Raw genomic sequence first — 144,179 nt, forward strand, 5'->3', positions numbered from 1 at the left:
TGGCAAGGAAGTTAATAAAAAGGCCTGGTCTGAGGCCATATAAGTGCTTGAGGAGGGGAGAGGATGGATTCAAGAGATATTTTCAGAAATAAATTACCTGAGCTTGGATTTCTGTGAACAGAAAGCAGGGCGTGGAGAACCCCAGATGATTCAGGGTTTTGTAGCTTGGATGACTAGTTGAATGGTGACACTATTAACTAAGAATAATGAAGGAGAAGAGGATGTCTGAAGGAGAAAACCAAGAGCTCCAGTTTGAAAATATTCTGTGTGAGATGCCCATCCCTGAGGTGGATGTGTCCAACAATTAGAAATATGAATGTGGAGAGGGGAGAAAGGTCAGAGTTGGAGATCCATACTGAGAAAGTGGAAGGTGGTCTTGGCCTGCTAATCACCACCATATTCTGTCCTGTTCATAATCGACTATCTCTCACTCCATCCAAGATCCTGGGGTGGAGATCCCTATCCTTTCTCTCAATAAGTGACAGCTGTGCCTGCTGCCTTTGCATCAACATGACAAAGGTAGGGCAGTGGCTGTGGAAGACTCACATGTCAAACCACTGTACTTGACCCAGGCCCAGTTAAAGATTTGTCCCTGAGTACAACCCAAGAGAAGGCACTGGTTCCAGTAGTGTCAGTCTTGGCTCTGCCGGAGATGTGCTAAGAGGTGGGATACATTAGGGAGAATATAATAAACATATGCGGTAGTTTGTAAATCTTTGGAGAAAAATGGACACGTGAACAATTTTATAGAAGCACATTTGTCAAACAAGGTAGATATATGACATGTGACACAGGCATACAGAAATAGATGTATTTGACTCTCATTTTGTAAGGCATTCTGCTTAGTCTGCCCCCTCTAAACACTTGGGCAGGTGTCCACTCTTCCTCACTATCACTAACTGTACCTGTTCTTGGACTTAAAAAGACCCTAGATCCCTTGACCCTCCTTCCATTTTGTCCTAATCTATAACCCCCTCCAAGTTTTGCTCCCATGTCTGTCTTTCAGTCCAACCACTGTCTGGCTTATATTCTCAAGTCACCTTGTCTCCTTGTCCTTTCAGCTCATCCATAAGGCAAAGCTCCAAGACTGGATTTATACTACTTTCTTCCTTCTTCACTCCTGCTTTGGGCTGCTTTGGGGGAAACCACGCAGCCAAGAGATAGATGCAGACTCTCTATAGTCTCATAGTCTCCAGACCCCAAGACTGTCCAACAATCCTTCCAAGTGTTACCAATCTTTTGTATCTTCTACTTGGTTAAGGAGTATTCCAAACCCAGAATTCTCTTTTCATGCTCTGGGCCCTTTGTCCTTCCTGTGAATCTCATCTACCACTGTGGCTTAGCCTGTAAAAATTAGGTCCCTTCAGGAGAGTGACATCAGCAACAGTGAGCTGTTCCCTTTATATTTCTCCCTCTGAATTCAACTAATTGGACATTCACTGAACAATGGAGGATACCCACACAGCAAAACAGGATGCCTGAGAGACCCACACTGCTATACCTCTGAAGATGGATGGGCTGAATCCCCAGGAAGCAGTGGAGATAGGGGAGCAATCCCCTCCCCCTCTCCAGCAGCAGCAAGCCAGGTCACGGGTCCTCACACAGCAGCCAGTACTACTCTAAGAGGAGGCAAGGACAGTTCAGCCTGTGCACAAACGATATCTCAGCAGATGGGAACACCCACTGTGCCATGGAAGTCTCACCAGTGGAAACATGCCCCAGAACAACTGTAAGAGGAGGCAGCAGCAGCTCTGAGCCTGCGTGCAAACAGTATCCTGGCTAGTGGGAGGGCCCACCATGACACTGTGGCTCCACCAAGTGGCCCCAGCTCAGATTCCACAAAGGAGCCCCACCCACAAAGCAAGGTGACTGGAGTGACTGTAAGCAGAGGCAGCAACAGCCCAGCATGCACACTAATGCTATCCCAGCCTGTGAGAGTGCCCACTATACCTGCACAACTTCCAGCAGACAATGGGATCAGAAACACAGCTCCTGCTTCCCCCTAGTGGTGGCAGGCAGAATCTGCAACCTGATACTACCTCAAATGTGCCAGCAAAGGATAAGTTCATCAAACACCATGAAAAACTACTGTAAGACTTCAGAGCATAAGGAAAATGACAAGTCTCCAGAAACCAACCCTGAAATCACAGAAATTTACAATCAAAATGACAGAGAATTCAAAATAGTTGTCACAAAGAACTCAATGAGTTACAAGAAAACTCAGAAAGACAGTTCAATGAGCTCAGTAATAAAATTAATGAGCAGAAGGAATACTTCACCAAAGAGATTGAAAATATAAAAAGCAAACAATCAGAAACTCAGGATATGAAGAACATAAAAAATAATCTAGAATCCTTAAAAAATAGAGCTGAGGTTATGGAGGATAGAATCAATGATTTAGAGGATAGAAATATACAAATGCTTTAGGTGGAGGAGCAGAGAGAACTAAGATTCTTTTTTAAATGAAGGAATTCTTTGAGAAATATCCAACTCAACTAGGAAAAACAACATAAGGATTAGAGGTATTCCAGAGAGAAAAGTTGGGGAGAAAGGAGCAGAGAGCCTGTTCAAAGAAATACTAGCTGAGAACTTCCCAAACTTGGGGAAAGAACTGGACTTACAAGTTCATGAAGCCAATAGAACTCCTAATTACGTCAATGCAAAAAGACCTTCTCCAAGGCATACAATAGTAAAACTGGCAAAAGTCAATGACAAAGAAAAAATCTTAAGAGCAGCAAGGCAGAAGAAAATGACCTACGAAAGAACTCCTATTAGGCTGTCAGCAGATTTCTCAGCAGAAACCTTAAATTCTAGGAAAGAATAGAATGATATATTCTACATACTGAGAGACAGAAACTTTTAGCCGAGAATACTCTATCCAGTGAAACTATCCTTTGGATACAATGGAGAAATAAAAGCTTTTCCAGATAGATAAAAGCTGAGGGAGTTCATCACCACTAGACCTCCCTTACAAGAAATGATGAAGGAAGCCCTCATATCTGAAACAAAAAGGCAAGGTCTATAAAGCTTTGAGCAAGGAGATAAACAGACAGAAAAAAATCAGAAAATTGCAGCTCTTTATCAGAACAGGTTAGCAAACACTTAATTATAACATAAAAGATAAAGGGAAGGGAAGCATCAAAATTAACTATAAACACTTCAATCTAGTCACAAACACACAACACAAAACAGAATAATTTGTGACAACAATAACTCACAAGGGGAAGAGGGAGGGATGGAACCTGCTTAGGCTAATGGAGATAAGAGGCTATCAGAAAATGGACTATGTCATCTATGAGATCTTTTATACAAACCTCATGGTAACCACTAAACAAAAAATCAGAGCAGAGCCACAATTCATAAATAAAGAGAAAACTGAGAAAACCATCACATAAAACCACCAAACTAAAATGGCAGTCAGAAATACAAGGGAAGAGAAACATTGGGTATATTGAACAACTGGAAAACAAGAGATAAAATGGCAGTATTGAGCCCTCATGTATCAGTCATCACTCTAGATGTAAATGGATTGAATTCTCCAATCAAAAGACACAGAGTGGATGGATCAATTAAAAAACAAGACCCAACAAAATGCTGCCTCCAGGAAACACATCTCAGCTCTAAAGACAAACATAGGTTCAGAGTGAAGGGATGGAATATGATACTCCAAGCAAATGACAAGTGAAAGAAAGCAGGTGTGGCCATACTTATATCAGACAAAACAGATTTCAAGGTAAAAAGACAATAAGAGACAAAGAGGGGCGGTATACAATGATAAAAGGGACATTCCATCAAGAGGACATAACACTTATGCGTATATATGTACCTAACATAGGAGCACCAAAGTATATAAAGCAACTATTAACAGACTTAAAGGGAGAAATTAACAGCAAAAACAATAATAGTAGAGGACCTCAACACTCCACTTACATCAATGGATAGATCATCCAGACAGAAAGTCAACAAGGAAATATTGGATTTACATGTAACACTAGATCAGATGGACTTAATAGATAGATATAGAACATTCCATCCCAAAACAGCAGAATACACATGCCTCTCAAGCACACATGGATCATTCATAAAGATAGACCATATGCTGGGAAACAAGGGAGGCCTCAATAAATCTAAGAAGATTGAAATCATATCAAGGATCTTTTACAACCACAATGCTATGAAACCAGAAATCAACTACAAGAGAAAAGCTGGGAAAGTCACGAATATGTGGAAACTTAACAACATGCTACTGAACAATTGGATCAATGAAGAAATCAAAGCAGAAATTAAAAAATACCTGAAGACAAATGAAAATGAAAATACAACATACCAACTCTTATGGGATGCAACAAAAGCAGTTCTAAGAGGGAGATTCATAGCAATACAGGCCCACCTCAACAAACAAGAAAAATCTCAAATAAGTAATCTTAAACTGCTCCTAACAGAACTACAAAAAGAAGAACAAACAAAGACCAAGGTCAAAGAAGGAGGGAAATAATAAAAATTAGAGCAGAAATAAAAGAAATACTGACTGAAAAAATAGTAGAAAGGATCAATGAAACTAAGAGCTGGTTCTTTGAGAAGATAAACAAAATGGACAAACCCTTAGCCAGCCTCACTAATAAAAGGAGAGAGAAGGCTCAAATAAATAAAATTAGAAATGAAAGAGGAAAAGTTACAACAGATACCACAGAAATACAAAGGATTATAAGAGAATACTATGGCATACTATATATCAACAAATTGGATAACCTAGAAGAAATGGATAAATTCTTAGACTCACATAGCTTCCCAAAACTGAATCAAGAAGAAATAGAGAATCTGAATAGATCAAACACAGGTAAAGATATTGAAACAGTAATCAAAAGCCTCCCAAAAAGCAAAAGTCCAGGACCAGATAGCTTCTCTGGAGAATTCTACCAAACATTCAAAGAAAATTTAACACCAATCTTCTCAAACTATTCCAAAAACTGAAGAAGACAGAATGTTTCCTAACTCATTCTATGAAGCCAACATTGCCCTGATACCACAACCAGACAAGGACAACACAAAGAAGGAAAATTACAACGCAATATTGCTAATGAACATAGATGCAAAACTCCTCAACAAAATATTGGCAAAGTGAATACAGTAATACATTAAAAGGATCATACACCATGATCAAGTGAGATTTATACCAGGGATGCAGGGATGGTTCAACATCTGCAAATCAATCAATGTGATATACCACATTAACAAACTGAGGAATAAAACCCACATGATCATCTCAATAGACATAGAGAGAGAGTTTGACAAGATCCAACACTCATTTATGATAAGAACTCTCAATAAAATGGGTATAGAAGGAAAGGACCTCAACATAATAAAAGCCACATAAGACAAACCCATAGCCAACATCATACTCAATGGAGAAAAACAGAAAGCCATCCCTCTGAGAACAGGAATAAGACAAAGGTGCCCACTCTCACTGGAGGTTCAACATGGTACTGGAGGTTTTGGTCAGAGCAATTAGGCAAGAAAAAGAAATAAAACGTATCCAAATTGGAAAGGAAGAAGTGAAATGCTCACTGTTTGTGGATGACAGGATTCCATATATAGAAAACCCTAAAGAATCCAGTGGAAAACTATTAGAAATAATCAACAACTACAGCAAAGTTGCATGGTACAAAGTCAAATTATAAAAATCAGTTGCACTTCTATACACTAATAATAAACCAGTAGAAAGAGAAGTCAAGAATACAATCCAATGTACAATCACAACAAAAAGAATAAAATATCTAGAATAAATTTAACCAAGGAGGTGACAGACCTATACAATGAAAACTATAAGACACTATTGTAAGAAACTGAGGAAGGCTTAAAGAAATGGAAAGATATTCCATGTTCATGGATTAGAAGAATAAATATAGTTAAAATGTCCATACTACCTAAAGCAATCTACAGATTCAGTGCAATCCCAATCAGAATCTCAAAGACATGCTTCATGGAAATAGACCAAAGAATCCTAAAATTTATGTGGAACAACAAAAGACCCCAAATAGCAAAAGCAATCCTGAGAAAAAAGAACAAAGCTGAAGGCATCAAGATCAGGGACTTCAAAATATACTACAAAGCTATAGTAATCAAAACAGTGGTACTGGCACAAAAACAGACACACAGATCAATGGAACAGAATTGAAAGTCCAGAAATAAAGCCACACATCTATTGACAAAGAAGCCAAGAACATACAATGGATAAAGGAAAGTCTCTTCAATAAATGGTATTGGGAAAACTGGACAGCCACATGCAAGAGAATAAAAGTAGACCATTATCTTACACCACACACAAAAATGAACTCAAACAGATTAAAGACTTGAATGTAAGACCTGAAACCATAAAACTCCTAGAAGAAAATATAGGCAGCACACTCTTTGACATTGGTCTTAGCAGCATCCTTTCAAATACCTTGTCTACTTAGGCAAGGGAAACAAAAGACAAAATAAACAAATGGGACTACATCAGACTAAAAAGCTTCTGCAAGGCAAAGGAAACCATGAACAAAACAGAAAGACAACCCACCAACTGGGAGAAAATATTTGGAAATCATATATCTGACAAGGAGTTAATGTCCAAAATATATAAGGAACACATATAACACAACAACAAAAAAAAACAAACAGCCTGATCAAAAAATGGGCAAAAAATATGAACAGACAGTTTTCCAAAGAAGATATACAGATAGCCAACAGGAACGTGAAAAGAGGTTCAACATCACTAATCATTAGGGAAATGCAAATCAAAACTACAATGAGATATCACCTTACACTCTTCAGAATGGCTATGATTACCAAGACACAAAACAAATGTTGGAGAGGGTGTGGAGAAAAGGGAACCCTCATACACTGCTGGTGGGAATGCAAACTGGTGTAGCCACTATGGAAAACAGTATGGAGATTTGTCAAAAACTTAAAAATAGGAATGCCATATGACCCAGCTATCCCACTACTGACTATTTATCCAAAGAACTTGAAATCAACAATTCAAAGAGAGCTATGCACCCGTATGTTCATTGCAGCATTTTTCACAATAGTCAAGACATGGGAAGCAACCCAAGTGCCCATCAAGTGATGAATGAATAAAGATGTGGTATATATATACAATGGAATACTACTGAGCCATAAAAAGACAAAATCATCCCATTTGTAACAACATGGAAGGACCTGGAGGGTATTATGTTAAGCGAAATAAGCCAGAGAAAGACAGACACCACATGATTTCACTCATATATGGAAGATAAACTAACACAGGGACAAAGAGAACAGATTAGTGGTTACCAGAGGGGAAGGGGATTGGGAGTGGGCAAAAGGAGTAAAGGGGCACATATGTATGGTGACAGATAAAAATTAGACTATTGGTAGTGAGCATGATGAAGTCTACACAGAAACTGATAAATAATAATGTACACCTGAGGGGCTGGCCCGGTGGTGCAGCGGTTACGTGTGCATGTTCCGCTTCTGCAGCCCAGGTTACACTGGTTCGGATCCCGGGTGCGGACGTGGCAGCAGTTGGCACCCATGCTGTGGTAGGTGTCCCACATATAAAGTAGAGAAGATGGGCACCGATGCTAGCTCAGGGCCAGTCTTCCTCAAAAAAATAAAAAAATTAAAAAATAATGTATGCCTGAAATTACACAATGTTATAAACTATTATGACCTCAATAAAATAATTGAAAAGAAAATTAGGTCCCTTCATCTGTGTTGCAAAGGGCACAGGTGAGCACAGCTAAGAGCGTGCATCAACTGGTTACATGTAAGACTCCAGGCTGCTATAGCCAGGGGTGATGAGACAGGATCAAATATCAAAATTAAGATCAAAATAAAAAATAATAGCTAACATCTACTAAGCTCTTACTAAGTGCCAGGCAGTGTCCCAAGAGCATTACCTTATTTAATCCTCATGGCGACATCGTGAAGTAGCAATTCTTTGCTTACTCCTGCTTCTTTGCTAAGAAAGTCCAAATTCAGTTCACACCTATGGCACGGCTCATCATTGGTCTGAACAAACCAAGGTGTCCTGTCCCACTTTGCCAGACGTGCAACTTCCCCAGTCGCCTTTACAGTGACAGGTGGTCATGTGACTCCCTTCTGAGCAATGAGAAGCCAAGGCAAGTCTTCTAGGAGTGCTTCTTTTTCCAGATGAAAGGACAGTGCCTCAAAAGGAGGCAGGTGTTTATCTTCTGCTCCCTGTCTTTCAATGTGATCAAGCAGCCTGGAGCTGAGGTAGCCGTTTTGGAAACATGAGGTGACCAGTGTGAGACAATCCAAAAGGCTGAGGATGGTGAGGCAGGGGGAAGCATAGGAAAAGCATGGCTTCTGTTTTTTTGTTGTTGAGTTTTATGAGTTCCTTATATATTTTGCACATTAACTCCTTGTTATGTATATGCTTTCCAAAAAGCATGGAGCTGCCCTCCCATACCTCTACTGCCTATCTCCAGATTTCTCATTAGGAGAGATAATTACATGTCTTCATTGCCTGGGTCACTCTTAGTTGCGTGTCCTTTTATTTGCAGCCAAACACTCTTAACTGAATCAGGTTATTACCATTATTAGAAGAAGAAACTAAGACTTGGAGAAGGTCAGGGACTTTGCTAAGGCTGGTGAGAGGGGAGGGAGGCCAGCATTGAACACACACAGCTGGACTGCAGGGCCTGCCCTCTGGGCTCTGTCTGAGTCAGCCAGGTTACTATACTTTTGTGATGTAGAGTTGGAAGATGAGCAAAAAAATAGAGCCAGATAAAAGGAAGTAATCAGGAGAGGACAGAGCAAGAGAAGCTAGACTGATGCACAGATTACAGAGATGGTGAGAGGAGAAGTTGGGGGGTTGAAGTTAAACACACAAATCAACAAAACATCTTGGCTGCAGGTGGAGAAAGTGACATTGAGGCTCTGACGAGGGTAGAGCGCGAAAGACTGGATAAGAGAAGTTACTTCTGGGGGGTGTTTCAAAAGATAGAAGTTAAATACAAGAATTCCTCTCTTTAAAAAACAATGCTCTGAGCTCTCTGCACAATCTTTGATCTTGTCTCTCCGGCGACAAGAGAAATTGTACAAAGTGGCCCGCGTGGGCTGGGAGCCATAGGTTACTAAGAAGTAATAAAGACCCATGGCTTCTGTACAGTAGAGGAACCTACTTAAGGTAATAATTTATTCTCCAAAATTCCCAGTTTGTATAACTCTTAAGCTGCTACATTGCAGATGGAATGAACAAAGACAACAACGGGCTCAAAGAAAGAAAGAGAAAGAAATGACTGGCAGCAGGCAAATTAACAGAAAAGGAAAATAAAGTTCTTAAATTCCAGGTTTGCACCAATCTGCTCAGCAGCAAATTTTTAAAAGTCTGAGCTGGAACTAGGGACATACAACTGTTCATGGCTCTCTTCAGAGACTTGAACTTTGAGCAATTAGTAAAAATCCTACCACCTTTGATTTCAATTCTATCTTTTCTAGGCTTTTTGGTGACCCGATTCCATCCAGCCAGATTGATTGCTGGTTCCTGAACTGACTGATGCTCTGCTTTGCACGTGCCATCTTCTGTGCCTGGAACCCCCTCCCTCCCCTCCTCTGAATCCCTCCTAACCTACTCCCTCTAAGACTACTGCCCAAGCATCACCTTCTCTAAATACCTCCCCCTGGTTTGGTGTTGGGTGGTCACTTTCTGTGCCCAAACGGCAACCTGCACATGCTTCTATTACAGCGCTTATTGATCTGGATAAGTCTACTCACAAGGACTGTGTTTTAAATAATTTAATCCCATACCTCTCAGGAACGTTGTTTGCTTTGTGAAAATGTCCTTCTTTGGGCTCTCTCTGAAAATCTGTTTATTCTCTAGCAGAACACCCTATTTATTTCTTTAATAGCATTAATCACAATCTTCAGTGCTTTTATTTATTTGCTTTCTTGTATCTGTCTCTCTCCCCCTGTAGAAGGACACTTGTGTGAGAGCAAGGACCTCACTTTCTTGCCTCTATCCCAGAGCCTGGCACTCACTAGGTGATACAAAAATATTAATTAAAATAAACAACAAGATGCTTGGCACATGATAGTGAAAACTACCTAAAATTCAATCCACGGCTGCTTTACTGCAGATAGTTACAAAAACTAACTATCTGTATTTTTTGTTGTGGAAAACTTTCATTTCATTCCCACCAGCATCAGTAATGTGATACACAAAAAACAAAATGTTTAAGTGGAAATCACGCAAAAGGCTTTTTCGATGAAATGGTGTCTCCCAGTGACAAAGACTACCTACTTCTCCGAGAGTACCGCTTCTCCAGAGCTTTGAGCCAAAGCATATTCTCTTTTAAACCTCTTCCTTTTGAAACTACTGGAAGCACCGTTGGGCATTCCACTGTAGGTGTTAGGAGAGCAGAGGTCGGAGCCAAGATCCCCGCCCCACAGCCAGTGTTGGGATATGTGTGATGTCAGCTCCAGCCCGGGACTCCGGTCCCTGTAGATTAATGTCCCAACTCAACTAAATTATTTCGGTGGGGATGATGAATTCAGAAAATATTGTTGCCTCGATACTTCCTCCAGCAAAGGGAGATACTGTTTGTCACCATGGAATACAGAAGACACGATCTTTGCTTTTTCTTTGTATAGTTTTTCTTCGCATTCCTGGCTTTCGGCATATTCCACAGGTGATTTTAGAAGAAGGTGGGCTGAGGAGGGCCACCGAGGACACCCAGTCCCCTGCTCTCACCCGTCACTTCAACACAAATCACTCCCCCAAAGCAATTAAGATTCCGATTAGATTAAGTGCCCCAGCTCTAAGAGGCCCAGGTCCTCCCAGGTGGCTATACTACTCCTCTAAGAAGAGCCGGTGACTCTTAGGAAAGAAGCTTGGTGTCCGTTGCCTTCACATTTCTCGAAACTTCCAGCTCACTCAGGACAGCAGCACGCAGAACTACACAAAACACTGAAGTTAATGAACCTTACTTCTCCACCCCCTGCTTTTGACATCAGTAAGTATTCCTTGCCTCTGTGTAATTTCTCTGTCTAGCAACCAAGAAAAACCAAGTTTTTTCCAGAAATTCCTCATATTTGCCAGCATTCTTAGCATCCAGCACAGTGAATCTGAATTCCAAACCTGGTTCCACCAGTGAGACACCAGGCTAGTCACGTGGGCTCTCCAAACCCCCTTTATTTATTGTTTGTTCAGGTATTTACTATTTGGTGAAATAGTCATCATCCTAATAACACCTACTTTTACAATTTTATTATTATTAAATGGAATAATTCATGTAAACTGCTTATACATGTCTGGCATATTGTTCAGCCTTAAATGTTAGCAATAGCAGTAAAAGTATAATTAGTTAAATTATAGCTAATCATGATAAATTATCGAAATTTATCATTATAGTGATGATCACTGAGAGAGTGGATGTTAGTATAAACCAAAGCAGCTTTTGAATCTTGTATTTACCACTTAATCCTTTTTGAGCAGTTTTCCTCCATGTAAATATGAGCAACAATCTCCCTCAAAAGGTTGCTGGGAAGATTAAGTGAGGCTCATGTTAAAAAATAGATAAATAAAAGCTCTGGGCCTGGCTACCACTTACGTGGTCAATAAATAGTAAGTTGCTCAAAAAGAGAGCTCAGCGCTGGATCGCCCTTCTCTGCGAGGAAAAACAGAAGTTCAGTGACGTTTTTCCTCCAAGGTGCCTTTTTGTTCATTTTGTGTTACTTTCTAGGTAAAGCGATTAGGCAGAGAATTGCAATCCCGAGACCATTAGTCAATCAACAAATATTGACTATGCAGCGGTTCCCAAACCTCAGTTCACGGCACTCTTAGTCTCTCAGTAAGTGCTTCACAGAGTCCTTGGGCCAAAAGAAATATCTTAACTTACTTACTAAACAGTGTAAGTAGTTAAGTCCAAACAATTTAGTTAGCATTTATATATTTACCCAATAATTTAGTAGCTGTTTGGAAAAAACACACACACATTGAAAGAAAAGCAATACAGTTTTTTTATTTCATTTTTAAATAACCACGATTACTAGTGGGGTATGTGTTCCTGTTGGGTACTGCACGATTTCTAAAGCTCGGTGTCAGACGGGACACCTCCACTCTCATTTCCCGTTCCATGTTGATTTTGTGCATTTTGTGCATTTTAACATGGCACCCACCAAAAGCCCAGCTTTAAAAGATTTGACGTCGTTGAAAGGAATTTAGGCAGTCTCATGTTGAAGCTGAGAACTACCTCAAGCTGGAAGTCTGCTCCAGGTCCCATGGATGTTGAAGATCACAGTGTTTCCCTCGAAAACGTAAAATATCATGGTGCCCTGTGAGTCTGCTGCAGCTCCCGGGGCAGGGCGCCTCGGCACACAGTTTGGGGACCCCCAGAATGTTCAATTACTGTGTGCCAGGAACTCTGCTGAGCACTGGGTGTAATGTATGAACCAGACAAGCACAATGTGTGCCCCGTGAAACTTACGGGTTAGCGCATGAGACCAACATTAATCAAATAATCTTACCAAAATATGCATTACTACACACTATGATAAGTGCTGTGATGTAAAATCAGCGTGTTTCCAGCTGGGCCTTGTTCTCAGGCCTGAGGGAAGAATCTATCCACGCTCGGTTCTCAGCAGGTGTTTCCTCTGACAGCTGCAAACTTACAATTGTACTCAGCACCATTCCTTCTAAAACAATGACTTGCACGGAGAAGAAAACTGGTATGTCCAGAATTGGAGAATTAAAAATAACACTGTCAGTCTTAATGAGATGCATCTGGATGGGGTCGAGGACGCCCATACCTACCTCAACATCATCTTGTTACCCCCGGTTCTCAGGGAAGATATTCAGAGGGGGCTCTCCAAGAAAGATCACTTTATTTCCATAATACTTTTGCTACAAAGCCTAGAGGTTGGGCCAGGGTGAATGTTTTAGGGTGGATGACTTTGGTCCGGGTCTCAGGCAGGCTGAAGCTTACAACCTGGAAGCAGGCTGTCAGGTCTCCTGGTCCTCTGTGCTCTGGGCCCGTGCCCTCATCTCTAGATCTGTGTTTTTTAAACTCTCAGTGTGTTAGGAACTGAAGAGGTGGGGCAAGGCTCCAGGCCTCTCCTGCCAAACTAGCTGTGTGGAGACTTCCAGAAGATAACGTTGCAGAGGAGAGTTTTGACCTCAGTCTCTCAGTTCCTAGTGACAGTCCTCACCAAAATATCCTCACCCCGTATTCTAGCCCATCCTAGGGTTGATGGAGAGGCTGAATCTAGAGCTCCCACTAGTGGCAGGAGTGGGCCACCAACATTTCTGGACTTTCCATTTGTTTCTTGTCTTGCTCATGTTGGGTTCAACAGCTAGGCTTACGGTCTACAAGAAGCGTTAAAAAGCACTCTCTCCATCTTTATGTGGACATTTCTCCAAACACTGGTAGTTTTCTATGGACCTGCAGGGAACAATCAATGCCTCCAGGCCTTTATGAATGTCTCTTTGTTGTTGACTCCCAAAGCCTCAGCTATTAGGAAGGAAGGAAGAATAAAGTCACCTCATTCCTACCACCACCTCCCCAACTCCCCCTGCCTTCCACTACTTTCTTTTTCTGAGGACCGTTCAGAATCAAGAGATGTGAATTTTACACACACACACACACACACACACACACACACACACTCACACATGATTAGGTTATCCTCGCCTTCTACCAGCTGGGAGATAGGTAGGGCAGCCAGGGAGACTGGACTGAGTGGCTTAGAAAAGCTCTCCACAGGGATTAGGGAACGTGCTCTCCTCCCTCCTTTCCTTGGTGCTGTTTCTCCCCAGGTCTGCCTTTTCTCAGGGGCAGAACGGTGAGATTGGGGGGCCTGCCGTAAAGGGGCTGAGGAGGTTCCTCAGCCCCCCTGGAGTAGTTTAGGCTGCAGATCCACCTCTAGCCCAGGAACAAAGGGCCTTTGTGCTGCCACAAGGTCCGGTCCAGGTCACTGAGGGATTAAACCATAGTTTGGGGGAAAATCTTCATAGTCATAAAGAATGTCTGGTATATCCTCACACACCCATCATGGTAATAGCTGGGTAAATGTAGATTCAGGCACTCAGAGTTTCTGGGTCAAGTTAAATACTGCTTCATCATACCAGCTAATAAAAATATTATTATTAATAATAATAACAGTTTAATAAATAATCTAATAAAAATGCTGTTTATCACAATTAAAAGCCAGGTTTCCTGACCCCCATCCAGTGCCCTTTTCACAGCATCCATGGGTCAGCAAGATTTTAGAATTCTGATCCTACTCATCTCCTGTAATAGAAAATTTAAAACAAATGAAACAATAACTCATGGTTTCTAGCTAGGAAGATATTAACATTTTACTGATTTTGCAGAAGAGATTCTGAAAGATGGGGAGCCCTCTTCATTGGAGATCTAAGTGACAATACTAAAAAGGTACCAAGTGTTATGGGCTGGATTGGGTCCTTCCCAATTCATGTGTTGAAGCCATAGCCCCTAGTACCCCAGGATGTGACTGTATTGGAGACAGGGTCTTTAAAGAGATAATCAAGGTAAAACCAGGTCATACAGGTGGGCCCTACTCCAATATGACTGATGTCCTTGTAAGAAGAGGAGACTAGGACACAGACACAGAGGGAAGACCATGAGAGGACACAGGGAGAAGATGGCCACCTGTGAGCCAAGGAGGGAGGCCTCAGAAGACACTGACTCTGGTGACACTTCAATCTCAGACATCTAGCCTCCAGAACTGCAAGAAAATAAATTTCTGTCGTGTGAGCCCCCCAGTCTGTGGTACTCTGTTAGGGCAGCCCTGGCAAACTGATGCACTCAGGTTGGGAGTTTTTCTGACGCAGAGTTCAAAATGGTACCACTGAACAGAGTAGAACTGGATTCAAATTAAGGTAATTCTCATTCTGGAGACTTTGTGTTTATGGCAAGTATTATTAATTGTTCATCATTTTGGGGTGTTTTGAAACAATGGCTTTCAAAACAATGGCTTTTAAAAGACTATTAAGGAACATTTTGGGGGGAAATGGGTTTTACAAAGACTGCTTTTTAAGCGGCATGGAGTGGTAGGCAGGAAGCTTCCATGTATATTAGAGTCATTTTGTCCCTCAGCCACAGTGCATGAAGCTTCCGGCTGAAGGCAGAAGTCCATGCTTCTGGCAAAAGTCTGGCTTCTGCATCTCCTCCAGGTGTTTCCTCCAAACCAAGTGCCCTGGTGAGAACATAGTTCCTGGCAGGTGTAATGGAGGAGCAGTGTCCCTGGGGCTGCCAAAGGCTTTGTAAGCACATTCCTGCACCAGAGGCTCCTTGTGTGCACACTGGGTTGAGGACCTGAAACTTCCCATAGTGACTTCATGTGCGATAACAGCCCGTTTTCTCAGCGGCATCAGGAGACCCAGTTGCCCCCACTGTGGACAAGGACCCTCATCCTCCAGCCCATATACTCACAGGAGCTGGGAAGACCCTCTGTCCAGCTGGGAGACTCCTGCATGGTGGTAGGTCTCACTGTGAGAGCCACTGTGCCAATGAGAAAGTGAGGCACAAAGCCTGCTTTAAGGAGAGTTCCTTGTTCTGGGGTCTTGACACGAAGGCCACCCTAATCCTCAGGCTAATAGCTCACACGTGTGCAGTCCTTTCACCTGCTCATGCTATTCAGTCCTAATGGCCATCTTGTGTGGTGGGTAGGATAGGGCTGACCATCACCCCAGTGTACAGGTGAGGAAAGTGATGTCTCAATGGGTATGTCCATGAGGGACACCCACACTGCCAGTCAAATGAATAGCATAACAATGTGTCCAGAGACGACCCCCTTAAAGCAGCTAGTATGGTTCCCATGGCGGCTTTGTCTTGGTAGTCATCCTGGGCCCCAAAGGAAGGCAGCCAAGCTGGGCTGAGGAACATGCTGAGCTGACATGGTGGCTCCCAGGGTAACGCGGGGACCAAGGGTGTGTGCGTGCATGAAGTGTAGGATGGGCACTGGCCTGACCATCCTCTAAGTGCCCACTACACGGAGGGAAGGTATTTGAGCTTGTACCGCTGGCAGGCAAAGGTTTATGAGGCAGGGTGGCCTGACGGCTGTTAGACATACAGTAGACCTCGAAGCAGACTAAATAATTACAAACCTGGAACAAGTATCCCAAGGTGATACCCCCTGTTTAAACTTAACCAGTACCACCCACCACCCAGACTAGAGAAAAGAGGTAATTTTAGAATAGGAAGTCTGTGCTTCTGAATTTGCAGCCTACTGGTTCTCTCCATTTATCTACAAAAAGAGCCTCTCATCTGCCATAAGTAATAATAATAATAATAACCTCATTTGCTAATAAAGAGCTATCTTAAGATGGACTTCTTGGAAAACCTCTTGAGGTCTAAGAATCCTCTAATCCCCTCTGTCTCTGGTTTTTACTTAGTGACTCGTGACAAGGGTGGCATGCCTGAACTTCCTCATTCTCAACATGCCACACTGCCATTTCTCCTCCACTGAAACCATCTGTTGGAGAGCCATCCAGCAGCCTACAGGGCTCCTTGGTGTGAGCTATGGAGCTGACTGTGCCTCCGCATGGAGGAAAAGGCCCCCCTCCCCTGGGTGAGCAGTCAGGGCGCTGGAATGGAGCTATACTACTCGCCCCCTCAGTGATACAACGGCGCATGGCAGCCCTAGACTCAGGGGGCACTCACCCCCAAAGATCCAGATGGGGAGCTCCCTTTGTCTTCTGACCCTCTCTGCAGAGTTTCTAACCATTGCCCCACCCTAGCCCACCCCCATCTAAGATCTCCAGTTCAGTGGTCCAGGTAGAGACCTCTGCATTGCCTTGCATCCTTTGTGCAACTCTTTGCCTGTCAGGTGCGGACTTCCCTTCTGCCGTTGCCTCCCTCCTCACTTCACTACGGTTTCCAGTAAATCTGTTTCCAGTTGGCCAAGCTTGGCTATTAATCTATGAAAGTAGACTAATTTGCCAAAAGCCAATTTGTCAGATGAGCAATTCACCCAATTACTGGAGCCTGTGTGAAGTGTTAGTATTGCCCTAACGTGCCCCAACCCCATCTCCAACCCGAGAAGCTGTCAGAAAAATGTTTTCCTCTGGACTTGAGACAGTTTGCAGAGTCACCGTAAAAGGCAGGAGCAAAAGCAGAAGTAAGTTACTTCGCTGTACAAAGGGGATACTGCTATCTAGCCCTGGGGCTTTTGTTAGGATTAACTCAGTTAATACAAATAAAGCACTGAGAACCATCTGGCAGGCAATATTTAGCACCCAATAAATGTTAGCGATTATGGCTACTGTAATATTCATTACTTTTAATTTCACATATGCATTTAAATTATAAGACTTAAACTATACACTAGATGAAAAATAAAAATAAAAATTTAAATAGGAATGCCAGGAAAAGAAGATAGATAGTAATCACCAGGGTCAATTCAGTGATTCATACCATTGCTCTCGTCATTTACCCGAGGAAGGGAAAGAGGCTGAAGATGGAGTTGAATCACTAATGGCCAATGATTTAATAAATCACGCCTATGTAATGAAGCCTCTGTGAAAACCCAGAACAGTGGCGTTCAGAGGGCTTCTGAGGTTGGTGAACACTTGGCGATGTGGGAAGAGCACAGAAGCTCCATGCCCTTCCCCACACCTTGCCCTATGCATCTCTTCCATCTAGCTCTTCCTGAGTTATATCCTTTTATAATAAACCAGTAATTTAGTAAGCAAAATGTTTCCCTGAGTTTCAAGACTCGCTCAAGCAAATTAATCAAAGCTGAGGAGGGCATCGTGGGCACCTCTGATGTAGAGCCTTGAGCCAGAAGCACAGGTGACAACCCGGACGTGCGATTGGCATATGAAGTGCTGGAGGGAGCAGTTCTGTAGGACTGAACCCTTAACTGGTGGGGTCTGACCGTATCTTCAGGTAGATAATGACAGAACAGAATTGAGTGAATTGCTTAGTGGTGGTGGAAAAAACACACATTGGACATACTGATTTCAAAAGTGTTGAAATGAAAAATTTGTCTCTTAGAAATAGGATACTAACTGTGAGCCTGAGCAAATTACTTAATCTCTTGAAGCCTCAGTTTCCTCATCTGTATGGTGGAGATGATACTGGCAACTACCTCATAGTTTGCTGTGAGAATTAATTGAGATATTGCAGGTAAAGCAGAGGTACCATGCTTAGAGAATAGAAAACACTCAATAAATATTATTTTTTTAATGTCCCTAGTCAAATGTAGCTCCTCTAAAACACTCAACTGCAGGAGGAAGAATCAGTATTGTAACATTTTGCTGTATCTTGGGTGCCATTTACTTATACTAAGTAAAGATACCATTGGCCAAACAACTGCCTAGATTGTCTTTGTGTAGAGATCAACTGTCTCAAGATTGGCATGGCAGCCGCTGCATCCTGTATAATTTCCATGTGTTTTATTTCTCTAGTAACCCTCAAATTCCTTGGGAGATGTATTCCAATACCCTCAGAAGAGCAAGGAAAACACACAAAAGCGAGTGTCAGTGGCTAAATAAATAGCATGAATAGCAAGCCAAACAATCGATGTGCATATTATTGAGTCCAAGACTACGAAATCCTACGTGAAGCTCTTCGCTGGAATTCTGAGGGTATTAGTTTTGCATTAATAAATAACCAGCATTTCAACATGTGAGTAAGCTCACTATTGCAGAGCATGGTGCTGGTTTTTTCTGATTGCGGTTGGTTTTTTGTTGAAGGTAATATCTGGCCCTACAATAGACACAGCTCCTAATCCAGACCACCTGCATCCTGGTACTCAAGTTCAAGTTTCCACTGAATGTGTCTGGTGTCCAGCCCCAGCCCAGCCGGGCCACATGATCACCCAGCTCTTTGCCTAAAAGGAGACTGACAGGCAAACCACTGCCCTCTTTCACAGCCAGGAAGGAGTGACTTCTAAGGGAGATACGGGCTTTGTATCCTAGCCGAAAGGCAGTGACGATAAAATGCAAGAAGCAGAGGGCAAGTTTGGGTGAATGCATCATTAGATGGGCCTTGTTTCCAAAGCAGTCACGCGGCAACACTTCCTCTGCTCGCTCACCTACCACGAGTGCTTTGGAAACAGTCAGACCACGTGAAACAGGTTGAAGATATTCCAGTGTCCCACGCCCCAAAGATGCACGCCTCTAGCCAGGAAGGGCTGTTTTAGGCTATAAACTTCTACAGGTTAGAGACTATATTTAGTTTATGATACATTCTAAGATGAAGAAAGGATGGGGAATACGTAACCCTATTTCCTCCCACCAAAAACACCCCATTCACATAGAGTCCTCTCTGTGGAACATGAAGAAGTTTTTCTCTCTCCTAATGGGCTCACTGGCAGAACGTCCTTCAAACTTATCCAGTATGCTCACTTGAGGGCCCTTCCAGGTTCATCAGAAGAGAAAAGGTTTCTCTAATTGGAAAGGAGAGTCGAGTCTAAGTGAGGAAATTCAGCACAGAGGTTTGAGAGACTCACTCCCTACACAGTGGGACCAGACTCATAGGAGACCTCCGTCCTAGAGTTACTCCCAAGAAGTATTTTGAGAGTGTTGCTGATGACATGGGACTCCAGGGCAAGGACTTGGTTCTGTGCGGCCTCCAGCCATCCTCAAGGTGAGTAGGTGGGCTGGTGGGAAGGCATCTGCTAACAGATATTCCTCCATCCTGATGCTGGATGCAAAGTGGCAAAATTGGGGGTTCTTTCCTGAGCCCTCATCAGTCTTCTATTCTTAAAAAACAAGTCCTTGGAAATTTCATTTTAGTCTGTCATTACTCAGAGGTAGCTTTCCATGCTGCCCTTCTTCCCTACATGAAGGCAGGGCCAATATAGCATTGAAGAACTTGGACAGACTCATTTCAGTTCCCAGGTCTGCTGCATTGAAATTTCAATTTCAATCCATAAAAGAGGTAGAGTAGCACTCAATCTAAAGACTTCAGATTTAAAGGAGATGACATGTACAAAATGCTTGGCACAGTGCCTGACAGAGAGCAAATGATATTTGTTCCTATTAATGGTAGCTATTGTTGTGATGCAGACGATGATGCCAATCAAGGATCCAGGATGATCCAGGAAGGTGGTGGCCCTCAGCAGCCCTGGGAAGACAGTAATCAGTAAAGGGGAGAAGAGAGAGCAGTAAAGGATGTCAAAGAGCCAACTTTGACCAGCTGTCAGCTTTGCTTGAGGGCAAACCAGCTCCCCATTCTACTGCCTGAATCCCCTTTCCTCTTTCAAGGCCCTGCCCCCTCACCCCATCTCCGATCGTACGCCCTGTCCTCTCAGGCGGCCAGCACCTCCACGCTGCACAGTCCTTGGTGACACACTGTCATCTACCCCTCCACCCACAGCACAACTTATCTTGCCTGGCTCTCATTCTCTCATTACACAGCCCTCTGCTAGGAATCAGATAACTAATATAAAGAGGATATTAGTGATTAATAGAGGCTTCATGGTTGTCTCCCAATCATATCATATTCGTGGTGAATATCCCAAAGCCTCCTGGTAGAGATTTCTTGATCTACGATGGGTCTGAAAGGGAGATGGTTTGAATCAGAGCTGTTCTCAGGATTCTTTAAATCAAGCCCTCAACTGCTTACCTTCTTTGCCTACGTATAGAGTCAACCCTTAAAGCAAGTTGAGAGGACGCTCATATATTAGGTAAATCTCAAACTCCATAGATTTTTTCATGACTAAGCTACAGTTACATTGAGTTATATATTCGGGCTCAGTTTTCCCCAACTGAAAAATGGGTATATAACACAAATCCATTTTCTATCTCTTCCGCGTCTCTTACCCTAACTGAGTGAACACATGATTAACCAGTATGTAGGGAGGACACAGAGTGTAGCTGTGTTGATTAGAGATGGGAGAGGGGAACAGACGGGCTTAATATTATCATTAGTCATGACTGGAGCCAAACTTAGCAGTTTTAGAACCATGTTTAATAATCCTGTCTGCATATTAGAATTAACTGGGAAGTTTTTTTTAAGAAAAAAAAAGTCTTAGGCTCCACACCCCAAGATTCTGATTCAATTGATATGGGTGGGATCTGAGCATCAAAATTTTTTTTAAAGCTCCTTAAGGTGATTCTGTTGTGCAGCCAAGACTAAGAACCACTGTCTTAGAACAGTATCAGTAATACAAAGTGGGTGAAAAATGGCATCCTACTTGGTGGGTCTTGCTTGTGACCAAAAGCTGAGCCCAGCTCTACATTCTGGAAGCACTCAGCAACTGATGTTCAATGGGTTTCACATCATGGTTGTATTCTGGGGAAAAGAACTCTTGGATAGAAGCCAAGAATCACAAGAATTATGGAACAGTGGCTTAAAGGAGCCCTTAAAAATCACCTAACTTTAATCTTCTTCCTTATTGCTGTGTGAGCACTGGCAATTCAACTTATGTCTCTGGGCTTCCATTTCTCCAGCCAGTAAATGAACAGGCAAAATCTGATAAGCTCAGGGTGCTTCCAGTGCTGTTATCTTAGGATCCTAAGATACTTTTCAAGCATCAGAGGAAAGAGAGGTTGATATTGCTCGTCCATGTTGGTACTCTCTGTTCATTCTTTGTCTGAAGTCACTCTGGGAAGCCTTCTGAGCTACAGGCCTTGTAGCTCCAGGTCTCTTGGCTCCCTGCCTAGGCTCCTGGAGCAGCAGCTGATCTCTATCTTTGGGGCCTTCCTCCACCCAGCCTTCTCCGGCAGGATGAAAGCTTTCATGCGATTCTTGTAAAGGCAGCCCGTTTGAATTGCAGGGGCAGCCTCTGAGTGATCTGTCCGCTCCCCAGCAAGCACATGGCCTGACCACTGATGGTATCTGCAAAGGAAGTGGTGGAATGTGGAAGTTTACACGATGGCAATGTACGCACATCCCCCTGTCTTGAGCCCGGGGAGTGCAGCCAACGGCTGTGTGCTGTGATGCTCCTTGTCCGCCCGCTCCCTGCAGCTTTGGGCTGCTCAGAGCCTCCTGCTTCACGCTCTTCAGAGGGCCTGGGCCTCTGAGCAAGGTTTAAAGAATTGGCCAAAACAATAACAACAAAAACGTTTATTGTTTATCACTTACATCCTCTGCAGCAGGCGCCGTACCAGTGATGTCACGGAATCCCTCCAGGCCTTAGATTCTGACCCAAATTCACTGGAAGGAAATCGCTATGGTCTGAATGTTTGTGCCGCCTCCCCCAAATCATATGTAGAAATCCTAATTCCCAAAGATGATATTATTAGGAGGTGGGGCCTCTGGGAGGAGCATAAATCATAAGGGTGGAGCCCTCATGAATGGGATTAATGACCTATAAGAGACCCCACAGGGAACTCTAGCCCCTTCTGCCATGTGAGGATACAAGAAGAAGTCTGCAGCCTGGAAGAAGGCCCTCACTCAACCCTGATGTCAGACTTCCAGCCTCCAGAACTGTGAAAAATAAACAGCACCCAGTCTGTGGTATCTTGCTATAGCAGCAGGAATGGACGAAGACGGGAACCACCCCAGGCAACCCCCTAATACAAAGTGTCTTACCTAGTGCACAAACTTACTGGAAAACCATCAGATCTGCTTCGAATTCAAGAGAAAATTGCCTTGTGATGTGCTACACTCGAGGCTGTGAGGGAAATGAAGAATCTGGATAGGGAAGAGGGCAAGGAGTTTTAAAGTGCATGTTGCAGACCTTTTTAGGTTCTCAGTATCTGTGTAGGTAGAAGAAGGGGTAAGGTGAAGAGGGTGGGTGGCTGGAAAAAGGTGGATTTAGCAGATCCCGCCCATGCAAGGGCTTTACAAGTAAAGGCGGTGGGGGCCAGCCTGGTGGTGCAGCGGTTAAGTTTGCGTGCTCCACTTCGGTGGCTCGGTGTTCGCTGGTTCGGATCCTGGCACGGACCTACACACCACTTGTCAAGCCATGCTGTGACAGGCGCCCCACATATGAAATAGAGGAAGATAGGCACAGATGTTAGCTCAGGGCCAATCTTCCTCAGCAAAAAGAGGAGGGTTGGCAGTTGATGTTAGGTTAGGGCTAATCTTCCTCCAGAAAGAAAAAAAAAAAAAGAGTCAGTGTGAGGAACCCATGGGAGAACCCGGGGACATACACCCAGTAGAACAGCAGACACTCATCAACATAAATTGTGTTCAGTAAGTGTTTCCATGTTTGTTACTCTCTAATTAAAAGAACAAGTAAACCCTAGGAAATAAAATATTTTATTGCTCTACTTAACAGTGCTCCAGATCTGTTGCCCTCATCACCCAATCGTCTGCAAGCAGGCCTCTGAGAGAACGCTCTAGGTGTCGTCCCCGCCTTCTGTCAGTCTGGTCCTCAGGGGCTGGGGTGCGGGGAGCAGGGCCTGAGGAGCACTGAGAAACACTGAGCCCCTCTGCCTGCACCTTTCGTTCTGTGAGTAATATGTCACCCACAGGCGGGGAAAAATAACCAGGGAAGAAAAAGTGAGAAAACAAAGGAAGAAAACAGAATCAGAGAAGAGATGCACGTGCTCGGAAGGCTAAACTCTCACCATGGCAACCATATCTGTCAGACCACTACTTAAGCCATGTGGCTTCAAGAGGTCAAGTAAATTGATGGGAGCAATGGGATGACATCTGCAAAACTCGTGCAGGAAGGAATCCCTGCTGGGAAATCGGGCCAGTGGCCTCCAGAGCTGAAAGCACATTTGAGAACATCTATTTATATTTGCTTTTATCTTATCAGTATTTGATTTCTGTCCTGGGTACGTTTGATAATATACAGGGTATTGCAATATCGTAGTTTTTATTGTTAGTGCCGTGGAGTCTATTCCAGTTCCTAGTGACCCTGTGTACAGCAGAGCAGAATCTGCCCGGTCTTTTTGCTCCATCCTCTCACCATCCAGCGCTAATCAGACAATGCTCCACTCCTGTTCATAAGAGTCCTCATGGCCAGTTTTTTCAGAAGTGGGTGGCCACGTCCTTCTGCCTCGTCTGTCTTAGTCTGGAAGCTCCACTGAAACCTGTCCACCCTGGGTGACCCTGCTGGTATTTGAAATACCAGTGGCATAGCTTTCAGCCTCACAGCAACATGTAGCCACAACAGTATGAGGACCAACAGATGGGTGGTGTGGTTCCCTGACCCAGAAATGAAGCCGTGCCGTGGCGGTGAGAGAACCAAATCTTAGCCACTAGACCACCAGGGCTGGCTAATAGAATAGTACACGTATATAATTTATAAATAAACAAATATACTTATATCAGGGGATGTATACTCAAATATTTCCTACTGATGGGGTACACGGTCAAAGGAGCTTGCAGAGCACCTGACTAGAACAATGACAAAAACCTTTAAAGACTCCATTAAAGCCTGGGGCCTCACCAAGGGGCCTTGGCCAAGCTGGCTTAATGTAGGAGACGTCAGCTGTCTGCTTGGAAAGCCCCTCTCTCAGCTCGTCTCTAGTGCCTCATGCCCCTTTAAAGGATGAATCACTTGCATATTTGGTCAAACAGAAGAAATATTATCATGACTGTTACTATCTAAAGCCCCAATCAGCCTCTCAGGAAGTCACATCACGGTGGGAAGGCCTTTGCTCCCAGGACCGCCATACACAACTGTGGCCCCTGAAAGGCAAGTAGGGACTGGAATCCAGTCTGTGCTCTGCTTGCCGTGCCATGTACCAGAAAGGGGAGCATCCGCCCTGAGGAAGGGTGCCTCTTACTAACACTCACATTGCATGGATTACCAACAGCCTGCCTTTTTTTTCGCTTTATTTGAATATAATTTTCTCATCGATTTGCTTTCATAAATACAGTTTCTTGTTTGTTTTGTCTTAGTCTAATAATCACTCCTGGAGAGTACGCATTGTGGTGGGGGTGGCAGAACAGGGCTCTGGCTTCAGCAGGTGCAGCCCCTGGAAAACACAGCATACCATGGACCAGCACTCAAAAGCTGAATGTCATTTTCTGCACCTGTGTCTCAGAGATGCCCTGGTGCCATCTGATTAGGCAAGTTGTTCCACACAGAAAACAAACAACTAACGCCTCAGTCCAGCCTCAGCTGGGGGCAGCCTGTTGCCTGGGATGTGGCCTGCCTCAAATGTCTCCATCACACATAACTATTCAGTCATGGAAGGTTCCATTTCAGTCAGCCTGAGACCACCGTGGAATAATGCAATCCTTTTGAATCTGGCCACAGGGGGTCTTAGATGTCCACACATGTCACTGTTCAGTCTCATCTTCCTACAAACTCCATTGATTTATTTACTAGGGAATGTGATGTTTGCCCCACAATATCTTCTCCCTCCTAGGGAGTAATTGTGCTTCCCAGTCATCAGGTCGCACCAAGAAAGGGAGCAGTATTTGGTCTCTGCGGGCTGTCTCTGCAGTACTCCTGGCACCCTCATGCATCCGTCTTGGACTCCTTCATTGATTTGACAAATTCCTTGACTTCTTCTTCCAAGGCCTTGTTCCTCCTCTCAACGTCCTCCCGGGAGCGCTCCACATTGCGAAGGCTGATTTCCAAGGCTGCAAACTTCTTCTTTTCCTTTTCCAGTTCTTCATTGAGCCTCACCACCTTAGCCCAGACGTCATAATTTTCCTTCTCAAGGCTACGAGGAAGGAAACAACAGAATGAAAGAACAGGGTATGACCTCTAAACTCTCCCTTCCCCCTTGCCTACAACCTCCTCTGTCCATTTTTCTTTCCATGTCACAAGATTCACATCCAACCTGTACCTCTTATTTATGTCCCACCCCCCGATGTGAGAACTTCCTGGGAAACCTGAATTCCCAGAGCATGTCTGAGCCCCTTTTGTCATTTAACGCCATCTTGTGACATCTCTTGTGTTGTTTTTCATGTCATTTTCTTTTGTATCTTCCATCAGATAATGAAGTTTTTGAAAGAGAGGACCACCTCTAATATATGTATATGTTCACCCCCACAGCACCTTGCATCTGTCCTGCTCAATAGAAATGCTGATTGACTGCTGAAGCCCCGTCCAGACTCCAGATTACCAACACTTTTGTACACGGGAGTGCCTTCTCATGCCGCTTCAATGGAGAGCACAGACCAACGCCTTCTCTTATTAAGGCCTCCTGGGGATCAAGATTTGGAAAAGTATAGGGAATTGCTCACTGAGGAACAGTGGTCCTGGCACTCCCGCCCTCCTTTCTGAATCCTGCTCCAGGTGAAGGATTTGTCGGATTCCTGAAATCTCAGGATTTTCATGGTTACTGGTCAAAATCTTAGTCCAGTTCCCCCTGCCAGGTTATGTTGAAGTAATTCTTAGAATGAGTACACATATGCCATTTTTAAGGCAAAAGAGGAAATTTCAGGCCTGTGAGGGGATTATGTGATAGGAAATTTGCTTCAGAATTTCATCTTGTGAGGTGCTGCCTCGCGGCTCCCCCAATGGCCTGCCCATTTTCATATGGTGACTTGAGCTCCCGTTTGAGCCCACATCTGGCTTCTCTTCTTAGCCCATTCTGCATTTAACAGCCCCTCTTCAGAGCCTTGCCTACCCCTGTCTGTCTCTTCTTAAAGCTAAATTAGTCTCATTCCTTCAGCCTGACTATTCTCCAAATTCTCCATCTCCCTCTTGCTCTGGGGGCAATCTCCAATGGGACATTACGCTAGATCTTAGCCACTACCGATTCCAGTGAAGAGGTAGAACTGGAGGGCCTCGGGAGCCTGGCTGACCCTGGTTCAAATCCCAGCCCCACCAAGGACAAGTGGTGTGACCTTCAGAGATCTTTCGATACTTCCCGAGCCCCTATTTCTTCTGTAAAGTGGAGATATTACCTATTTCACAGGATCGCTGTGGGGATTACATGAGAAGGTGTGTCTGAGGCACAAAGCTTAGACACTGCAGACTGTTAATTCTCCTCCCTCTGCTGAGGATGGGAGGCCCCCCTGACGGTGGATTCAGAGGACTTGGTTCCATGCAGGAGGAGCAACCGCCTCAGTGGCAGCCAGTTCATTACCTACTTTGCCAGTGACACTCGTGTTAGAGCGCAGCGGGTGTCTTCTCTGGGGCTGCTTTGGTCCCTGCCAACACATCATCCAAGTCTTGTACTTTCACAGGTGACTGATTTCAGGCTCTCAGACAAAAGAGTTACATTTTGCCTCGAGAAGGGCAGCCCTCTCTAGAGAACAGAGGATGAGGACTCACAGAAGTCTTCCTTTCGCGTACCTGAGTCTCAATGGACTGAAAAGTGCCTGTAATTTGAAAACCGTCTAGTTCACATTTCACTACCTCATGATTAGTGTTAATATGGGCTAAGCCAGATTGAGGTTTCCTCTTGTGAAAAATAAGTGGTGTGAGAAAGATTTCAAGACAATAGTTTAGGTACCCAAGAGAGCAAATTATGTCCAAGCAACTTAGGGATTTGCATGAAATTGTGGCCACAGCCGCCTCACTGGCCTCCTGCTTGTGTCTGTCCCTTGCAGCCTGAGTCCAATGGGAAGCCAGTGACCCAGTGAAGCTTCAGTCAGGCGGAGTCTCCCGGAAGCTCTGCCTCACTGCGGCTTTAAGTTGGCTGACAAGGTCCCCCGTGCTCTGCCTCCCGTCCTATCGGTTATTCCCCCTGCTCCAGCCCACCACGGCTCTTCCTGTGCACGAACACACCACACCTGCTCTTCCCACGGCCTCTGCACCTTTGGTTCTCTCTGCCAGGCATGCTCTTCCCCGCTCTGTGGGCCTGACTTGTTCCCTCATCTCCTTCAGGCCTTTACTTAAGTGTCACCTCCTCAGTGAGGCCTTCCTGACCACCCTACTTAACATTAGAACCCCTTCTGGAACTCTCCATCCCCCTGCCCTGCTTTATTTCTCTCCATAGCATTTTCCACCACCTGACATAGCATAATAGCGTACAAATTAATTACTCATCTGTATTGTCTGTCTGTCCCTGACAGAAGGAAAGCTCTCTAAGTGCAGGGACTTTGGTCTTCTTGTTCAGTGCTATTCCCCACAGCTGGGATGGTGCCTGGCACACAGTGGGTGCTCAATAAATATTTTCAGAATGGATGAGTCACATTAGCATGAAAAAAATTTTAAGTTCCTCTTAATTCATTAAAGGTTGTTGATCTTTAAAGAACCACTATTCAGAAATAGTTAATTAAGCTACTTAAGCTACATACTTACCTTTGTATGAATTTAATCTAAAGTTTAGAGTTTTCACTAATTTCGTCATCTCATTACTCCCTTTACCCTCTTTCTTATTAGGCCCAATTGCTGTTGATCACTGTATTCTCTAAATTGAAGTTTTATAACGTCACTACTTTGGCAGATGAGAACAATTCCCCTTGCTTCTAAAGATGGAAGCCAGTGGCTGCCCCGGGCCCTCTGCATGTGACTTACTTCTCAATCTGTTCCTCATACATTTGCTTCTGTGTTTCAATTTCCTTTCGTAGCTCCTGGACCACCCTCTGCAAAGATTCAGGGTCCTCTTCTCCAGAGTTCTTTTTTCCAGGTCCGGTTTCAGAGGTTGGGCTGGCAAAAGTGTCTCTCTTGGGGTCACAGGCATGGGGAGAGAGTGCACCTGCTTCGTCCCTGGGGGACCCGGGCAGGGCAGGGACATTATCATAGGTGGAAGTCCGCTGGGGGTCAGAAAGTTGCGGAACACCTTGAGACATCGTTCTCCTGTGCCCTTCCCCTGCCTTCACCTCTGAAGAAGGTGACCAGAACTCATTTTTAAAGATCTCCACTTTGCTACTGTTGGCACCTTGAAAAGCTGATGTCAAGAAGCATTTCCGGTTAGGGAGCGTCTGAGTCCTTTTTCGAGACTGCAACTTCCAATCTCCTGGCTTTTCCCTGGGGGCTTTGCCGTTGTCTTCTAGATACTCGTCACTCGGCCGCTGTCCAGTGGGGCTGGTTGTGTCCGAGTCACTGGTCTAGAAAAAAATGGCCATGAATGTTACAAGGGTTTTTCCCACATAGGTCATGCTCCCAAGATAAAGATTAGAGATTTGAAAGAAAGCATGTCCTGGTTGCACCCCCATGAAAATCTTAATTAGGACACCATCTCTTAATTTGTCACAATAGTTGATAATCTGCATGGCATTTTTTTCAAAAGGACATTACACTTGAAGGAACTCACACTCTAGAGGTGTAGTCGTGACTAAAATCAATTGTTTGTTTGTGGTAAAAGAGTTCTCAATGAGGATTTTGTTATAATCTTAGAATGGGGGCGGGGCCCATCTAACTATGGCTCAAAATCCAAAATAAAAGTTTGATACATTCAACTTGTGGATTTCCATGACCCACCAAAATAAAAAGAACAAAAACAGAGCAAAGAAATCACCACACACTAAATCAAAAAGGAAATGACAAAGTGGCAAAAATATTTGCAATACATATCACAGGCTACTCTCCCTATTATATAAAGCCTATAAAAATTGAGAAGAAAAAGACCAAGCAATAAAAATATGGGCAAAGGACAAGATCAGACAGTTCAGAGAGGGAAAAATGCAACTGGCCCTTACTATAAGAAAAGGTGTTCAGCCTCTCTCACAAAATGAGAAACTCAAATTAATATGAAAATTACTGAAATACCACTTCTCACCTATCAGATGAGCAACCTCCCCCAAATTTGACAACACCCCCTGCTGGTGAAACCATAGGAAAACAGGTTCTTTCACACATTGCTGGTGGAAGTACAAAATGGCACAATCTCTATTCAGCAATTTTAATCAAAATTGCACATTCCAGATCTATTTACTCTCTGACTCAGCAATCCCACTTCTGGGAATTTGTCCCAGAAGTACACCTGCCTGAGTACAAGATGAAGCACGGTCAAGGTTATTCATTGCAGCCGTGTTTGTAGTACAAAGGACTGAAAACAACTTGGTCCTCTGTGGGGGCTGGTTGCAGGGCTGATTAAGCAGATTAGATGTACAAATGGAACATTACACACCTGCAAAAACACGAGGTCATAGGAGACAGCTGTCTATGTACTGACATGAAAAAGTCTCCAGGATATGCCATTAAGTAGAAAAACGCAAGATACAGATTATTGTGTGTGTGTGGAAAGAGAGAATGAGAGATTATGCTAAATTTTATGTAAAAAGGAAGGTAAATAACAATGTACAACTGTATCTGCTTAGATTTGTCTGAAGGAACACTGGAAGGATAAACAAGAAATTAATAAAGGCAGGGAAGGATCGGGTGGGTGGAGACAGCAGAGGGAGCACAACTTCTCACGTATATCTTTTTCTAAGTTTTCAATCTTTTTTGAACCATGTGAATATATTTTTTAATTAAATTAAAAAGAAAAATAATGAGCCCTAAATGTAAAATCAGAAAATCAGGGCTCAAGGGCTCCTTCTAACCCTTCTAGCGAATCACCTGCTTCAGTAACCCCATCTGGAGCCAGAAGTTCCCGGGCCTTGGGATGAGAACCAGATCTAAATCTCATTCTTGTATCCCTTCTAGTGCTGACACCTTGGGCCTGCTGGTCAACCTCCCTGAGCCGAGCTCCTCGGCCATGAAGTGTAGATGATAAATTCTGCCCTACAGTGTTATGGTGAGGACTCCAGAGGTGCTCCACTTAAATTTCCCAGCACAGTGCCTGTCATAGCTGCCCATGCTGTTACAATAAACAGCAGAACCTGTCAAATGAGTGGAACAATGGCTACTCTCAAGGACTGCCAGGATGATTTCATTATATGAGGAATGAGTATTTCTAAATATTAATTTAATTTTAGAGTGTTAGTAAGATGCATTGTGTCCAGATAGACATCACCTAGGAAAAATCACAATCACTGCCACTATCTATCTTTTTTTCAGTACTTTGTTAATCATCCTCAGGATTAACAGTACTATGGGGAACTTACATTACCTGCTCAATCAGAAATTTAAAATTTTTTCTTGCCACACATAACGAATCAAGTTGCTATAGAAAGTTCACGTTCTTTTAAAAGAAACTTGCCCCTATAAATATGGAAAAATATTTGAGCTTTGTAAATTATTGTCCTCCAAGAGTCTAAATATCAGAGTCTGCAGAGTTTTTTGACATTGGGAACATGAACCCCAACCCTTCAGGACAAATGAGGGGGTTGACATTGCTGAGACTGCTTATCAGGGAATGAGAAATATTACACGAACACATCACATACTCTGAGAAAGGAATCACGTTTCATGCATTAGCAGGAAACCAGATCCCTCTGGACTTTCACCCGGAATTTTCAACAACGCTCACTAAAACATTTACAATGTGGTATATAATTTCTCCATTGAACTTCCTTGGATCGTGCTTAAAAGGGTTTCCCTTTTAGGGTGGGCTTCAGTGAGGACTCCCATTGCTCAGTCCTTGGGCGACTGGCACACGTCACTAACCCCACCTCCAGGATGCCAATATAGAGTAGATTTTGAACGAGGGCAACCTTTCAAGATGCATGCCCAGGGGTCTGTACCAGCTGTGCCCACTGCCATAGGATCATCCAAAATTCCCCAAATTGCCACCCCAGAGCAGCTCTTACACAGAATGACCTAGACAAAAGAAAGAGTTAGACGGAAGGAGGAAGCCTCTGCACCTTACCGTATTACTAAAGCTGTCTGTTCTAGAAATTGGGGCATCTTCAGTGGCATCCCAGCCCACAGAGCTTCGAGCCACTGGAGGTTTTTTGGGGTCATTTTTCTGGGCAGGGGGTGACAGTGGTGCATCCTTGGACTTGGGGAAGAGGACTTCGTGGTCTCTGATCATCATGGTCATCACTCTTTGGATTTGAAGAGTCCCTGAAAGAAAGAAGAGACCTGTTATGCTGGACCACGGGGCAGGAGGCAGGTAGTCCTCAAGGATCTACACCCATGGGGTGTCTCTAAACTTGGCTGTAAAACCACAGGGCCCAAAAGGACCTCATTTTGCTCCTCACAAGACCCTTCTTAATTGCTTGGGGTAGGAGATTGTGGTGAAAGGGATGAGATAGAAGATGGATATGGGAGTGGGGTGAAAGAGAATTATTTTCAGTCTACACTCCACTGGCTCAGTCTTTGATCAGGAAAATAGGCAATATAAAAGGAGACAAAATGAAGATATCTTTCTCTCCTGATGTGGTCCTCAATATATCTGATTTCTTATGGTGCACATAGTGAACACATGCCTGGCATACTGCCTCCCCAAATCCACGACAGACATCGGTACTTTATGCCAACTTCTGGTCACTGAACTAAGACAGCCTCGGAAGTCATTTCAACACAGCTTTCAAGTAGCCTTTTTGAGAGATGACTCATAAAATGAAACCTATTTGCTCTCTCAGGCTAAGGATATTTAAAAGTAATAAAAGACTAAGAAACACTAGCTGACTGTTTTCATGCTGGCCTATTGTACTGTGTGACCATTGGGTAAATCCTTAACTTTTCTGCTCTGCTGCGATCTGGAAAATAGACACAATTCCTGCCCTGCCTACTTCACAGGGCTACTTTACAATTCAGACAAGATAATCAGCTGAAAATGCTTGGCAAATTGCGACAGCGCAGAAAAAATAAGGGGCAGTGTGGTAATTGTTGTTACTTCCTCCATGCCTGCCTCCACCTTAGGACCAGCTGTACCTTGCATGATCACAGCAGGGTCTTCCACCTTCGACCTGATGAGATTCACACCAATCACAGTAGCCAGGTTGTCCACACTCATCTTGTTAACACTACAGTTCAGCTGGATTTCATGTAGGAACCTGTGGGCAGCCAGGAAATCCCAGAGTAGGAAATAGGAAGTTGCCAGAAGCAAGCACATCCAGGTACCAGTGAGATCTCAGAGATGGATCCCAACTCTTTCCCCCTGGTCTCAGGAGTGGAACCAGCCTGCTCTGCCAATAAGAGTTAAGCTTTGCCCTGAAAGATTTAAGACTAAGGAAGCAGAAAATCCAGGAGGGGCCTGCTCAACTGCTAGTGGTGGCATTGGGCCAGGGATGGGGAGGGGAGAGGAGTCACCTCAGTGGGAGGCAGGATCCAGTTCAGGGAGCTAAGAGGAGATTAGAAGGACTAAAATGACTATTTGACTGCCCTCTTTTTATGTTTCTTCTTGAGGAAGATTAGCCCTGAGCTAACTGCTGCCAATCCTCCTCTTTTTACTGAGGAAGACTGGCTCTGAGCTAATGTCTGTGCCCATCTTCCTTTACTTTATATGTGGGATGCCTACCACAGCATGGCTTGCCAAGCGGTGCCATGTCCACACCCAGGATCCAAACCGGCGAACCCCAGGCTGCTGAAGTGGAATGTGTGCACTTAACCGCTGTGCCACCGGGCTGGCCCCTTGACTGTCTTCTTGTCCCGACTTTCTAGGCGTATCTCCCAGGCTCTCAGCACCCCTCCCACCCAAGTCTCCAGAGGAGAAAACTTTATCATGAGAAGATCTCAGAGACTGGAACCTATGGTGCCTCCTTGCTCTCATCCTCTGATTACAGCATCGAGCACCTTGAATTCTCAGCAGGTGCTCAATAACTGAAGAAGAATTTTTACTATACTTCCACCCATTTGAGGAATGAAGCTCTCAGATTCACTATTAAATAAACTGAACAGATGAGGAAAGGAATTTCTAAATACTCTCTCTAAAAACCTTTTTTAAATGGATAGGCTGAAGCAACATAAAATTCCAAACACAGAGAAATGATGAAATAAATGGTGGTGTGTCCAAATGAAGAAACAATATGGAATATTATGGAGTCATTTATAATCCTATTTTATGACACAGGGAAATGCTCACAATATAACATGAAGCCAAAAAAAGCAGGATACAAATACATATACATATAATTTCAATTTGGTATAAAAAATTGTTCCCCTGTATTTATATTGATGTGTGTAAAGATCTACCATAGAGAAAAGAAACATCCAGCAGGACACGTATCCAGGTGTTAATAGTGATTTTTGCTAGGTGAGGGGATTGTGGGTAATTTTTATTTCTTATTTATAGCATGTTGTATTTTCCTGGTTTCCAAATCAAGCATGTATCATTTTTATAATTTGGAAACTACAACAAATTATTTTTTAAAAAATAAAGATAACTTTCAGCTGTGTCTGACATGGAGCTCCAGGCTCCCAACTCAGCCAGGTCTGGGTCAATCCATACACTACATATTGCCACAGAGATGGCACACAGTATGTCCTCAGAAAAGGAAATAAAAACAGTGGCCCAGAATGAATGTCTCTGGGATGCTAAGCTACAGCCCAGAATCAGGAAGATGAGAAATGATTCTAGAAACATTGTAAGGATTCTGGGCTCTGCTGCATGTCCCAGGACTCTGGGTGGCACTACGGCAGGCCTGAAGGAGGAAACTGGTTCATTTTTTGTGCTGATCAGATTTTCAGGGGATCCTTTAAATTATCCTGTGGACACAGGAAACTACCTCAGTGCTATGCGAATAGAGTTGACCTTCCAAAGATCTGAATCAGCATCTCTGAGGTCCCAGAGACGCTCTCCTCCTCTAACCATGAGCTTCTTTCTGAGGTGCCCGAAAACTGTGGAGCTGATCCCGGGGACCCTCACCTGCAGATGTAGCTCAGGAGGCTGTAGTTGTCTCGAGGAAGGATGGAGAGCTGCTTCATCAACTCCTGCTGAGCCTGGGAAGAGATTTTTAACACCAGTAAACGAGCCTGCTCACTTGCCAGCAGAGCCCCTGGAACATAATGGTGTTTCTGTGCTGACGCAACAATTTGGCAGTCACTCCTGTTCCCATTGTTTTGTGGGATTTTTAAAAACTTTTTATTTTGAAATAACTACAAATTTACAGAAAATTGCAATAAAAATAATGGAGAGAGGCTCACAGTTTTTTGTATAGTGTGTTTTTTTAATTTGTCTATAATGATGCCCCCTTCCCCGACTTGGGAGCTACTCTAAGCCAGGACTATTGACGACTCATATTCACGATAATTGTTTACTTAATGAATGCTTCAGATGTAACACTCCAATAAAGAAGTGGACCCTAAGCAAAAACTCCCAGGTCACTTTAAAAGTTCTGAGAGAAGGAGGATGCTTCTGAGAAGGGTTTCAAGCAATATGGCCTTGCTGAGACCCACTGGGACACAAGGACAGGCTGATCGATCTAAAGGGCAGGTGAGAGGTCTCAAAGTTCTAGCTCTGTGATGACCCATAAGTGTCAGAGACTGCCATACAAGGGATGCGTGTGCCAAGGAGAAGAAGGACAGGAAGCATTTCTTTGTTCTTTTCACCTGCAGCTGCCTGTAGGGTCTGTAGTCACCGTCTGTAGTCACCGTCTGTAACATCACAATTGTAAAGTGCACCAGTTCCCGTGAGGCACGCAGGCTCTCCTCAACCTGAGCATCTCCTGGAGAAAATGTGCCCTATGGCCTGTCAGCCGGCATGCTGTGACTTGGTGCAGACCCTGTGTATCCAGAGGACCCGCTTCATACTGAGTTTTCCTCCTCTTCAGTTTAGTTAAGTGAATTCTTTGCAAAGGTTGGTATAGACTCAGCCCTCTCGGCTACTGCCTCTGCCACATTTTCACCCATGAGGGAGGCTGCGGTCCCTCTGCCCTGTCTAGATGTGCGTTACCGTAGATAGAAACTCTCAGATATGCTGAGATTGAGAAAAGTCGGGAGAAACTGGTCCAGAGCAGGGAAGTCAGGGGTGGCAGTCTCATTGTCAGAACTACATCTATGCGCCTCCTTTCCTCGCCCTGGAGCTGTGGGCTGAGATGCCAGCTGAAACACTGATCTTTTTAGCCCACTTTTAAACCTTATTCCATAAAATATTATTCCTTTCACAAAGGGGAGCTGATATGGCTGTATAAATTAAGGCTTTCTATAACCTCTTCTCCCCTTCACAAAAAAACTCATAAATCATGCACAAAATATTCTAAATCAGATCTAGTTTTTGTGTTGGAAAACAGCTACAATCACTACAGCGTGTTGGCTACAACATTATCATTCTCTTCTTTCCTAATGTTGAAATAGAAAGTCGCCTTTTTTCTTGGGTCAGGATCCACTTAATTCGTGAGGTCCTCCCTCTTAGTCAGGACAGAAGTTCCCACGGCTGCGCTTTCTTCCAGGGCTAGGGTGCTAGCCACTGATTTTTAAAAATATATATACATAGTTTTCTGAGAGTATACTATATAAAAAATTTTAAAGTACAATAGAGAATAAATCTCCCCTTAAACCAATAATTTTAAAATGTCACTTACTTGTACCATGTCCCTTGGTCCTCAAAACAAATCTGAGTAGAGCAGATGCTATTACGAAGTTTGGCTAAGTTGGTGCCGTCCAATGCAATAGCTACTTGCCACACGAAATTATTTAAATTTAAGTTAAATTAAAATAAATTAAATTAGGAATTTTGCTCCTCTCTTGCACCAGCCACATTTCAAGCACCCAATGGCCATGTGTGGCTTGTGGTTATCATAATGAAAGGTGAAGCTATATAACAGTTCTATCTTGTAGAAAATTCTATTGGACTAAGTAAATAAGCTAAGTCTCATGGAAGAGGCATGATTTGCCTCATGGCAAAATCAAAGTTAAATCCAGGTCTTTATTGCGGGTTTGTCTGTGCATCACTTTGCCAGAGAGAGCTTTTAACATAGTAGTGCTAAAAACTAACCTCCCAAAAGTGGGCAGTTAGCCCCCTGTGTTAGCAGCGTAACATAAATGCATTCATGGGCCATTTGGTTTTGCAAATTTTGGTTGAAAACCATGAAGGCTTTATTGTTGCTAGTTGGGTTTTATTGGTTTCTTTTGTTAGTTGGTTAGTTTGTTTAATTAACACGACTCCAGTGTGGTGACTGTTGACTATAAGGCCTTTCAGGAAACAATTTATATACGATCAAAAATCCTGCCGGTGAACTCGTGCACTCTAACAAGCTTGATGCCGCAGACAGTGACTACAGACCCTACAGGCAGTTGCAGCTGAAAGGAACAAAGAAAATCTCCCTGTCCTTCCTCTCCCTGGCACATGCATTCCTTTTATGCCCATACCTGACACTCATGGTCATCACAGAGCCGGAACATTCTAACATCTCACCTGTCCTCAAGGTTGGTCAGCCTGTCCTTGTGTCCCAGTGAGTCTCGGCAAGGTCACGTTGCTTGAAACCCTTCTGAGAAGCATCCTCCTTCTCTTACTAATTTTAAGGTGACTTGGGGGTATCTGATTATAGTCCAATTCTTTATTAGGGATCGTTAGATCCCACGAAGACTATCACCATACTTGGCTTCCTTTGCCTTTCGTTGCTGAGGAAGTTCCAGGGTGATGAAGTACCTCACGAAAAGGTAGGGAGCCCCCTGATCCACTGTTGCCTGCCTCCCAGAATAGTGTTCAGTAACAATTACTTTCTTCTGAAGCAGGACAACTACCCCTAATGAGATACAAACCTTTGTCTCATCTGCATTCATGAGCTGCCCACAAAGCAAGAACCCCTCATACTGGCTCCAGGGAACCACTGGCTCTGGGAGGTCTCGGAGGTAGAGCTTTAACAGGGAGGCCACTGTGTGCACATCTGTATCTCTGGAAGAAAATAAGCAATGCTTTTTGAAAGTGAAACTCCAGAACTCTCCGCACCTCCCCCCTGGTGATCCACTGAATAGAATCCCAGGTTCCAAAGGGGAGTTTTTTACAGAGGAGTTGAGTCCAATAAAGATGTATCCAACCAAAATGTTTTTGCTAATCCCCCTTCTGGATTAATAATGCTCAACATTTTTTCCTTTATCTCTTCCACCTAACTGTCTGAAAGATAAGTTCAAGGGCTACTTTTTCTAAAGTGGAAACTATTTTCATCTTCCTGGCTTTATTCTTTCTCCAAGTCACTTAGCACCTCATAATTTAGCATTCTTTACTTAGTCTCTAATTTTTCATGTGATAACTCCTTGATATCTATGGTTTATTGATCTCTTTAATCCCTCAGAGAGTTTAAAGTAGTTCTGAGATTCATCTGTATATTTGTGTAATCAATCATTCATTCAATCAACAAGCATTGAGAGAACCTATCAGGTGCAAGATACTATGTCAGGCACTGGGATTTCAGCAGTGAACCCGAACAACACACAGGACACCTGGCCTCACTGAGCCACAGAGCTGCGCAGAGTCAAACATTACCAAGTCATTACGAGACTGCATGGTTAGTGTGATGATGGGGGCTGTCCAGGACCTGGGACCATGTGGAAATGTGGGAAAGGGACACCCAATGCAGAGTCGGGGAGCCACAGGAGACTCATCAGACAGGATCGGAAGAATGACGAGGAGTTCCAGCATGGTGCAGGCAGCGTACGTGTCAGCCCGGAGGGTGGAGAGGAGGCCCTGCTGCAGGGACTGAGAAAACAGTCCTGCGATTGCCTGATTTTGCTGGAAGAGGCACTGGCATTTCAGCCCAGCCTCTCTGGTTTACAGCAGAGGGGTCAGCATACCCTGGCCAGGGGACAAATCTGGCCCATTACCTGTATTTGTACAGCCTGTGAGCTAAGAATGGATTTTATATTTCCAAACAGTTGGGAAAAAAAACTGAAAGGAAGAACATTTCACGGCATGTGAAAATGATACGAAATTCGAATTTCAGCCTCCATAAATAAAGTGATACAGGAACACAGCCATGCTTGTTCGTTTTTGTATTGTCTTTGGCAGATTTCATGTTCTAAGACCACAGTTGAGTAGCTGCGGCAGAAATGATCTGACCCGCAAAACCTAAATATTTTGTATGTGGCCCTTTAAGAAAAGTCGGCTGACCCCTGGTTTATAGAACTATTGCATTTATTCTGCAATTCTATAAGAGAAAATGTCTGAATCTACCATGCACTTGAAGCTCATTAGTGAAGAAATCTTTATTTATTTCATGTCAAGAAAAACTGGTATTAAGAGGCAGTCCTGGCAGTATTTCGAAAAGCTGTGATGTAGTAAGAAGTTCAGACAATCTGAGTGTCTCCTCAGTTTCAGCGATGGGGAATTTAGAATCGGCTGGGTGGAAATGCCCCCTGGAGGAGGGACGGGAGGGGTGCATTCGAGCCGGAGGAGGAGAAGAGAGGCATTTGAGGCAGCAGAAACAAGAACACCAGGACTTGACGGTAAAACTCGGTCTTGGCATTTGATGACAATTTTTATTTTTTGTTTTCAACACCCAGTGGTTGGAGCTGTCTTGTGAAAAGGCTCCCCTTCTGCAGCCTGTGAACTCTCTACCTCAAAGGAGACCTCGAGCTGGCACACGGCCCTGTCCAGGCTCCACGGCTGCCCTCAGGAAATCCAGGGTGGGAACCTTCACTTTATACGTGGATTCTGGAAAAGCCTTTCCCTGCTGAGTCACTGCCTAAAAACACACCCTTGTGAAAATACACAACAAGCTTCAGAATCCAGGCTCTCTGGTTTGATGGGGGGCTCTCTTTCACCTCACATCCAATTAGTCTCCCAATCCCCCTCAATTCTACTACCCAAATGTCAGTGAACCCCTCAATGCTCCTCCCCTCCTTTCACTGCCCTATTTCAGGAGGGTGGCGTCTTTTGCCAGGAATTCTGCCCCAGCCTCCCATCCGGCCTCCTGCCTCCAGGGTTCCATTATCCAATGTACGGTCCATTGCCTGGCACAGCCCTCAACACTCAAAACACACCCACAGAATGAAGGCAAAACCCAAAAAATCTGAAATGAGAACAACAGTATAGACGATACCTCAAAACATGGAATCTTTTGAAGAGAAACAACAATAAAAAAGACAAACTACTGGATAGTTTAACCAGGAGAAACGAAGACAGCAAAAATATCCAACATTAGAAAAGACAAAGGTGTTATAACCACAGATACAGTATACACACTTCAAAGCTATAGTCAAAGAACACAGTTGGCTATAGAAACCATCTTTTAGAACAGTGAAACCCACAGCAAGCTTCCCAATCCATTTTACCAGGGGAAGATAATGCTGCTTGGACTGGCTAACCCTCATGCTTGTTTATTGTGTCTCAGCTTAAATGTCCTTTTCTTGGAGACCTCCCTAAATCCACCAGACCATATCAAAAGCCCCCCATCCTAAGTTCTCATGGTACCATCTAGTTTTCCTTTTTAGCACTTAACACAATGGGAATTATACAGGCATTTCTGTAAATTTTTGGTTTAATATCTGTGCCCTCATTATAACAGGGCTGACCCAGATGCCATGGTTATAGCCTAAATTTCCAGCATGATTTTCCCTGGGTTTGCTTTTCCTCCAACATCTTTAAATGATTTTTTTTAAATCAAGGACTAAGAGCAAGTCAGGAGCCGGGAGGCCTCTGAGTTCACCACTTGATCCACCAGAGATCAGCCCAGGCCCCTTGGCCGACTCTGCCCGCCCTCCCCTGGTAGCACCCATCTTACAGTGCGGCCTGCCTGTATGTGTTTCTCACAGAAGTGTAGGTATTGGAAGTGTATCAGTTTTGCAGCCAAGGAGTATCCAGCCCAGTGGAAACTCCACAAGGAGATTTTTTAATTCTTATTCATGTTTAATGAGAAGCAGATACACCTGCACTCAAATCTACCAAATAAGAGCTCCTTTGTTCTTCTCTACTCTAGCGAGGCAATTTAGGGGATCTCATGATGGAACCAAGCGTATGATCGATGTAAAGGGTCCAGATGAGTACCCAGCAGGCTCAAGTGGACCTAAGAGTCACCCTGGGAGGACCCTGAAGAGCCCCAGGTGGCCCTTCCTATTTCTGGATGTGTAAACTCTAGCCCTCAGTTCTGGGGGTGGAGACGTCATGACAACGTGTGGTAACTTTCCTCCTTCCAGCCCCAAGTACCTCACAGGAACCAGACGCCGACTCCGCTCCCCAGGCTGACGTGATAGGTGCGGAAGCTCAAGTCTAGGGTGGGTATTTGGCAGACACGCCACCATCACCTCTATCCCTCCTGGCTGACTGTTCCCAGTGCTTTAGCAACCACCCACCTGTATCTTTTGATCAACTCAAAGCTAATTAAAAACATAAAAAGAAAACAGAATATAAAGGTGGTATGCTTGATTGAACAGACGCCTGATAATTAAGAGCAATTTACACTACTGCTGAAAGGTCCTTAAATTTGATGGCATACCCTGCTACAGTTCTAGTAACAACTCCACCCTTGCTTTCCTGTTAAAATACAGCACCCTTGGTAAATTAACCTAGTACATTCCAAGGGCAGCAACGACAGACATATGGTGGGCCAAACTAAGACAGTGGCTGTGAGAATGGAAAGAAACAGATGGGTCTCAGAAATACTTCGGAGAGAGAATGGACAGCGCTGGTGACTGGAGTGGGAGGTGAGGGATAGGGAGCAGTTAGACTGTCCACACAGATGACACTTAGCTGGTCATGACTTTCCCAGGATCAGCTCTACTCCTGGGTCCTCAATAAACTCTTGGGGAATTTCAGCCTTTGGAAACTGGACAGAGTTCAGGCCTGTCTTACTAAACCTTGGTCTATGGGCTGCTTATTTGGAAAGAATAATGTCTCCTTCTTGCCAAGAGAACAAGCGCATGCAGGCATCCAGGGCGAACATTGCACAATAGCAGAGCATGTACAATGTCAGGGTGGGGGTTGTACCAGCTGGGCATGGCAGAGAAGAAAACCTCGGCTGGGTGACTGGAGGAGGTGGGGTGGGAGGGGGATGGTGGGCAGAAATGTCACTATACCTGATATGCCCCAAACAGGCCCTGCAACCTCCACACAGGAGACTTGGGAGAATGCCAGGCTACCAAAGTGTCAGTATGTACTCCCTCCAAAAGGGCTCAGGGCTAAGTTCAGCAATGCACAGTACTGTGACCTCCCAAACTAACAGGAAGTCCTGGTTCTGGCCGTTTCTGGAAAGCTGAGGAAGACCATTGGAGCCCTTGGATATAGATATGGTGCGTTCTCCACCACACCGAGTCTGTTCTACAGCCAGCATTTCTCATCTGCTCAGAAGGGTGGACCTGGAGTTAGGGCCCATCTTTCTCCACTACTCTGCGTTTTTCCCACCCCAATATCTTAAACATCTCTTGACTGTCCAGCAAGGCTCTAGTTCTAGTTCACATCATCTATCACATAAATGATCAGCATACTCTCCTAACTGTGCTCCAGGCTCCCAAATTCTGATTATGAGCACAACAAAAGGCTCCTTCTGTTGCAAGCTAGGGCTCTTGGAAGTGTCTGTGCAAGTCCCATTGCTCAACTGGAATAGAGAGGTCTTCTCACTCGAGCAAGACAGAGGAGAGGGTGAGGTGAGGACGGCATACCTGTCAAAGGAGGGCCGCTCCCCGGCGTCAAAAGCATCTCTCAGCTGCTTCACCAGGTTGTCCTGCCCGGGCAGGCGGAAGATGCCCTCTTCATTCAGGCCATGCTCCAGGATGAATTCTGCACACTTCTCCACCAGGATGGGCACCAGGTGGGGGCCAAATTTCTGCTCATAAGCCACGGTCTCATCCAAGCGCTGACCAAACACGGCTGGGAAGAGAAAAACCAGGACCTGCCCATCACCATGGCTTCCGCTGGATGAACTGATAGGCCAGGGCACTTTGCCTATTTCTGGATTTTCTATGTTGCTTACAGCCTCAAAGCTTTTAGGTACTAAACAAATGATATTAAACGAAATATAGTAGACAATCACCCATAATATTTCCTGGGGCTACAAATTTAGAGCAGTCTCTGTCAGCCTTTTTCCACTGACCCACATTTTTACGTATTTAAAATAACTTGTGGGGCCGGCCCAGTGGCACAGCAGTTAATTTCACACGTTCCTGCTTCTCGGTGGCCCGGGGTCCTCCGGTCTGGATCCCAGGTGCAGACATGGCACCGCTTGGCAAAAGCCATGCTGTGGTAGGCATCCCACATAAAAAGTAGAGGAAGATGGGCATGGATGTTAGCTCAAGGCCAGTCTTCCTCAGCAAAAAGAAGAGGATTGGCAGTAGTTCGCTCAGGGCTAATCTTCCTCAAAAAAAAATAAAATAACTAGTTTTTACTGAGTATGTGTTGTGTGCTAGAAATTGTGCTAAGCCCTTGCACACCTTTTTTCATCTAATCTAGACAGCAACCCCATGAAGTGGTAGTATCATTATACCCACTTTAATACTAAAAACACTGAGCCCTAGAGGCACTGATGAACTTGCCAAGGTCAGTGGCAGGGCCTGGTACAGTCAGAGTTCAAGTCCAGGCAGTAAACTCAAGAGAATGTGCTCTTAACCACAGCAGCAAGCAGGCCATTTTGAATTCTGCTTATGTCATATTGCATTAAAACCTGAATGTCTATCACATTCACATGGGTCTCTCACTGTATTAAACCACTGAGGCAGTTTTAATTATTTACGTTGCTTACTATGTTTTACTATGATCAACATTGCCACAGAGAACATGTTCATTCACCTAGCAGAGCTCTTGGAATTATGTGGTGCAATGTGTAATTTCTAATTAATTGCTTAATTAATTAATTAACATTTGGATGGATGAACATAGGCTTTTCGTTCTTTTGAACTATTTCCTTAGGGCAAATTTCCACATGTAGAATTACCAGGTCAAGTGGTTTGAACATTTTTACGACTTGATGGTATGCAAATTGCTTTCCAAAAATATTTTTCCAAATTATACTGCCTCCAGCAAAGCATGTGTGGACCAGCTCCACCCCAGCCCTGTCAGCACTTGGCCCTCTAATTTCCCCACCCCAGTGGTAGAGCAAGGTTAGTTTACAAATCAGGCCAATCGCTGGCTACCTGTTCTCCCACTTGCCCCCATGCCCTTCATTTCCTGCAGGTTCAAAAGACAGGTCACGGCTTCAGCTCCGTCCTGCCTGATTTTCCCTCTGTCGTAAGTAGGGCTCTGCCACACCGACCACTTCAATCCCTGGGACACTGGTTCCCAAAGTCCTTTGGTCTTCCCACGATTCTCTCTCTCTGGTTGGTCGCCTATATCCAGTCTCTAATTAATGCAGATTCCACATTAACGTGGTGAGCTCTTGAATGCAGTGCGTCCTCTCCACTCCTCCATTCTGCCCTCAGACAGGCTGGACTCCTCTCTCATCTACGACTGCTGTGGTCTCTTCTAACATGTTCAAACCTCTCCTGCTTCTTACCTTTCTACACCACTGATCTAGCTGAGCACATCTCCCCTGTTTTTAATAGTCATCCACTTCTTCCCCAATTGCCACAGCAGTGTTTTTCAAATCACCCCTCAAAATCCCAAGGGTTCCTCTGAGGCCCCTCCCTCATCATGTCAGGTGCTGAAAGGAGAGGGCATCAGATCTAGAAGGAGCTGAGCAGGTGGGCCTCTGCACCCTCTATTCCCAACCAGATCTGCTGGGCTGTTGTCTGTTTTATTTACAGCATTCCAGTGAGACTTTGGCTGGTTAAGTCTTTCTGGGCTAAAGTTTGAAAACTTGGGCTGGCACTCCTTATATTGGCATTGGGCCTGGCCCCACCTGCCTTTCTGGCCTGACTTCTTGTCACACTCCCAAAGGCACCTCAGCCTGATGTTCCCAAAGCCCACAGCACCCTCCAGTCCTCACACCCTTGGACAGTCTCTTCTTCTTGCCCAGTCTGTTCATCTCTCCCTTCCCTGTCTGCCGGAATTCTACTTGTCTTTCTTGGCCCAACTCAAATATCATCAACTCTGCCCAAGCCTTTCCTGACCCCAGCCTGAGACACGCCATCTTTACTCTGTGTACTCATATCCCTTCTTGAATAACCCAAGGCCTTTCCACAGTGGGCTGCAATTATCTGTATGTACCTGTGTCCTCTGCACAACTATAAGTTCCCTGATGCTGGGAAAATGGGCAGGGTCTTTTCTCATCCCCAGTATTTAGCATGGGGCCTGGCACAAGGAAGACAGTCAATCAGATCTACTGAATTACTTAATGAATCATTTCATCTTTAAGCAAATTCTCTCCATGATTAATGGTAATTTTGACATTTCTTTAAACACTAGTAAGGATCTCCTCAGTAAACAAGTTCAGCTACATGCTAAGAATTATTGAGTGCCCTGCCATATGCCAGCAGCAGGCCACGTGGAATGGGCTATGCAAGCAAGGGCATGTGAGACATTCTTGTTTTCAATTAACGTACCATTGAGTTATGAAAATGAAATGACCACATGTAAAATAAAAACAATTAGAGAATATCAATAACTATGTAGAATTAGGTTCCTCTTTGTCTGTGAAAAGAGCCGGATAGACATTTTCACCAAATTGGAAGAAAATGATTGAAACCATCTGACTTAAAACACAGACCACATGGCATTTGTAAATCCCTTTGAGGGGTCCAGGTAGGGGCATCTCAAAGGGAGAAGCAAGTGTGTTTCAAAGCAGTCGAAACTTGGGCTCAAGGGGCCCAGTGGACTCAGATAGGGAAAGATATCCCAAAGACTATGGAAAGATGTGCACAGAGGTGTCAGAGCTGTCAAATGTGAGCTCCATGTCTGAGGTCCTGAGGCCGATGCTCCACTTTGCAGGTGATCTGGAATCAAGCTCCTTCTTACACCCCCTTGTGTAGCCAGTCCTCTAACTTTTCTCCTCATCAAAGTCTGTCAGACTTGTCCTGTGTTCATCCTCTATCCCTCCACACCCCACAGTCAGTCATTTCAATGTCACTCTCACCAGTAGACTCATTTCCCAACACTCCTTTTCCCTCCAGCGTCTCCAACCTGCCGATTCCCGATGCCCTCTCCATGCCTTCATATGGCCACTGAGAGCTTCCAGGGAACACAGCATACCATATCACGGGAATTTCTATTTCCAATCTCTGTAAGACCTTGGTTCCAAATCTTCACGATGCCTCTTGAGGTCAGGACCCATTCCCTCTCCTCTGAGCAAGTGACCTTGTCTCCTCTTTCCCTTATCTCCCCAAATGGAAGACATCATAAGTGAACCCCTTCATCTCCAGTCCCTGCCTTTCGAATCTTTCCTCCTCTGTCTGTCTGCCCGTCCTCTCTCAGAGGTTTCCTCTGAGATTCTGCTTTCTTGAATGTGGGTTCCACCCCTTCCATCTTTTCCAGGACTTCACTCCTTCTCTTTGGTATCTTAAATTTTTCTCTTTCAATTGAAGGAGCCCACATGAGTCTAAGTCTTTGCCAATTTATTAGAGAATAATCTCCCATCCCAGCTCTCATGCAAATGACCGATACTTGCCTTTCTTCTCTTTACCAATACACTCATAGAAACACACGTCTACTTCTGGGAAGTTGTCCACCCTCACAGCTTCTACTTCTTCCCTTATTATTCACTTCTCAACCTCTCAACCCATCTCTCTCTGGTTCATCTACCTGCAACTGTCCATCCAACCTGCTCACGAAGTTTTCTAGTGCCTTCCTAATGGCCAAATCTGGCCTGTGTTCATTCCACATTCTACTGGTCTTCTCTGAAGACTCTGATGGTGTTGATTCTCCTTTCTCCTCAAGACTTTCTCCCTACATGGCTAAAAAACCATCCACTTTCATTCTATTCCCGTTTCCCTGCTGGCTCCTTTGCCGTCCCCTTCCTCCATCTGTTCCTTTAGTGTGTCATGTCTGTCATTCCAACTCAGATGTCTTCTCACTCTAAACATTCTCCTTGGGAAAGGTCATGTGATTCCATACATTTGGACATTATCTACAAACTGATAACTGACACATCTGCATACCTAGTCTAGGTCTCTCTATATGTCTCTATCGTCTCCATTTCCACTTCTCTCTTCCCCTGCCCCCCTCTTCCCATAAGTGCAACACTGAATGGCAGTTCTCTCAGAGTGTCCTCCAGTCTCACTTTCACCTCGCCTCAACACTCCCAAATCACTGCTTCTCCTGTAGCCTTGCTTGCAGGCAATAGCATTCCATCAACCAAGCACCAGGCACTGAGAATACAAATCCATTAACACAAGTTACCTGCACTCAGCTAACCCAATTAGCAAAAGAACTATCTGCAACACCCCTGTTTCCCTCCAAACAGTTCAGTACATTCTAAATATGCCTTAAGCCATCTCTCTCTTCTATCCACACTGCCATTGTCAAAATTATTGTAATTTTCTTTGCAACTCTGTTTCTTACAAATTCTTTCCACTAGAGTTCACAAAATCGTTCAGCAAATATTGACTGAGCATCTGCTGTGGGCCAGCCTCTTTAGGAGCTGGAGATTATGATAGAAGAAATGAAAAATGGTCTTTGCTCTTGAAAACTCTGGAGCCAATGCCCTTCCTCCTTCTCCCCACCTGGAAACTTGATCTTCTGGCAAGCATGAGTTCAGATGTCTTCTCAGAGGCAACTGGCCACTCCCTCCTCAGCGCTCACAGAGCTCCCCAGATACACCTCTATTCTATCACTTCTCCTGTAGTTTTATGATGATTTATTTAAACATCTCTCTCGTCCACTGGACTGTGGGCTCCTCAAAGGCAGACAGCCTGTCTGGCTCACCATCTATTTTTATTTCCTGGCACAGAGCCTGGCACATGTTGGACCAGTCCTCAAAGGGCTGTGACTACTTGCTGTTTCCCCTTCCTCCCTGTCTCGCCCCTTCTCTCTCGAATGCACTCTGATCAGCACTTCTCCAAACTTGCACTTGTCAAGGAGATCAATGGCCTTTACATTTTTAAACTCCAGGGGTCAAATTCTCAGCCTTCTTCTTAACTGCTCTGTCAGCAACATGTGACACAGCAAATCACACCCTCCTTCTTGAGACATTTTTTCAGATGGCTTTCAGTACTCTCTCTTAGTTCTCCATTTAGCTCATGGGCCATTCCTTCTCAGCCTCCTCTGACGATTCCTCTTTTTTCCCCATTCTCTAAATTTTGGAGTGTCCCTGGCCTTCCTTTGCTCATCCGCATGAACTTCATAATTTCGTGGCATCAAACGTCACCCACATGATGAAGACTCCAAACTTTACATCTCCAGCCTAGAAATCAGTCAAAGCTATTTCCTCCAACAAGAAATCACCACTGCATGCTCTAGAGATATGAGGACCAACAGAGTCCCCTCTCACATGAAAGAAAGAACATCCTGGTTTTCTTTAGTTTGTCTAGGTCAGGCTTTGCCACTCTTCATCTCAAATCACATATGAGGAGTTTAGAATCTAAAACATCCCTGGAACTCCAGAGACCCAATCCTGAGTTATACCTACCTCTGACTTCTGGGTCCTGATCACCACCCATTGATCCTCGGTGGACATGAAATAGCCTAGTTACGGGGATATAGGTGAACCGAGAAATCCCAAGAAAACTAGGGAAGGGGCCAAGGAAGGAGGAGGAGAGCAGAGAGTAGGTGGGATGTACTCAAAGACCATTGTCCACCCAACAACACTAAAGGGCAAAACCCAGGCTCCCCGCTGTGCCATGCCCTCCTCGGTGCACCCCCTCCTTCAGGGAACCAGTGCCTTACTGCTCTTTCTACCCTCCCCAGCCACTCATTCACTCAGAACTGCCCATCACTTTGTACCAGCCACCATTAGCAGACGCTTTTCCATATTAACAGGCACAAATCTTAATTAATTAATTATACTATGTAATATTATAATTATTTATAAATTTAATCAATTTTATGACGGAACTGCCCTAGAAGCTTTCACACGTGCTTTCGTTTAATCCTCATAAGAAACCCTACAAAGTTGATATTATTGTTCCATTTTACAGATGAGAAAACTGAGACTCAGATTAGGAATTTTTCCAAGGTCATATTTGCCCATGATTCTAAATTCAGTGCTTTAATCTCTTTTGTTTAAAGTCAGTGGAATAAAATTATCTAGGCAAAATTTCAGACATCATCAAGTCTTAAGGGGAGAGGGTAAGCGGTCTCTGCTCACAGGCCATCTACCACCCTTTGCTTCTCAAGTCCCCTCTCCAAATTTGCTAGAAAACTCCAGGACACCGGGTTGGTTTGGAGAAGTGACAATGGAAAGATTAGCTGTTACCTCCTTTCTATCCTCTTCCCTCCTTCATCATCACTCAAACACTCCTGGGTTCAGATTAACAGCCCCTAATCCCTCCCTACCACATCTCCAGTCCAGCCCAGGTCACCAGAAGGGTTCGCCCTACCCTTCTGCTCCCTCCTTCCCACTGGCCCCATCAGCCAAGCACTGGTACCTGCTTCCCAGGGGCTGGTTTCCAGGAATGTCCCCATCCCTGACAGGAGAGGGGAGAAGAGCTGGGTAAAGTGTCTTTTAGTGGAAGAATTGAATCACAAATTAAGGAAGAAATACCTTTCTTTTGGAGCTTGGTGGTTTTCCTCCTGAAATTCCAGCAAAAGAGCAGTGCCAGGGCAGGAAAGCCACAGCCCAGCTCCCACTGCGGCATCCTGGGAATACGAGGCATGGCGGGAGCCACGGAATCTCAGCCTCTGCTGGGCCAGCCTCAGGCCTTTCCTCCTCCCCAAGCTGGAAGAACCATCCTCTCTCGCTTCCAGATCAGCACATGTTTATAAATACTGCTCAGGTTCCGACTCCGGCACAGAAACCATGGGATCTGTCGGCACCTGCCCCAGCCCTCCCTTCCTCCTTCCCACACCACTTCCCCTCCCAGTTCACCTTTATACACATGACTCTTGGCTTTCAAAGAGTGAACATAAAGCTGTCAGGGCCCGCAATAAAAATAAGTGCCTCCTTTTACTTAGCGGCTAATTGTCAACTGCCATTCAAAGGATACCATGGAGGTGGATTAAAAAAAAAAAAAACAATCCCACACACAAGCCCTTACCAGCATTGCTCCATATATCAAAGCCTCTGGCAAGAACACAGGACTTCACTTAGCGCTGATGAGGCCAGCCCACCATCCCCTGGAAATGCTTTCAGAGTTGCACGTGGCTCAGTGAAACCCTCAGAAAGAATGATCTTGGAGTTGTTGGGTAAACTGAGATGATTTCCCTCTCCCGTTGAGATTTAGCAAATAGTGCGGCAACCCTAGCGGACATACCCAGGAGACTTGAAATGGACTCAGCATCACGAGAGGATAGTCAGGAGCAGGGAAAGATTGCCAGGAAGGACTCTGGGCAATGTGATGCTGCCAACCAAGTGTCCATCCCTCCATTCATTCACAGGCCAGGAATCAAGGACTCATCTTTGACACCACATTCTCCTTCCATATCAAATTCCCTCCCATGTCCTGGCATTGTTACCTCCAAAATGTTGGGCAATCCTGTTCACCTCTTTCTACCTCCACCACCACCACCCTCGTTCAAGCCACCTTAGCATGAAGACTGCCATCTTTAACAAGGCTGACTCCACTGTTGTCACCTTCCTCTCACTGCAGAGCCTCTTCTCCTTTCTGTCGCAGGATCTGTGCACATGCTACTCCTCTGACTGAGACACTGTTCCTCTTTTCCCTCTCTGCCTAGTTCCATTCTACTGCCCCTTTTGATATAAGCTTAATCATCATTAATTCAGGGAAGTCTTCCCTGAATTTCTTGACAAAGATTTGTTTTTCTCACATGGCATCATGTATTTTTTTCATCACGGTACTTTTCACAGTTGCAATTTTATGGTTCTCCTTGGGATTTTTTAAATTAATTTTTGTGTCTTCTACTAGACTGTGAGCTCCTTGAGAGAAAGGACTTTGTCTCTTGTTTTTTTTCTCTTCTCTGTCTCCTTTCTCACTATTGTACCCTCAGTCCTAGCACAGTGCTTGGCACATGCTCAAGAAATATTTATTGGGTAAATGAATAAATAAGTATCTGTCTGGTGTTAGGATCTGGGGGAAGGAAGGATGAGGGAATTAGTGGAAATAAGTAAAAATCAATCCTCTTAATGTCTAGTTTAGCTAGAGAGAAAGAGCCAGCACACATGGAACAACAATGAATCACAGAGACAGCACACTCCCACAGGCTAACCCGTGCTGTGGATTGTGAAATCATGCTCCGAAGGATGCAGAGAACTTAAGAAATGAGAGGAAGAAAAGAAACCCAAGGCATATAACAATTCAATATTTATATACTCTATGCCTAGTGTTGGCAAACACACAAAGGTGCTTAAAACACGGGACCTGCCCCAGGACCTCACACTCTGGTTGGGCCAAGCAGAGCTATGCACAATGTAGTGGAGTGCCTATGGCCTGAGAAAAACTTCAGATGGCCAGCCTCCAGGAGAAGAAAGCAAGGCAGGGCCTGACTGAATAACAATTTGCAATGTGGACTGTCTGCTCCCTACGCATGCAAAAGAGACCAGGTTTCAATGTGGTGCTCCAGGGAAGGCAGAGCCCTCTTACTAAAAAGAAGGGTGGTTTGGAGAAAATGGGCAGCTGTGAGCCTGGGAACAAGTCACCAGAAGTTGAGACGTGATCACCTCTCTTCCCTTTCTCCCACTTAAATTGGGAAAACCTGGGATTGCATCCAGACCTTCTGGGGAGAAGTTAATCTAACCTTTCCAGCCCGGCCCTTAGGAAAGGGTAGTAGGAAAAAAAATAAACTGGCTGGCTAGGAAGGAAAAGGCTGGAACAGTGAGATGTACCAAGGTATGGCTCTCCAAGGTGTGATACTGTGATTTACAACAAGAAATATATATTTGGTCTTCCACCCATTTCCTGGCAAGGAGCTCCTAAAACTCTTGGAATTTCCTGTGATGAGAGGGATAAAGGTATCTTTTGTTATGTTAAAGAGGTGACTTTTGGAAAGCACCTAAGGATGGGGGCTGGGTACCAGTGGACCCAAACGTGATTAGAGGGTTGGAACTTTCAGTGTCCCCCCGCCCCCCACCAACCTCCAGCGAGGCAAGAGGGGCTGGCAACTGAGTTCAATCACCACTGGCCAATGATTTAATCAATCATCTGCATGATGAGCCTCCATAGAAACCCAAAAGGACGGGGTTCAGAGAGCTTCAGGGTCGGTGAGCATGCGGAAGTCCGGGGAGGGCGATGCACCCGGAGAGGGCATGGCAGCTCCATGCCCTTTCCCCATACCTTGCCCCGTGCATCTTTTCCGTCTGGCTCCTCCTGAGTTAGATCCTTTTGTAATAAACCAGTAATCTAGTAAGTAAACTGGTTTCCTCAGTTCTGTGAGCAAATTATTCTAGCAAATTATTCAAACCCAAGGAGGGGGTAGTTGGAATCTCCGATGTCTAGGCAGTTGGTTAGAAGCACAGGCGATGGATGATCTGGACTTGAGACTGGCCTCTGAAGCGTGTGTGTGGTTGGGGGCAGTCTTGTAGGACCGAGTCCTCAAGGTGTAGAATCTGACGCTGTCTCTGGGTAGAGAGTGTCAGAGTTGAGTTAAACTGTAGGACACTCAGCTGATCTCTGAGAATTCACACACACACACACACATTGGAATTGGTCCCAGAATCAGATAAGGAGAGAGGAATGTTCAGAGCCAGCTACGAGGCAGGAGCAGCCAAGGGGAAGAAGCCGGGTGTGCCATGGGGACCAGGTGGATCATCTCTCCCATCAAGGGAGAAAGGAGACAGAAACAGGACTAGGGCAGGCAGAGAGGCCTTAGCTTTGCCAAATTGTCGCTAGAGTGACTACTAAAACTTAAAGTTGGGATTCATTATCTGGGGCGTACAGATGGACTACAGGGGTCTGAAAATATTTTGCAGTTGAATGCAAAATAGTTTCATCTGAACATTTTTCTGGGAAGAGTTTCCATAGCTTTTGTCAGATTCTCTAAGGGGTCTATGAACCATAAAGAGCTTCATCAAAGCTCACCATTAATGTGCTTGGAGGGAGATCATTCTAGAGGGAGCAACCCATTTACCAAATAATTTCTCAGATAAGCTGATCATCGTTTAACAAAGAGGAAAGCCTAGAGGGAGCAGAACATAGTACTTCTATGGGGAGAGGAGGCCATTCCTTCTCCTAATCATTTAATAAATATTTATTGAGCACCTACGATGTCAGGCACTGTTTAGATGCTGGGATACAGCACTGAACAAAATAGAAAAAAAATTTCCTGCCAAGTAGTTTGAAGCTTTCATTCTAGTGAGGCGAGACCAACGATGATCAAATGAGTAAAATACTTAGCATGTTAGAAGCAGGTAAGTGCTAAGGAAAAAAGTGAGTCAGGAAAGAGGGATGGGGGTTTGGGTGAGGAAGGAGTTCAATGTTAAATGGGACGATCAGGGGAAGGCTCACTGAGGTGATGTTTGAGAAAAGGCCTGCAGAAAGCAAGGGACCAAGCCTTGCAGCTCCCCAGGGGAAAGAGGGTTGCAGGCAGAGGAAACAGTAAGTGCAAGGGCCCTGAGGCAGGAATGTGCCTAGGGTGTGTGAGGAAGAGCAAGGAGTGAAAAGGTAGGTTCTGGGTGGGAAAAGCATAGAAACTTTCACAAAGGGCTGGGAAGAGGCAGCAGCAACATATCTCAATGATGTCACACTGTTTGTGGGGACCTCCCCTGCTGATCTAGCAGACTCTATGAGAGGCACTTTCCAAGTGGGATCATGGTGCGGTGACAGAGAGCCGCCCACAGAGGCAGGAGCCCCGGCCCGGCCCCTCGATAGCTGGGCCCCTTGGACTAATCATTGACTTCCTCAGAATCAAAGTCTCCTGACTCACGAACAGGAAGAACAGATGTCTGTCCTGCCCCATGGCCTCAGACTAGACTCTCCGATCGCTGTCTTAAAATGCCTTCTTATCCCGAGATTTATGATTTTGGTTCAATAAGACGCTTTTTACAAACAACTGAAATGCCACATCAGAGCCGAACCTGTTCCTTGAGTTAATAAATAGTGCTGGGTTCTTCTTTCTCCTGCCTTGGACTTTCCCCTGACCACAGGACTTATGCTTGACTTGCTTCTCAGGGTAGGGGCCTTGAGGTGGGGTGAGGGAGAAATCCCCTTGTGGACTATGCCTGAGTGCAGCAGCTCACCGTGGCGAGGCTGAGCCAAGCACCACATGGGGCACAGATGCTGGTCACAGTGCACCGACGGCATCTGACTCAGAGCAGGTGCCTAATTAAGGCAATATCCACGACCCTTGTCAGGGCAGACAGCCTAAAGCACTGGACTGGGGAAACAGAACATGTCAATGTGGCTCACCACCTCCTAATCCAGGGCAATAGGGAAGGGAAGGCGAAGATTATCCAGGTGGAACGGCATGTAATACAGCTGTGATAAATAAACACCTCATCTCAGCCTGATTAGCATCATAAAAAAACTGTGTTTAGGAATTGGGAAACAGTTAATGAAGCCGAGATACTCCTTTTTGTAACAGGATACAGCTGTTCAGGAGGACTGTGGCACTCATTCTTGAGTTTGGATGTTCCATCCAGGTCACTTCTTCTCTTGAAGCCCCACTAGGAGGGTCACAGACCACAGGACTGCCTCCCCACCCCAGATCCTGGGGCCGCAGGTGGACTTCTGAGCCCAGCTGAGCCAGGTGGCTCCTCATTCTCAGGAGTTTGGAATCGGGCGGTGGAGGTTGAGCTCAGCCTCCGCTGGTGCTTGAGGGAGAAATACAGGAAAGCCGGGGCTGGCACAGCAGTATCTGGGACAGGTCTAAGTACTGGAGGGCTGATAACTACACGAAAACAGGCAGGCATGCAGAGAAAAACGGAATGAGAAGCTGCGTGGCCGCAGAGAAACCAACAGGACAAGCTCAATGCTGACGGTCCAGATCTTGGTCTTAATGTCTTGAGTTCTCTTGGTGGTTCTGCCCTAGGTTTCTTTGGGTAGCTACTGTACCTACCCAGGAAATCCCTCCTTGTTGTTTAACATCATTGCATGCGGTTTCTATTTCTTATAACCAAATAATCCCTGAAATGTACCAATTAAGATCACATAGCAATTAAATTATATAGCAATTAAGATAGGTATTAAATTGTATATATTCTATGCTTGTCCTTCTGAGAAAAAAAGGAACGTATATATAAACATTAGCTGGAAGGAAAACAAAAATATCTCCGCTGCTTTTGGAGGTCATTATTTTCCCATATTTTTTCAAATTTCCACAGAATTGCTATCGTGTTCATAATTCTTGAAAGTGTTAGGCAATCAAATGAATATTTAATATTTGAGCTGTAAAACCCCCCAAATGATTTCCAAAATAACGGCAGCACAGTTAACAAATAATTGCGTATTATACAGTTATCCTGGAGTTGACACAAATAAGCGTGTTCCTAAAAAGTTGGAGGAAAATGGCCACTTGAGAACTCATCCATATCAGTTCTTTCATATTTTTATGAAAGGAAAAAACACATACTGGATTCACCTGTTTGTTCATTTCAGATTTTTTTTTCACATCAGTTTTTCACAGGCACGGCCCTCCTCTAGTCTGGACACAACCCCGGAGGCCCCAGAGAGCTCAAACACTTGAGTCATGGAACCTAGAAAAGTGTTCATCCCGAGTACCTGCAAGGCTATTCCTGAACCTCGCCCCAGTCGGACCACCCAGTTCTGGATGGCAGCTCTGCCTTCCTGTGCTGCTCAGCCCAGCTTAGCTTTTGGCATCGCTCTGGCTATCAACGCTCTCAGGTTCCACAACCCCATAACCGGGCCGACTCATGCTGCTGCAGAATGTTAGTACTGCCAGGGACTAGGGTCAGCTGGTGCAGCCCATTCATTTTACAGGTGAGAGTACTGCGGCCCAGAGAGGAGAACGGACTGCTTCAGAACATCACCCACATTTGCCAATGAGTGCAAAGGGCTTTCAGTCCTTCCAACTAAACTGAAGGTGACTCTTTGAGATGACTCAGGGAAGGAAGCTAGAGGCTTAGCAATGGGCATGGCCTCAGAGCTGTCCTCTGGTGGTCTCCCTTGAACACTGTTCAAGGAGAGATCATGTCTGGAACTACCTCCTCCCCATCCCTGAGATGTCACAGACACCTGCCCAGGAAAGCCTGCTGAGATCCTTACCTCCAGAGGGTGTGCCAGCGACTCTCCTAAGGAATTTAACCCACTCCTCCATCTCCGCCTGGGAGCTGGCCATGAGGACATAGGAGTCCTGTCCCGTGCGACACTGGTCCCATGAGGCTGGAGGAAGAAGTAACACTAATGAAGGTCTTAGAGTGGCAAGGGGCTGGAGCAAGGGGAGGAGACGGGAAGCTGAACCTGATTTGTTTCCTTGGTTCAATTAAACAACCAGTCAAACAACACAAAAGCATAATCTACTTATCCTCAGTGGAACTGAGTATCTATGCACTCCTATTGTTTTTGCCAAAGCTCTAATTCTATAGATAAACCACTGACCATAGTGGTTTACAACTGGGATGACTTGGGCTGAGATCTGCTCCCACGGAAGACAGAAACCATTTCCTACCAAAAAGGAAGAGGAAGTTCCAGGGGTGGTGTCAGTGTCAGTGTTAGAGGAGACAGGATCAGCGAACACAAGTTTGAGACTTCAGTCCATCATGCCAATCACAGACACTTTCCTAAGCTACCCCTGAGCTCAGCTATGGGGATGGGAAAGGGAACCACAACTCAGGAGGGAGGGACAATGAGCACGTGTGCCTTTCTCACAAAAATGGCGCTTCCTGTTCAGGATTTACTGCTCTCCTGCCTGCACAAGGCATTGCAAATGGTAGGTCTTGATACATAGTTGGTGGGCAAATGAAGTTTGTCAGGACTATCTTCACCATTTTCACTGTAAACCCAAGATTATAGACAGACACATGTAGTGTTTCCTGGGTTGGTGTTTCCAAATGGACAAAAGGGTAGAGAAAATGACAAGGGGACAGAGGTGGGGAGAGGAGACCAAGAGAAAGGATGAGAGAAAGTGACAAAAAAGAGAAAAATAGGGAGAGAGAAGAGAGGGAGAGAGAGAGCATTAAGCGTGGGTCTTTCTTGTAGGGTTCTTGTAGGACAAGAAATTAATAGCAATCTCTTTCAAATACAGGGTACTATTAAATTTCAAAGTGCCTTTGTAGACAGCAACCCATTCTTCTCACAATGTCAGGGCATTTTCCTCAAAAAGAGCCTATTCTAACACCCAGGTTGTGACCAAACCTGTATTTTCTTGCAGGACAAGAAAAGACTTTCCAATTCCCTTTGGTTCTGGTCCCTTAAACCTACCTTAATATCACCGAGCCTCATCTTCTTTTACGCTTTGGGATGACCTGATTCTAAATCCATCTTATCATGGGGTCATCAGTTCTTCTGACCAGAACGGCCAGTCCATGGAAGCCCTGGCCATTCAGGAACATCCTGAGAACTGAGTATTTCCAGAAGTAAAATGGGAAGTAAAAAGTGCTCAGGGAAGAACTAAAGAACTAACTCAGGAAGCACAATACCTCTTTGACATAGAATAGGGCTCTGGTAGCATTTCCACTCTACAGATGACAGAACTGAAGCCCAGAGATGCAAAAGGACCCGCCCATTGATACCCAGTAAGTTACTGCCAAACTTGAGGTAAGGCCTCTGGTCTTTCTCCCAATAGTTTCCACTAGCCCATATTGCTTTAAATTTGACCAACCTTGGCCAAAATTTATCTGGCATCTACCATTCTCTACCATGCCTACACTTCAGTCTATTATATTATCAAGAATATGCCTTCTCAGGGCTGGCTCCAGTGGCCTAGTGGTTAAGTTCAGCATGCTCCACATCAGTAGCCCAGGTTTAGTTCCTGAGTGCAAACCTATACCATTTGTCTATCAGTGCCCATGCTGTGAAAGTGGCTCCCAAATGAAAGGAAGATTGGCACAGATGTTATCTCAGGGTGAATCTTCCTCAAGCAAAAAGAGCAAGATTGGCAATAGACATTAGCTCAGGGCGAATCTTCCTCAGCAAAAAAAAAAAAGAACATGCCTTTTCAGTTTACCCTGATTCCTGAGAAATCCTTTAGTTCCATCATGGTAACCCCACTCAGAAAAGTCCAGCTCTCTAGATGGTCCTGAATGGCCAGGGTTTCCATGGACTGACCCTTCTGGTCAGAATAGCTGATGACCTGATGATAAGATGAATTCAAAATCAGGTCATCCCAAAGGGTAAACATGGTGAGGGTCAGTGACATTAAGATAGGTTCAAGAAACCAGAGCCAAAGGGAATTTGAAAATCTTTTGTTGCCCTACAAAAAAATTACTGTTTGGGCCCTTGGGGTGCCAGGACAAACTCTCTTTGAGGGAAATTGCCTGACATTAATACAAAGCCCATGAATAGCAATCTGCCCTCAGGCACATACTTTCTCTGACTTCAACAGTCTGTTCAATATGCATCACCTCTTGGGCTGCTTCCCTTGGCAGAAAGGAAGCTCCCTTCTTTTCTTCCTCTGCCTAAGGAACTCCTATCCATCCTCTAAAACGTAGCTCAAGTGTCTTCTCTAAGGATCCAAACATCTCCTCCTCCCACTCTAAATTGAGTGAGGAGTCCCTATTCTAAATTCCTTAACATGCTATCCTTACCTCTATCACAGCAGTAGCTAAATTATCCTGGACACTGGTTTCCTTATCATTAACATTGAGGTAATTACTTAATATGTCCGAAACTAAAGCCCTGATCTTCCACTCAGAACTTGCTTCATGCACAAATCTCAGCAAATCCATCTTTCCCATTGTCTAGGTGAGAACCTTGACTTCTCTTTCAAATCCGTCAGCAAATGAAGTCCTCTGTACCCTCAGAATGTGTCCAGAGACTGGTTGTTTCTCACCCCCTTCATCGTTACGATCTCTTACTTGGATTATGGCAGTAGCCTCCTTGCTCATTTTTATTCTCAACTCACAAAAGTTTTAAAACAGAAGTCAGATCATGTTACTTCTTTGCTCAAAACCTCCCAATAGCTTCCCACCCTTCTACCATAAAAACTAAACTTTTTTCAATTGCCTACAAGTGCCTGTAAAGTCTGTGCCCTCCCCCACCAAATGTCCTCCTCTTCCCCCCGTCACCACTCCACTGTAACCACATTGGCCTCCTTGATGTTTCCTGAACATGTGAAATATGCTCAGAGACCTTGCACTGGCTGTTCCCCTTCCTGGAATACTCTTCTTCCAGATATGCACAGAGCTCACTCCTTCAGCTCCTTCAGATCTTTGCTCAAAGGTCACCTTCTCAACAATGCCTATTCTGCCTGCTCTATTTAAAATGACAAAGCAACCAAAGCCACCCCCACCTCAACCAGCGCTTTCTCTTTCTTTGCTTTGATTTTTTGCATAGTACTTATCCTAACATAAAAACTATATAAGTTACTCATTTCCTTGGTTTGTTTTCAGTCTCCCCCGCATTAGACTGTAACCTGCATGCAGGCTCTTTCGTTCTTTGCTGAATGCCCAGTTCCTACGATAGTGCCCGGCTCATAGTAGGTACTCAGTAAATTTGTTGTAACCTCTCATAAGGCAGTACGAGAATTAAATGCAACGTAAGCCCACAGAAGGACTAACCCCCCCATCTCTGAAGACTCCCTTAGGGTGGGAGGAGAACAGATATTTATTCTGCTGGAGGTAAGTGGGAGGAGGATGCCTGCCCTAAATTTTTGCCTGCCTCAAATAAAGAAAAACATAGCATACCTACAGTGAAAGTCTTCTCTGTGGCCTTTGTGCACTAACAGTGGTGATCACGGAGAGGGGGCCTGGATTAGGAAGGCCATTTCTTAAGCCAGCATCGGCCCCTGAGAACCATCCTGGACAAGAGGCTGATCAAAAAAGGGACCAAAACTTCTCTACGTCATAACATAAAGGGTGTCTCACTGTAGGTTGGGTGGAGCCTTGGGAATGATGGCACCTTTAGGAAAATGGTTCCCTACCTTCCCATTGCTTTAGAATTGTTGTTTGTCCTTATGACGTGTATGCGTGCTGTGTGCATGCATGTGTACGTGTGTGACTCTGTCCAGGAATTCCCCCAGCAGCCAGGAGAATGCTGCAAGTAAGAGTGAGAGTAAGCGGACAAACCTTCATCCACCCCAGCACAGCAATCTTCGAGGGTCCTGGACTTCGGTGCAAAGCCCACAGTGCATTTGCAGCTGGAGCTCTCAAAAGGGTTCCCCCAGACTGAAAATTCAGTCTTTGGGACACGTGTTACCACGGATGGTTGCATCCTATGAACTGGGCTGGGGAAAGGATCCTAGGAATAGAAGCCTTGTGGGAAAGAGGTGAGGTTTTCCCAGAGAGGAGAGAATGAAAAAGTAAGTTCTCCCTCTGCAGGAGAAGACAGGTGGAGAGACTTTCACATAGAAAAGTGACAGAGTGCCCATGAGGGGGCCACCTGGGAAGAGCTGAACTTTAAAAATGTTTTCCTTTGTTTTCTATGGATAGTCATAGGTAGTTTTAGGATTGGTTTCTACATTATAATTTCCTCTAGCTATCCCCAAAATATCAAACCCTGACATGGTGCTAACTATACATGAGGCACTGTACCAAGTGTGTCATATATATTCCTTTATTCAATGCTCACTACCATCATCATTGTCCTCATGTTACAGATACTGAAACAGAGGCAGGGAGAAAGTAAGTAACCCCATCACAGTTATACAAACTCCCCTCGCTGCAAATGCATTACAGGAAGGTAACTCTTGATGGGGAAGAGGCACCCTCCAGTGGGCTGCTCACGCGTACAAGTGGTGAATTACAACAACCGACATGTGCTAAGTGCTCAGTAAGTCAGAGCTGTCATTTCTCGTTAGGTCACGTTGAACCGTATGCGACTGTTGATCGTCAACCATTTTCGAGCTACGCAAACGGCAATCTCACATGATTCAATTTATATTTTAAGTGTTAATTTTAATGTCCCACTCCCCCTTCAAAACTGAGCTGCTTTTAGTGAGCAGGGAGGGCACACTTTCCAGATAAACATCCCCCAGGGCCTAGTGGAATACCTGACGCTAAGCACACACTCATGAAATGCTTATGGAGTTGACCTGAACGTGCACCCACTTAGCTCACTTGATGCCAGTTAAGGAGCTAGTATAGGTTCATTAACTATACCCAGAAGTACTATGCATTCTTACTAGGTTGGTTAGTTAGTTGACTGACGAACTCACTGAATATAGCTTTGGATCCAGAAGTTAAATTAAAACGTAATGCACCCCTGTCCCACCTTTCATCACCTACCTGGAGTGACTTCAAAGATGAACTTCCCTGCTTCTTCCGGGTTTGTGGCGATCTCCTTGATCGTACTTCCCGGTAGATACATGCAACCCTGAAAGATCAAAAGTCAGGCCTTTCATATAAGCAGCAATTTTATCATCTGTAAACTAAAAGTAAGTTGGAGGACAGACACAATAATGATGGGCTGGGGCAGGGGATGGGTGGTGAGGAACATGGAAAGCTGGCATCTCAGTTTTGAATGGGGCCCTTCCACTATTCAGGCCTCAGCCAAATTAAACTGGCAGCCATCTGAGAGCAGGCTAGACGCCTAGAGAGAAAAGGACAAGGTCCCGACAGGAGAATGAGCAGAGAGGGTACCATCGCCAACACTTGCCTCTTCCCACTTTTCCAAGGATATGACTTCCTGGCCAAATCAGACACCTGATCCTTGTGAAGGCAACGCTGAGACTGAGTGGATCATACTATCTGCTGGGCTGCCAGAGGGGGCATTGAGGACTGAACCACAGGTAGCCATTCAAGGGGATAGGGTTCTTAGTCATAGCAAGAGCTACTGAGCAGCACATTCCAGGTATCTGCCCCTTTGCTAAGCACCTTGAATATATTATTCATTTAGTCCTTCCAGCAACCCTCCAAGCACAGTACCATTGTGCATATTTACAAGTGAGGAAACTGGGGCTCAGAAAGACCCCGTCATTTTCTCAATGTCACAGAGCTAGCAAGAGGCTGAATGGTAATGCATCTCAGAGGGTTCAAAGCCTGCGCTCATCACCATCACAGCTGGGGTTGTGGGGACCCGTCAGCTTAATGTGCCCTGGAAGGAGGGAGGAGGATCATGGATCCTTGGCGGGGAGTGAGGGTCCAGAGGATATGTGACCTCTTATACACAAATGTGTTATCAGAAAAACAAGTCACTTCCACCATGTGGATGCACGGTGCTTTACCATTCACTGCGCACTGTCACATGCGGCATCTCCCCAGATCCCCTCAACAGCTCCATATCAAGAGTGTGGCAAGATCTGCCACTTCTACTTTGCAGATGGGAAGACCAACACTTTGAATGTCTAACTGACTGCATAAGCGAACGTGGTGAATTTGTACTCGAGTTAGTTACTCATAATTTACATCCCACTGGCTGTTGGAGGTAGTGCGTCTGATTCTGAGCTGACTAAACATGTGTGTCGTTATTCTAAAACACCACGTGGATGAGGAGGATTGGCAGCAGAGAAGCTATAAAGGCAAGAGTCTTGAGGAACTCTCAGATCACTCAGGAGCCCGAAAAAAATAAACGTTTCTTAAGGGTCTAGAAATAAAAATGGGGGCCACCCCGTGGCTGAGTGGTTAAGTTTGCAATGGTCCGCTTCGGCGGTCCAGGGTTTCACCAGTTCAAATCCTGGGCACGGATATGGCACCGCTCATCAGGCCATGCTGAGGCGGTGTCCCACATGGCACAACTAGAAGGACCCACAACTGAAAATGTGCAGCTGTGTACTGGGGGGATTTGGGGAGAAAAAGCAGAAAAAAAAGAAGATTGGCAACAGTTGTTAGCTCAGGTGCCAATCTAAAACAAACAATAAAAATAAAAATAGAAATAAAAACGTCTGAGTGAGACGAAGAGTAGGAGAAAAAGAAGAAGAAAAGGAGGAGGAAGAAGAATAAGAAAGAAGAGGAAGAGGAGGAGGAGAAGAAAGGGGAAGAGAGGAAGGAAAGTGAGGGGGGAGGGGGAAGAAGAAAAAGAAAAATATCCGTCTGTCAAAGGGAATTCTGCATTTTTTCTACATTTCTCTGATTTTATCACTTAAATGTAACTCTACCTACATGGTCCTCGCCATCTTTAAATAATATCAATGGCCTCAAAAAAACGGCCCTGAGATTGTACTGCTGGGCTACTTTGCATGAGTTATGGCACCAGAAGAAAAGGCCACGTTATTTTTACCCCAGAGGGGGTACCACCTGGTAGGAAGAAAAAGAGAGTGTGATTTCACAGGTACCTGCCTCTCCTAAATACCTCTCTAAACTATTATTTGATATCCCAAATCATTTCATCCAAAAATAGTAAAAATAAAATGCAAAACATATAAATACCGCTTATTGAGCAGTTACTAGGTGCCAGGATCTGTGCTAAATGCCCTGAATATACTATTACATCCAACCTTCATAAGAACTCTATGAGGGATGGACTCTTATATTCCCCACTGGGGAGATGAGGAGGTAAGGCTCAGAGAGGTTAATCAGCTGATCGAACATCACAAAACTAATTAAGAAAGCTGATTCAAACCTCGGTCAGTGGGATTCCAGAATTACAAGTAAGGCTTTACTTACAAGTCGCACTTACTTGCTGGAAGAAGTAGTGATCAGAAGTAAACTTAATCTCACCAAGGCAGAGATGACAGATCGCAAGCCGTCTCCTCATCTTGAGCATGAGAGCCTAACATCTTAAACGAATAGAGGAGAGTGAGGGAGAAGAAGAGCGGGAAGGAGGAAAAGAGACATTGGTGGGGGTGGGGGTGGGAACACTGATGGGGAAGGAGGAAGTGTCCCAGATAGAGAAGGGCCCAAGACGCCTGTGGCCACTTTCACCTAACTCACAAGTTGATTAAAGCAGATTCTGAACAAAGATGGAAGGAGGGGGAGGTTTGCTCTGGAGGCCACAAGTCCTACAGGAGTGAGGCAGGGGAGAGCTGTACGGGGCCTGCTTATATTGGCTCACGAGAACTAACTGTTACATTTTCAGGCAACTCGGTGAGCCAGTGGTTAAACACAGCCATTATTAAAAGTTAAACCATATAAATGTACAATGAAATATTTTATATTAAAAATAAAGATAATACTCAGAAATCAGCACTTCCCAATTATCTACCATATTTTACTATTATTTCTGTTCCTATGGTTATTTTCATCTAACCTACCTGTGTGCTAGAAATACTGTAACATCGTGCTACTGCGCGTCTTTTTTCAATGCTGCATTCAGTGATGACACGTTGGTCACTTGAATCAGCCACGTGGGGAAGATTTACACCACAGAAACTGGCAAATGCTGCATTCAAATCAACTCTCCCACCAGAGAATCATCTATTAAAATTTTGCCAACACATCACCGACAGACAACAGCCTGTGGTGACTCCACAGAAAGCAGGAGATGAGACAACGGAGCAACCAAGCTCGGATTGTCTAAAACCATCATGGTAGCAGTGACTTGGGGACAATTTGCTGAGATTCTGTTTTAAACGACTTCCCCAGCAAAGAACCTTTTGGAACGAGTTTTGCGAAGCTAGGTCAGAGACTCACAGAGCATTATGTTGTCAGAGCTGGGCAGATCTTTCTGTGAACTCAGAGCAAAAAATGCATAGACTCCCTTCTACCGAGCCCCAAGTTTCTTGACAGCACATACACAGAGACCATCAATACAGGGTTCCATAATTTATTTGATCATTTTCCTTTGTTGTACATTAGGTCCAGTGTTTCTCATTACAAATAGCACTGTACATATCTTGTTATTGCTTTTAGATAGCCTCTCAAAACCAGAACAACTGAATGTAAGGATATGACTATTTTTGGCTCTTAGAAATTTGGCTAAATGACTTTCTAGAAAGATTGCACCAATTTACACACACATTGTCAGCATACATGAAGGCCTTTTTCATCTGATTGCTCCAAGATTACTGGGGCGTTTCTGTTTTGGGGGGTTCTTAGGAATAGGATGTGTGTGTTCTTTTTAAACTTCTATTTTAGCTATATAAAAATTAGAAAGGAAACAAAAAAGAGGAAATGAAAAATTGCATGTAACTCCAGTACTCAGAGACTCATGACTATTTTCCCTCAACAATGGGATTAGTACATACATCATCCTCTGTTGTAAACTGCCCTTTTTAAAACAATAATATTATGGATATCTTTCCATTTCAAAAACTATTAATTTAGGGTATCAACAGCTGAATTGTATTCTATTGTATAGCTATATAAAAGTTCCCTGATATAACTTAGCCCCTTCCACTGGGCATTTGTTTTCACATCTCTCTTATAAACAACAGTGTGGTGAAAACCTGTACAAGTAAATTTAATTATCTACATCAATCTTAAGCATCCATTTAGGTTAAATTACTAGAATTAGAAATACAGGGTCAAAGAGTTTGTATTTTCTAAAAGGCATATATCACCCTCCGGAAAGGTTGTATGGATTTTCATTTCCACCAGCTGTGCATGATAATTCCTGTTCCATGGTCTTTACCAACACTGAAATTTCCAGAAAGTCTTTGTTAATTTGATAAGGGAACAGTAGTATCTCACTAGCTTACATTGTATGTCTTTAATTATTACTGAGATTGAACTTTTTTATAGATACTTATCGGCCATTACACTTTGGCAAATTGTCCATTTGTGTCATTTGCTCATTTTTCTATTGAGCTGTTTGAACTTTTCTTATAGATTTGAAAGAATACTTTAAATATTAAGAATATTTGTTTATCATATACATACACACAATTTTTTCCTGTTTATTATTTGCCTGCTTTATTATACTGGTTTTTTAAATACAGACATTTTTATTTATGCAATTAAATTAGTCTTCCCCTTGCGATATCTTTGTTGTTTGCTTAAAAAATACCTGCCTCCCAAAGATTATGCAGATAACGACATTTTTACAAACTCAGGATTTTTCATTTAGTCTTTAATCCACCCGGAGTCACGAGTGGTATGAAGCATAGTATGGAAATATACCTCCACTTTCCCCAGGGATTTAGCTCATGTCTGTAACTTTCACTTCATTTCTAGATATTTGCACTGTCTAGGAATCCCAAAATAATGTTAAATGATAGCATAATAAAAGTACTTTACTTTGAATAGATTTTTTTATTTAGTGAAATAATTGCGGATATATGAGAGTCTACAGTGATGTTCACTTAATTCTTGTTTATAATAATAATATAGAAACATCAGCCCAAATTTTCAACTGATTTCCAGTAGGAAATTAGTTAAATATATTGTAGAATGTCCATACAATAGACTATTTTGCCACCATTAAGAATCACGTTGTAGAAGAATATTTAATCATATGGGACAATATTCATGATATCCTGTTAGTTTTTTAAAGAATATGATTATATTAATTTTGCATTTAGAATAATGAGTTTCTAAATGTACATAGAAAAAACTAGAAGAAGTGAGGATTTAGGTGGCTATGTCTTGCTGATGGGATAATTTTTATTTTCTATTTTGTGCTTTTCTGCATCTTCCAAATTTCTTACCATGCGTACATACAGCTTTTGTAATCAAAACATGCATATACATATAAAGTAAAATTGTTTTCTAAGAAATTATCATTTTATTCTTAAAAGCTTTTTTAAAAACTTTTTATATCTGAGATGAGTATTTTTGGATTTTATCAAATACTTTCTTCAGCCATCTAGTTAGGAGTTGTGTGGTTTTTCTCATTTGCCTTATTGATCTCGACCTATTGATCTGACGTATTATATTAATAGATTTCCTAAAAAATAAACCACGCCTGTCATCCTAGAAGAAGCTTTACCTAATTATCCCAGGCTAATTTAATCCTGAGAGGACTTTGAGTTTCCTCCTCCAGAAGTAAGGGAGAGAAGCTGGGACCTTCAACAATTTATTTTACCCTTTGACATCAGTTTATGCTTACACAAAACGGCTTTTTACACATGCTTCATATTGTTTGATCCTGTGACAAAGGCAGGCCAGGTAGGATTCTCTCATTGTTACCAAAGAACAAAGAGGGGTCCGGAAAAATTAAATAGTCACATGGCCAGACAGTAGGACCGGGAAAAGAACACAAGCTTGGACGTAACGTTCCTCTCACTCTCTACACCTCTGGGCAGTAAACCCCACGGAGCTGTCCTTTCCCCTGATCTGGTGAGGCCAATGCATCATTGCCACCTCCCTCACTCTGCAGGTGGGAAGTCCACCTACTAACCCGCTGTCACTGCATCACCAGCGTCTTGGCCTGCAACTGCTTGGCTCTGACAGGGTCTGCATTGTTCAGGAAGTGAAGGGAGTCTGGTGACCACGCACAGGACACCGGGCAAGAACTCAGTCTGTCGGGGGGCCTCTGGCCCTTCTCCAGCCTCTGCAATGACAGACACTCACAGTCCTCAAGTGGCAGGCCTGGTTAACCAGGTGCTGCTGATGGGTCACAGATCCCCAAGCCTGCCCTTAAAAGGAACTGTCCTGTTCCAAAATGACCGTCTCATTTCTTTACATACTCCCATCCCCCCTCCAATATCCTCACTTTTCTTGGGATTTTTTCTGGCTCCAGAAGGTTCTAGAGTCTGTCTATCCTAATAAGCTCCTTCTGGCCAAGCCCACTCTTCCACCTCCGCAGACATGAGGTGTAGACAGGGAGACCAGTCGTCCTGGTTGCCCTGAGACAAGGAGTCCACACCTTGGGTCCCAGGGTAATTTTTAATAGCACCCCTTTCCACTCTCATGCACCACGATGGCCATGAGGAATCAATGAGGCAGGAAAAAGAAACACAGGCCCAACATTTAGGATCAAAGCCCTCTGTGGCCCCATCCACTCCATCAGGAAATCCTGTTTGCTGTCCTTCAGCCCACAACTCCCACTGAGATTCTAAACATCTTAACCTCTCACCTAGATTACCCTCCTGCCTCCTCCTTCTGGCCCTGAGTCTATTTTTGGACACGGTAGAAAGAGCCATCTTTTTACAACATAACCCCTTTCTGCTGGGAACCTTGGAACACCTCTCCATTGCCCTCAATGTAAACACTCAAGGATTTACAGTGACCTACAATGCCCTTTGCAATCTGAGCCCTGACCCTCAACCCCTCCCCTTCCCTCTCTGACCTCATTCCCTCTGATTCCCTCATTCTCTAGCTCTGCTGCCCCACACTGACCTCCTTGCTGTTCCCCACACATAGCAGACATGCTGCACCTCAGGGCCTTTGCACTGGCTGTTCCCTCTCCCCTGGAGCACTCTTTCCCCAGATTGCCCCCCCAACTGCCTCTCCTCCCTCTCCACCAGGTCCTTCTAACCACTCTTTAAAATTGTGACTCCTCCCCCAAACGCTTGCTCCCCCTCAAGCCATTCTATTTTTTCCTCATAGAACTAGCTATTTTCCAACAAACCACCTATTCTCCTTATTTATTATATTTATTTTCTGTCTTTCCCCCATCTTCTAAGTTCTACATGGCAGAGATTTTTATCCGTTTTACTCACTAGTTTTCTTCAAGTACCCAGAACAGTTTCTGGCGCGTAATGGATACTCAATAAATATTGATGGAATGAACAAATAAAGGAAAACGACAAATCAGTTTTCCTGAACCCAAATCCGCTCTCTCTGAGCCCTGGTACTCAGCATCCCTGTCAAGACCAGGCTGCCAGCTTTGACGTGGAGCTGCATCTAGGAAGCTCCACAGTGCTCCCCTGGGGGCTCCGTGGAGGAGGATCACCCTGGCATCTTTGCAGCTCAGTTTACTTGTCTAGAAAGTGGTGAAACGGGGAGAGTGAGCTCCTCTCCAATGGATGCGGGTCTCGTCCCAGTAAAAAGGCCCCTGTGAGTTCACACATAATCTACGTGGGCTCCTCGCCCGCCTCCTGCGTGCCTGGAGAGGAGAACCCTGGGAACGGGGACGAACAGTCTGGCTGGTACCTGTGGCTTCATGTCCTCTTCGTCCTTGTAGTAGCAGAGCTGCTGCGCCCTCAGCACAAAGTACCTCTGCTGCCAGTTCTTCACGATGGACCTCTGCTTCTTCAGCCAGCCCATCTTGATGGGCCTTTCCAGAGGGTTGGGGGTGGACGACAGGTGGAAGGCCGCCATCTGCTCGCCGGTCATCACGCTCCTTGACCGAGCTATGAGAGGAAGAGACAGGCAGGCTGACCGAGGGATATGAAGCAGTGTGCAAAGAAGGGGCGGAGAGGCGAGAGAGGAACCCCCAGGGGGCCGGACAAGCCCGTGGGGCCCCAGCCAGGTCGGCCTCAAGGGTCCAGATCTGTATCAGAGAAAATCCCCCGGGACCCGGAGAGGCGGCCGCGGGGCCTGCTCCCGACGGGGGGCTGGAGCGAGACCGCAAAAGAGGCGAAAGGCAGCGGCCCGATGCACACGCAGTCCGGCCGCTGATGTCGGCCCCCTCATTCTGCAAAGCGAAAGACTGGCTGGAGCCTCATGAAGAGGAAGTGGCCACAGCATCTGACAAAAGGTGCTTCCTTTTTCCTGCGTGGGAGCCAGTATCTGACAAGAGAGAGGAGAAAATAAAGCCTCGCTCTGAGGGCACCGGGTGAGTCCCACGCAGCTGCAGAGGCAGCGGAAGCGGCCCGGGCATGCTTCCACAGAGGAGGTGCCGGGGTCCGTGCTCTGACCTCTCCGTGGAGTGGAGTCCTTCCCCAGCAGACCCCCAAAACCCCCGGCCCCTGGCCAAGCAGCCACCCTGCAGGAAGTTGCCATCTCCTGAATGTTCCTGCCGCATGTCATCGGGTGGCATTCTGTCCCCTGCCCTGTGAGAGTGTTTACAGCCCTTCTGCTGAACCAAGGGCCTCCCTGTAGCTGCCTTCCTCCTACCTCTTCAGTCAGGCTCCATGTGGCTCTCTCCAGGAGGCTGACAGCACATAAGCATTTGAAAGCAAAATGAATCTACCGACAGAACCCAGAAGCGGATTCGAATCCAGACCCCTTAACCCACTGAATCACTAGTTGGCTTTTGTTTTCACACAAGAGCTCTGCCTGTCGTTGGATCAGGTCCAGGAGTCCACAGCTTGTCTCCACAGGAACTCCACCCAAGACAACTCTCTCCTTTTCTTCCCTCCACAGCGACCTATCAGCTGGACTGTGGTCCTCCTTGAGCACATCCTCTGAGCGCCACCTTCCTTCTTTCCCAGCCACTTCCACAGCACCCTTAACACCACGTGGAGCTCCTTGACTCCTCAGCGTTGTGCTGTGCTTCACGCTTGCCAGGCCCCAGTGCCTGCCTTCCTCTCCTGGCTGGAGGAAGTCTCCATCTTATAACCACTTTATTCAGCTTTCGTCAGTCCCTAGAACGTCCACCACATAGCCAAGCTAAGCCAACTGCACTCTCGCGCAGTTTCATCTCACCTGGTTAGAGACCAGTCCTTCCCTTCCTGGCTCCTTGACCCTGGGAACATTATACAACTTCTCTGAGCCTCGGTTTCCTCACTTCTAAAACTGGTATAATAATAGTCCCTACTCTGTGGAACTGTGGCGACTAAACAAGCTAATGCATATAAACCACTGAGCAGGCGCCTGGTCCAAGGTCAGTGAATGTTATTCATTATTTTTATCAACGAATGACTGCTTCCTACTCCAAGGATGGAGATCGTCTTTGAGAGCTTCCTAAACTCCCCTCTTCATTTCGAAATGTCACTCCATCACCAGGCTTTCTCTCTTCCTTCACTCCTATCTTTAATATGTTGAATCCATTGCTTTTGATTCCTTTCTTTTTATCTCCTTACAGACCTGTGGTTTTCGATCTTTATTTATGTTCACGGCATATTTTCAAATACTAGAATTTTATATGGAATTACAGAGTCTTTCTTCCACTGACTCTAATCGTATTCAGAGTTCCGACCCTATTTACACGTTTTGCCCTTCCGTTCTACATTGCTGTCTGAAGAGGGCTCTGCCCTAACTGGGCTCTCTTGATCCTCACATGGGGTCTGTGTTCCTGTCACAAACTCTCCTTCCTGGGTGCCAGCCTGTAGTCAGCCCTCACCTCCCACCAGGGACTAGAAAGGTCATACTATGTTGTACACTAGGAGCCAAGACATACTTGATTCAACCTCCTGTTGGACAGGCATCATCACGAGTGCATATACTCAGGTAAAAAGAGTTTGACATTTTGGTGACAATTTGGCACCACACTTGCAAAGGGTTCGCTTTCCATCAGTGTCCTGACACCCCCGTTAAGAATTTTATCTTAGATGTTGCTCTTCAGTTAACTGCTGTCTTCAAGGTCTTCCAACTCAAAGAACAGCCACTCTGGGGCTGACCACTTACTCTAAGCCTGTGTAAATGATCTGAAGGAGCCATAGCAGGAATGCAAGGAGGAGGAGGAAATTTAAAGACCTGTATACAGCTTTCTGTCTCTCTAGGTCAGACGCTGTAACTTGCAAAGACTCATATCTATCCTAGCAAGAGGGCAGATGAGAGGCAGAAATGAAAAGGATGGTTCACACACAAAATTTTCTGGAGAAGATGGAAGAGTGAGGCATTCTGGCAAATGCACGGGCATTCTCCCCTACCTCAACAGTCTCAGCACGGCCCAGCCCAGTGTGAGTTTTGTGATCATTCACCTGAAGCAGCATCAGACTTGGGAAAGAGGACCCCCTCCTAGCAGCAGCATAATGAGAAGCCTTCACTTGGCTTCTGGTGTGATGCCACCAAATGGAGTTGGCATAGGAGAAGAGGAAAACAGGCAGGTGCCACATGGTGGTTATGAGGACTCAGGTCTCATGGGCTACCCCCAGAGACCCAAATTGTTAGAACCGCTATGGGAGAAACTGAAGGTCTCCAACAGCATTGAAGAAGTGGGGTCAGGGGAACAGGAGCCAAAAAGATACCCTAGATTAAAGAGAATTAACTCAGCACAGAAGAATGCTGGGATATTATTCTGTGATTACTTCTGGGAAATATTTTATGTTCTGTTGTGGCAAAAACAAACACACAAAAACAAAAACCTCCCCCAGAAGCATCTGTGCATTGTAGAATGGCCTTGCAAAGACAAGAGTAGGTGTGAGGATCTTAAGTTCTCAGACCTAGCCGAGAGGGGCTTTCATGCCCCTGTGACAGGTAGGCTACCACCTTGTCTGCCTGCAGGTGGTCAGGGCCCTGACTAACCATCTTTGTATTCCTGAAATAATACCATTCCCCCATACACCCACCCAGTGTCCCTTGGATGCTGTTATCATCCCCACCGTAGGTGGTATGACTGTGGGCACTGGGCCATGGGTTACAGGGTAGAGTGGGGGTGGCTTAGGACAAACCTCCACACTGCTGGGACTGCTAGAATTAGGCCCACGCACTGGGGAGATGACAGCTGGACGCTGATGACTAAGCAGGGGAGCTTCCGGTCCCATGTCAGAGCCATCTTCTACTGTGGCCCTCAGCATTGCTCATTAGCCAGGCCTATTGTGAGATGATTCAAACATCAGGGAAGAAAGCCTGGTGGGCCTTGAGTTTGACTTGCTTTTGACTAACTTTCCTTGTTAGTCCCTTTAAACAGTCTGTCTTCTTGGTGGGTGTGACTTGTTCTCGGATAAAGTAAACAAAGAAATCTGTTACTATTAATGGAACTGTTTTTCATAATGAAAATAACAACCGTGATAAGCTTTGCTTGTGAGCCAGTCATTGCACACTGAGTGCACACTCCCAGCCCTTCAGGAAGGAGATCTGAACTAGGCTGTGGGCTGGAGAGGGAGCTGCGGGCAGAGCAGGGAGGCGGGAAGCTGGAAGGCAGTTGCTAAGCCTTTACGGAACATTCTGGGGAAGTGGGAAATGAAGGTCTCAGTGAAGTCAGACATCCATCCTCACGCTATAGAGAGAGAAAAAACAAGCCCCAGCCTTGTACTGCCCAGTACAGTGGCCAATTACCATGAGTGGCTATGTACATGAATATGAATTAAAATAAATTCAATTCAATTCCTCAGCCGCACCTGCCACATTGTAAGTGTTCAGTAGCCCCGTGTGGCTCATGGCTACAGTACTGGACAACACAGGTAGAGAACATATCCATCATGCCAGAAAGTTCCATTGGTCAGCACTTCCTGGCATCTGAGTGTTATCATTACTAAGCATGGGACAAAATGGGCCATAAAGGTGGGACAGCATTTCATCAAATCGAGAAATTAAGCTACAGGGCCCAGAGAAGAAGTGGCTTCAGCTGGCAGAAGTTCTCTCTTGATCTTAGAGGTAATAGGGAGCCATTGCATATACCTTAGCAAGGGAGGCCTATGATAAAATATAGATGAGTTATACACTTGTGCTGCATATGCTGAATTTTAGTCTGCAAGTGAGGGAATGTACCAAAGGAAAGAAGAGAAATGGAAGAAGTGCCACATTCCCAGCAATGATGTTTTTGCAGTAGAAGTTAGCTGCTTTTTGCCCTAAGTTGCAGCAAGAGAAAATTAAAGTAGGAAGTATAAACAGAGAAGTCAACTTGAGAAGCATTATCACTTCCTTTCTTCATCTTCCCATCTTCTGACCCCTAAACCCAAAAATAACCAATCACAAAATCTCATAGGGTCTACTTTTGAGATATTTATTCCATTTTCTCTCAACTCTGCCTCAGTTAGGATTCCATTTTAGCTGGCTCTGAATGTGTGGGTGAGATGGGAATAATTCATTCAAAGCTGGGGGAACTATTGAAGATATTTTTTCAGTATGTTGATATGAACAGTGCATTCATCTGGGAACCATGTTTAAATGAATTGTAAATGGGAGCAGAATTTACATGGCTTCACCACAGCCCCTCTCCTGAGCTGCAGCCCCATCTGTCCAGCTGCTTTCATGTACCTCGGCGGGAATCTCAAGGCCACCATGGTGCTAATTGAACTTACCATCTCCCCACTGCTTGCCTTCCACCCTCCCCCTATCCTGCCCCGTAAACACACCCAAGCCTGCTTTACCTCCACTGGTCTCTGACATGCTGTGAGTGACATCCCTCCAACCAACCAACCAAACCAGAAAGCTGCCCCATTCCTACGATCATCACAATCAACAACTCTCTCCCTCTCTCTTTTTCTCTCCCTCTCTGTCTCTCTCTCGGCCTTTCTCTCTACCTGAACCTGGTTTTTCAGGCCCTTCTATCCTCTCCCTGGATTTCTGTAATAGTTCCCTGACCTATCTGTCTCCTACCAGTCTCACCTCCAGTCCATTGATGACATTGTTTATGGCACAGTCCTTTGAAAACACAAATCTGAATGTGGCACTCTCTTGCCTAAAAGCCTCCAATGACTCCCCAACACCTTCATCCTGAAAGGTGATGTCTGAATTCCCTACCAAAGTCAGAGTCCTTTGTGGTTTTCCTACTGCATTCCTTGCTCTTCCTCCATACTCATTCTGCACTTCACTCATGACAATATGCTATTCCAGCTACTGGAATATTCTACCCCCCATCCCCACTCACCCCCAGTTCAACCCTTGGAAAGCCCTTGTTCATCCCTCAAGACTTACTTCTGGCCACACCTCCCATGAGAAGCCTTCACAGTCCAGCCAGACTCAGCTGCTCCCTGGGCTCTGTTCTCTCTTAACTGGGGACACACGTCCATCAAAGCACTTATCCTGCCTGGTCCTTTTGCTTAATGTCTTCCCTTTCCACTTGCGAGAACAAGTCACACCCACCAAGAGGACAGGGCCTCTGCCTTGCTGTTTTGACCTTGCTCATCCTTGTTCTCCCAGCACCTAACACCTAAAAAGTAGCAGAGGGCACAGACTTCTACATACGCAGCCTGGGGCGAGTCATATGCTGTCTCTGAGGGTCAGTTTCCTCCTCTGTGAAATGGTGATAATATCCATACCTTGTGGGGTGATTAGTCTATAAAGATTAATAATGGTAAGTGGATGGGCCCCAGCCAATGTCTGCTTCTTAAAACATGGGCATTAAATGGAGGCTATTGTTATTAACATTATTTTTATAGTATGGACTCGATTTTATGTTAAATGAGAGAAAAGAAAGAAAAGATGAAAGAGGGAAGGGGTGAAAGGAGGGAGAGAGAAGGAGAAAGGGAAAAAGAGAAGACTAGCTGGGCACTGTACAATATTCCAGGTGCAAATCCAGAGGCCTGAATCAGGATGGTGGCAGTAGAAAAGGAAAGAACAGGAGAAGCAGTCATGGGGCAGACCACCAGACCTCAGCAAATGGCTGAACGAGGAGTAGTGGGAGGCAAAGACTTTTGAGAGGTTTGGGGTTTGCGTGGCTCAGGTAAGGTAACCTACTCCATCCATTCATTCAGCGCACATTGACTGAGCACCTGGCATGTGCCAGGAAGTGTGTCAGGTTCTGGGGTATAAGATCAGCCAGACACAACCTTGCCCCCAAATAGATCATACACCTGGGAGACCTGTCTATGGAAGCAGGGAATGAAGTCAGAGAGTAAGGTGGGTTTGAACAGGCAGGGGAGTCCAGTTCCGTGCATGATGAAACATAAGGGTGGACCGAGAGCTTTAGACTTCCCCTCAGTTCTGGTTTTGACAGGTAAGGCCTGTGGATTAAGAAAGAGGTTAGGGAGGAAAAGATGTGCAAGAGAAAGCAAGGAGATTTGAGTGATGTGAAAATATCAGATCTGGAAAGTAACACAAGAGATGTTCAGAAACCAAAGAAAAGGCTGAGCACAGAGGAAAGTAACATTTTAACTTGAGGATATGGAGATAAGCTTAGATACAAGACAGAAAAAGTATTGTTTTCCTTGGAACTTTAAAGAAAGCTTGTACTAGAGTTAAGTATAGAAGTAAGGAAGTGCAGTCAGAAAATCTGTTATCCCCAAGAGTTTGGGGATGGAGCAGAGGGTTGCTGCCTGGAAGGGAATGAAAAGAGAGAGGCTGTCATCCTGCACCAAGTGAAGATCCAGGGCCACTTCTCATCCATTTCACGCCCTGGGACTGGAGCTGTCCTTAGGAAGCAGATGGTGCCTTTGGGTAGAGAAATAGGCCCTTCTGTCTCTGGGCGGATGGATGTAGCCACACACCAGGGTGACAGCTTGATGAGAGGAGCACCAGCTGTATTTCAGCCCTACTCATCCTTTCTGCCAAGACCCTTGTACAAAATGCATGCTTATACACCTTACATGTTCTGCAAGAGGTCATTTAAGGATATAAAGTACCATTCAAAAGCGAGAGGTCTTTTTTAAAGAACTGCTCAAGTTTCTGATCTCAGTTTTCTCTCTCAGAAAGGTATATCTGACTACAAAGGTGAGTTGAAAGGCCCCAGGGCCTCAGGAATAAACATCTTCATGCTTTTTTTTTTTTTTTTTTGCATGTCCGCAGGTTATAAGTGCTAAAACTATAGAGAAATTCTTGAGGGCAAGGACCATGTCTTATTCATTTTAGCATCCTGAGGGCCCTCACAGTGTCTGGCCCAGTAAAGTTAATTGGAAGGACTGAAGAGAGAAAGGATATGTGTGTTTATGTTACATGGAGAGAAAATAATGTTGAGTAATCTTCAAATAAAAGATTCGTAGGATGGGTTCTCTTTAACAAAGAAACTCATCTTTCTCTCTTATGCCTTTAGTTAACCAATCGCAACAACTTCTTGGGCATTTCTTATGCGCAGGACATGGTGCTAGGGAATGAGATGCGTTTAAAAAATAGAGGAAAGCTACTAAATTAATGAACTCAAGACTTGTGGGGTGTCAAATATTTGCTGTGCACCCTGGCTCACAGAAATGCATTCCCCCGCACCCTGTGGCCAAGAGCTGCTCCATCCCAGCCCTAGTTCCTGATGGGCCAGAGCTCTGTCACATGCTCCCTTTCTAGAAAAGGAGAATTAGTCATCACTCATGAGATACAACGTGTTAAGGAGAGATTAGCATCTAGTTGAGGCTTTCTTTCTGGTAAAATCAGAATGAGGAAAGAGTACCACTGATGGAGAATATAAAAAGGAAGCTCAACCATCAGAAAGTAGGTTCCCGAGGGCGGAGATTTTTATACGTCTTCTTCACTGGTCTAACCACTCCTCCTAGAAGAGCTTCTAGCCAACTGAAGGTTTTCAATAAATATTTGTTGAGTGAATAAACATTTTAGAATGAAATGGAAGCCACCATCAGGCATTCTATATTTGCAACAAATATTGGCCGATTTACCTATTTGTGAGATCTCTAGATCTTGTGCCTGCTCCAGCAGAGTGGCCAGTAGAAGATATAATCCCCGATCTAATAATGACCCACACCAATAATGATATATTTATTGAGTACTTACCATGTGCCAGCCACAGTGCAAGCCCTTCATATGTCTAGTCTCATTCAATGCTCAAACTAACTCTTTACGGTAAGCAGCATATTGTCATTCCCCTCTTACAGAGGAGGGACTGAAGCTCAGAGAGGCGAAATGATTTGTCCCAGTTTTACAGCTAGAAATCTGATTTCAAAGCCCCATATCCATACCTAGGCCACACAGCCCATGGAGAAGCATGTATTCTAGTGGTAAAGAGAGGCATCTAAGTTGAGAATCAACGTGTGATAATTCACAAAATTAGCCAGTAACAGTGAAGTGCAGGAGAGATAGCACCACCCTTCCTCTGGGCAGGGAACAAAGCCACTATTCCTAACCCATCACAGAGACACCAGCCTCAGCCTCCACCCATTTTGCCTCAATATTATGTGTAAACAACTTTGCGCTACTTTTTCCATCCAGCGATGTATGCTCTGCAAGGCTCAGCAGGCCTTGAAAAAATAGTGACAGAGAAAAGGTACTGAAACCTCAAGCCCACCACCGGAGCTGAGCTGACACCCCCACAGGAAAATGGACATATTAGGTAGTCCTACCATGTCTTACGAGCTCTCAGTCCAAGCTCATTTGAAGAGACCTAAGGGTTCTGACTGAAGCCCAATGCAGCCAAGGTGTGAGAGGGAGGAACGAGGGCTAACCCACCATGGGCTCAGTGCTCACGCCCACATCGCAGCTCACAGGCAGTGCCCCACCCCGGCTGAGAAAGATGCTTCTGGGGAACCGTGTGAACCAGCGGGCCCATCATCACTGCCTCCCTGATCGACAGGGATTCACACACTCTTGCCCACACCCTTCACACATACACACACACACGCTCTGTCCCCCATACGCCCACGTGCACATGCACACCCTCAGCCTGTCCGGTTATCAGACAGTGGGAAGATGGCCCTCCTAGAAGAAAGTTAGATCTTTTAACCTCAGAACCTCCAGGACCTCTTTCTTCATCCCTTTTCCCTCATTCCTCTCCAAAACAAACTGCCCTCCATTTGAAAGCATCCACCATTTGGGGGGAGGTGGGGAACTTTAAAAATCTTTCCACTTTCAAAACCTGGCAGTTAGACTTTAGGATAAATGTATCCTGTGATTACCCTCCTGGATTTTTTTTTTTTTTTGAATTCTAAGTTTCATTTTTAACTTTGGTATGAAAAACATTGCTCCCTGCAAAAAGAAACAAGCCTCCAGGCTGAGGACAGGAAAGGGGCTTGCTCTGTGCACCTCACTTCAAATCACAGGGACCTTCCCAGGACGCTTGCCTGTGAGACAAATTTACATAACCTAATTCAAAGAAATATCTGAAGGTTGTTTCCCGCGTGCTGGCCTCCATACCCAGGAATTGAACGGGTTACATTTTCCCCTGTTCTATAGTTTGTAGAAATGTCCTTCATTGTTTGACAAGTGAGCATTTCAACCTAAAAGAGCAAATTCTGCTTTGGAAATGGACTTAGTACACACAGCTATGTCTTTTGCAGGAAGAGATAAAAATGTGGTCTCAGTAGCAATATAAAGGAGAGAGAGAGAGAGAAGGAGGGGTGGAGAGAGGGCGGAAGGGAGGGAGAGAGAAAATTGGCTTTCTGTTTCTTAAGCTTGCAAGATCTTCTACACTCTGCAAATTCTCTTGACCCAGCGTCACCCCTCTCCCGGGCTGCCCCTCTGGTGTCCACATTTTTCAGCTTCCAGGTTTCTTAGGAATTGAGAGTGCTGTTGTCTCTTGTGGGTGTGTGTCTCCAACAGTTGCAACACTTCACCGGCCCCCTCTGCCTGTCTTTGCATAACAGGAAGCCAAGTGTAATAACAAGAAGCTTGCAGAATTGTGAATGCTTCCTACTGAACACTGCCCGGGGCTGCCTCTTCCTCAGCACAAGGTGAAGGGGACATTGGGCAATGGGGTGGTAAATGTACCCTGGGTTGACAAGTGGCTGCTTAGCTGTGTATCAAAGTTAATTGCCTTTCCAGACATCAGTGTAAGGAAGGCCTTTGCATCATTAGGACTGTGGGACATGAGCACAGTAAATTACTCACGGCTCACGTGGTATGCTAAAGCAAGAAGGGCATCAGGAGAAGAATTGACTCTTCCATTGTCAAAGCGAGTCATTTGTTCTAATTAAGAGGTTTTGCTTAGTCACTAGCATTCATAGATAAGTATCGCATTAGAATGCTTGAAGTATTTGCATTTTATAAGCCCAAATGAATTCTGCGGCCCCAGTATTTCACGGTGGCACTCCAGCCAAGGCAATGCTGAAGGACTGGCACTGATGACCAAGCACTGGGCCTCGATGAGGCTGCAAGTCATTACTGACCTTAGAGATGTCACTCCAAGAGGTTCCTAGGTCCTTCACTGGTCTTCGGGAAAAGTGATTTTTCACCCTATAATTCTATTAAGAGTGTGAACAATGAACAATTCTTGCAGTGGGACGGGCCTGGCATACAAGTCAAAATATGTTTCTCTTATTCTACAACCTGATAAAAAGATTCTGTTAAAAACTGAGGCTATTAGATTATGGATAGATGATACTAATAAATTGTCATTTAGTTTTGTTAGGTGTGATCAGGCAATGTGGTTAAGAAATAAAATGTTCATATCTTTAAAGATGCTTAAGCTTGAGGAATAAAATTACATAGTATATGGGATTTGCTTTAAAATAACTCAGCAAAGAAAAGAAGAAAAGGAAAAGAAAGAGCTAGATAAAACAAATGTGACCAAATAGTGATATTGTTGCACTTCAGTAATAGATACACTTATATGGGGTTCATTATACTTATTTTCTATTTTGGCATTTGAAACATATGTATAATAAAAAAATCTTTTCCAAGATTCTATTAGGCTTCATTATTTTCTCACATCAGCTATCGCCCTGAACTTCAACTTGGTTGTTTTCCCAGGCCTGCATTTCTAGACCTGTTAGTTACTCCTATGAGCACAGCGGAATGATGCTACACAGATGTTACACCACACACGGCACATTGCCTCCCAGACAGATCCTGGCCCTCCCTTTCCCCTGCACTCGTTTTATCAGTTAATGACAGGGAAGAACTGAGGGTCTCCTGATGCTTTTAGTTATGGATAGTATTTCCTGTAAAGTCAACTTTTACAGAAACTGTTAGTGGTGGCAATGGTGTGTGTGTGTGTACATACACACACACACACACACACACCCCTAATTCCCCCAGCCCCACCTTGGAAAACAGCTGTTGCAAGGAAAGCAAAGAGGCCCCGACTTATATGACAATTCCTTTTGACAGGGAGTAGTGTCTGGGCTATCTGAGGCCCAGTACAGGCTCAATGGAAAGAATGAAGTAACAGGATTATCAGCGTTTGCAATGACAAAAGTTGGAGGAAGTGACAGTGCACAGGCTACCACTGCAGCATGGTAGATGGCCAACACTTGATGATAGCTCCTGCGGCAGAGAGGCAGGCAGCAGAGCACAGGGAGAGGTGTATCTGATTGAGCATCAAGAGACCCACGTTCAGGTTCCAGCTCAGACATATACCAGCTGTGTAATTCTCTCAACCTTTCTGAGCCTTCATTTCCTTATTTGTAAAATAAAAGCATGGAAATAAAGCATCTTGAATGTGTTTCCAACTCTCAATTTTTTTGATTGTTATATAAACACATTAAAAATTAATATAAACATCTTTCAGCCAACTATTTTGTCTGGTAACCCTATTTTAGGTGCGACATGTCTAACTTAATTTACCAACTCAGTCAAGATTCCAGCTGTATACCAAGAAAACAGGATTCTAGGGATGTGTTTATTTAATTGATTAAGAAAAATAGACTTGGCAAAATATATAATCTGGGTGATTTTAATAAAACACAAGGGTTGGCACAGCCCTGGTTTGAGTGTTTGTGAATTTCAATAGTAGGCTAAAGAAGATTTCCTGAGAAGTCTCAGTAAAAATGCAGAGTAGGAGGTACAAAGACAAAAGACACAGTAGCTATTACTCAAGGATTGACAGCTTAACAGGCTGTCTGGTCGATTTATTTTGGGGTAAATACCTTAGCTCCCAAATATTATGGATCCATCATCTTCTGGATATACTCTGACTCTAAACCAGCCTTTATGTATCAAAAACTGCAAACACTTCCATGCCTTTCAACCAAGGAAGTCGTCTACTAATTTAGTTAAGAAGATGATAATGTATGCATATTAGGTTTATTTACAAGGATATTCACTGCAGTACTCTTGTTTAAAAAACATAAACAACTAAGTGTCCAACAACATGGGATTGGTTGAATGAAGTATGGTATGCCCATAAAGCAAAATATTATGTAGCCTTAAAGATGATGTTTTATTGGATTATCATGAGATGTGAAAACGTTGTATTTATGTAGTTAGGTTAAAAACTGCTGATTCCAAAAACTGCTGACTCCGTTTTGTTGAAATACACACACACATGTACACACATATTGTAGCATAGGAAAAGCATAAATACATATGTGGTGTAGCACAGAGAAGCCTAATGGCAAGATTCACACCAGACTGACGAAGGGTTAGAAGTTATTTCCAGAGAGGTGAGATTGTGGGTAATTTTTGTTTTCTGTTTACTGTCATTGTTTATAAAGAAAACAAAAGTTACTTGTAAAAGCTCTATGTCAGCTTTCTCTTCAATTACAAGCAGGCTGAATCTCCCAATTTAAAAATTTTAAGACAAAGTATGTGAGTCAAGAAAGAGAAATGACGACTGAGGGGAATCTGTCCCAATGTTAGGAGGAGTTTACGTAATCTAAAACAAAGCAAACTCCAAAAGTTTTGAAATAGACCATTTCAGGAGCTAGCTGTATCTTCTTGGGCAAATCACCTACCGTGCTTGATGGGATTATTTGCTAGCAGGATACACTATGTTAATATCTTTTACAAAATACAAAGTAGGTATCGACTTGCCAATTATTATTATTATCATTGACAAAAATAACTTCTACAGAGCTTAGTTTCTACATATATGCAATGAGATTGTTGAACAAGATGCTTTCTAAGGTGCTTCTCAACCTTCAATTCTCCTATTCTCTGTATCCTGGTAGTTTCTACTAATAAAATGTATGCAGAGTATACAATTAGAGAAAAGGGCAGCAGAAATGGAGGATTCATTATTTGGGGAAGAGAATAAAAGAGACAGTGCTCAGGAAAGGTGAGGGATCAGTATAGCTTGGCGCTCTCAGCCAAGATGTCACAGAAACCATAGAACCTGAACACAATCCTTGGCACTGAGAAGGGGCAGACGTGGGGGAGAGAGAAGTCAGCAGGATTGTCAGGGGGAGCACGGGGTTGGTGGTGCGGGGGGGGGGGGGGGGGGCGGCCCTGAGGGAGCTCAGGAAGGAAGGACTACCTGGAATTCCAGGAGGTTTGACCTCATCGTGTATTTCCAAATTTCCATTGAAAGGACCAGTGAATTACTTCAGTAATAATAAGGGGTAATGTGAAATGGAAGTAAAAGTAAAGAAGGGATGCTCTCTGCGTGCTATTTGAGGGGAGGAGGAATTCTGTAAGATGTAGGAAAGGCAGGGCCGAACTGAGACAAGAGCTGACCAACCCACAATTCAGTGTATGTGGAGGAACAGCTGTCCTAGAGCAGAGCCGGGGAAAGGTCCCAAGAAGACTCTGCTCCGACTCCTAGAAAGGAAGAGCAGCAGGGGAGGTGGGGAACGGATGGAGGCCCCAGAGCTGTACTTCCGGAAGTGCTCACAGAACAGAGGTCTGGCTGGGGCATGTTCTTTCCAGCTGACTGCAAGTCCAGTCAGAGAAGAAATGGTGGCCCTGTCTTGCTGGCTCCTAAACTGGGTCACCGTATCAGAAAGAGTAGAGGGCACTTTTCCAACTAAGCTCGGGCTACCACAATGAGAAAATAAAGAAACTCTCCATGAACAGAAGGGGAGCTACTCTCTCTAAACAGGATGCTTCTTAAAAAGTTACAGGTAAGCTGAGCACACCACCCAGCAGTTCCACTTTCAGGAAGCCACTCATGAGAAGTGAAGATGCATGTCTGCAAAATTTCTTGTGGGCAAAAGTTCCCAGCAGCATTATTCATAATGGTCAAACTGGAAACAATCCAGAGTCCATCAACTGGTGGATGGATAGACGCGACGTGGTATAGCCATAGAATGCAACTGACTCAAAATATAAAGGCATGAAGTCCTGACACTGCTGCGACACGATGAACCTTGAAACGTCATGCTAACTGAGAGAAGCTGAATGCAGAGGACAGCGGATTATGATTCCATGTATGCGAAATATGCCGAAATGGCAACGCTGTAGAGGCAGAAAGCAGATCAGCGGTCGCCTGGGGTTGAGGGTGAGAGCAGGGATTGACTGCAAATGGGCAGGAGAGAACTTTCTGGGATGATGAGAGTGTTCTAAAATTGAATTGTGGTGACGGCTGTACAACGCTATAAATTTAGTAAAAATCATTGAATCTACACTTACAATGAAAGAATTTTATGGCGTATGATTTCACTCATACGTGGAATATAAACAAACACATGGACAAAGAAAACAATTCAGTGGTTACTGGGGGAGGTGGGGGGGGCACAGGGGGTGAAGGGGAGCACTTGTGTGATGACAGACAAGAAACATGTACAACTGAAATCTCACAATGATGTGAACTATTATGAACTCAATAAAAAAAGAATTTTATGGTATGTAAATCGTGTCTCAATAAAGCTGTAAAAAGAAAGATCAAGAACCATGTATATTTAGTTGCCTCCCACACACGAAAGAAACCCACAGTGGAAGCGTGAAGAGCAAAACAGTCTCTACATAGAAAAATAAGAAATAATTCCTAATTCATCTTATGAAACCATTTTAAATAGACTATAAACTCCACAAAACTAGAGATTTGCCTGTTTTGTCTCTCATGTATCCCAAATGTCTAGAATATTCCAGGAATGCAAGGATACTTTAGTATTAGGAAAACTATTAAATGCTTTATTACATTAATAGGTAAAAGAATTAAAAAGCCATATGTTTTCAAAAGATTGTCAACTTAAATTTGATAAAGTTCCATATTGATTTATACTAGAAATTAATTATTAAGAATAGAAGAAAGATGTGAACAAGGGCTATCAAACCGATAGGAGGGAACTGAGAGAAGACTCTATGTTCTTGAAATTCAGCTTCTGCAAATTGGAAGAATCGTAAGTTCTTGGGAATCAGAGAAGGTGTTTGGTGTTTTAGCTGTGTAAGGAAGAATGATGAAGCACAGTCGAGACGTCTCAAAGGAAGAGAAAATGACACAGCTGAAAATGTCTGACACCTCTACTGCGTCGTACAATTAAGGGCTGTGCAATGTGTGAAAATTTGCATTGCTGTGACATTTTGCAATGCTGTTAAAAGTTTTAGGGTTTGGGGCTGGCCTGGTGGCGCAGTGGTTCAGTTCGCATGTTCTGCTTCAGTGGCCCAGGGTTCCCCGGTTCGGATCCTCGTTACGAACATGGCACCGCTTGGCAAGCCATGCTGTGGCAGGCGTCCCACATATAAAGCGAAGGAAGATGGGCATGGATGTTAGCTCAGGGACAGTTTTCCTCAGCAAAAAGAGGAGGATTGGCAGCAGATGTGAGCTCAGGGCCAGTCTTCCTCAAAAAAAAGTTTTAGGGTTTGACAGAAGAAATCATTCAAAAATTCATGAAACGTAATCAAATAGAAAAAAAAACAATGTCAGTGTCTTGCTCAGAGCTACTGACTTGTGGGAAATTATTGAGATTTTACTTTTTCATAAAAGCATATCATTTACCAGTGTTTCTATCCATTTCAGGCTATGCGTTACAGTACTTAGGTGAAGCTTTGCAGAATGCAGAATTTCCCCTGTGATTTTGCCACTGAAATCTTGCAGTTCTGTTTCCTCTTTGAAGCTGTCAAACCTTATCAGCCGTCTGAGGAAAAAAAATACTTCAGGGAGTTTCCCTTTTATCACCCAAGGTCCTGGCAAAAACGTTAGGATTTATTTTGTATGCATCTGTGAGCAACCGGAGCTCCTCTGTCTGCCCTGGGCTTTGTTGGCGGTCAGACACAGACCTTGGCCCTGAGAAGTCTCTTTGTGGCTGGCTCACCTTGATGGTGCTCACAGCCTCTACACCGAGTCTCTTGTTGCCCATAGAAGAACTAGCAGAACATCATTCTTCTTTCTTTTCTCTTTATCCATTCGTTTGCTTTTAGCTGATGGTCACTGAAGGACGAACTATGCGTTGAAGTCCCGGGTGCAGAAGCTGAAGAAGTGGGAAGTACAGACAGACACAGGAAGTGGAAAAAGGAGACCCACAGTGGGTGACTCAGTGACTGACACCATGACACACAGGGTTTGCTCCCAAATCCATGTCCCTCTAGCCTGGCACATCTTATAACATGAGAGACCTTTTCAAGGCAAAAAATAACTTGTCGTGTTTGGGCTGGATTTGTATTAAAGGAATAATTTCGCTAAACCCAGTGTATGCACTAAATGGAGATTCATCAAACGTAAAATAACGGACATGTCTTATAATAAACTGGCATGGGGCATATTTAGAAAAGAAATAGTAAATATTTTAATGGAAAAGATTTCCTTCGTGTGCTCGAGAATGAATCACATCTTTTTCTCCTTCAACCCTTTAGCTCCACCCTTTCCCTCTCTCCTTCTCTGTCCTGGCACTTCCTTACGGTATCAACTGTGAAATGGTGAAGTGGGAGGGAGCTGAACCCAGACTTCAGAACAGCCCCTGAAAACATCTGTTCCTTTTAATACGTGGGAAGATGTTTCAAAATACAAGTAGATAAACATAGCTACTTAACTGACTTGAACATTGAATTCCGTTGATGCACAAACAGCGTGAGTTTTCTTATACCAGGAACGGATGTATTTCTGGGAAGATAAATTTCCAGGATGCCATTTCTACTTGCATAATTTTGAGAAAGAGGATCCTGAACGGCATTCTGGAGTGTTTGGCCATAAAAATAGCACCAAACATTCCAATCTTCCAGCACTTTCTCCTGAATGATAAAAAAATACTTTGGAAAATGTGACTTTTGTGATCTCTGGGAGGAGGCCTGGAAAGGGAGGGCTGAGGGTTCCAAGGGACACAGGAAATCTTTGTTCGTAATGCATAAGTGTGTGGGTGTGTTCCTGTGGGCAGTGCTAGAAAGGAAAAATGAGAGAAAATGTTTGCAAACCATTGCAGGCAGGAGCTGAATGAGAGGCTCAAAGAGTCCATAACATTTATGAACCATATTTGATATCTGCAGAATCTCCTGGGTTGAGATTATCAAAAAAGAACTCAACACCAAAAGCACAATCTAGAAAAGAAAAATTTGATATAGGACTTCATCAAAATTAAAAACTTTTGCTCTATGAAAGGCACTAAGGGAATCAAAAGCAAGCCACAGATTGGGAGAAAATATCGCAAATCACCGACCTGACAAAGGAATTATATCCCAAATATACAAAGAACGCTCAAAAACTTTGGAAAACAATTTAGCAGTTTCTTACAATGATAAACATACACTTACCATATGACCCAGTAGTCCCACTACTCAAAATTTACCCACGAGAAATGAGACATTATGTTCACACCAAAACCTGTAAGCACTTATTTATAGCAGGTTATTCATAATCTCCAAAAATTAGAATCAATCCCAATATCTTTCAACCAACAAATGGCTACATCCATGCAATGGACTACTACGCAGCAATCAAAAAGACAAAGCTATTGACACACACAGTAACATGGATGAATCTCAAATTCATTCTGCTGAGTAAGAAATCAGACTCCGAAGGCTGCATACTACATGATTGCATTTATATGACATTTTGGAAAAAGCAAAACTCTAAAGACAGAGAACAGATGAGTGGGTGCCCAAGGTAAGGGTTGACAAAGAAGGGTTGACAAAAAAGAGAAGGAGGAAATCCTTCATGGTGATGGAACTGTTCTATTTCTTGATCGTGGTGATTGTCCCATGACTCTATGCGTTTGATAAACTCATAACTGCAGACCAAAATGAACACATTTTACTAGACGTCAATGTCAAAAAATTTTTTCATCTGCTCACATTTGTTGTATGTTTGTTACACAGAACCATCTGACATTCTCACCTCTTCCTGACCTTCAAATTTTCCATAGATAATGTAAGTTCTGAATGAAAAAAAAGCGACTTGTACCATCCCACAATGACTTGGGTGAAGTGAGTTACCTCAAAAAACATAAGAACGTGGGAAAGACAAACATATCAAGCTAAATCTCCCCAGATTGTAAGGGAGTGGGATCCCAGAGTTGACAGATGGGGCTCCTTCATTTAGCTTTTCCCTTTCATAGGGGCTAGGAAAGGCCCTGGCATGCCTCCCCCAGCAACAAGCCCACACTCCCATGAAGAAAGTCTGACCATGGGCCTCACCCAGATTATTCATTTGAGTGTCCCAAACAAACACGGGAATGTAGCCAGGGGTGTTCCCTCCATAAACTCAATCTCCAAATTCCAGTGGTACTGAATTTTAGTATATGGAATAGCACAACGGCAGGCAAGTTGGTGGGATTAGAGACCCTGCAAAGGATTCTCTTGTGGAAAGTAGTAGAAAGACCACTGAGTAGTGTTCAGGAGACCTAATATCCAGTTCTGGTTCTCCTGCTAACTTGCTGTGTTCATATTTGGGCAGTTCACATAATTTCTCCATGTTTTCTCATTGTCTCAGTCAACAATTTTTTGGCTGCAAGAAACAGATTCTGAAATAAGCTGGTTTAATATAGACACATAAATGATAGCTAGCTAGCTACCTAGATAGATGATAGATTAGCAGTTCTCAACTGGGGACGGTTTTAAACCACAGGAGACACTTGGCAATGTCTAGAGATATTTTTGGTTGCCATAACTGGGAGGGCTGCTACTGACACCCAATGGATGGAGTCCAGGGATGCTGCTAAATACTCTACAATGCAAAGGACAGCCCCCACAACAAAGAATTGTCCAGCCGCAAATGGCAATAGTGCTGAGGTTGAAAACTTTGATTTAAATACAGACACACATACATATATATAAATAATGTGGTGTATGCATGTGTGTATAATTTTTTAAGGATAACATTATTTCAAAAACTCTAAGGAAATTTTGAAAAAAAAGATCATGGCTGGAGACGAGTAGAAATCAAGGTAGACTTTGAGAGTTTTAAGCTCTTAGAGTTCAAGGGCCTTCCCCTTGGCGCCCTATGATTTGCAGGGCTCAGTTCCAAACACCCATTCTCTGTGAACCTCAGACTGAGAGAAAACAAGACAGACATACTTCAAGTCAGCTGTTCACCCTGCTCGAGTCTGTCCAAGGGGGCAGGAAAACAAAGGCCAAGCCTGTGGCCACCCCTGGAGACTGGGTTGGAAGCCCTCTGAGATGGGGAGCTGAGAAAACAGTCCCAAAGAGGCATATCCCATTTATCTGTAAAATGATCATAATGCCACCTATCCTCTAGAAGCCAATCATTAAATGAATGACTGTGGGCCTCAGCTCACTTGAAGCGGAAACGGCAGGTCTCTCCTTGAAAGAGAATTTATAATCTTTTCTTTTTTTCCCTTTCTATCTTGAAGAACCGTTTGCAATTTTTATACTGCTACAGAACAAAGGGAACCATAACTTATGTTCCACAGTTTGCACAGCTGATTTCATGAACTTCAATAAGTTTTGCTTATTTGTGGCAGTCCCAAGTTTTACCCCCTCAGAGCTATTAGGATGTGGAGGGTAATTCTGCTACCTGCCCTTTATGAGATGAGGATCAAATGAGATAAAGTACAGTACATCCCTTCCCCAACACAGTAAGCGAGGTCCAAAACTCAGTCATCTACTACACATGGTCACGTTGTTTTGAAGCTAATGAAATGGCTGCCAGGAACCTGCTCAGCCGGCAGCTCCAGAGGTCTGGCTGTGCCAGCACATCCATCCCAGCCCGGGCTGAGTGTGCTGCCATCTGCTGGCCACAGTCAGCTTCAGTTTACACATCATCCAACAGGACGCAGCCCTGTGGGGGGGCCAGGACCTGCAGTTCTGCAGCAAGAAGCAATTCTAGGAATTTGCCAGTTAGTTTCCAACTCTTATTGGCCCAGGCCAGGAAGACGGGGCCAGGAAAACACTGTGGACTAGGGAACCCCTGTGACCTTTCCCACTCAGCCTCATCTTTTCCTCCACATCTCACGACACCCAGGAAATACCTTTGGGTGGGAGGCTCAGGACAGAGGACGGAGCCATTTGCCCATCACATTATATCTAATTATCCCCTGCTTCCTTATTGAGGGTTTTTCTGTACTTGGAAATAAAAAGCAGTGGTTTTAACCTTTGTAAGATGACAGACCCCTTTGAGAATCTGCATATGCACACATAATCTTTCATACAATTTTAGGAAGGTTATGGGCTTAATGAAGCCAACCCGTGGACACAAAGGAAAGGACACTGAATACAGCCCTGATATAGGTGTTAGTTGGGTATTATATATATATAATCATAAGCCACTCTGAAGTCATTTGGAACAAAAAGGAAAAATGGCAGAGGTAAGCATGAGGGAAGGAAGAGGAAAGCTATGCTAACTGGAGGATAATAAGCCCCCTACTGTCCTCTAGAGTGTGCCAAACACCCATAGGGTTCTTTAGCCATATGGATTCATGCTGTGTATCCTCCACCTTTTCTCTTCCCCTGAACAGATGTTTTACACATCTGAGTTTTTCCCAGCCCTTCCCATTCCCTCTGGATGTGTCCAGAGTCCCTGGCAGACCAGCAATGAGGCTTGAGTTGGGAGCGAGAAGACTGGCTGGGTTTGGCCCAACTCATCTGAGCGACCATGAGTAACTCCTACTCCCTCTCTCTGAGCTCTGAATGAGGACAAGCATTCCCTAATCCCTTTGGGGATGTAATGAGACACTGTGTACAGGTGAAAATCATGGGAAGAAAAGTGGTGGACCATTTTTGGAACCTGCGATGTTATTCCAAAAACAAGTCCTTCTAGGATGCGCCACAGGCAATTCGTGCTTAGAGCAGGGGAAATAAGTGTCGTCTGGCCCTGTGCTTTGGTAACACTCACAGCAGCAGATCCCAACCTTTGCTGCATATCTGGTCACTTGGGAGCTTCTAAAAATCCAAACACGTGGACCACACCTCTGCCACTTAAATCAGTATCTCTGGAGTGGAATTAGACAGAATTTGTTTTTTAAATTATTATTGAGTTTATGATAGTTGACAACCTTGTGAAATTTCAGTTGTACATTATTGTCTGTCAGTCGTGTTGCAGGTGCACCCCTTCACCCTTTGTGCCCACCCCACACCCCTCCTTTCCCCTGGTAGCCACTAATCTGTTCTTTTGTCCACATGTTTACCTTCCACATGTGACTGGAGCCATACAGAGTTCATCTTTCTCTATCTGGCTTATTTCACTTAACATAATTCCCTCAAGGCCCATCTATGTTCTTGTGAATGGGACGATTTTATTCTTTTTTATGGCTGAGTAGTATTCCATTGTGTATATATACCATATCTTCTTTATCCAATCATCAGTTGCTGGGCACTTAGGTTGGTTCCCTGACTTGGCTATTGTGAATAATGCTGCGATGAACATAGGGGTGCATGGGACTTTTGGAATTGCTGATTTCAGGTTCTTAGGATAGATACCCAGTAGTGGGATGGCTGGGTCATATGGTATTTCTATTTTTAATTTTTTGAGAAATCTCCATACTGTTTTCCACAGTGATTGCACCAGTTTGCATTCCCACTAGCAGTGTATGAGGGTTCCTTTTTCTCCACATCCTCTCCAACATTGGCTACTTTTTGTTTTGGTTATTTTTGCCATTCTACTGGGTGTAAGGTGCTATCTTAGTGTAGTTTTGATTTGCATTTCCCTGATGGTCAGTGATGATGAGCATCTTGTCTATTGGCCTATTGGCCATCCGTATGTCTTCTTTGGAGAAATGTCTGTTTATGTAGGCAGCAGAATCTCTTTTTTTTTTTTTTCCTCTTTATCTCCCCAAACCCGCCCTGTACACAGTTGTATATCTTAGTTGCAGCTCCTTCTAGCTGTGGGATGTGGGACGCCGCCTCAACGTGGCCTGACGAGTGGTGCCATGTCCACGCCCAGGATCTGAACCCTGGGCCTCCGCAGCCGAGCGCGCGAACTTAACCACTCGGCCACGGAGCCAGCCCCTTTTTTTTTTTAAAGATTGACACCTGAGCTAACAACTATTGCCAATCTTCCTTTTTTGTTTGTTTGTTTTTCTGCTTTATCTCCCCACACCCCACCGTACATAGTTGTATATCTTAGTTGTGGGTCCTTCTAGTTGTGGCATGTGGGACGCTGCCTCAACGTGACCTGACGAGCAGTGTCATGTCTGCGCCCAGGATCCGAACCCTGGGCTGCCGCGGCGGAGCGCGTGAACTTAACCACTCGGCCATGGGGCCGGCCCCCAGTAGCAGAATTTTTTAAAACCTCTGCAGGCAATTCCAAACAGCAGCCAAGTTTGAGAATCAATGAGTTAGAGGAGAGGGGAGGGGCTCAGCTCAAGAGCCTGATGTCACTTTCACATGATTTCCCTGAGCCCTGGGGCGATCGCTCTGATCAAGGAAACTATCAACACACACGTGCAGGCGCTGCAGGGCTTGCAGAGACTAAGTTACAAGACCATGAAAACTGGAGGTTAGACAATGATTAGGAGGCTTACAGTGCAATCTGGGCCTGAAATGGAGCTAAGACAAGTGGGGGGATTTGGGATACAGGTAGGAGACAGAATTACTGGGACTGATGTGCGCTACTTGGGGGAGGAAAAGGTCCTGTGGTCAGGGTCTGGCTCAACAACGACTCAGTTCCTGAAATACAAGGTAGAAGAACATCAGGGTCAGCTATAATTTGTGGCCCCCAGTACAAAATGAAAATGGGGGACCCCTTATTCAAACCGTATTAAGAATTTCAAGATGGTTACAGCAGAGCATTAAACCAAGCGGAGTATCCTTCTGAGCTTGGGGCCCTGGGTGACTGCGTGTTGCACACCCCTGCAGCCAACCCTGAGAAGAGGGTCTTGGCCACCTGACAGAGCACGGAGGAGTGGACAATACAGGGGTGCATAGAGAGAGACAACTAGAAAGAAAGACCACTGGACTGATGAGTCTATCTCTTTGAAGGACCCACAGAAGTGCTACCCGGGGTTATTGTAAATTTTCATATCGATCAGTGAACTTCTGCAGAATATTTTAATGGCAGGAGTGTGTCCCTGAAGCCCGTAGTTTGCTCGGGTGTCAATGGCACCAGAAACTCCGGAGATGTTTTTGGTGGAGGAGTCTATGGAATGGGCTATTCCGGGTGGAGAAGATGATAGAGCTGTGTGCAAACTTTGCAATGGTGACACAAACCAATGTATTGATCAGAGTTCAATGCAGGATGTCGGAACTGCCTTGTAAGGATTTAAGGGCTTATACAATATTTGGAGGAGCTGAAGGAGCAGGTTCTTAGCCTCTGGAAGACCTCTGAGAGCAAAACAGACCTGATTCCCTCAGGGAATTACCACCTTTGGGGAAATTCCACAAGTAACATCCTTCTGCAGTGGCTGCTGCCACTGCCGCTCATGCCCAAGATGCTAGAGAATGGAGGCCGGAGCTCTGCTGCCTGGAAGCCTCGCATGCTCCTATCTTGCTCGCCAGCAGCAATGCCAGGAAGGAACCACAGGAAGCTAGATGCTCGCACTTTCCTTCCACCTTCCAGATCTCATCAGAGCAAAGCTAATCAGCAGAATGTAATCTGTTTCTAGAATCTTAACTACAAGAGAGTCCGAGAAATCTTGGTTTTATCTTTCAATCTCTCCAAAGAGAGGGAAGGTAGAATGAAGTTTCAGTGAAACAGTCCAGAGTAACAATCGCAGTCTGTTTTGTCATCAGCCATTGCCCAACAGCCTAACCACATTCTGAACGTGTGGTGGATATGCTGGGTTTGGCGGCTGGTTGGTGGCTTGGTGAAAGTCAACTTGCGGGACTTTGAAGAGTGTCCCAAATTGCAAAACCATGTGGAGGCTCCTCTCTTGCCCACCTCACATTCTCCACTTTCCCCTCCTCCTTCTTTCCGCCCCCTCCATATGCTAGGTGCTCTCTCCTACTCTCCGTCTTTCTTCCTTTCCTCCTCTCCCTTGCTCGTCCTCGCCCCTCATCTCAGCTGTCCACCTAGACTCACTGACCATATGACAAAACTGGTGAATAGCTTCAGCATCTGTATTTCCTGAGTAAAGCTGCTTTGTGCCTGAGTTAGGAGCTCCCTGGATGCTCAAGATGAGAACAGAGGTGGCGGGGAAGCAGGGCTGGTGAACATGGCTCCCCCACACCCCTGAGTCTGAGGTAGAGGAATTCTTCGGCCACATTTTAGTCTCAGTCATCAAGAAGACTGTGATTATCGGAGCAGCCTGGATCCCTTCTGACACTTTTCAACAGTCTAAGCCCGTGACTCGGGCCCTGACCTCTCTCAAGAACAGCTGAATGCTCAGTCACCCACGCGCTGTTCCAAATTAGCTTCAGAAACTGAAAGACCTGCTTCCTTCTCCACAAGAAAGTCAGACTTGCCTCTCTGGACCAAACCATTGCTCAACACTAATAAGGGCAGCAAAAGGAGGCATTGGTCTTATTTCAACTTACTTCATGTCACTGGGATAGAGGAAAGTTAGCAGGCCACAGGTCAGTCCCCAGCTATTCCACAAAAATCTCCTTGATCACCTACTGTGTGCCAGGCACTGTTCTTGGCAGCAGTGATCTAAAAGTGAAGGAAACAGACCAACCCTGCCTTCAAGGGGCTTACAGTCTAGTGGGGGTTGGAGACCACAGACCCACAAACAAATGAATATCACTTCAGGTATGAAAAGCACTGCAGAGAAAATAAAATAAGATAATGGGATAAAGAGAAACTGGAGTATTGGAGGCTATCTTAGATACTGTGGTCAGGAAAGAGATAATATTGGAGAGATAATATTGGAACTGAAACTGAATGAAGTGGAGGAAAGGCCGTGGTAAGAGCAGGGGAAGGGCATTTCAGAGAGAAGAGCAGACCAGCCTTGAGCTGGCCTTGTGCACCAAGTGTTTAAGGACCTTGAAGGTGCATGTGGCTGAAGGGCAGTGTGAGAGGAGCAGAGGAGTGGCAGATGGCTTGGGAGAGAGGGGAAGGGATCAGGTCCCATAGACAGGATCATTAGTTAGAATTTCATTCTATGTGTACTGAAGGTGTTTTGTTTTGTTTTGTTTATTTATTTATTTATTTTTTAGGAAGATTAGCCCTGAGCTAACATCTGCTACCAATCCTCCTCTTTTTGCTGAGGAAGACTGGCCCTGAGCTAACATCCGTGCCCATCTTCCTCTACTTTATATGTGGGACGCCTGCCACAGCGTAGTGTGCCAAGTGGTGCCATGTCCGCACCCGGGATCCGAACCAGTGAACCCTGGGCCACCAAAGTGGAACGTGCGCACTTAACTGCTGGGCCACCGGGCCGGCACCTACTGAAGGTTTTAAAGAAAACATGACACAACTCAATTTCTACTTTTTAAAGCTAGCGAATCTGGCCATGGTGCAAAGAATCTGTGGTTCAGGACAAGAGCGGAGGCAGGAAGACTAGTTAGCAACAACTGCAGTAGACCAGGCAAGAAATGATGGTATTTAGAGTATCAGAGATAATGGAAATAATCAGATTGGAGAGAGGAATCGGTAAAGAATCCAGAAGTTCTCTCTGGTGGATTAGATGTAGGGCGGGAGAGAAAAAGATGAATGGGAGATGACTGTAGGTTTTTAGCCTGAGCAACTTGGTGAATGGTAGAGCTTTTATGGAGGTCAGGGAAACTGGGTGGGAGGGTGGAAAGAGAGGCCATTCCAAATTCCATGTTGGACATGCTGAGAGAGAGCTCCTGGGACATCCCAGTGGAGATGTTGAGCAGAGCCCAGCAGAGAGGTTGGGGCTGATGTGTAACAGAGCAGATGGGATTTAAAGCCACGGGAAGGGATGAGATGAGCCAGTGAGTGAGGATGGATGAAGAAAAGAAGACCAGGGAACTGAGCCCTGGGACAAGTGCTGGTGTCATAGACATGCAAGCTGTGCAGTCACATCGGGCTCCACTCTTCGATGGCCCCTGCACTTGGTTTAATGCTCTACTCTCACCGTCTTGAAATTCTTAACAGTTTGGATCAAGGGGCTCCATATTCTCATTTTGCACCAGACCCTGCAGATGATGTAGCCAGTTTTGCCTGGAACGGTTCAAAGTTAACAGGTCTGGTGAAGCAGGAGGCTCCAGCAGAGAAGACTCAGGGAGAGTGGCTCAAGAGGAAGGGGAAGCCAGGGAATGTGGTATCAAGGAAGCCTTGAAATTATTTCAAGGAGAAAACAGCTGACTGTGTCAAACAGTGCAGAGTAGTGGAGCGAGAAGAGGACAGAGGATTCTGCCTTGGCTTGCCGGGGTACAGATGACTCACGACTTTGGAGAGGACCTTCTTGGTGGAGTGGCACACACCAGGGCTTAATTAAGTCGACTGCAGAAAGAGAAGTGACCAGGTCTACCACTGCCATTTGAGAACCTGTAGCGAGAATACAAGTGGAAGCCCCCATCCTGCAGTCTACACCCCTTCTCTTCCCACCCCCAGCTCCACTTCACAGTGAGGGGCCTCACACGTGCATGTGGACACATCAGCCCAGACATCCGGGCTCTGTTCTGGGGCTCCCTGCAATCAATCATCCTCAAGACAGCCACTGGGGGGACCCTGGAAAACATTTGTGTGGGCCCTGGAAATAGCTCTGGCCATCTGTGTGGCGAATTTCACAGTCCCAAGTGGTCTAGACGGCAAGCAGGTCACAGGCTGTGGGTGGGCATGTTCCCTTGGCCAGCCGCCTTGCCCTGTGAAGAGGAATACAGCCTCAGCCAGGACCCTCGAAGATCCAGGCCTCTTGATGGGGCCTTTGTTGCCCAGGACCAAAAAGGTGAAGATGCGGGCAGACGGAAGCACTTGGCGGTAGGAGAATGAGGTGGTTCTCATTGGGTGGCACATATTTCCTCAATGAAACATAAAAGTGAGAGTGATGGTGGAAGGAGGTGCTAAGGTCTTGGGGAGAGAAAAAAAAAAGTTTTGGGGAAAAGGAAAGTAAATTTACTAGGTAGGCATAGTAAGATTGTCAAGCTCTGTGGAACATCCCCCTAATATGATTGATTACAAATTTTAAGAAAATCCATGCGGCTCAGTGGTCTGATTTCCCCCAGCAGTGTTCAACGGCCCAGGTACAGGCACCAAGACCAGGGATCATTGGGTTTAAACAGGGTCAGGGGTTTCTCCAGTGGTTATGACCATGCGAGAGGGGAGCAGAGGACTTCAGGGGGTTAGTTCAGCAGTTCTGCACCACCAGAATGAGGACTCGACGGTAGAGGGGTGTGGTGGATGATTGATCATGAAAAAGCCATAGAACCAATGGAATGATCGCTCACTGGGGTGAGAGGATTGCCTGGGTAGGGGAGCTGTGCATATAGGAGGTGGTGGTCACAGCGAGGGAAGCCTGGAAGTGAGATTTTAGAGATGGTGCAATTATAGGGGATGACATGGTTTACTTATGACTATGAGCAGACCAACTGGTTGGAGGAAGTGTTATGGGAAATGAGGCCATCAAAGGAGAGATGCTACCAATAATAAAAACAAGGTCATTGTCAGGCACTGCACTAAGTAGCTTGTACACCCATTATTTGATTCTTATAATAGCTCTATAAAGTGGGCAGGACTACTGCCCCCATTCTTCAGACAAGAAGACCCAGGCACAGAGAGACTCAACCTACTTGCCCGAAGTCAAAGAGGTGGTAAAAGGCTGAGTTGGAAATCGAATCCAGGCTTGTCTGACTTCAAGGATTGTATTCTTAAAGACCCTGCCACGACACTCAGGTGTGGCTTCTTAGTTGAGTAGAGTTGGTTTGTGTTTTTTAATTTTTTTTTCTTTCAAGAAAACACTTTTTGTCTGGAACATCACTTTTTATCTGTAAAGACACAAAGGTGACTAAATCATCAATCGCTTTCATTATAATGCTGGGCACTTCAGGCCACAGAAGGATGAGATATGGGCCTAACTTTGTGCTGACCGGAGACTGGTTTAATCTAGGGCTTTCTGGAGAGAAACAAAACAGAGCAAGTTTATCGGCAGAAATGCAACTACGTCCATTGTCTGCGGGCGCCCTCTACTGGCCATTAGTCAGAACAGCAGTCTGGGACAGGAAATGCTTGGTGCTTTTTGGAAGGAGAGTGTAGACTTGAATTAACGAGTAAAAACTTGCCCCTTGTAGATATTTAGTGACTATGGGTAAAGTAGGGCAAGGAAACTTTAGTTACAGAACAAACCCTGTGTCAGCTTTTTAAATGTCACAATCGCAGTCACGTCACTTATGTGTTCCTGATTCTCTTTAGTGGGAGAGCCCTGCCTCTCTCTGGGTGTCTCTCCAACGACTGTGAGCTACTTGAGGTCAAGCTCTTAAGCTTTTTAATCTTCTCACATCCTGAGCCTAGTATAGTGCCCAGCACATAGTAGGTGTCCAACAAATATGCGTCAGCCAGAATAGAAGCAAAATGAGCAAAGTGGTACAATTTCACAGAAAGAGGGATGAACTGTACTTGGGCAATTCAGGAAGACTCCAGGAGATGGGGGGGGGGGGGGGGGGGGGCCGTGGTGATGGGGAGGAAGGAGGAGAGTTGCAAAAATTTCCAGAATGTAGAATGGCAAGCCTAGGGGGCAGATATAGAGCCCATGGGATTTTCGTGTGATTCTGGAAGGAAATACCCTGCCATATGACTGACCGGTCTGACCCTTCCAGAGAATGTATGAGCAAAAATTAAAAATTTCATAGAAACCGATGGAGGAAGCTAGCATGGCAGACTCAGTTAGGCTGAAGGAAGAATTTGGAAGATTCTAAAGATGGGTCCTAAAAAAGAACAACAATTCAAGGTTTAAAGAAGTTTTTCCATAATTTCATTTTTACCTTAAACTATGTGATCTCACCAGAAATTCAATTCATTAGCTATACAGAGCACCTATCACAATGATGGCATTATTTTCTCAAAATACCTTGTTTTCTCAGACACAGAGCGCTGGCACTAGGGTGACTGTCTTGGTTTTCATCCTGGGAGTCTCAAATCTCAAGAGCCCCCTGAGTCTCGGGCAATTTAGGACGGCTGGTCACCCTAGCTGAGCAGGAGAACTTGGAATGGCTCAGAGGAATATTAGTCCCAAACGAAGAAAAAGCAGGTGGACCTCAAAACAGAGCACAAACGACCTTGACTAAGAATGGATTAGAGGTGACAACTATACTCTGTACCTGTTGTCATCATGACTGTAGTTGTGGGTATGGTGAGATTCCTCACGACCAGCAAAATGGGTTTCTGAGTCATAAGTGACTAGCTGTGGAGGAAGAATGCACTTATAAGAACCCTTGGGTAGCTGTTGCTAAGGAAGATGGCAGTCTCATTTCAAAGGTCCTGCTGTTCCTTATAGTTCTATCTGAAACTAACGATCTGAAAATGAATAGTAGGCCACATGCAGGATTCTTACAGTCAACCAGAAAGCTAGTCCACCACTGTTGTAACCCACGTGTGAGTGATCACAGATGTTAAACGTTGACCCCAAATAAACAACTTTCACCCTCACTTCAGTGGCCAGAGATACATGTGACAGTGGGAGACGTCAGCAGTTCTGGAGGAAGGGGCTTCTCAGTACTGGGGAAGGGTCTTCCAGGTGGTACGCAACCCACGGTCCCTCTTTTCCTACCCCAGGTAAGGGAAGTTTGATGAACTGCTCCCATCCCAGGAGCACGGAGACAGCGACACTTCCACAGCAGGCGTTCTGCGGGACACCTCCCACGAGCTCCTCATCATCCTTATTGGAAAGTCACAACGCAGGCACTTTACTGATTTAGGAAAGAAATGACGACAAAGAAACAAGACAGAAAGAGAAGAGTGAGAAGAAAGAAAAAGGAAAAAAGAAAACAAGCATAGCTGGGTGAACATAACCGATAAAGCTCGTGTGCATTAAGGAAGGACTGCGCATTCGAGGACTGGAGGAAAAAGGAGTACGAAACACGACGTGACCAGCCAACTCCAGACCAGCATGGCTGTTGTGGGCCAGGGCCCGACACTGGGCAGGAAAGCGGATCAGAAGATATTGTAAAGACCATTTGTCTAAAGAAAAGAAAGAAGAACTAAATTGGACCAAAACAAACAAAACCCTAGCCTGCTGGCTGTGGCTTCCACCAGTGACTTGGTTAGAAGGAGCCGACATCATGTCTACATTGTTGTGATGCTCATGGTGACGATGATGATAACGACTGATATTTATGAAGCACATACCAATGCCCGCTATTATGCTAAGGGTTTTACCAAGATCACCTCCTTTAATGCTCACAGTAACCATAGGGGTTAGCATGATGATTATGCCGAGATAAAGAAACTGAGCACCACGGTCACACGGCTAGCAGCTAGGGATAGTGGGATTCAAATTCAGGCACTCTGACTCCAAAGCTAGCTTCCTCACTCCCCTGCTATATATAGCTGGCCCATTTCATTGTAGCTAGTTCAGACTTTGGTCAGAAAATTCTTTTTGCAAGCTTGATTAAATTATTTTAAAATATTAAAAAATCGTCTACATCAGCGTCAGAAACTTCATACCGTGGAACTTCCTCTTTCATCTGGAAACTCCCAAACCAACAAGGAAGCCTACGAATGGTCCAGAGGCTGGGGTCCCATCAGTAGAGTAGCACCAGCTCCATCTGGAACTAAGATCTGTGTGTGGACATTTCGGGGAGGGTCACACAGTAAGAAAGGGAGGAAGTGAAGCAGCTGTCACCTGAGCCAGCCACAGTCCTGGTAACAGACGCCTCACGGCTTGTGGAGAATGTGCGGTGGCACCAAGTGGAAAAACACTTTTCTTAGAAAGATGGAGGTGTGGGTGAGAGAGCGCTGGCACGTGAGAAGCACAGTATCGACAATGCTCCCGGCACAGGACCAGTCCTACAGAGATGAGCAAATAAATATGACCTGAAGAATGAATGAACAAATGAACGAACAAATGACCGGCCTCAATGTGCTAATGATACCATCATCTTATGCAACTCCAGGGAAAGAATATAAGTGGTTGTGGAATCGTGTTTTCATTTATGAACAAAAAGAACTGATTCTCAGCACTGACAATTTTGAACACCATTCTTGGAAAAATTGTAATGCCCGATTGCTACTAGTAAATGAACTGTACCCACAGGATCTCCTAGGAGTTGTGTACTGATAGATTGCTTATGCTTACACTCTCTTCTTAAAGGAAAAGACTTAACGGTGTTTTCATATTCAAATAAAAAACTCATTTGCCATGAACATACAAATTCATATCAAAGACAGGAAAATATAAGTATGCTAATCGAATGGTTGAAAGTTGCTGTGAGTGAGCTTCAAAATTTAGCTCTGAGTTTCCTGGCAGCCAAGATAAAAGGAGAAACACAATGAGTTGCACAACTGTCTTACCAGAAAGGAGGAAACACTTGGGTCTCTCAAAGAAGACAAAGGGTTTCTGAGCACTGAATTCTCAACTAATTTCCTCATAGAGTTATACATAGGAGTCGCTAGCATTGTCCACTCCTTGTTCACAGCTTTTTATCAGTCATTCAACAACGTTTATTGAGCAACTAATGTATAAACAGTACCTTACTAGGTACTGTGTAACAATGGGCTTACATCAAACGTACAACGAAGAGCAACAATACAATGAGACACATGTTTAGGATATTTAGACTCAAGGTACTCTGCGTGGAGCGCTTCACCTGGGAGAGGTCAGCGAGGTTTCACAGAGAAGGTCACGTTCTTTGTTTTGTTTCGGTTTTTGTTGAGATATAATTGACATATAAGATTGTATTCATTTTAGCTGTACAAGACAATTATTTGATATATGTTACATTGCGAAATGATCACCACAATAAATTTAGTTCACATCTGTCACTGCACAGAGTTACAATTTTTTTGTCCCATGTTGGGAACTTTTAAGATCTGCTCTTTTAGCAACTTTCAAATATACAATACTACACTCACCATGCCATACATTCTGTCCCCAGGACTTGTCTATCTTATAACTGGAAGTTTGTACATTTTGGCCACCTTGTTCTCATTTTTACAACACAAACAGGAGCAGATTTCATGAAATGATTACTTGCAGCAAAGATAAAAACCGAGGGTGTGCCATTAAAGCACAGGTCCGTGAGCCCACTGTGTGAGGGTGTGCATCCAGTGCATGCAGTCCGAGCACAGCCTTTAGCTCATTCCGAGGTTGGCAATGAGATTATCTATAAAGAAAGGAAACAGGTGTTTGCTGAGCCCCTAACGTGTTCTGCGCATGATGTAGCTTCCTCCTCTCAACAGACGCATAATTAATCCTATTCGTTGAGCAACTTGCCCTGGGATTCTCTGCTAGTTAGCAGAAGGGTGCCAAGTCCATGCATGCTTTTCTGTTTTCTTGACTAAACACCCTCCTGCTCTCCTAACTCTATCAAGAAGGGTCAATGGGCAAGTCACAAGTCACCCCTTAGAGAGTCCTCTGTCGATGCCACTTTTTACAGGCAGTTTGAGTTCATTCTCTCCAGGGAGAGCCTAGAGCACTGTGGTTGCCTGTTACTGATTAAGGATAAATATCTTTCTTTGACTGCTCAGCGATCAGTTGGTAGGGTTGACTCAGAGCACGCAAGTTCAGGAGCGTTCACTGAGCTCACCACAAAGGACGTCCACAGTCTCTAGAGCCACAAGCCTCTCTGTCTAAATGGCTGGGAAAGGATTACTACATTTCCCTTCCAGCAATTTGCAGACTGAGGGACTCCCAGAGGACAAGATGTCTTCACTGTGACTTACGTAGCGGTAGGAACTGGGGGTGAAAAGGGGGCCCTGAGTAGAGAGGCTTCAAGGCAAATGAAAAAGAGCAGGAACTGGGAAAGGTAAGCTGTGGCTGAGGGCTGCAGTGAGAGTGTGTGCGTGCTTGGGGAAGGAAGTGGGTGTGGCAAGAGACAAGCGGGCAGGTGAGCAGGGCCAGATCACAGGCACTTTCGGTTTAATCCCTTCACAAGGAGAAGCCATATGAAATTATAAAGCTTCTTTCTCCTTCGAAGAAACAGAGACTATGTAGAGGAAAACCAGGGTGAGAAAGATGGCAAGTCTGCGACTCCCTGAAGAACATGTCCGTCCACACCTTAAAGAAAAAGAACGGCAGTGATGGGTGGCCGGGAGACCAGAATTCCTACTCCTGGGCGCCCTCCTATGGCTCCCAAGGCTGTTCTCATCAGAGGACTTGTCTCGCGTCTTGTCATTGTTTCCCTGTCTGTCCCACTACCCCATAAGCCCTGCAGGTGCAAAGAGCACGACTGTCTTTATATTTGGCTGCTAGACCTATTGGTATAATTTTTTTTGTAAAGTGATTTTTGTTTTTTAAGAAAGCTTTCAAAGGACAAAAAAAAAAGGTTTCAAGGAGAAAAATGATGATGAGTGAAACATAAGACAAGAAATGCAAATTATTTTCTCTCTTTGTAACTTCCATATCTCAGTTCCTGTTTGGAAACTCTACAAAATGTACATACCGTCCCCTGGGTGGAATCTCTCCGCTTGGCCTGTGCCTCCCATGTTATCCCTGGCTCTCCACGGGTGTCCTGTGGTCGCAATGGTTGTGGCCACAGTTGGGGCTTCCCTTCAGCTCCTCACACACTCCCATCTCTTGTACCCGATTAGCCATAGGGCTGCCTTGTGAGCTGTCACGCACTTCTTATCTCTCAAGCTGTGCTGTGTGTGATGGCCCATCCTCACAACTTATCTTCTCAATAGGTCCCGGGATCATTCCAAAACTCCCATAATGGGCATTCCTTTGTTTTTGTTTTTGCTTTTTTTTTTTACAGTGTAAATAGATCATTTGTCTTTGCTTTCTTTAAAATACTATTACAACTGTACATATTAATACTAGCACAAGAATTGCAAGTTTTGGAGTTTGAAATGTATCCCAGGGAGACATGGTTGGGCCAGACGAGTAAGAGGAATAACTGAGGATGATTTCTCTGTTACTTTATACATCGTAAAGCATGTTCCCATCCGCTGCCAGCTCAGGGCTTTGCACACAGTGTGGAATTGTAGAAACAAATCCCAGGTGTTTTCTAATGCCATTTTATTTTCTGTTCAAACAACAGAATGTTCAGAGAAAGGGAAAACGTCTACACTTCATTTTTCCTTTTTGAAGCCTTTCTAAGTCAGCTCTTCTAATTTTGAGAGTTTAAGTGAAAATCCAAATTATAATGCACTACGTTATATAGTCAATCTGCTTTAAATATTAGTTCCCATATTTTTGTTTTTACAAAAATCGTACTGTTCTGGGGCCGGCCCGGTGGCACAGCTGTTAAGTACGCACGTTCCGCTTCTTGGCAGCCCAGGGTTCGTCGGTTCGGATCCTGGGTGCGGACATGGCACCGCTTGGCACACCATATGTGGTAGGCGTCCCACATATAAAGCAGAGGAAGATGGGCACGGATGTTAGCTCAGGGACAGGCTTCCTCAGCAAAAAGAGGAGGATTGGCAGCAGTTATCTCAGGGCTAATCTTCTTCTTCTTCAAAAAGAATAGTACTGTTCTCTATGCGTATTTTACATTATCAGCTCATGACATATTTCAGGCAAATAAAAATGGTTTCAACTGAGATTTTGAATCCAACAGATATAGAGTTAAGCATTTAAAAAGTAATTTTAACTACCAGGAAATGTTAATGAATCAACTCACATTTGTTCCTATTTCACTCAGTGACAAAACCTACAGCACACTCTACAGAGAGGAAAACTAACTCAAATTAATATATCTCTATCTAGAATTATTGTATTTTCAGAAGCTCCTGGCAATTAAAGCCTTATCATGAGGTACAATTCTGGTGTTTTTGTGGTTCATCATGACAACTGCACAGGAGCAAAGTTTAACAATTTTCTGAATATTTTAAATATTAGCCTATTTTCTCATACCAGTTATTTAAAAAGAATGCTTTTCTTAAAATCTCCCAAGTATTAGTGTTATACAAATTTAAACCTTTAAAGAAAACCACCACAAGACTCAGTATGTGAACTTTCCCTATTAATTCTGAAACTTAGAACTAACTCTATTAGTTTGCTTAACTTTGGGATTTAAAAAAAAAAACAAATCACATACTGCACTACACACATCCTAGACATTTTCGAAGATCAAAGTCTACTGCTGAGTGTAGTTGGCTCGGCAGGGAAGCCCTGTGGTCAACTCCGAGCGCCCCTCAGTTAGGAGCATCTTGGCCAAAAGGACCAGGGACCAGGCTCCCGGTGGGATGCCCCCACCCTCGCCGGCCCCGTAGTCCCCAGCGTGGCCCCCTCCCTGAGTCCCAGCCTTGGCCGCCCCTCGCTCAGGCCTGCCACCCCTGCCACGGCGCTGCCGCGCCCTCCAGGAACCTGGCGGACACAGAAGGCCAATCCTCCAGGAGGAGCGAGTCCTCTAGAAAAATAGGCGGCAAGTTAACGGGAAGCACGGTGGTACAATTCCTAGCACCATTGGGGCACCTGCCACCCAGCCACCCCATCTTTGTCCTTGAACAGGCCTCCCTGAATCCCCAAGCTCTGAGGGGAGCAACTCCTGACTCGATCGTCATTGCAGTCCCTCACCGATGGCACCCTGAGAGTTGCATCGGGCAGGCTTTCCTTACTCAAAGGACCGCGGGCCAGCTCTGGAGACAGGCAGAGAAGGTATCAAGTTCTCCCGTCAGACGCTGTGCAGATGAGTTATAAACTGTGAAGTGTGGGTGGGAGAGATGGCGGCACTACCGCAATTGGAAGGTATTTATGGCTGTGTATCCCACACCAGGGCCACAGGGCATCGCACTCTTGACCCATTTTTAGAGACACAAGCGCCCGGAGCCACTGAGCTGGCCTCTGCCAATCCCAGTGAACTTGGGCTCCCAATCTAACACAAAGTCCAGAATCCAGGGCAACCTTGTCCAGCGCCTGCAGGGGACACTTTGTGTGTGAGGGAGTAGAAATCAAGATTGTGACATCCCTTCACCACTTAGGTTGGTCCTAACTCTGCTGCTGTGTACAAGGGCAGGACATGACATCAGTCCCTGTTTCCCAAGTGGCCGGGAGGCCCTGGGCCTGGGCAGCAGGTGGTACGCATCTTGTGGAAAGAATTTAACTCAAGCCCACAGGTAAGTCAACAACAACATGGGGACAGACATTTTACTCGAACAAGGAATAAAGATAGGCATGGGCCGTGGAGGGCATCCCTGCGTCAGTGTTCCCTGTGGAGAAAGTCACGTTCTTCTCCTTGACTCTGCCTGCACACGTGGGGACCTTTCCCCATCGGGGACCTGGAGCTGCTCAGGGACGGCAAAGGCTTCAGCCACAGCAAATAAACTAAATTTGGTCCAGAACGCAGGCTGGTCCGGATTAGCACCTTGTAAGTATGGCAATGAATTGTAAAGAAAGTGTTCACCAAAGCTGAACACTGGACCAAGACGAGTTCACCATGGCCTGCATGGTCTCAGGATTCCTGACCTGGGGAGCCAGCGTTTCAGTGTTCAGAGAAGGTGACGAATATGCTCCAGCAGGCTGGCCTGGTCACTCTGGGGCCATGGAGCTGTTCCCAGAAAGCCCTGTATCCTGGGACTAGAGGTCCAGAAAGTCCACAGAGGACCAGGTGTGGGTCCTGGCTTGTTCGAATCTGTGTGGTCAGGGTTTTGCAGCTGGCTGCTGATCGCCAAAGAGGGTGTGTCTGTAAGACCTTGGGCCAGTAGGCCTGGCCAAGAACTTGGAGTCCAGAATTCGGAATCTGGAATTTGTTTTAGCTTTCGGTGTTTTTAATAACATGGTTAATACTTGTTCATTATAGAAATTCTGGAAACTACTTTAAAACTAATAATATATATGTGTGTAAGTATGGCTCACCCATAAATCTCTCACCCATGGTTAACTCTTAGAGACGAATGATGCACATCCTTCCAGATTTTTGAGGGTTTATTTACATGTTCATTTCTTTGTTCATTTTACAAACAATAATAAAATAAACTCTTGTGTACCTCCCACTGAGGTACCTGTGAAGCATCCCAACTGCTTTCCCCTTCTTTTCCCCTCCAGAGGTACCAACCCCCTTGAATATTATATTAGTCCATGCCTTGCTTTTCTTTATAGTTTTGCCATATACATATATAATTTTTAATCTTAGTATAAATGAATCCTATTCTGCTTTCCTATGAGCTCCTTTTTGGCCCAATGTTAAGCTTTTGCTACTCAATCTCATTTAAATGTATAACTATAATTAAGTAGTTTTCCTCTTGTGTAGCATTCCATTTTATAAAGATACTACAGTTTATTTTCTTACTCTGTAATTGATGAGCAATTGGGTTGTTTCCTGTTGTCATCAACAATACTCCTATGAAACGTCTGTACCTCTATTCTGGTTCCCAGGCACGAGAATGTGTCTAGGCAGTCTCTGAAGTGAAATGGCTGCCTCGCAGGGTTTGTGCATTGTCGACTTCACTAAGTGATGCCAAATTGTTTTCCAAAATTGTCGTATCCTCAGTGTTACGAGAGTTCCTGTTGCTCCACGTCTTTGACAACACTTGGTATTATCAGACTTTTTCATTTTAAGGCCAGTTTGGTGGGTGAGAACAAGTATGTCATCGTGCTTTTAATTTGCAGTTGCTGATTATGGTGATTAAGCATATTTCCATATATTTATTGGCGGTAGTATTCTTATTCTATAAAATGCCTATTCGTGTTTTGTTCATTTTGTTTATCATTTTTTATTGATTTACAGGACTTTTTTAGTATATTTAATTCTATCTGTGTCTGTGTATCTATGTATTTATCTACCTAAAACTATACTTTCAAGTCTGACTTCTTTTAACGAGAATAATGACCTACAGTGCGTAAGGCCTTATGGCTTTATAAATTGATCTAGTTGTGAAGATCCTAAGTAAGAAATGCTTTTATTCCCTTTAGTCTAATTTCCTAAAGGAAAAAACGAGACCCCACTTCAGACAAATAATGATTTATCAAATGGAAAAAACTCAAGTGGGAAAAAAACCCCACTATTGATATTTTTCACTTTACTACTTGGGAGACTAGAGTAATGCATTTTTGTTTCTAAATAAAAATTTTTTCAATATTAAATTTCAGAGGGAAAAAAAGTTGAAAACAGCCACCTTTCCATAGTTACTTTCGTCATGTGTCTCACAGTCACATGCTATCTAGGGCCTGTTCTCCCCTGTTTTGGCTTGGGGGAAATGAGGAAAAGAGAAAGATGGTGCCTGCGACTGGATACAATATGGGCGGTCCGGAAATCCACCCAGCAATCTTCCCACTAAATGCTCCCAACCACCGGGCAGACGGGGGGCCTTCCCTGGATGATCAATACCCTCTCGATGGAGCCTCCAGGCAAGGAAGTGGATGTGCCAGGCCCCCGACAGTGTGCAAGAAGGGATGCTGCCTCCTAGAACCCGCCCTCCAGGGCTTACAATTCAGTGAGAAAGACAAATATGTGAAAGAGTAGAAGATTGGAGCAACAGTGCATGAAAACCACAGAAGGCTGTCACAGCTTTAATTGCTAGACTGAAATTGAAAATGATAAAGGATCAAAAAAGGAACTGTGTGGTCTTGGCTCCAACTTAAGTCAAGTCTGTTCGCTCTGCATCCCCTTTTCCTCCAACCCCTCTTCCCTACCAGGATCAATAGGTCAGATGCAGGGGGGCCTGCGTCCCGGTCTCCCACCACTGCCAGGCCCAGGTGGTGGTTTCCGGGTCAGCCCTGGCCTCCAGCGGGGCCCTCCTCAGCTCTCTGAGATGGATGTACAGTGGGGAGTCCCTTCCCCACTCTCAGGGACTTCCACTTTCAGTCCAGCCTGACTCAGCACACAAAAGATTTAGGGGAAACTGGAAGTGCAGCCCACCAGAAAAATGCTGGGGCCTCTTCCTGGGCCCGTGTCTTGCTATTTCCTGAAGCATGTGCTGCACTTGGTGCACACCCTGTGCTTCTGCCCATCCCCCTTAAACTATAGCTTAATAAGAGCCTCTTGGAAATTGACCTGGACAGTGAATTTGCGGTAATACTTGGGTTCCAGTCAAAGTGGCCTTAAAATCACACCCTTTTGCTGCTCATCTACTCCAGTGGTTTCCAACTAGGGAAGATGTCTCTCCCCAAGCATCTTATAATGTCTGGAGACATTTTTGGTTGTCACAACTGGTGGCAGGGTAGTTGCTGCCATCATCTAGCAGGTAGAGGCCAAGGATACTGCTAACATCCTGTAATGCCCAGGATAGCCCCCATCACGAAGAATTAGCCAGCCCAAAATATCAATAGTGTCCACGCTGAGAAACCCTGATCTACTCCTTACTAGCTCAGGCTGGGAAAACCACAGGTCATTGGCTTGACTGACATGACTCCCAGTTCCACCCATCCTCCTAATAGAGGTAAGCATCTCTGATATATTGTTAAGCCAGTTCCTACAGACGCACCTGGACACAGGATGCTGGAGAGGGGACCTGAGATCCAGTGGTTGAGTCAGTGACTCTCTCCATCGACATGACATTCATGAAAGGTATTCTGGCTGCAGTCCCATCTCTCAGGGTGACAGACTTGTAAATAGCATGGATAACGACAAGGGCCCGTCTATATTTCATTAGGTAATTTTTTTTTCAGTAAATAATACTAAATAACATTATCTTCTTGTAGTCAATCATTCATTCAGTCAACAAATATTTATATTGTGCCCACTAAGACCAGGCACAGCGCTCCATGCTGGATGAATGGTAACTCTCAAGGCTACTGACTTAGATGCCAGCCGTACAGCAGGCCTTTTCATCAGGTGGGATAGAGGGCCGGGTGCTTGTTAAATTACAGATTCTTAGGCCTAATCCTCAGAGATTCTGATTCCATAAGTCAGGATGGTGCCCAGGAATCTGCATCTTTAACAATAACTGGAGGTAACTGATACCGGCTATCCATGGGACCGTGATTTAGGAAGCATTGGTAGAAATCATGTAATCCACCCAACCCACTCCCAGGTCTGAGCATGTTCAGACATGAGTTTGAAGGTGGTGACTTCCTAGATCCCTGAAAAAAAATCACTTAACTGTTAATTGTCTCACGTTTCCCAGTTTTAAACAGAAGGAGAGTAAGACCTGTTCAAACACGGATAAGGGGAAGGTAGAATGACCTCGCGTGAAGAGAAGCAGGACACTTTCAAAGGAATAGAACCATAGAAGTTTTACTTCTAAAAACAATTTTGATGACATATAATAGAATAACATTAGCCAAGGGCATTGGTATCAGCAGCAGTTAGGAGGAAAATCTCTTGCTTAGAGGCACACACACTCCCTGTTCTCTGGACCGACCTCAGCATGCAGTGATTTCTACCTTGATTAGGGACCTCCCTGGTCACCAAGATAAATGGCTCCTCTGATTACTCTCAATTTTCTTTCAAATCCTTTCTCAGACCTACATCGTTAACCGTCCATTATGTAACTTTGCAGTAGACCGCTTACTCTAGTAGCACATTAACCACTGTTGGAGGCCCAAGTCTAAACTTTGTTCTTAGCAAAACTTTTCCAAGCCGCTGGGAACAGCTGAACACTTACCTCTGTCTAAGGTCAAGGAAACCACGCCGCTGAACGGGGATAAGAATAAAACACAGAGAATCCCTCTTGGCCCAATTGCTCCACACTAAAGTCCTGTGATCGATTCAATAGAAGAAACCCACATAAAGAAACTCATCACAAGTGCATGCCAGATTAAAATCAACGGATCACCATCGTCATTAATGAAAGGCCAGGAGAGCTGAGAAAGCATGCCAGCGACCCTTAAGATAATTAATCTAAAATGTGTCTCTCTTTTTTAGCTCCTCTAGCAAAGAGTTCCCTTCCCTTCTGTCGCTATAACTAAAATTGTCTTTATTCTACCTTCAAATGTCTCTATGTTCCTGTCTTGTCCTCACTGTTTATTTGTTGCTACAAGCAGCCCCATCTCAGCCCCCCAGGTCCACAGAGAGGGCCTGGAGACCCAGCAGACTCAGAACACAGGACACCTCGAGTTTACTCACAGAGGAAGCACTTCAAAAGACTCTACTCTCAGTGCTCCCATCAAAAACCACTCCAAATATGGATGAGGTTCCAAACAGGAGGCAAATTATCCTTCCAGGATAAATAGAGAAAAACTCACAGTTTTGTGTCTGATCTGTAGGCTTGGCCCATCCGAAGTACCCCAGGTCCCACACACTGAGGAGCTCCATGCCACCGCCACCTCCGAATGAAAGAGAATCCCCTCCCAGTGCTAGGGAACTTTGAGCCAACATATCCGTTTGAATGCAAATTTTTCCCCAAACCCAGATTTGTGAGAGACCCATTTTTAAGTAGCCTGTGCTCCCTGCAGACCCACATGCAAATAGTGGGAGCTCAAGTAGAAGAACCGCAAAGGTAACAAAAAGACATTGACGGTACCTATTTTCGCAGCCTCCATTTTCAGGTTGAAATCCCAGTTTCTTGGCAACTTCAGGGACATTTTGCCTCTGGTTCCTGCGAGTCCCTGCCCAAGCGGCGAGTCTGTCAGGATTCGCACCCTTCTTGCTTTTTCGATTCTTCCCTCCAGCTGGTGTGTGTGTGTTTTCCCCTTTATGTCGCTTCACAAGCAACTTTGGGTTTGAGGTCGACTGGCCAACGTGTCTCCTCCTTTCAGATGAGAGGTCCACCCATCTGTCACTTGGAGATGGCACCCAAACCCCTCCAAATTCCACCCACAGTCCCACGGGACCCGGGACCTCGTGAAGCGTGCACCTCGCTTTTCTTGCTTTCAGTTTTACCAGAAATATCCCAGTTGACACTTCGCTGTGCGTCATGGGAAGCAGAGCTCCTGTTCGAAAGAATCTCAGGCCTCCCTGAGACGAGGTCGTGATAAACAACTGCGGCCTCTCGGCTTTTTTTTTTTTTTTTTTTAACTGTCTGCTTCCTTGCATTTGAGGAAGTGGGTGGCTGTTCAGTGTAGATGATGCTTGATGAGCACTGTTTCTCAAGAAAACGGGTTTTGGAAATGCTTGTACAAGTAGAGTGAGTGCTTTTGTGATATAAGGCTAGCATTCTGATTAAAAGAAGAAGAAAATGCCAGGATTCCTGCCATTTGCCCCTAAGCCCCTCCTCCTCACCAAATGGATCAAGCATCTGAAAATGGCCAGTAAGATAACCAGTGTTCCCCCAAAGTCACCTTCCTTTAAATTCTTCCTGCTGTAAGGACCACATGGTAAGCTCTCCACCTGCTCAGGATAAAGGTTCTAAGGGACCCCAGCCTGCTGTAGGGAGGGTTCTGATGGATTTAGCTAATAAGTTAGCTGTGGCTGGGTAGACCCCCTCACACGCTCTAGCGATTTTCTGGTATTGTGTACAGGGTGTGGGTTTTGGAATCAGACCAACATGAGTCCCAAACCCAGTTCTTCCATTTCCTAGCTCTGCAGTTTTTAACAAGCACCTGGATCTCTCTGGGCCTCCGTGTCCTTGTCAGTAAAATGGGGTTGATAATACCCATGACTGAACAAAGTTGTGAAGGTGGCTACTACAGACCTTGACACACAGTGGTTGCACCACAATAATTCAACCCTTATTCCATTTAGTCCAGTTCTGCAACAAGCTTTCATATGTTTAACTGGGTCAGCCTAACCTAGTTGTTAAGTATTTGGGCCTGGAAGCTGACTGCCTGTGTTCAAATCCTGGCTCTCCCACTTTCTTGCTGTGTGACTTTGGACAAGTTTCTTGACCACTCTGTGCTTCCATGTCCTCATCTGTAAATGGGGCAAATAATAAGCCCTACTTCATAAGGCTGCCATGAGGATTTATTAAATAGTAGGTACAAAGTGCTCACCACAGTCGCTGCCTGCCAGCATGCAAGCTACACATCCTTGGTCCATTCATTCTTCAGCTCTCCTGGCCTACTCTGTCACACTTTCTTCTTCGCCTCCCACATGCTCACTGTCTGTTGATGACCTGGCTTCCTGTTTCACGGAGAAAGTTGACGCAACTGGAAGAGAATGTCTGCAGGCTCCCACCACTACATCTGCCCACCTCCGTACATGTGAGCCCACACTCAAGCTTCTCCGGTTACAGCAGATGAAACATTGTCATCACCTCCCATCTTTACCGCCTCATCAATTCTTTCTCTCTTCTGGATCATTTCCATCAGCATTCACACTTACTATTTTTTAACCCACCTTTAAAAAAAAATCTCTCTTGATGCCACTTGGCCCTTCGGCTACAGTCCCATTTCTCTCCTTCATTTCTAAGCAAAGCTTCCATAAGAATTATCTGCTGTTATTCTCTCTGAACCCCTTCTGTTGATGTTTTTGCTCCCATGACTCCACAGAATATATTCTTGTCAAGGACATTGATGACACCCCTGTCACTGAACCCACCGGTCACGTCTGCATCTCATTCACTGACCTCTGAGCAGCTGTGGACACATTTGACCACTTTCTCCAACTCAGCCCCCTCTCTGCTTGGCTCCCAGGACCCCTCACCAGCCTGGTTGTCTGCCGGGCTTTCTGGCTGCTCCGTCTCCCTTGCCTTGCTGATGCCATCCCATCTCTCTGACCTCTGCATGTTGGAGGAAACCAAGACTCTCTCAGTGGACTTCTCTTCCACCCAGACTCACATGTTGGTGAGCTTGTCTGACTCAAGGCTTTAAATGCCTTATATCTGCTGATGATTTCAACGTATATTTCCAGCCCAGACCAGCCCCCTGAGCCGCAAATCATCCACATCTCTGCTTAGATATCTAATAGCCATCTAAAAATAAAATGTCCAAAACTTATATATTCAGGCGACCAGGCTGAAGGAGGAGTGGTGACCTGAGGCATATTCTTCTCATTGTGATTGACAAGAATGTAAGAGGGAAGAATCGCACCAGAACCTCTGCTCGCATCATGTCTGCTCATATTCCAGTGGCCCATACACATCCCATAGCCAAGGTCAAAGTTATTGAGGCAGGAACTACACACAGCGCTGAGGGGGGCGGGGGGAAGGGAGAAGGGAGTGAATTTTTGTGATCAAGACTCCAATCCATCACCCCAACCTGGTTTACCCAGCTACCCTCCAACCGCCCAGGGGTGCTGATTCCTCTGAACCTGACTCAGCCAATTGGAGACTTTGGACCCCCACTCTCATTACTGCCTGCCTGACCCAAACATCGCTGCTCCTTTTCCTATCCTGAGTAGGGGTAGGGTGGGGCGGTAGCCATCCTGAGCCCCAGCCCTGCAGCGTCTCCGAGTCTCCACGGGGAACTTGACACCATCCAAAGTTTCAGTCCTGGGATCTTTAACTCAGGAACTCTGAAAGTATTTTGGAGGTGGTATTTAGAAACACGCAGAGAACTTCCTTAACTCTTTAGGGCAGGTTCCTGTGAGTCTTGGAAAAACTCATGACTGATGGGGAAGTTGGCTGTGAATACTTGGGAAGGCCATTGGAGGAAACGCACCCCTGGGAAGGCCCAGCACCGCAGCCTTCCCTCCGAAGGGCCCTCGCGGGCCGTCAGTGGCCTGGGGCAGGGTAGGGGCACTGTCTGCCGCAGGGCTGCTCTCCTCTTCAGAAAAGGAAGAACGAGACGTCTTGTCTGGTCCCAAAGTTTGAATCAGCATCGCCAACAGCAAAAGCAAAAATTCCTTCCCCCATTTGCTTACTGAATGCTAACCATTTGTTGAGTAAGGACTTAATTTTTGCTGGACATTGAAGGAATGTTCATGAAGAAGCAGGCTTGGTTTCCGCCCCCATTCAGCTTACAGTCTGTTGAGGGAGAAGAGTGATTAAGTAAACAATTAAATACAGTGTGAGAAGGGGTATGTGGGGGGAGGTGTGGGGAGCTCTGGGAGTTTATATCAGAGGGCCTAACTGGGACCTGGACTGTGAGGGAAGGCTTCCTGGAGGAAGCGTCTTTTAGATTAAGGCTTGATGAATGAGTTAGGGAGGCAAGAGTGTTGGAAAAGTCTTCCAGACAAAACAAACAGCATGCAAGAGGCACAGAGGCAAAAAAGAACACACCAGCTTGCTCCTGAAGAAGGTGAAAGCGGTGGGATGGAGGAGAGATGAAGCTGGAGAGATAGACAGAGCTAGATCGGGCCTCAATCCTTGGTAAGCCTTGGTAAAGAGTTTCGACTTTACCTGGGAGGAAATGGAAGCCACTGCAGAGTTGTTATTGGCATCGAGATGAGGAGGCTGTGGCAGATGAGAGATGAGATGTGTCCAGGTGAGAGCGAGTGTGAGGGAGAGAGGTCGGCAGCAGCATGCAGCGGAAGAAGGGAAAGCAAAGCAAAAGGCTTTCAGGTGGAAGGACTGATCGCCCACGGGGAATTTCTATGGGAGGAAAAAGAGACCCCACGGTCTGTCGACAGTCCCTGCAGAGAGGGAGGCTCCAATCACAGAAATGAGGAGTGCACCAAAAGAGCAAGCCCTGCTAATGAGGAGCGGGGAGTTGAGGCTCCCCAGGGAGAAGATGCAAAGCTCAGTTTGGGGGTGTTGCATTTAAAGACCTATGGGGTAGTCGAGTGCAGATGTCCTGCAAGTATGTGAGCCCAGAGCTCAGGAGACTGGTTGATTCATTCGTTCACTTGTGCACTCCATAAACATTTATCCAGGACTGTGCTGGATGCTGAGTAAACAAGGATGATTAAGAACCTGGCCTAATCCTCAACTGACTCATGAGAGAGGAGTGTAAACATAATGGCAGTGCTATTCGAGGTACAAAAATAGTGCACGCACAGGGAAGGGCGAGAGCAGAAAATGGGGAGCTCTGCTTGGGTGGCCAGGGACGGCTTCCCGGGAGAGGTAACCCAGGAGAGGGCAGGCAGGCAGGAAGCAAGGTGGGAGGGAGGAGGGCGTTCAGGGCAATGAAACAGCAGACGGCTGCTAAAACAGGAAACCCGCTTAGGGAAGTAGCAGGAATGGCATGAGGCTGCAGGGTACGGCTGCAGGAGGAGCCACTGGGCCTGACACACTGCTGAGGGTTTGGACTCCACCTGAGATGACAGTCATTGGAGCACTCTTTAACATTCCTTTCAATGTTCTTTTCACCATTATAGGAGTCTATGCAGGTTTTAAATGAGCCTAAAATAAAAATCACTGTTACCATTTAATGTGTAATGAAAATTTTTCCCATTCTCAGTCTCCACCTCTCTCTTTCTATTTACGTTTATATGTAGTGTATGTATATATGGATTTTTTAACTGATTAAGGAATAATGGGCAAATTTAGTTGTATATATTTAAAGTGTACAACATAATTTGATATATATGTATATATACATCCAGACGCATTGCAGATGTACAATTACCAAGATTAAGATTATTCACACAGCCATCACCTCACACAGTTAACATAGATACTCTTGTGTGTGTGGTGAGAACGCTTAAGATCTACTCTGAGCAACTTTCAAATATATAATACTGTATTATTAACGATAGTCATCATGCTGTACATTAGATCCTGTATACATATTTTTTAATTAAAAAAGTTAGTGTATGCTGTTTTATAAGCTATTATCTTCCTTTCACAAAAAACATGAATAGTTATCTATCATTAAGCATTTTTTCAAAATATCATTAGTAGTGGCCTCATAGTTCTTAATTGTTTGGTGAGATCAGCATTTATTCAACAAATCCCTGTATCATTGAGTATTTGAGATATGTACAAATTTTCATAATATTTTTATAGCTAAATATCTGGGTAAATCCATTCTCCACTCCTTTCACCCCCAGGTAAATTCTTAGAGATAGAATTGCTGCGAAAGTGGATAAGAAAATATTAAAACTTAACGTGTATTTCCAAACTGTCCTCCAGAAAATTCTACCAATTTATGTTCCAATTAGTGATATATGAGGGGCCCACTTCCCTCATGGCCTCACTAATAGTTGGTGCTGTTATTTTAAAAAGAAGAAAAAGCATTGCCAATTATTTAAGCAAATAATTAAACAATGAAACTCAAGTTATTTTTTTCACGTGCTTAATGGCCACTTATAGAGGTCAGATACGTCGAGGTGTCTGTGTCTGAGCGATTTTGCGGGGAATCGGCAAAGGGGGGTTTTCTTACATCTTTATTTGTGACTTTCATCCCACTAGATCTAAGGTCTTCCTCAGAAACTCCAATATCTGCATGGTGGGTCTCTGCTTTGTTGCCCCTTTGTCTTTCATTTTGTCACCTCTGTTACTGTCCTCTGCATGTTGAGACAATTGCTCATATTCGACCTTCATCTTACTAGTTTTGTTTTTTTAACAGCTTTATTGAAATATAATTTACATAGCGTGCAATTCACCGATCTAAATGTACAATTCAATGATTTTTGATATATTCACAGAGTTGTGCAGCCATCACCATAATCGACTTTAGAATATTTCATCCCCCACAAAAGAAACCCCACACTCGTTAGCAGTCCCTTCCCACTCTCCCTCCCCAGCCTTAGGCAACCACTAATCTACTTTCTGCCTCTGTTTGCCTTTTCTGGACATTTCATATAAATGAAATCATATAATATATGATCTTCTGTGACTGGCTTCCTTCACTTATCGTTATGTTTTCAAGCTTCATCCATGTTGTGGCATATATCAGAATTTCATTTCTTCTTATAGCCAAATAATACTCCGTTGTATAGATATAGCACATTTTGTTTATCTATTCATTAGCTGACGGACATTTGGATTTTTCCCACTTTTTGGCTGTTATAAATAATGCTGTTCTGGTCATTCGTGTACAGGTTTTTGTGTGGACATATGAGTTTGTTTCTCTTGGGTATGTACCTAGCAGTGGAACTTCTGGATCATGTGGTGACTCCAGTTTAAACTTTTGAGGAACTGCCAGAATGTTTTCCAAAGTGGCTGCTCCATTTTACATTCCACTATCAATGGAGGAGGGTTCCATTTTTCCCACGTCCTCCCCAACGCTTGTTACCCCCTGTCTTTTTTATTTTAGCCATCCTAGTGGGTGTATAATGATATTTCATTGTGGTTTTGATTTGCATTTCCCTGATGGCTAATACTGTTGAGCATCTTTCCACGTGCTTATTGGCTGGTTTGGTTTTCCAAAGCATAAATCCTGCTTCTTGAAACATCCAAGGATGTAGCCACAGGAAACCTGCATTTCTACAAGACCACTTTTAGCTAAACCTCAAGCCTCCAATTTTGACTGACATTCTACTATTTTGTTTTGGTTCCCTTAAATCCTTCCTTAGGGGAAGCTGATGCTCACTGTGCTGAACAGCATTCCAAACTTCCGGCAGCCTTTTCTCTATTACTTCCACTTTACTAAACTGCCATCGTCCCCTACCCCCGCCAGTTCTCCAGAATGTTTAAGTGACCCTGCGCAGGAAAAAGCAGTCACACCTTACCCGTGGTGATTAGATCTGCTGGAGAGAGTCAGCTGCCACTAGATCTCTCCCTCTCTTTCCCCATCACATGCTCCAGGTTGTGGTTGTCACCCTCATCCTCCTCATCATCACTGTTGTAGCTGTTGTTTTCTGCAGGGATTTGTAACAACGCCTGGGGAGGGGATGGAAGGATAATGCTCCAGCTACCTCGCTGATGAGCATCAGAGAAATGGACGGCGGAGAAGGGGAGTTCAGTTTTCTGGGTTTTGCACAGTTTGAGTCTCTGAGTGAAGAATAGATTCCAAGAGAGTCAGAACGTGGATGTCCACCTTTGTCAGGAGGTCTCTGTTCATGAGACAAACCAGGAAGGTTTCTCTGAACCAGGTCCTTAGGCAGTAGGACGATGCCCTGCTGATCAGTGAGGTTCTCCTTAGGAGGAGCAAAGAGGCGCTTTGTTGTGAGTGCCAGCCAAAGGGCTTTATGGTTGCTGTTTTCAACAGAATTACTGTACATTTGGGGTGGGAGGGGCATAAACCAAGATAAATCTTGGTGTTGGAGTTTAAACAAAAGGGGCTTTCCATTTCACTTTCATTCGCTTACATTTAACTGAAAAATTCTTGGAATGTAGACAGGTGGCTGAGGATTGGCCTGCGTCCCCCGTGTCTCCCACAGTCCTTGAAGAGGTAGGTACTTGGTGAAATTTTAAGGCCCTGCCCATGGTGGCAGACCCTGAATGCAATGTCTCTTTCCCAGTGGTGAGTGTGGGGTGGGAGAGGAAAGGAGGGCAATAAGTGGGGCTGCCCATGCAATAGGGTGCATTGTCTACAGAGAATTTAAAAAGTATAACAAAACTAGAAGCCATCTGCTTTTTTATTGTTGTTATCATCACCACATACGGTAATTCTAAATAATGTCTGTGAAAACACTGCTCCCCCTTAGTTGGACCTCCTCCAACCCCCACCTAGGTATGCCCCGCAACCCCTGCTCATCCACATGAGAATTCTCTCCTTGCTGCCGCACCTGCCCAGGTGTCGTGTACTTTGATTGATTTCACTGTCTACCTGCAAATATCAACAGCAACCCCAATCCTTCCCACCCCAGCTCCCTGAGAATTTGAATCCCTACTCCAGCCCTTACCCCACTTTCCCCAGTGGTGGTCTATAAGAAACCCCCTCATCTTGTGAACTTTCCAGTGGCCTAGAATTTGAATCAGGTGACTTGTTTGAGAAAACCTGCAGGATGCCCTTCTAAAAAGGAATGTCTTGAAAGACTGCATCTTAATGAGCTTATCCAGACAATTTGGATAGAGTTCACACTTTTTTTTTAAATTTACAGATCTTATTTTTTTAAGCAGTTTTAGGTTTACAGAAAAATTGAATAGAATGTAGAGAGTTCCCGTAAACCACCCACCCCCATGCACTACCCATGCAGTTCCACATTTCCGCTTATTAGCAGCTTGCGCTAATGGTACATTTGTTAGAACTGATGAGCCAATATTAAAACATTATTATTAACTAAAGTCCATAGTTTCCATTAGGATTCACTCTTCGTGTTGTACATTCTATGGATTTGGCAAATGCGTAACACGTGTGTCCATCATCATCATCATAGATAGAGTAGTTTTGCTGCCCCAAAAGTCCCAAAAGTCTGTGTAGAGAACCCACTTTTTGACACCTCCTCATGTTTGCTCGCGTAGAGGGTTTTTTCTTTATTAGAATTAATTGCCATGATTTTAAAATCAAGAGATTCATATAGGAATCTGGGTTTCTGGCTTCTTTAAACAACCAGCGATGCAGCCACTTGTACCTGCATGTCCACGAGACCACAGTCAGCAGAAGCTCAGCCAAGGCTGACCCTCTTCAGATGGGTCAAGTGTACCCAAACCCTTCCACTCCCGAGAGGCGGTGCCAGGTGCCATTTGTAGTCACACTTGTATTGTTGTTTTCTCTATAATAGATCTAAGAAAAAAAGTATAATACTTTATACCCACGTCTCATTCAAATGTGGGGAGATAAAATGTGGTCTGAGAAGGTCAAGATGGTTGGGAGAAACAATCTCTCTTCGTGGACATGAGCTAGCCAGTTTTACATGCTTATGTCGTGTCCCCCCCGCCCCACGCCCCGCTCCTGCATCGAAGTGTGGGCCCCATGTTGGGGGAGCACTTGAGTAGCAACTGCACTTTTAGTTACCACTGAAGTGTGTAGGGCTAATGGCTGCATCTTGTAGATATGACCAGCTCCCAGAATATGTGTCCTGGAGTGTGGCATTTGCAGACACCCAAAGAAAGATCTTTCTGATGTGTGTCTCTCCCTAAGAAAGCTGAATTTAGAAGGCACAAGTTCAAGGTTTTATTCCCTTTCCCTTGGCTATATGGAGAAAACAGAAAAAAAAAAAAAAAAAAACTTGGCGGAGGAAGAGACTTCTGTCCTCTGAACACTCTGTGAGCTCAGGGACAGAGGACAGTCATCTTGGCTCAGAGCCTTGTTCCTCCAGGGCCTGAGCCGAGAAGTGGACATGCCCTGTCTCATTAGTGATGTTGCCTCTGCCAATGTCTCTGATGTTGGTTCCGATGGCTGGTCACAGTTTGATAGTCTATTAACCTTTACTTTTTCCAATTATCCCATGGCCAAAATAAAAGTATTTAAAGTATCAAAGGCCAAGGCTGGCATTGTTGCTGCCAAGGCTGTACCTGGAGGAACACAGTTCCGTGGATCACGGGATTAGGGACAGAAATGTCCATTTAAGTGGGAAATTTGTTACCAAGGGATTATAAACAGAACCTGAAGTTTTTGAAAGGAAGCACACAGAGCAAATAAAAGGCAATTGTCCCCCACATAACACCTCCTTTGGGCCACATTATATGAAGCTGAACCCCATGAAATTGCTGATATCTGACCACTTTAGACCTGCAAAAAAACCCAGTTTCATATGGTTCAATGTAAGAGGCCCAGTCTGCTTCCTGCCACTCATTCACTCAACAAATATCGAATGAATTGTTCACCTGTAATGTCCCAGGCACTGTTTAGGTGCTGGGAAAACAGCCAAAAGCAAGACAGACAACATTTCCTCCTTTTGTGAAGCTTATGCTAGTGAGCAGAGACACATAAACACAATAAATAAGTAAACTATGTATGGTATGTTAGATGGTGGTGAGTGCTGTGGAGGAAAACTGAAAGTGCTGTGGGAAGCGAGAAGAGGTCTGGTTTCAGGTGATGTGGCTGCAGTTTTAAACAGTTGGACTGTACGACATTTGAGTAGACCTAGAAAGAGTGAGAAATGAGGCAGGTAAATATCTGTGGAAGAACTTTCCAGCAGAAGGGAGAGTGAGTGCAAGAGTCTCACCTGAGGTGGGACCAAGCCAAGTCCAACCAAGAGACAGCAGGTGGCAGTGTGCCTGGAGCAGAGGGAGCAGGGGGCCCTTGGGGACAAGGTTGGTGAGGCAACAGGAGCCCGATTGTACAGGGCTTTCCAGGACCTGGCCAGGACTTTGGCTTTTACTTGGAGTGAAGTTTTGAGCAGAAGAGTGACTTGACTCGATTTGTACTTTTAAAAGATCCCTATGGCTTCCATGTTGAGGGCTGGAGAAGATGAGATGAGAGGTCCCAGCTCAAGCAGGCTGGCAGGAAACCAAAAGGGGCAAATAGTCTGAAGAGTGGGACTTGTGCCTTCTGCAAGGGCAGAAGCAGAGACATCGCACGCAGGCTGATGGCAACAGTGCAGGTGAGAGAGGATAGTGGGTCTGGACCAGTGTGGACCAGCCAGCACACCACGCGTGGTTGTACAGTTGATGCCCTGCGCTGGTGCTGGTCTCGTGGGTGAGTGGAGCTAGAATCCAGCCAGGGCCCAGAGCCTAAGCGTGGAGCTCTGTCCACGCATTAAGTCATGGATTTAATGTTTTTCTAAATTTTACGAAAGCAACACCATCTGGACCAGCACGGGCTCTGGTGGTAGCCAGGGAGCTGGTGAGAGGTGCTGAGATTCTAAATATATCCTGGATCAACTCTGCCAGCTCCACTAACAGATTGGATGAGGAGTGTGAGAGAAAGAGAGGAATCAAGAGAAACTCCCAGAATCACGGCCTCAGAAAATGGAACAATGGAGTTCGCATTTGCTGAGATGGGCAAGATGGAGAAGGAGCCGGCTGGGGAGAGAGGGTGGAGGGCAGCACATAGTGAGCTAACAGGCCCAGTAAACATGCAAGTGGAGAAGGGCCAGTGGGCAGTTGTATACGAGTCTGGTGTTCAGGGCTGAGGTCCAGTGGATGGATATTTTAGATAATGTAAAAAGACATCTCCTTGACCTTACACTTTTTCGGTGCCGTAAAGTGGCTGAGGAGCAGCCTCAGTAAAAGCAATAGGTAATAACCTGCAGGGCCCACAGGTGCCCGTGGCCCCCATCCTCGCAACATCCTGCAGCGATTACACACCGCGAGGCTTGCCCCAGCTGGGTGGCCGCCCACGGTTGTTCTCCTTTTTCAGGGGGCTAGAGTAAGAGAGGTTTTGCCCAGGAGAAATAAACATTTGAGGCTCAAATGCCAAGCGTCTAAACTAGAGGCCAGGTGTTTAGGGGGCCTGGGGGAACTGTCAGCTCCCTAGCACCTGGAGAACTTGGGGGCCCTAATCTAGCAGGAAGTTGAGTCCAGGAGGGACTCATACTTTTCCGTTGGAAGAAGGGAAGCTGTGCCTCTTGGCCACCCCGAGAACTCCTCAGCTCACTCCTCAGACGGTCCTGCTCAGCTCATAGTTCTGCTCTCTCACCCCAGCGGCTCATCAAGTAGGCCCATAGCTCTCTTGTGTCTGGATGAAGAAGAGGGAGATTATTTACCTCACTCCTCCCACTTCCCAGTGTAGGACATGTCCATGCCCAACCAACTGGGGTCTTTCCTCCTTCCAAAGTGAGCCAGATTATTCATCTCCTGGGAGCAATACGTTCTGTGGGGATCTGGGAGTCTCCATCTTGCCACCATAAGTGCTCTTCAGGAAGTGTGTTAATAAAATCACTCAAGGCACATCTGTATGTCCGATTTGTGTCCATCCCAGACTGGCTGGCCATAGTCAGTGGCAGGGCCTGTCACCCCCCCGGGAGCCCTGAGCTATGGGCACTAACCGCTGAGCACAGGAGGTCAGAGCAACTTGCAGGATGACCTGACCAAGCAGGCCAGGTGAGCAAGGGGTGGAGGGATAGCTTCTCCCATCTCCCATCCCTCACGCCTCATCTCAAGGTCCAGGAGTCTCTCCATGGCAGAGCAGCCTGGGCCTCACAATTGCCCCCTCAGGTAGCCCCTCCCTAGCAGATTTTCCCACGCGCATAGCTCACACCAGACCCCAGAGACAGATTGAAACGGTCAAGAGGCCAAGATTCAGTGCCCTTTTCTTTCCCCTCAGAACTAGTGAGGAGTGGGGGCTTGCTCGCTGATCCCTAGAGGGAGCCCTAGGGCAAGAAGGGTGTCCTTGTCCTTCCTCCTTGACCAGGTTCAGGCTCGTCACTCTCCTTCTCACAACGGCTCTAGGTTTCTATCGCCCCTTCATATGCCGTCCCAAATGTGACAAACCGCCACAAGGAAGTTCCCAGTAAATGTAGCCCATTCCTAGAATTTTCCAAAGGCGCCTCCAGGATTTGGGGTAGCCCGCTGGCATTCAGTTCTCCAGCTGGTCCTGGAGTAATGACAGGCCTGAGCAGGCTGCCCAGGGAGCCCAGTGTGGGTAAGTCCACCAGAGCGTCCCTCATTGTGAATGACCACCTCGCTTCCCTCACCTTGGCTCCACAGAGCCTGTTTTTGCTATCAACCAGCAGCCACGGTGCAGGTACCTGGGTGGCTGCTGCAGGCTCTCGTAAGCCCAGATTTGCCCTCCTGGCCTTGAACACAAAGCCAGTGCCCTGTGCAGGCTGCCCAAGCCAAGTGCCAAGGTAGACAGCACTTAGGAGCATTTGCCCATGTTCTCCGGAGACTGCTGAGCTTGGCCTGCCCCTTCAGGCTCTCACTATTTTCCCCACGGTTTAAGACTTAGCAACTCCTCCATTTCTCTTATAGCAAAAATGCTGTTAGCCATCTTGCTTCCCATGAGGGGCTCTTGCAGCAGATTTGGCCCACCGACTTTGCCCTTTCTGGGCTTCCTCTGCTCTTTCTCTCCTAACTCTTTCCTGGGTGGAGACCTGGGAGCTGCACCCATCCAGCCTGGGATCTTACGGTCCATGCTGACAGGGCATGCTGAGCCTGGGTGGTACCTGCGGTCTTAGCAGAGCTGTTCAACTTTGCCTTGGGGGTCTCTGGGAAGTTACATACCCCACACAGGTATGTATTCACTCTGAGTCCAGTTCAAGACAAGGGTGGGTGTGTCTGCCCCCTCCAGATGGGCCAGTCTAGACACCTCATTCCACGATGAAGAGCTCTGCACTAACCCTCTACTGCTTGTCATTTGGGCTCACTCAACTGCAAAGAGATTCCACCGACAGATTCCTGTGGCCTGGGCCTTAGAGGGCACACTTCTCTTTTCTCAGAAGGCCCCAGAGTGTAACTGTACAGGAACTGCTCCATCTTGGGGAGGCGTCTTTGGTCTCTGCTCATGGAGAGGAGCCAAATGTTTGAATGCGGGAGCCCAATGGCTCTAGTTCCCCGTGTGTGATGAATCCACCACACAGGGTTTCTGAGGGACCCTCCTTCTAGGGCTTTCTTGGCCCACAGCTAACAACATGGCCACCAGACCACCAACCCTCCTTAGGGCCAGTGACCCACCCTCTCAGGGGTTTTGCTGGCCCACAGACATTGTGGTCACCCTGGTTACTACTTCTACTTTCTCCTGACTTGCCATCACCCTTGCGGTGAGGGAGCTATCTTCCGCCCTGGAGGACCCTGTCGACCACTTCTGTATGTGTGGTTGGGCGATATTCATTCCATATGAGCACACTCTGCCAGAGAAAGCACTGGTGCCATCGCATGTGCAGGCTGAGACCACGGGCGGAAGGGTCAGCAGGTACCCACGGTCTTCCTCCTCTTGGTTATGAGTGTCAGGTTGTACCCCACAGGAGGGACCACTTCTGAAAAAAGCATTTGGAATGAAAAACCCCTGGGAACATTTGGATGCAGCAGTCATTATAGTATACCCACAGCAGACCACAGAGGCCTGCAGGACCCCTGCTCAGACCCAGGACAGTGATGAAATAGCCACAAGGACTGGGAAGGCCACAAGGAATGTGTTGGTTACAGAGATGCATTGCTCGCTAGCTACCTGAGCAGGGTTCCATCCCCCGAGGGTCTAGCCTGGCCCATAACTAGCAGACTAACTTTATAGGCTCCTTCCTCCTGAACAGGGGGCGTCACTTCCTTGAACATGTTCTCAGGGCATGAAGTTGTCTGCCTCTCCCAAGTGGAAGGCCACAGACTGTTAGATTATAAATGACCTCCTTTGTCATGTGCTGGAAATCTCTGACTACAGGAACTCCATTTGCCTACCTCCCGGTAGGCTCAGCTCCGTGGCATTTGCCAGCTATTCCACACTCTTACCAACGATAGCCAATGTGCCTCCATGAACACTGGAATGGTCAGCTCAGGAAGCAAACCAGCCACTGTCACATTGGCCCCATAAGAAGAGAGAGCAAAGAGGTGGTGGTACCCTTCTGCTGGAGCACAGACTCATGGGCATCCGGCTGAAGCCAGGCCAAGCTCTCCTCTCCCCAGTTTGGAGAGGGGGGAAAGGGTGTACCTGTTGACTGCCAGCCCAAGGGCGTCTGCACCTAGTGACACTTGCTTGCATTTGTCCTGTCCTTTGCACAGGGCTTTACAAAGCTGTCCTGGAGCACTCATGTGCCCATAAGTGATGTGGAAAGGTCGAGGAGTCCAGAAGCCTGAACTAGGTGAGAAGCATTGTAGGGAGCAGAGGCCCTGGAGCTAGACTCCTTGGGTTTGAACCCACCTTCCTCAGCTGGCTACCCGCCTGACCGTGGGCACGTTGATTAACCTCTCTAAGCTAAGGTAATTAGTACATCTGTCTCATAGAGCTGATGAGAAGATCAGATGAGATAATACACCAAAAACACTCAATACGGGGTCTGGCATGGAGCAAATTCTTAATAAATGTTAGAGAAGAAAATAATATCCATGGGTGAATTTATGTGTCCTGAAGAGCCCTTGAAGCTCCATTTCATGTAACTTAATAAGAAAGCAAGTGGTAGCTAACAAGTGAAAATGTGCTATACAGGCTCCAACCTGGGAACAGGAGGGACCTGCTGTTCCTTGTTGAAAAGGCCCACCAGCCTGCAAAGCCAGCTTGGACCCACTGGGGAAGGGCATGGAAAGGAGGGAGGAAGGGTGCTGTCTGTCCACAAAGCACTGCAGTGCTGACATGCTAAGGATGGTGACTAATTCTGGACCACAAACCAGTGGTGTGGTTTAATGAGCCCCTTCTTACCCGCCCAATGGCCCAGCACGTGTGCAAACAATGACACACCCAGTTTTATCAGCTTGGACATATTGGGGGGAAGGAAGTGGTGTCGTGGGGAGGGGTTGAATTCTAATCCTGACACTCAGAGAAGAGAAAGGGGTCCAAGTCGCAGAAAGGCAAATTTGTCATCTTCCGTCTACCTGGGGTTTTGCTAAGAGGAAATCTAATGCAACAGTTCGAGAACTGTATTTTTAAGCCCAACCTGGACCGCTCCGTCAGTCAGCTTCTACTCTCCTGAGATCACGAGATGCTCAGCAGGGTGCTGCCAGAACAGGAAGTGACAAAGGCAGCTGATTTCGCCAGTGATATGTAAACCTGCAGTTCACATTGAGTAATTTCACACAGAACAGCCAGACCTGCTGGTGAAGGAAAGAATTAGTGCAAATGTGTAACTTCACCTTGAACTCAGTCCACACATTGGCGAAGAGAACACCCGGCTTTCATACCCAATGCAAATCCACTTTCTTCTCATGATTTTCATGACAACATTGTATTATTCATCCCATTTTACAGATAAGAAAACTGAGGCATGGACTGGAGAGGTAATTTGCCTAGGGATCAGGTCAGAAATCTATATTTTTTCATGAGTTGTTGCAAACCTTAATGGTCAGAAAATACACAATATAATCCTTAAAATAAAGTATGAAATTCAAAATAAATCAAGGAATTAATTTCTGATTGTTAGCTCTGATAACAAAATGAGGAAATGAGTTTGGGCCAGTTTCATAAAAGGTGTCGCCTTACTTTATGTGTTATTCAAAACAAGTTTTGTATATGAAATTTTAAGTACTCAGTGTAATTAAAACTTGTACACACTTTCATCTGAAACATAACTGTTGCCAGTATTGATGTAGAGTTGGTACTAGTTAAAGTTGTCACCAAGAAGTTTTATGTGTGGTTCCAGACATGTGGGGTGGGAAAAAAGAATGAGGATGTTGATCCACAATAAGCCTTTGGAGTCTGGGGGTGTCTTGTGTTTCTGTATCAGTCACATCTGTAAGCCTGGCAGGATTTCTATAAAAATTCATCTCCGTTTTGAAGGATCATATTACTCAAGCAGAGGCATCTATTAGGATCACTTTCAGATATTCCAAAATATCTGGCAGGGGTTTGTGGGGAAGTATGTCAGAAAATAGCCTACACATTTTAAAACCACATAGATTTTGCCCACCTTGCTAAAGGATGTTTGTGTCCAGGAGGTGGAGAAATGCTGAAGGCAGACTGTGGTCCTTGTGCACCAAGAACGTACCCTTTTGGATGAGTCCAATAACAGAGTGACTATGGACACATAACTGGGGGGCGTTTGATCTCTGCCCGTAGCAAAACTTCCAGGGCAAGCGTAGGAGCTATTTTTACTTTTGAAAAAACTGTTTGTAATGTTCCCATGTTTGCGATCTCTGTTCTGTCCCAGCTTCGTTCCTCCGCCCCACCAAAATTTAGAGCCGCAGTTTATCACGTAAGCTCGTCAGTGGCATCTCTCAAGCCACCTTCTGTGAAGGGAAAGCACTTCTGTCTGGCTCCCGTGATTTTAAAGATGGGGACCTTCCCTATCTGGGTGTGTGATTTCTAGAATTGGGGCTCTGATCAGTTAGCTGATAGTGCACAGGAAGTTGCTAGGGCTTTTCACCAAAACTATCACTTTGGTCTTTGTGTAACATTTAAAGTTTTCTTCTCAAAATAAGCATGGGCTTTAGATCAGTGGACATAGGTAACTGGACAACCCTGGACTATCCAATGTCACTCATACTGAGTTTGGAAATAAATCAGGTGATTATGTTGGTGACATGAGCCAGGTACCAAGAGGTAGGCCTGGACTCATGAGGGTCTGAGTGCGAACCCCTTCTCTGTCTCACTGTGATTTATTTTTCTTTTTTTAAAAAATTTTATTTTTCCTTTTTCTCCCCAAAGCCCCCCAGTACATAGTTGTGTATATTTTAGCTGTGGATCCTTCTAGTTGTGGTATGTGGGATGCTGCCTCAGCATGGCCTGATGAGCGGTGCCATGTCTGCGCCCAGGATTCCTACCAATGAAACCCTGGGCCGCCCAAAGCCGAGTGCGTGAACTTAACCACCTGGCCACTGGGCGGCCCCTCACTGTGATTTCTGAGCCCCAGACTTCTTATCTATAAGGATGAAGTGATAATACTTGCTGTGGCTTATTCTTGTGAGGATTAGGCTTTGCATATGTAAAGTGCCTGGGACATAGCAGGAGTTGTTAAATAGTAAGATAATAATGCTAAATTTCCTTAAGATTTCCTTAAAAATAATGCTAAATTTCCAATATCTGACAAGACGATGTGGAACACTGAATAATGGCCTCCCAAAGACGTCCACATCCTAATCGCAGGAACCTGACAGCGTGTGAAGGGACTTTGCAGAAGTGATTAAGTCAAGGAACTTGACATGGGGACACGATCCTGGATTATCCGGGTCGGTCTAGTGTAATCACAAGGAGCCTATAAGAAGGAGGCAGAGGGGGATTGATATTGATGCGGGGTCGGTGAGCCGAAGGTCAAAAGAAAGATTTCTTAGACTCTTAAGATCTGGCAGTAGTGCTCTTTTATTTAGAGAATAGTGTGGAATAGCATGGGGACAGGACCCATGGGCAGTCAGAGCTTCTGCTGCCGCCGCTTCTGCTGCCCCCACTGGCATGGGGACAGGGCCCATGGGCAGGCAGAGCAGCTGCCGCTGCCCCCGCTGGCATGGGGACAGGACCCATGGGCAGGCAGAGCTGGTGCGTGGGGATAGGACCCACGGGCAGTCAGAGCTCCTGCTGCTGCCCCGAGTTGAGGGTTAGGGCTAATTTTATAAGGCATGGGTACGTGACTTATTTTTACTGGAGAAAAGAAAAGATGATGTAAAAAGTCATTAAATGATTTCAGTGCAGATGGGGTCTGGTTATTGTGCGGTCATATAACTTTAGATACGAATCTGGCCATATAGATCGGCATGTAGGTGAGGATGCCCTGGGCTTCTCTCCCTGGGGCAGTCCTAATTCATACCATAAAAAAAAGTCCACTGGGTCGTATAGTTTGGCATGTAGGCCAGGTCACCTTGGGCTTCTCCAGCTGGGGCAGGCTTAATCCACATCAATATGAGTATGGAAGCAGAGGTCTGAATGATGTGGGAAAGGGGCCACGAGCCGAGGAATGCAGACACTCTCCAGATGCTGGAAGAGGTAAGGAGACTGACTCTCCCCTCAGGGCCTTCAAAGGGAACGAGACTTACTGACCCCTTGACGTTAGCCCTGGGAGACCTTTAGGAGTTCGACCTCCAGTACTATCAGAGAATAAATCTGTGTGGTTTTAAGCCACTGAGTTTGTGGTAATTTACTACAGTAGGAAGCAGAAACTCACACAAAGGTCATGAAACTGATTTTCTTGGGTGACCCATAAGCTGGCTCTGGAGGCAATTTCCAACAAAACAATCTTTCCCATTTTTTTACAACAAGATTATCACATATTCATGACATACTTCTTTCAGTGTGTAGAGTGGGACAAACAGAGGCCTTAAAGCAGACCCTAGAGCAGTGATTCTCAGACATTCCTGTAATTTTGAATATCTGAGTTCTTGTTGAAGTGAAGATTCTGATTCAGGAGGTCTGGGGTGAGGCCTGAGACTCTGCATTCCTAACACGTTCACAATGATGCAATGCTGCAGGTCCTCAGATCACACTTTGAGTAGCCGGGCTCTAGAGGACCAATTTGAAGGGAACACATTTGATTGGCACACAAGAGACTCCTGCAAGGGACCTGCCCTTAACTAACTTCCCAACTCTGCTCAGTCCTTTGTAACCCTACTTGAGGTCTCCCAGGGTCTGCTGAGTGCTCACTACTGGTAGTACGTCATTCACGTCCACTCCCACCAAGTGAACTGTACGTATTGACTCGGTTGGATCAGTTCCCAAACAAATGCATCCCAAGATAATACAAGCTGTACTTACTATTCTAATTATACGATGAAGTCGATTACTTACACCAATGAAATATGAGTGCAAAGAAAAAAACAGAGCTCTTTCTATGAAAATTAATTTAATGGATTTGGAAAGAGAGAATAAATGTATATCACTACAAAATACATCAAATCACATGTGGGCAAGTGGAACGGAGAATCATAAAAATCTCTAGACTTAGAATGCTTTAAAAGGGGGCCGGCCCCGGGGCCAAGTGGTTAAGTTCACGAGCTCCGCTTCACTGGCCTAGGGTTTCACTGGTTCGGATCCTGGGTGTGGACATGGTACCGCTCATCAGGCCATGCTGAGGCGGCGTCCCACATGCCACAACTAGAAGCACCTACAATTTAAATATACAACTATGTACTGGGGGAATTTGGGGAGAAAAAGCAGGGAAAAAAAAAGAAGATTGGCAACAGTTGTTAGCTCAGGTGCCAATCTTTAAAAAAAAAAAAAAGAATGCTTTAAAATATGCCTTTAAATTTTCACTCTGATTTTAAAGAAACCTAAACTTTCCTGCCAGTGCATTATGAATAAGATTTAGACGAGAAAAGCTAGAGGGATCTGCATCTGCTTTTTAAGAGAAAATGTAAAAGGTCAAGTGATTGTTGCCACCCTTAGTGGTGGTGACAGTGTGCTTGCTTACACTTCAGACCGTTGGCTTTCCTTACATAACACCACAGTTGTTACCTACCACCCCTGTCCAGCCTCCGCACCACAAATCTGTCAGAGGCTGTAATTAGTCTCTGTCTTTCACAGAGAAAGAATCTGAAGCTGAAAATGAAATGAGTGAATTGATTCAGTTCTAGAGCAAGAAGAACATTAAGGAATACACACAAAACAAATACTTTTAAACAAACAGAATGTCACATTCTGACATTTAAAGAGGACAGAATCAGATGTATCATTCAACTAGGATCAAAAAGTACAGAGAAATATCAGCTGTGGCAGAACCACATCAAGCTAAAGGAAGTTCAGGTCAGAAAACTTTATAAGTAGAACACAGATGCCCATCTGAGTTGGCCCTAGAGCCCCCATGGTGGTTTCTCACCAATGTAAGTGCCACCTCAAGATCAGACCATGTGGGTGAGGGGTTGAATAAAACTAGATACACATTCTCAATCCATTTGTGCTAGACAATTGAAACTACAATTTCATAAAATTATGAAGGTAAAGGGAATCATATTCCACATCTTCTGATTTACCTTCTGGGAGGAAAGGATGTTGGCCCAAGCTCCATAAGAGGGTAGAAGCTATCTAAGGCAAGCTCAGGAGCCCTGCTGACTTTCTCCACTGCCACGCTGACCACCACAGTATCCCTGTCTATCTTGAAGGATCTACAGTTTGGGAGAAGCCACAGCATGTAAGTGTGAAGGATAATTTCTGTAGCATCAGAGTGTGTCCCACAAGGGTCACAGGGATGTTCCAGAGGGGACCTCGCTGGACAGCTCTTCTCTTTCCCTAGACACGTCATTTTTCCTTCTGCTTCTGAAATGGGTTACAAGGGACAGTGGGAACATTTTTTCCCTCCAGAAGCCCTCCAAACAAACCTCTCATCATAACTCATTAGCCAGAACAGGGTCACGTGTTCACCCTTAAACCAATCACCGGCAAGAGGAATGGGATTTCTGTGGTTGACTTAGAGCAATGCTTCTCAAACTTGAGCACTCATCGGAATCACCTGGAGAAGTTGTTAAAACACTGATGGCTGGGCTCCACCCTCATAGGTTCTGATTTGGTAAGTTTCAGGGTAGGGACAGAGAATTTGCATTTCTGCCCAGTTCCCAGGTGATGCTGATGGTGCTGGGCTAAGAATTACCAGATGTGAGGAGGTAACCAACAGTGAAAGGCCCATCCTCTTTCGGCATTTTAAGTGGCTCTAACCTGACTTCCTGCTCACACGTTTCAAGTTAAGTCTTCCAGTTTACATGGCCCACCCTCGTGCTCAGAGCTGAGTCATCCTTCTCACACAGGGAAGTTATGATTGTAACCAGCAGAAGAACTCAAAGCAGAAACGGCCAAAAGTGGCTGCCTCTGGAGAACAGGTGGGAGAGGAGGGGAGAAAAAGAAGTAATGAGATATTTCGTTATGATTATGTGCCCATCTAAACTGATTGGATTTTTCTTTTCGTTGTATTATTTGCTTTAATAAGAATACTTTTGGAGTGCACATTTTTCCTACTAAAGAACATTCTCAACTTTCTTCCTTTCCCCAACCAGCCACTTCTGTGTATCGAGATCAAGGTTGTGAATGGAGCATAATATAGGCATGAGTAGCTATTCTTTCAAGGATACCAGTAATTGAGTTAAAATCATCATAGTGAGGTTGACAAAATATTAACCTATGGCTTGCACCAAAATTTGTCTTAGGAAGGGCACTGTTCCCCTTTGGAAAAATAATTTGAAAACAACCTAGGGAAGAAGCTCACCTCCCCTTCTCCCCAGGCCACCCCCCACGCCCACCCCCCGCCACAAGGACCTCCATGAAGGCTAGCACCAAGGCTCAAGAGAAAATGGCTGAAATGCTCTGCAAACAAAAAGAGCAGTCATTGGACCTCCTTGGAAAACCCACCAAAGAGCAGAGAGTAGAAGGATCGAGAAATGAGTGCCACTGAGAGGGAGGGGCTGCATTTTGAGCTGTCACCTCTCACCTGACATCCTTCTTCACCTCCCAAGGCCCTCTTCAGTTAAGACTCACACATACTCGTGCAAGTGATTTTTTGTAGTGGAAACTAAAGCAGCTATGACATGGGATGACCCAGACAACCCAAGAGGAAGTGGAAAGCCAAGGAGGCAGCAGAGGCTCGGAGAACGACATATGATTAGTCCACCCTAGGGAGATGTAGCAGAAATCTTGGTTTTCACTTTCCACAGGCCCAGTTATTAGAGAGTTGAAGGTAATTTCACCTACATCTCAGCCTCCAGTTGACACCCTGTCATTTAAGAACTAGAAAAAAACCACCAAGTTCATGTCAGGGAGCAAATATATTCAATCCTATGAAATTGCCAGATGACCGAGGGCTCTGACCTCCTGAGAAGGAATTCACCTGCTGCAGAGAACTCTTCTTGGAAGGGGGGATGGTTCAGCAGTGTCCAGAACCACCCGGGCTGGGAGCTATAGACCAAAAGCTGAGTGTGTTCTTCATGTGGAACAACTCGGAGAGCTGCTAGGCTGGCAGTCATCTACGCAGAAACCAGAAAAGCCAAGTCTGACCCATTGCAGGAGCTTCTCTAAGTAAATAAGTAAATTAAAAAAAAAAAAAAAAAAAACCCTTATAGCTATTTTTGGCCTGATTCACTCTATAACCATTATTTCATTTACCATCTGAAGAACAGGGACTCTGATTCAAATAATACTTATTCTTCATTTGGTTCTGGCCATCATTCCCCACTAACACCGAGGAAATAACCTGAAGTTCTGCCATTAATACAAAGTTATTATTATTCCATTTGCTCAAGAACTTAATGGATTCTATTCATCAATACATTTCTTTCACAATTCAAGTTTGTATCTTTTTTTTTAAAAGCATTTCCATTTCTCTTCACAATTGCAAGGCTAGGTTGAATTAACATTTTTTCCTCCCTTTCTATGGCCAATTCTTCTTTTCATTTATTAATTACCTGCTTGACTCATTTGCAGACCTAGCATAAAATCAACCTCATGCTCTCTGTCCTGAACAATTAGCTGTTTCCTTTATGGATCAAATGGAAGGGCTTGTCATCAGATTCTTCAATAAGACAGCTTTCAAAAAGAATAACACTATTACCTTAAGGAAAACTATTCTCTAATTTGTCAGAAAAACAATCTGAAGAGAAATGTATGGCCATTTTGTCTTGCGATCCAAAGTCCAGTTTAATTCTGCTCTCTTTGTCTCCACCCTGAAGAGGATGTTAGGCAGCACAGACGTCCACGTTGGCTGGCGTGTGTTACATTTGTCCTCCTATCGCTCAGGAACAAGGACCACATGTCTGGCTCAGGGAGGCAAAGTGGGACTGAAATACCAAACACATTCACTTGCCAAATTCCAGGATATTAGGATCTTGGTTTAATCTGTTCCGAATTATAACCGAGTAGAGAAAAGTCTGTTTTTCTATATCTGTAGCCATGGGAATATTTAGCAAGAGGAAAATTCTTGTTCCTCAGCTCCCTCTGCTGGCCTTTCAGAAAACCATTTGTCCCCTTACTAGCAGATCTCGTGCTTTGTGAGCATAGAGGGCCAACTTCCTCCCAAATGTGAGCTGATAGGGAAGACAGGTCCACATCAACTGGGAAAAACTCCTCAAGAAACCCAGTGCTCCAAAAGATAATAATGGAAGAGAGGCAGGCCTTCCTAATGGTGAGTCCAAACTGCCAGGCAGATTCTCCAGCCCACTAGACAAAGCAGCAAGCCAGAGATGGGGCCTAGGCACGTTTATTCTGAAAAAGACTCCCAGGTGATCCTGGTTAGGAACCGCAGGTCCTAAAGTTATGTTTTATGTCAAAGACATATTCTAGTGGCTACAGTTCGCATTTCTATGTATTTTGCAGGCTTAATGTGTTGAGGGGGGTGGCTAATCATTAACCTGACCCAATATGCTTGGTTATTTAATGGCACATATACCCTTGTTTCCTCAGACTTAAAACCCCACTTCCATTTCTTCATGCTTCTTATCCTCCTCGAAGATTCTCAGGAACTGATAAGAGCAATTCAGAGAGGCATTCAGCTCTGCACCCAAGTTTCTGAAGGCTGCTGCTTTCCTGTCTTTGGTTTTCTCAAGTCTTCTCCTTAAGGGTTTTGCTAGTGTCAATGCGTTTCCTCTGAATGACAGAAGGGTCACATTTCCCAACCTTCTGACTGCCATTCCTCGTGCATGAGAGCAGCGAAGACCGGGCAGGTGCTGAATGACACACACAGCATACTGAGCCCACAGGCCTGAGGTCTACACATCAAACCTATCCCTGGCAAGAGAAGACGTCTTGGCGTGTCAGCTCAGGGACTAAGAGATTGCTTCTCACTGGCCAGGGCACAATTTACCCCCAAATTCTATTTACCCCAGTCAGAGCTACACCGAGAAAAATAGTTTCACGGCTCTGAGTTATATCCATGAGTTCAGCCAGACACCTTGCAAATGTGTGGTCTCAGTCATTTCCTACCAAGGGAAATAACTCAAAATTTGTCCAAATAACCATGGGTCAGTCAAAGTACACACAAAGCAAGAGAACAAAACATTCCCATAGTTTGTTCTATCTAGGAAAATATTATACACACATAATATAATACCTTCCTATAAATCTGCGTTCTTCATAAAGCATGTTAATATGTTTTACAATCAAATTTCACAACCACAAATACATGTTGATTTGTTACAATGATTTGCTATAAGTCATTTGTGTGTGTGTGTATATATATACATAACACATTTTGTATATATTTACATATATACCTATAACCTTTAAATAAGAAAATTTTTCGAAACGTAGTTTAGCATCTTTAAGATAAGCTCCTTGATTATTGAAAATAATGTTTCAGGTTTGACAAATATTGACCCAAAATATCTGTAAGGACTCAATTAATGGCCTAATCCACAAGCTCTCAAATTTAATTCCCTGTGAGTGGCCTTCTAAAAAATACTGATAGCAATACATTGAAATGATGTAAGTTCAATGCATGTGAGAAGAAGTCTTGAGATAAATATTGGGAAAGCTCTTTGGATTTTTCAGAGATACGTCTTTTTTTAAAAAGAAAAAATTTGTTGTTACAGATATAATTTAGGTTTATAACGCACCAGAACTGAGACTCTCACTTGTAATGTTAACAATGCTTTGCAAACCGCCTGTGACTCTTCAAGAAGAATATTGACATGCACTTTCAAGCACCCACCAAGAAGGCCCCTGATCTACTCATTTGGATATTTATTCTTCCACTCACTTTGTCTTTTGTTCCCAACACATAAAGCTGCCAAATTAAATTGAAAATACCCTGGACACTAGGAAAAATTAAGGAGACTGGTACTCTGGATCTTTTTTATTTTTCGCTCATCTTATAGCACAGCGGTGGGGCCAGGAGGCAAGGAAAGGGTTTTAAAGCCCCAAATGTTTAGAGTTTAATTGGCCCTCAATGCTGACTCATTTTCTAATCTGCTTCATAACCATTTCAGCTGGAATTTAGCATGAGTTTGCTTGGCTTTCTATATTTATCCACCGAACAAATATCCATTAAGTGTCTTCTGTGTTCTAGGCACTATTTTCAGTGCTGGAACACAGCACTAAACAGTCACTGCCTTTGTGGAGTCACATTCCAAAGGGGAAGACCAACAATCAGCAAGCAAATATAAAATATAATTCACATAACAGGTGGTAAGAAGAAAGATAATGAAGGCTTAACTAAGGGAAAAGAGAGCGATGGCGAGAGTGGTGGGAAGGCTTATAGGGTGGTTAGGGAAGGCCTCCTTGAAGAGCTGACTGCTGAGCAGAGCCCAGGGGACCAATGTGAAGGAGCAACACTTGCGAAGATGAGGGAAGAGTCCTTCAGAACAGGAAACAACAGGCATGAAGCCCTGAAGGTCTTTTTTGTAGACCTACGAGTTTCCAGGTACTGTACTAGATGCTACATATATAATGGTGGACAAAATGGCTGTGAACTTCCACTGTCATGGCACTTATAAATTATTTGGAGAGGAGTCCAAGAGGGTGATATGAAAGGATGGTGGTGAGAGTGGGAGTGAAACTGACTTACTTCAAATGATCAGGAAATGCTTCTCGGAAGAGCTGACACTTACCTGGGAGGTGATATTAGCAAGGAAGCAGTTGTGGTGGCCAAGAGAATGTTCCTGACAAAGAGAATGGTATTCTCAAAGCCCCCGGAAGATCAGTTGGTATGCTCCAGGAAGAGGAAAAAAAAGCCAATGATGCTAGAACGAGCGAGCCAGAGGGAGAGCAGATTGAGATCAGTTTGGAGAGATGAGTAAATGTCAGACTGTTCAGGACTTTGTAGATCATAATTAGGAATTTGAAGTTTTTAAAAGTGCATTGTAGAGCCCTGTGGGGATTTAAGCAGAGAGCATCACTACCAGATTTGTGTGTTCAAAAGATCACCCTCACTGCTGTGAAGGAAATAGACTGGATGTGAAAAGTCCACTGTGGAGGCTATTGCGGCAGCTCAGGGGAGAGGTCATGGTGGCTTGGACCATGGTGGCAATGGGAATGGAGAGACAGATATGTACTGGAAATAGGAGACACAGGCCTTGCTGTTGGATTAAAAGAGGGAGATAAGAAAGAAGGAGATAGCTAGTTGGTGGCCTCTTTCTTACACTGGGCAATAGGTGTTTACTAATGTCATTTACTGAGATGGTGAAGATTGAGAGGAGAAACAGATGGGGGAAGGAGGGAACCAAAGTTCCATTCTGGACATGTGAAGTTTGAAATGTCCGTGAGGCTATTGATAGAATATAAAATAGGCAAATTTTACATACCATCCCTTTCAAAGGAAGTCTTTAAAACTCAGTGTGGGTGTTTGGTAACTTCTAAACCTTAGTCACTTAATATACCATCCAGGATCATCTCTCAGGTCGACAAAGTGGTTAAGATTTGTCACGGTCTGATTCTGCTTGGCAGATCATGCAGGGGACACTGATGCTGAATTGACTGGCACACAGAGAAGAGGCATAGCCTTCCAACAGTGAAGTCAGTTGCACTCGGCGTGACAGATTCCTTAGGAGTAGAATCTGAAAGAGGAATCGTAACAAAATTAAACATCTGACAAAGTCTACTTCTGATAGATACATGTAAATCAGAGGCCAGATGAGAACACCAGGGCGATTTTTGTGCCTATCCACTGCAACAAGATAGTGTTCCATTGATTTTCATTGATTTTTCTCTATTGTATTTTTATTGTCTGTGTTTTTAACTCCTGCTCTTGTTATTATTATTTCCTATTATTACATTTACTCTCCTTTTTCTAGTTTCTTAAGATGGAGACTTAAGTTATTGATTTAAGACCTTTTGTTTCCTATGGCAGAAGTGGCCAGGTTTCTTGCCTGTCTCCCAGGGGCAGCTGATCACCACCTAGTATTCATACAAGGCCAAGGGCGTGGACAAGCTTCTCTAGGTGTTCTTGCTCCACCCTCAAACCTTGACCAGCCCTCCATGCCTACACCATCAAAAGGGCAGTCCCACTGAGGTTGAACAAGGTAGTGCCCTGCCCTCTTGTCTCAGCTCTCAAATGGTCAACAAGCATCCTCTCCATGGTCTATTTAGTGCCACATTTTCCACATTCTTGTGCTTTTTATTAGTGATTGCACTGTTTAAAATGGCCCCCAAATGTAGTACTGAAGTGCTGTCTAGGGTTCCTAAGTTTTAGAAGACCATAATGTGCCCTATTGAGAAAATGTGTGTGTTAGCTCAGTTCTTTGTTTAGCCAGGAGTTATAGTGCCGTTGGCCATGAGTTCAGTGTTAGTGAATCAATAGTATATATTAATAATGTGTCTTTAAACAGAAACACACATAAAACAAGGTTATGTATTGATCAGCTGACAAAAATGTTGTGGCCAGAGGCTCATAGGAAAGTAACTCTATATTCCCCTTAGAAGCAATGGGTCAGTATTCGTGAATTCAATGTTTGTGCTGACTTTACAGAACACAACTACTGTGAATAATGAGAATCGACGGTATATGTGCGTGTGTATATGTGTCTGTTTTATGTGCAGGGGTGTGTATGTACATACTCACTATGTATATATGAGTATATCTGCTGGTATAGTCCTAACCTATCTCTGAAAGTATTCCCAAGAAACTAAGAACATTGATGATCTCTGGGAGGGGAACTGGGTGGCTGGGGAAAGCAGTAGGAGGGGGACTTTTCACCATATATCCCTTTGTATCTTTTACGTTTTGAACCAAGTCAGTGTGCTACCTCGCCAGAAGATAAATACAAAATTGAAACAAAACCAATGACGTACCTAGAGTAGTTAAATTCATTGAAACAGAAAATAGAGTGGTGGTTTCCAAGGCCTGGGGGAAGGGGGAGAGGGGAGTTACTGTTTAATGGGTATAGAATTTCATTTGGGGAAGAAGAAAAATTTCCAGAGATGAATGGTGGTAAAGGTTGCACAAGGTGCATGTACTTAATGCTAATGAATTTTACATTAAAAACAGGTAAAATGTTAAATGCCATGTTACGTATATTTTACCACAATAAAACAAGGGAAGCTCTCTCAGATCTCCTGCCCTGGCCCAGTCTTTCTCCTGAGCCCCAGCGGAGGCTCGTGGAGAAAAGCTGATGAGTGAGTGAGTACATACCCACCTTGAACCTGGGGCCCCCAGGATGCTAAATTGTCATGCTATCCCATTTAGCCTTTAAGAATTCCTTAAAATTCCCATTGTTTTCTTCTTATCTGCCTTTCTGGCTTCCACCTAGCCCTTGCATGCTTGGCCAAGGCTAAAACAATTTGTGTATCTTCACTCTCTTTGTCTTATCCTTTGAAATTCACATCACCTAATTGTCTTGCAACCTCAACTCTCTGATGGGCTCAAGGATTCTGTAGATTATCTGATTCTTCTCACTGTTAGTGTGGGAGTGAAATTCTCTTCCAGCTTTCTATATCCTAAGCAGAAGCAGAATCCCTACCTTGAAGTTCTACTGTTACTAGATCTTGAGTTCCCTGAAGACCTCAATCAAAGTGACCTGCTACCTCAAAACGAACAGTAACCAACATTCTAAAATATTCCAATTCTGTTCATACTTCTAATATCATGTATAGTTCACATTTTAGCTTGAAAGTATTATAATATTAATTTCAGTCAAATTCTATGCAGAAACCAAATACCCTGGCTCTAACCTGCCCCCACAGTTACTCCAGCCCAAGTATTTCTGGTCTTCCCCATGGTTATGTACGTGGGGAAGTCTCACTCGCATGGGATCTGCTTGGATCTGTGGGCCTGCACCACCGTCTCTGCACCATAGTCTCTCGTCACACCTCCACTGAGCATGGTAGCTTCCCGACTTGTGCCACCATTATTCATGCCACCAAGCAGATCCTGCCCCTGCTCCAGTGTGGCTCTGCCAGGGATGACCATCGCTGCCACTCTCCTGGGCTACCGTGCTGCAAACAGTGAGCCACGGGGCACCAGAACTGTGCAATGTTCTGGAGGGGAATGAGAGAGAATGGCTCTCTCCCTTTTGCATTAGATACTACACGAGAGACCCCAAAGTAGGATTGCTAGAACCTGATATATTACAGAATGCCAGTTTTTCCCTCAGTGCTTTTTCCCCTAGGCTAAGGACACATTTAAGTAATCACAATTATATCCTCAGGATCCCTATCACCTCTGGGAAGTACATCTCTTTACTGATTCTAACTCTTCATGCTTGGCTCCTTCTTCCCTTAAGATACCACCTCCCACAGCAGTCTTCTTTCAGACCACCCCACCAGTTCACCAGAAATACCCACTTATTTCTGAACCCGGCAGTATACACAGCCTGAATCCCACAAACAGGCACAACACTAATCAGAAAACTCCTTAGCCCCAAATACAAGCAGCCATCTGTCAGATCAGTTTTCCAATTAACCAAATGTATCTGAACTTTTCATAGTAGGCTGTGCCTCTAGTTGCAATTTCCATGTTGAAAATGTTTTTTGTTAACAAAAGTGCTTTTCCCCAAAGGAATTTCGAAAAATGCAAAGCAGCTTCAAATTTTTTTTTTTAAAGATTTTATGTTTTTCCTTTTTCTCCCCAAAGCCCCCCGGTGCATAGTTGTATATTCTTCATTGTGGGTCCTTCTAGTTGTGGCATGAGCTAACATCCACTGCCAATCTTCCTCTTTTTGTGTGAGCCGGCACTATAGTATAGCCACTGACAGACAAATGGTATAGGTCTGCGCCTGGGAACCGAACCCAGGCCACGGAAGCAGAGCCAAACTTAACCACTAGGCCACCAGGGCTGGCCTGGAATTATCGCATTTTAATCCTACTAACTGACATTTATAGGTTTTTATCCTAGGAAGTGGTGAAATGGTAGAAGAATATGTGTGTCCAATGTCAAGAACAGAAAAGGTCAAATAAGCTAACCAAGAAATTGTTTCTTGGAAGTGATTTAGAGAAACTAAAGAGAACATAGAAAACATTTTTACAACAAAAATATGTTCATTTTTTATGCGTGTTATGTTAAAAATGAAGAATAAAGATATAACAAAGACACACACACAAAGAGTATTAACTTGAGAACGTGCACACTGTAATAGATCACAAAATTTCAAGTTCTCACATCTGATTTTTTTTTATATCATTAAAAAAAGATGAAGGAGAATATATATGATTTCACTGAGATTTAGAAACAGAATTTAAGAGCCATCTAAATTTTTTCATTAAATTCACGATTTATGCAGCAACATAGAAAAATTAATACTGGTTAGTCATTTGCTATGTACCCCTTCCTCCGTCTATGTTGCAAATTTTAATTAGCCCAGGCACAGATATGCCATCCTTCTCTCCACTTCTCTTTCCACACTAGCATCTCTTCTCTTTCACTCTTTTTCTACTTTAGATTCCTACCACCCTCCTATATGTGCTTTTGAATAAGTCCTTTCAACAGGACGTCAGTTCTTCATACCTTAGTGCACATTTATGCCAATGAGTTGTCTCTGTCATGGATGCTTGCATTCTAAAGCTTTATCTCCAATTGTATATTGAAAAGCTCCTTTTTTAATGAAAATTCAATATTAGCTATGCAAGATATCCAGGTAAACTTGATTCAAAACATCCAATTCGGGGCCCCCCAGTGGCACAGGGGTTAAGTTCTCATGTTCTGCTTCAGTGGCCCAAGGTTCGCTGGCTTGGATTCCAAGTGCAGACCTACACACTGCATATCAAGCCATGCTGTGGCAGGCGTCCCATATATAAAATAGAGGAAGATGGGCATAGACGTTAGCTCAGGGCCAGTCTTCCTCAGCAAAAAAGAGGAGAATTGCCAGCAGATGTTAGCTCAGGGCTAATATTCCTCAAAAAAAAGGGGGGGTTGCCAGCTCAGTGGCACAGCAATTAAGTTCACACGTTCCGCTTCAGTGGTCTGGGGTTTGCCAGTTCAGATCCTGGGTGCAGACCTTTGCACTGCTTGTTAAGCCATTCTGTGGCAGGCGTCCCACGTATAAAGGAGAGGAAGATGGGCACAGATGTTAGCTCAGGGCCAGTGTTCCTCAGCAAAAACAGGAGGATTGGCATCAGATGTTAGCTCAGGGCTAATTTTCTTCAAAAAAAAAAAAGTCACCCAATTTCACAGCCCCCTTTCTGATTTTTGTGAATTCCCAAGAGTTATTTATTCTCTTGGTACTCTCTGCCAATGGATCCTGAGTCCGTGTGTACCATTTCTGTCATACATCAACTTGGATTCAGAAGTCAGCACCATGTTTTCAGTTTAGTAGGATTTGCGGAAGATTTGGAGTTACAATGGACAGCACAGGTCCCTCCACCGTCTCACATGCTCCATTCCTCCCTTCTTCCTTGCCCTGAACACGTCCTTTGAACCCCAAATTCTTCCCTTCCTGTTATGCAGAGCATTTCCTCTCTCTTATAGATTCTGCTCTGAACCTTGCAGACAGAACCCCAACAAGATAAGCAGCCTAACTGAGAGCCTTCCATGTTGGAATTATAAGGAAGGAAACTCCTCCTTTTGCCTCCATATAAGGTGTTCTAACAGCAGTTGGGAAGGAGGCCCGAAGACAACCAACTTTGGTAGTTTGGGTTGAGTGAAGACCTGCTGTCTTTGGAGCACCATCAGGAGAGAGGTTTGTTGAGGAGGGGCAAGAGGGGCAGCGAATGAAATTGGTTCTTGGCAAGGGACCACACCTCCGCACACTTAGCAAAGTGTTGTCAGCAGTAGTTAATTAAGTGTAGTGTTACTGCGCCTGGAAGAGCAACTAAAGTAGACAAATTACCCAGCTTACTGGCACTGGCCACCCTTCCGATGGTTAATTGGAAAAAGTGCTGCTTCTCTCTTAAGGCAGAGCGTCTGCATTTGGTTCAAAGATAGGTCAATAATGTTTTCCTTTTTTTGAAGAACATGAATGTACTTGGCCCCATCCCATGGCCAAACTTTATACCATGCCCCCTAATTCAAAGAAAAACAAACAACTAAACAGTCATTAAAAACAATTCAAGGTAATTCAAATGTTCCATCTCATGAGGAACCACCTTCTTAATCCACAAACGTCTTGGGCATCCTCTCTCTTCAGCTCTTCCACTCTCAATATCTTCACGTACATGGAAGTTACTCCCCGGGAATGGTTTCTTGCCCACCCTCAGCTCCCAACTTAAACTTTCTGAACCTATCCTATTAGACTCTTGTAGCGCTCCACCTCATTCTTAGGTTTATTGGTTGGTTTTTAAAATTCATTTCTATTACAAATTCTCTAGCTAGCGCTTCTCCTGTTCTCTAATAGACTAGATCCTCTTAATGAAAATGACTGTTGAGGTGGGTGGAGCAGGGAGAAGGTGAATAGGGCAGAAAACATGGCCAAAGGGAAAGTGCCAAGCCAACAATGCTAGAATTTCCAGATTTTTCCTTATGAGCTAGTGGAGGGTCAGAGTTATGAACGCTTATGCATTATTTGATTTCCTCTGTATTGTACAAGGAAAATAGGATCTCTTGGAAAGGATCAGGGGTTTTTTGTTTGTCGGTTGGTTTTTGATAGGGAGGGAACACCCCTCCACTACTTTTATATCTGGGTAAGGAGCTTTATTAAGAAATAAATAAATAAATAAAAACAGAAGCGTAGAGTGGGATGTTCTGAGGCTGGCCCTCTTCACTACAGCTATTGAGTAGGACCTTTCTGCCTGAAGGGGCCACAGTGATGAAAACCTTAACCTAGGGCGTGAGGGTCCTTGGGCATGCGAGGACTAATGGGAAATCCCAGAGCAAGGGATCTGTTAACCTACAGATAAAGAGGCAAAATGAGAGGCAGAGAGGCATTTATTTTGGGATCAAAGAATTGCAATTCCGGGTACACAGATTCCTGTAGCAACCCAAATAGGGTCCCGCTTAGAGAGGAAGAGGCAGGGGCTTTTAAAGGCAAAAGAGGGAGTTTTGCATTACAAAGAATGTTAGTTAATTGGGGTTGCAGCAGAAAGCTAGTTTTGGCTAAACGTAATTGACTGCTAAGGCTGGCTGGAGGGAGGCAAAGTCTGGCACTGTGAGGAGCCGCAGGGTCTTGCCGTGCTACTCAGTTCAAAAATTCATGTTCTGCCAATAAGCATGTGCATGAGACCCATTTCCTTAATGACTTCTTGGTTCCATTTTAAAGCCCTTGGACATGAGGGACCCCGTTTTTTCACATTGCACAGGTCCCAGAAACCTTGAGTGGCTTGAGTCATTGATATCAATGACCTGGAGAAGGTCTGGTCTCCCCAGTCGTTTGCTCTTTGCCCCTCAAATTTCAGTAGCGTATTTATGCAACTGTCCAGAAATATCATTCCTACCTGGACAAGAATTTTCCAAACCAGGTGCCTGTGAGAAACACAGGTGAGACCCTCCTGCCCTGGCTGTTGGCAGGGAGTCAGGCTCATTAATTTCCTCCAGCTGGTTAAAATCTCTCACAGGCTTCCAGGCCAGGCGCCGAGAGAACATTGCCCTGAGCAGCACACTATCTAAAGAGCTTGGTTCTCAGCTGAGCACTGAATCAATTGGAGGCCTTCCCCAAATCCAGCGACGCTGCAGAATTGGCTTCTTTCCCCAGATGCTCTACCCATGGGGCTCTCGGTGCAGTGAACAAACCTTTTCCTACGCAGAGCCCAGGCCAGGTGTGTTGGAATCAACACAGGCCCCTAATTGCACCTCCATCTGAGGGGGAGAAGTGTATCTTCCTGACCTTTGGCTCATAATCGCTGTGTT

The 144,179-nt window shown here is 44.8% G+C and overlaps 1 protein-coding gene across 4 annotated transcripts; it reads right to left on the reverse strand.

Annotated features, from left to right (window-relative positions):
• Nucleotides 1-23,944: 23,944 nt before the first annotated feature.
• On the reverse strand, nucleotides 23,945-110,375 carry ARHGAP25 (Rho GTPase activating protein 25). Of its 4 annotated transcripts, XM_046663124.1 has the most exons (12): nucleotides 110,041-110,375; nucleotides 109,763-109,843; nucleotides 68,289-68,488; nucleotides 60,663-60,750; nucleotides 55,546-55,662; nucleotides 42,067-42,274; nucleotides 37,237-37,369; nucleotides 34,403-34,476; nucleotides 32,470-32,591; nucleotides 31,460-31,656; nucleotides 28,282-28,814; nucleotides 23,945-25,531 (listed from the first exon to the last, which is right to left on the reverse strand). In XM_046663124.1, the coding sequence occupies exons 1-12, from the start codon at nucleotides 110,099-110,101 to the stop codon at nucleotides 25,324-25,326; spliced, it is 2,022 nt and encodes a 673-aa protein (XP_046519080.1). In that variant the 5' UTR covers nucleotides 110,102-110,375; the 3' UTR covers nucleotides 23,945-25,323. The 4 variants fall into 4 exon arrangements, with proteins under 4 accessions (XP_046519080.1, XP_046519082.1, XP_046519081.1 ...); XM_046663126.1 differs by lacking the exon at nucleotides 55,546-55,662; XM_046663125.1 differs by lacking the exon at nucleotides 109,763-109,843 and having other exon boundaries at nucleotides 110,041-110,374.
• Between the last annotated feature and the right edge of the window lie 33,804 nt (nucleotides 110,376-144,179).

The sequence above is a fragment of the Equus quagga genome, chromosome 5, assembly GCF_021613505.1.
Source record: "Equus quagga isolate Etosha38 chromosome 5, UCLA_HA_Equagga_1.0, whole genome shotgun sequence".
In the NCBI taxonomy this organism is placed as follows: domain Eukaryota; kingdom Metazoa; phylum Chordata; class Mammalia; order Perissodactyla; family Equidae; genus Equus; species Equus quagga.

Bases quoted from the DNA above. Each gene is read 5' to 3' on its own strand.
- ARHGAP25 (XM_046663124.1), bottom strand. From the start codon at position 110,101: ATGTCCCTGAAGTTGCCAAGAAACTGGGATTTCAACCTGAAAATGGAG. The intron at 34,477-37,236 runs GTTTGTATCTCA...ATCTCTTCCCAG, and splicing joins TGAATGCAGATGAGACAAAG to GCTCAGCAGGAGTTGATGAA. The intron at 25,532-28,281 runs GTAAGTCACATG...CCTTCCTCGTAG, and splicing joins TATGAGGAACAGATTGAGAA to CCTTGAGAAGGAAAATTATG.